Raw genomic sequence first — 130648 nt, forward strand, 5'->3', positions numbered from 1 at the left:
CAAGGTGATGCTCAAAATCCTACAAGCTAGGCTTCAGCAGTATGTGAACCGAGAACTATCAGAAGTATAAGCGGGGTTTTGAAGAGGCAGAGGAACTAGAGATCAAATCGCCAACATTCGCTGGATCATGGAGAAAGCAAGAGAATTCCAGAAAAACGTCTATTTCTGCTGCATTGACTATGTTAAAGCCTTTGATTGTGTGGATCACAACAAACTGTGGCAAATTCTTAAAGAGATGGGAGTACCAGACCACCTTACCTGTCTCCTGAGAAACCTGTACGAGGGTCAAGAAGCAACAGTAAGAACCGGACATGGAACAACCAATTGGTTCAAAATTGGGAAAGGAGTACGACAAGGCTGCATATTGTCACCCTGCTTATTTAACTTATATGCAGAGTACATCATGAGAAATGCTGGGTTGGATGAATCACAGGTCGGAATTAAGATTGCTGGGAGAATTATCAACAACCTCAGATACGCAGACGATACCACCCTAATGGCAGAAAGTGAAGAGGATCTAAAGAGCCTCTTGTTGAGGGTGAAAGTGGAGAGTGAAAAAGCTGGTTTAAAACTCAGCTTTAAAAAAACGAAGATCATGGCATCTGGCCCCATCATTTCCTGGCATATAGAAGAGGAAGAAATGGAAGCAGTGACAGATTTTATTTTCTTGGGCTCCAAGATCACCGCAGACGGTGACTGTAGCCATGAAATTAAAAGACGCTTGCTCCTTGGGGGGAAAGCTATGGCAAAACTAGACAGCATAGTAAGAAGCAGAGACATCACCTTGCCGACAAAGGTTTGTATAATCAAAGCTATGGTTTTCCCGGTAGTAACGTATGGCTGTGAGAGCTGGACTATAAGGAAGGCTGAGCGCTGAAGAATTGATAGGTTCAAACTGTGGTGCTGGAGAAGACTCTTACGAGTGCCCTGGACTGCAAGGAGGTCAAATCAGTCCATCCTAAAGGAAATCAAGCCTGAGTGCTCATTGGAAGGACAGATACTGAAGCTGAAGCTCCAATATTTTGGCCACCTAATGCGAAGAGAAAACTCCCTGGAAAAGACCCTGATGCTGGGAAAGACTGAAGGCAAAAGGAGAAGGGGACGGCAGAGGATGAGATGGCTAGATAGCATCACCGATGCAATGGATATGAACCTGAGCACACTCCAGGAGAGAGTGGAGGACAGGAGGGCCTGGCGTGCTATGGTCCATGGGGTCATGAAGAGTCGGACACGACTGAACGACTGAACAACAACAACACACATACATATTCAAAATTATGTAGCTGGGGGGGGAAATCCTCTTTTTTTGTTCTGTTGAAATTTTACAATAAAAAATAATTATAAAAAAGCTCAATATTGTCTACACCAACCTTCTGCAACCTTCTTCCCTCCAGACATTTTGGACTTCAACTGTTTGCCACTGACAGTTACTAGCACCATCATTCCCCAAGGTTTAGCTTCACCTCCACAGTCTCTGGATATTAAGTATCCAAAGTGATGGATGCACCTTGTCCCATGTTGGTAAACCCATGCACATAAACACTAAGGCACCATGCAGCACCCAGCCTGCTGTTTCACAGCCAGTGTGGCTGCAGTGGTGAACAGCCAGTGATAACACATTGTAGGACAATTATGTTTTCCTGGTGTATCTTTAACCCCCTTGGTTTTTTAAACCAGTGAAGGATGAGCTATTGCAGAGGAAACAGAGGCAGCACACAGCAGGCAGAGCAGAGATTTGACCAGCATGTGATATGGGGGGAGGGGAATGCTCTTTGGAGTAATCATCCATGGTACGAGCATTGGAGTGTTACATGCATCTTCCTATTTTTCCTCTGGAAAGTGTTGGAGGGTTCATTGCACTAGTCCAGCCTTCCTCAATCTGGTGCCCTCTAGATGAGTTGGACTGCAAATCCCATCATCCTCAGACAGCATGGCCATTGGCTGGAGTTGATGGGAGTTGCAGTCCCACACATCGGGAAGGCACCAGGTTGGAGAAGGCTGGTTTAAACAAACTTCATGCCTCACATTTTGACTGTTAGGTGCAAAAAATAAAAGGTTCACTTTTTTCAGGTTTTTTGAGTGGTCCATGTTGTCTCTTAGACTCTGTATGGGTAAATTTCAGCTCTTTGGGTGGCCTGAAAGTGAGCTAACTAGTTTGGCACAGTTCTGCTGTATTCTTTTTTAGCCATTGACTGTAACAATAGACAATACAAAACAGAGCATCAGCTGTGCACCAGCTAATCCTTTCCTGCTGTAAACCTGAAAATGTTCCATCTCTACAGCACAATCGATAACATGGCGGGCAACCAATTCAGCCTGGGATTTCGTTGAAGGCAGAAAAAAAGGAAGCTATTTAATGGGTTACCTGAGTGTTATTTTTAGCAGGGGGAAAACAGTTGATTTATATTCATTGTTTTGAAATGTAGTTTGCAGTTCTTCGATAGGCCTGGGAGATATTTCACCCTCACATCCGTGATAGGACAGTCAACAGCTCAATTAAAACAGCCATTTTGGTGGTACACGAAGGGCCAAACTAGACATGACAACTGTAGACACAATCAGCAACTGCACGGGTGCATTTTTTATTTTAGAGAGAAAAAGCAGGGGCAGGGGCACCAGCCTGGATCAAGAGCCTGGTGTTGGGTAGGGAGTTTGGGCTCCATGGCTAGGTGCTGCAGTCCAACCCATCTGGTGAGCAGCAGGTTGGGGAAGGCCAGGTTAAAGCCTCCCTATGGCTCTCATGCTCTCTCTCTCTCTCTCTCTCTCACACACACACACACACACACAAGTGCACACCAGGGACCAAGATAAGGCCTTCTCAGTGGTGGTGCCTCTGCTTTGGGGTGACCTCCTCAGGGAGGCTCAGCTGGCATCAGCTCTGATGTTCTTTCCACACCAGGTGAAGGCCTATTGATCTGCCAGGCCTTTTAGAATTTTTGTTTAATGAGAGCTTTATTTCTGCCCAGCCTCCAGTTTTCTCTGTTTTTAACCTCTGTCTGTGATGTTCTGCTGCCTAAACTGTTGATGTTTGTCCTGGTTTCATTTGGCTGCTTTAATTATTGTTTGATTAGTAGCCACTCCAGGTTGTATCTAATGTTAGCCCTACTTGGAGTAGACCAATTGAAATGATTAGGATTTATGTTAGTGATGAGTAACTTAACTCCCATTCATTTCAATAGATCTACTCTAAGTAGGACTAACATTGGACACAATCTTCTGAGAGCCCATATATAAACAAATAAACCTTAATCCAGCCTTCCTCAACCCGATGCCCTCCAGATGTTTTTGGACTACAATTGCCATCACCCTTATGATTTGCTAAGCTGGCTGGGACATGGGGCTGATGGGAATCGCAGTCCAAGGCATCTGGAGGGCACCAGGCTGGGGAAGGCTCCCTTAATCGCTTTACGCTTTGTCTCTCATTTTGAGGAAGAGATGTAGAAATGCCATTTTCAGATTTTGCTCGGACTACGTGTGCCCCATGCTTCAGGTCCCGCCTTCAGCTGACTGCAAATGGTCCCCCAATAAGGCTACCGAGGCACCAGTGACGCCTTCGACTCACCGGCTCCTTTCCGAACGAGCCATTTCTACGCCAGGTGTCTTCCTCCAGCATGTGCTTCGTCTTCATTCCCTCACCCAGATCTCTCCCCACCTGGTGACAACACCCCAGCTCTTGCCAGCCAAACAGGTTGTGTGGTCTCTGCCAGACTCATTATCCTGGGAGGACAGCAAGCTGGTGACCACATCATCCAGCACTGATGTCATAAATTAGGTTGGGCAGCCAAGAAGAGTAGCCAGATTGTGGTAGGATGGATCCCATCCCCTCCACTCAGACCAGCAGCTGTTTTTCTTTTCCCTACATTCATTACTACTTCATTACTACTACTACTTCAGAAACAATAGAGTCATTTCTTCACTGAAGACCAGAGGGCAACATCTGTTCAGTGCCAGCTCCAGGTTTTTGAGGCCCTGGGGCAAGACACCCACAATGGGCCCCTCTCTCGGTGTGACCACCTTCTCACCAGCTGCTCTTACTCCTCCTCCTTCTCCTCATTGCTACCACTTGCTTTCTTGAGAGACAGGGAGCAAGTCAGCAGAGACATCTCCTGCTCCTTCTCACCACCACTGTTGCCTGGGCCAGAGCGAGAGGCAGGTGAACAAGCAGGTTGCCATGGTGAAGAGGAGAAGCAAGGCCGGGGAGATCTGTCAGTGGGCCCCTGCTGGGGTATGGGTCCTCAGCAGGTGTCCGACCAGGCCTACCCTTGAGGCCAGCCCTGGATGTGTCATTTTGCTCAGTATAACACAATGGTTTGGTGATGATGGTGAGAGATTCTGATAGGAGACTCAAGTCCAAAGCTGTACTCTGCTCTAGGCGGCCTTTGACATGTCACTCTTTCTCTCTCAGCCTAACCTCCCTCACAGGGATCTCGAAGCAGCGATGGTGCCCTTCATAGGACAGAAAATGTTATGGGCATATCTCTCAACCCCTGTCTTTAAAATGAGGCACGGGAGACCTCTAAGTTTGGAGCAAAACATCTCAAAATTCAGGGCACAATAAATGGCAGCTTCCTACTGGGAGCAGTGAAGTAGTGGTCCCAGGGTTTGCAAAGTCAAAACACCTGGACTTTTTTTATTAGCAAGGATTATGACATCATCTGCCAGCCCTCTCAGGCTCCCCTTGTTCCCTCTGAGCTTAGCTGCAATCTTCACAGTAGCTGGGGGAGGGGGGGATTTGTTTTATTGCAAAGTATTTCGGGGTGGCTTGGTCTTTGGGGGGGGAAATAAAATATTTAATTAATTTTCAAATGCAAAGACAGAAATACAAACGAAGAAAAGAAAATTACATTGAGTTGTTGACAGAGAGCAGTACATTTAACATACCCCCCCCTTTACTTTACAGATATTTGCGGGGGGGTGGCTTACTTGGCTTTTTTGGTTGGCTCGGTCTTGAATAGGTAGTTAGAACCCATTAGCTTGATAAAAGGCCTGCTCCTGGTGGAGATGAAAACTCCTGGAACTGGTTTGTTGATATGGATTGACACAGCTGCTTGCCATTTTGGACTCTCCTTGGGGGTGTGGCTGTGGGAACTGTCATGATGGGTGCCTGCCCTTCAAAATCTACCACTATACCACGGGTGGTAATAGAAATTCCCCTCCCAACCACCCACCCCCTAAAAAAGAGATCCCTAAAAAGGAGATCCCTTCTGCATCTTCCTTTTGGGGGGTGATGTTAAAGGGAAATCTGGGGGACACACCCTCACAGCTTCAAAGTGGATGATCTTGTTCATTTCATTTTCCAGTTCCCACCTCCACCTCCACCACCACCACTACCACCACCACCACCATCTTTTTGGGAGCCTAAGCTCCCAAATTTACTCCTGGTAGGTGGAGAAATTGCCATTGCTTCAATGAGGGAACCAGATATTCTGAAGGTAGCCATGGAGGCCAACTACGTCTCCACCGATATATACATTTAAGATTAAACTCCACCCCCACCCCCATCGCCATCCAATTATTTGCGTATTTCAATCCTTTACAAAAACAGACCGTCCAATGTTTATGGGGAGCTTCTACTGTCTGGGAGCAGAGGTTTTGCCAGAGGTGGGGTTCCCTGTGCTTAGCTAGGGACAGCTGCACAAGGCTGCGTAAGGGTGGAGCTTGGAAGAATCTGGAAGACCAGGGGTGGTGTCTGGAGGAGTTGGGGTGGAGCCTGTCAGAAATCTGGAGTTGATTGGCTTTCCAAACACCAGTTGTGGTCTAAACATGGCTTTACTCACTGGGCCAGGAAAATCCGGTCGGCTGATAGTCAACCCTAGCTCAAAAGTGTATCCGTAGAACCCCAGGCCCATGGGCCAAATCTGGCTTTCTGGGGTCCCAGTCTGGCCCTCTGGGGTTTCCCAGTCAGGCATGACCCCTTTCTCTGGCCCTGCCCCCTTTCCCCTGACTGCTGATCATGTGGAGGTTTCCCAGCATTTTTGTGTGTCCCCCCCCACCCCACGCTGACTCTAAAAGGTTGAAACATCTCTCCTAAAGCTCAGTTACTGGCACTCAGAGCTTCCAGCTCAAAGATGCCGGTATTTTTGGCATTTTGGTGCGGCCACCCCCTTCCCCTTTGTCCTTGCCCCATATCTCCTTCTGCCCTGCCCACCACCAAAATGAGGCCCCAAGAGCTTCTCCAAAATGGAACCCAGCCTTCAGCTGAAAGAAGTCCAAAATCCCCGGTGTGCATGGTTTCCCCCCTTTGGGAGGCAGGTCTGGGTGGGCTAGAGTGCCCTCCCGATGTGCTGGATTCCAATTCCCATCATTCCCAGGCAGCACATCCTCCCCCTCACTCTTCAACACAGTAGTTTGACCCAGCTTATACCCCCCCACACACACCATCACCCGCCCCAACCTGCCCCAGGGAAAGGAAATGCAGCCATTGAGAGACCCCTTCCTTCCTTCCTTCCTTCCTTCCTCCTTGGTGCTGTATTCAGTGTGGGCTCACACAACCGGGTCATGGGAACGGAACTGCTGCGCCAAGATCTCGCTCATCCACTGCACGCAGAAGAGGAGAAGTACAGCGGAGAGCAGGAACTGGAGGATGAGGAGCGCCGACGGGATGAGGGTGCTGAACAGGACCTGGACGGCCGCAAACAGGAGGGCAGTGCAGAGCAAAGCCACGTAGGCTGTGAAGGCACAGATGCCCAGGAACAGGACGAGACTCAGGACCATCCGGGTGCTGCTGAGGAAAGCCTCCAGGAGCCCACTGTCCTCGGGGGAGGCTGCCACCACTCTGCAGCAAGGCGTCGACAGGAGGGCAGGCAGCGGCTGTTGTGGCACCTTCTGCTGCGCCATGGTGATGCCCCTGGGGAGGTACAGAAATCCCAACAGTCTTTCTATGAATTCACCAGGCAGTTGGAAAGAGACAAAGAGGGGATGCGGGCAACGGCGAAGCCCTTCTTCCTCGTCAGGGCGCCCCAGCCTTCAGAGCCCAGCTAGGCGGTGACCAGGGAAAAGGTCTTTTTGGTGGCAGCGCCCCCTCTCTGGAAGCTCACTCCCCAGAAAGGCCCGCCGCTGGTACTTCCATTGCTACGCTCTAGGTGCCAGGCAAAACCAGTGGTGCCATCAGGACGGGACAGTAGGGCAGGAGTCCAGGGCCCCATATGGCAGAATGAGTGGGGGGGGCATCCAACGCCATAGGTTTGGCTGACCACACTTTGATGTAGCTGAAGTAATCCACATTGCTATCTGCAGCGGGGTGTGGGGCATACGACCATTAAACCCCAAGTCTAAAATTACCTAACTGCACCACTGCCTGGGCTTTTAAATCAACACCAAGTTTGATTCTGATTTTTTGTTACCCATAATAACCGGCTTATTCACTGATTTCTTTACTGTATTACTCTGCTCTCCTCCCAGTTGAATTAGTTATTTTGATTTAAAATAAAATAAAAATAAGCTGTTTTATGGTTGTTTTATCCTGCCTTTCTTTTAAGATAGTAAATCTGATTTTTACTCTGGTAGCTTCCAGATGAACCTTTTAATGTGCCTTGGCCACAGGTCATTACTGTAATTTTATGGGACATCCTCCCTTAGTAATGTTCCACCTATATTTTATTTCCCTTTTGTCTGTTTTTTTTTTCTTAATAGAGATAATCCAGACCAGAAAACCCAGATCAGAAGCTCAAATTTCCAAAGATGTGGATGTTCCCTAGTGCTGCATTCCTCTCTTCACTCTCCCCAAACACATTAGTTGTTCTGAGCATACACACAGGTGTTTCATACACCTGTGCTTATGACTTATATATACTGGAATTCTGGAACATCAAAACACTCAACTTTGTGAAATGTCCCCCATGCTTCGCCTCTAGCTATCTTCCTATCTTTCCATTCACACAAAAAACAATCAATTACTCTGAATGGAAAGATGGGAAGATAGGTATTTCAAAACACTCCGATTACACCATTTTGAAATTTGCTTCTTCCTTTCACATTTATGTATGTACAGAGGTGGCCAATCTACCTGCAAATGCCATAGATAGATAGATAGATAGATAGATAGATAGATAGATAGATAGATAGATAGATAGATGATAGATAGATGATATAGATAGATAGATAGATAGATAGATAGATAGATAGATAGAGATAGATAGATCGAACAATAGAATTGTGCAGGCAAGTTATTTGACTTCTGGCATTTAGCAAAATGGAGTCTAATGTTTGGTTTCTCATGCCAAAACTATACATGGATGGGGATGATGGTATTTGTAGTACAACTGACCTGGAGGGCACCAGGTTGGGGAAGGCTGGCTATTAAATAGAATCATAGAGTTGGAAGGGATCTTAGAAGACATCAATTCCAACCCCCCAGGGCTCAATGCAGGATGCAACTCTAGAATCCCCAACAGTTGGCCACCCAGCCTCTGTTTAGACACCTCCAGTAAAGGACAGCCACTAGCTAACTGGTTGCCCATATCTGGTCATCAACTTCTGATTATAAGGAAGCCACCTGCAGAATGGAGCCTGCTGCCAATTTCCTATGAAGAGGGTAGGTGCAATTTAAGATGTAGCCTAAGTTGCCATATTGCTGGGGTTTCCCCCCAGTTTCTAGCCATGTCATTTGGTGTGTGTTTGCAGTTCACCATTAACTGGCCAAGATTCCCAGCTGTCTTTAAAAAAAAAATATTAAAAGCAAGTTTCTAGCCCTTGCAGGACCAGAAATGTGAGATAAACTATGTAGGAACTCTTCTGCCCAATCATTTTGTGAGAAACAAGCTTGCACCTGCCTTTTGGCATTTTTGAGCGCCACTGTGATTACCGTTTAGAAGACAGTAGAGATTTTTTAAAAATAGTAGAGTGCCACACCCATTGTCTGCAGAAAAGGCTTCCTAAGTTGTTTTGAATCCGGGGGGGGGGGGTTTTCCCTGGAGGAGAATTGATTGCTGCCCATAGCAAACAATTGAGAAATCCAGAATTTTGGTGTCACTTTGACTGGGAAGTAGCACATCCGCTCTGAAACAAAAGGTAACAGCAAAGACAGGAGTCCTTTCTCTTGCCTCCACCACCTCCATCCAGCTCAGAGCTGGCGGAGTTTTGTCTCTGCATCTGCTGGGCGGCTGCAGCCTGGGAAAGACCAGGTGGGGCAGGAGCATTGCTGCCCCTGCCCAAAGGTGCTGCTGCTCCCTGCACCTTTGGGAAACAGCCCCCAAGGCTGCTCACTTCTCCCCACTTAGCCTTTCCCTTGGGGAAGCATTCGCTGCCACATCCCAATGGCACTGTTTCTGCCTATGCGGCTGCCAGGCAGTTGGTGCTCCAGCCACAAAGCAGGGGCAGAGGCAAGACTCCACCTCTTGGAGGGAGGTGGTGGAGGCAAGAGACAGAGAAAATGGGGTGGGTGAAAGAGAGGAGGTGGCTCCACCCACTGTCAGGGGCAGCCCCCAGTGGACTTCTCCCATAGGCCAACTCCATAGAGAAAAGGCTCCTTACCCTTCATACAAACAGTGGCCTAGCAGTGTCAGACTAGCTGATCCCTCTAAAAGAGTACCAAGTTCCCATTTAGGCATCCCCTAAAGTGCTTTGCTTGGTGCTGCCTCTCTAGTTGTCCTCATGATGCCCCAAGCAGATGTCAAGACAAACCTGTGTCTTGTCTCCTCCAAGGAGGAAGGAGACCTTGCCACTGGCTGCAGCACACATCGGGGTTCACAGGAGCCAGCGTACCCCAAGACCACAAACCAGGGAAGAGGCCCCCCATGCAGGCAGCCTGTAGAGTTAGGGGACTCTGTGCACTGGGCGATCACCCCACACACCCCAGACTATGCACAGTTACTCTCCTGACCCCAGGAGAAGAGATGGCCATAAGCCCCCAAGACGAAGGTGAGACCAGAAGATGCAGCACACGTCTGGCAGCACAGGACCTTCCATCTCTAAGCACTAGTTGTGAGGAAGATCATGAGCATGGATCAGGCCCCGCTGGAGCTCCAGGGAGCAGAGACAGCTTCAAGGCCTCTCACTTGCTGCCCAGTGCCCAGACATTGCTGGCGTAAGGCTTCCTTTTGCCCAGCACCAGTTCTGACTCTCAGCTGGACAGCTCCCCTCCTGTGCTCCAGCAGTCTTGCCCTGGGAGCTGCTCCTTGCCCGGCTGGACAGCTCACCGGCAGGACAGAGAATCCCACTTGGCCCTGATGAGAGCAGGCAGCCATGTCTACAACAGCTGTCCCCAACCTGGTATCCTCCAGGTGCGTTGGACCACAGTACTGTGCTGGCTGGGAATGATGGGAGTTGTTATCCAACACATCTGGAGAGTGCCAGGCTGGGGAAGGCAACGCTACAACTTCTACTTGTGACTTACCGCCTCGCAGGGCTGTGGTCAGTAATGCGGTATTCTGCCCAGTCATCCAGAGGAAAGGTGTAGATGCTTTCTTTCCATTAGAAGGTCAGCTAGGAACGTCATAAAACACCCACCCGCCTATAGGGCTGGACCAATCTTGCTGCCCCGCTCTCGCAGCCCTTCACAGTCTGCAGAAGTGAGAGGAGGCATTATTGTTTGGGGGGGAGGCTGGGGGTTGAAACTTACCAGTCCTTTGGCAATCACCCCTGCTGCGCGTGGCTGTCATTTATTCCCCCCTGCCACCGCCATCACCGCCCAAATGTCTCAGACCAATGCTATATCCTGACACAGCATCATTCCAAGCAGCATTCGGGAGAGAAAATGATGTCTGCTGGCAGCTGCCATTAAAAGGCGGGTACCGCTTTTTCAATGAATACTGCTCAGAGCCATGCTTTGTCAATCCAGGGCATGGGTGGGACAGGATAACTGATAGATGCAAGTAGCAGTGAGCATTGCTTCCCCACCCTCCAGCCCCACCCTCTCTTTCATCTTGAAGCACATGCGCACACTCAAATTCAGACTGAAGTTTTAGGTTCTCTGAAGTTCGGTCCAGATCTACCTGCATGTGCAGATTTGGCCAGAGAGAAATGCTGAGTTTTTGGAGCTGGCTGGTGAGCTAGAGGATCCCAAGGGCATTGGTTGCATTTGGAGACTGACCCCGCTTTATGCCTAGGTCTGCCTGCCTGCTCTTATTTGCTTTCCTGCCCCAAATTGACTTCGTACTTCAGTTTCACACAGTCCCCATGAGTCTCCCAGCACTCTCTTCTCACAAAGAAAACCAGCTCTATGAAGCATCCCTGCTCCAGCTTCCTCCTACTCAGGGAAGAGTGGGAAAGATCCACGCCAGCTCCAGGTTTGGGAGTGCCCTTGGGCATGAAACCCACAATGCCGCCCCCTCCGTGAGTCTGCCTTCTCCCCACCATTGTCATCAGCTGTTCTTGCTCTTTCCTCCTCTTTCTCACTTTCTCACCATTTGCTTGCTTGAGCCAGGGAGCAAGTCAGCAGGGGCATCTTCTACTCCCATTTCTCACCACCACCCTTGTCTGGGCCAGAGCAAGAGGCAGGTGAGCAAGCAGGTCACAATGGTGAAGAGGGGGAGCAAGTCCAGGGGGCTCTTGCCAGTGGGCCCCTGCTGGGGTGTGAGCCCTCAGCAGGTGCCCAACCATGCCTGTCCTTGATGCCAGACCTGGAAAAGATGAAATGGTGTATGCTCCCTTAAGGGAACCAAGGTGGGGGAAGCCAGACTTACCTCCCTCCTAGAGTAAGCTCAGCATTTGATGTTAGCCCTGTGCCCGCTGTTGTGTATGAATTCTTGACCCGTTCATTGGGCAGGAGTGTCTCCCACACCACTTCCCAGCCCAAGGGTACTGGATGCCCTGGGGGAAAGCACTCTGTTGCTTGACAGCTGATGTCATAAACCAAGCTGGTTGGGCCATGATAGCCTTACAAACCAAACCACACTCCCCTGCAAGTGTGGAGCATTTCATTTGCTCAGTCCAGATGGCCACCATGGCCAGGATTTCTATCTCAGAAGTAGCAGAACCTCCAACCCCACCCCTCCCATCCCATCCAGTTCTTGCTCCAATTGTCAGTTTCTAGAAAGGGGATGTCTTTTTCTATCTCCAGAATGCTTAAAACAGGAGAAACAACTGGGCCAGATCTACATGGAAACGGAATGAAAAGCGCTTTTCTGTTATATCTGGATTTTCATGAAATCACTTTGGTCCATCAGGGGTACACCAAGCAAGAAAAGCAGAGTATACAGTACCTAAAAACCCACTTTCATGGTTCACACAGCACTTAAAACCCCCATACTTTGGGGTTGGGTGGGCAGGGTAGAACTGAACATTATCAATCTGGTAGGTGCTGCTCAGCAAAGGAGAGAGGCTTGTTCCCCACCCTTGTCCATGCTCTTCTGCTGAGGGGAAGTTTACTGGAAGCACTGAATTAAGTCCCCATAGTTTACACCATACCTCTCCCCTCTCATCCACCATTGGGATATTGTGAAAGTTTAAAGATTAAAACGGCTTATATGAATGGGAAAAACAAGCTGCATTCTGTGAATCGCTAAAGCCACTGCTGTGGTATTCTGATTGACTGGAATGGCGAAACTGCACTTTTATGAATGGGGAAAACAGGCTGCATTCTGTGAATGAGTAAAGCTGCTACTGCAGTATTCTGACCGACTGGAACAGTGAAACTGTGGGTTTTGCTATGTGATCTCAATGGGTAAAGCAGCTTGTGAATGCTTATGAATGGGAAGTAGCGCTGAGTGGGAAGAAGCCTGTGCCCCAAAGCGCTAATGTGAATGTAAAGAAGCTACTTCACTATTCTGAATGACTGAAACCGTGTGACTCTGATACTGTGAATGGGGAAAAGAGGCTATTCTGAATGACTGAAACTGCCAAGAGGCATTACTGTCCTTCATAGCTTCGTAAGAGCAGAGCTTTGAAGCAACAGGCTAGCCCACCCCCTTATGCATTTGAGGATCTCTCAACAATGAAGGGAGGAAGCTGGCAAGAGGCAAGAGGTGAGAGGAGGGGGAAAGAGCAGAGTGTGTGGCATCCCCCAGCCACTGGCCAGCCAACTCCAGGGAATTATTAGCTGCCTGTTGGGGATGATGATGGGCAGGGGGGAGAAGACCAGTCTTCCAATCCCTGTCCTCTAGTGGATTGCATGCCGTGATTTTGTGATAACTCTGGTCACTTGGAATGAAATCTTCCATAGAGGTCTTTATTTATTTAAAATATTTCTTGGCTGCCTTTCAGCACAGAAGCCCTCCCAAGGTGGCTCACATCAATAAAATACATTAAAAAAACAATTAAAACAGTCTTGCATCACAGATACCACTAGGCCTGGTGCGACCTACATGACCCAGACTGAACTGGAACCCACTGGAATCTCCAGTAAGTCTCCATTGTAGTTTTGGGGGGTGGGACCCATTCAGAAATCCCTCCCCAGATTCTGGGTGGGACGGAATTTGGTGCCACCAAAAATAGGCCAGTATTGAACTTGAAGCTGGATAAGTTTTGAGATAAGAAAAAGAGATCTACTCAAATTAACTGGACAAACCTGATGCAATGCAACACCAGCTCAAGGTGACTATTTATACATCTAATTGAATGATATATACAATAGATTTTAACATGGTTATATGATGTAATGTTAAGTTTAATTTGGATATCTTGTATGGATGTGTGTGTATACATACACATTCATACAAATTATCCTAACTACACTTAAAATTACATCATGTAACCATGTTAAAATCTACTGTTTATCATTCAATTAGACAAATACATAGTACATACACGGGGGGCAGGGGGAGAGAGAAAAACTTAGGAAGCTATGTTCTTGCTTTAGGGGTAGTTTATCCTCTCTGGTTAAGACTCTGGTTTGTAACATTTCAAGAGAAAGTAGAGCAGGTTCTTAGCCCATGGTGTGAGCCCATCCTTGTTCACTCCAGTTTGCGTGAGTGACATGCATTCTGTCAAGTGGGCCAGCTGGCAGTCTCGCTTGTCCCCCATGTTTGGGGGCGGCGGCGGTGTTCCTGATAGTACGGTTAAGGTGCAATCCTATTAGGGATGTGCAAATCAGCAGCAAAACTGGAGCTTGCCAGAGTTTACCACATTCCACCTCTAAGCTCGTTCTGACTCAAGTCATATTGCAAGCTTTGTGTTTTTCTTTTCACATGAAAAATCTGTGCATCTTTTCCCAAATGTATGCATCAGTTGTGTGCATTTTTGAAATGTATGCATTCTTCTCCCATTGATTAAAGTGTAGTTGTGCACATTTTTTTAAAGTACACATTTTTTCGTGCACAAATATACACATTTATTTTGGTTCACAAATCACATTGCAAGCTCAGAAATGTACTGACCTCAAACCCAGATTGTGTGTGAGTTCATGTTTGGTCCGGAAGGTGTGAACTTGGTAAAATCCTGATCAAAAACGAACTGAAACAAATTTCTCCTTCATCCCTAAACCCTATACATGTTTACTTGAAAGTAAGTCCCATTGAATTCAATGAGACACTCCCAGGTGAGTGGGTATAAGATTGCTGCTTAAATCATTTCTACATGAACCCTTCCTCCCCTTCCATTTCTAAAAATTAAACATATCCTGATACAACCCTGCCTGTGACCTTCGCTCATCCATCTCCACCACTCTCAAACACTCAAAGGTCCCCTGCTCCAGCCAAAAATCCACCTTTCCTCCCATGGCTGCCTCCTGGATCTCATGCACGAGGGCACCTCTCTTACTTCCTTCGAATACCCCCGCCAAGTCCATTTTTTCTATGATGCCTTTGGCACAGCCCCTAAGTCCCTCCCCCGTGCCCCACTTCAGCTCAGCCTAAGGATGTGTGGACCAAACCAACGCATATTCTTCCCCTCTTTATGCATGCCTCCACTTCCCTCCCCATTCCTCTGTCCTTTCCCTGTGTGGAATTTGAGACTGTGAGCTCCTTAGACTCTGGAGACCTGGGCACATAAGAACATAAGAACATGAGAAGAACTCTGCTGGATCAGACCAAGGGTCCATCTTTTCCAGCATTCTGTTCCCACAGTGGCCAACCAGCTGCCCACAGACAACCCACAAGCAGGACATGAGTGCAACAGCACCCTCCTGCCCATGTTCCCCAGCAACTGGTGCATGGAGGCATACTACCTCTGATACTGGAGAGAGCATAGAGCCATCAGGACTAGTAGCCACTGATAGTCTTCTCCTCCATGACTGTATCGAATCCCCTTTAAAGCCATCTAAGTTAGTGGCCCTCACTACATCTTATGGAAGCGAACTCCATAGTTTAACTATGCACTGTGTGAGGAACTCCTTCCTTTGATCTGTCCTAATCTCCCACCAGTCAGCTTCATGGGATGGGTTCTGCTCCCCACTCAGCCATGAAGCTCACAGGGCCAGTCTTTGGGGCAGTCACTGATTCTCAGCCTAACCTACCTCACAGGGTTGTTGTGAGGATATAATAGAGAGGAGGAGAACTATGTAAGTCACCTTAGGTTCTTTGCAAGAGGAAAAAAGTGGGATATAAATGTCATGATCAATCAATCAATAATATAAATAAGCAAACGAATTTGGGGTCACCCCATTAAATGCTCAGAAGATCCAGGATTGACAAAAGGAACTACATACAAAGGGAACATGGGAAGCTGCCTCATATGAGGTCGAGCTACTTGTCCATCTAGCCACCAACAGCTAAAAAGAACCTCCAGTTTCAGAGGCAGTGTACCTCTGAAGGCCAGTTGCTTGGCTGGGCAACCCTGAGGGAGCTTTATTTTTGTGGTGTTCCCAGAGATACAGTATCTAGTTGGCCACTGTGGGGAAAAAGGTATTGGATGTTGGACTAGAGAGGCGTTTGTTCTGATCCAGCAGGGTCATCTTACATTCTTATGGATGAGCCAAAACATACCTCCAAATCCCCCCCCCACTCCTCTTTCCATTACCATTTCATGGAAACCTGGTGGCCCTGCATCCTTAACCTTATTTTCGTCCAGATTGTCAAACTGGGCCATCCACACTGTTGTCCACACGAATGCCACACTGTTGTCCATGCCAGAGGATCACGTGAGTTTATTGCAGAATTTGAGGCAGGTTAGATGCTCCCTGGAGCCTCGTTTGCCACGGTCCTGCCCCCTACCCCAGTCTGGTTGATGTCGCACCTCTGGAGGCACAAGATAACCCACTGAATTCACCTCTGATGGACCGCTACAACCATGACGAGACAGCGGAGAGGAGCAGGGCTAGCACAGCTGAGAGGAGGAAGTAGAATACAGAGCGCCCCAAATGGGAGCTGACACGGAACGCATCAGACAGCGAGACACCCAGCGGGCCCAGATCCCGGGCAGCAGCTAGGACCCGCTCACGAAATGTCTCATTCATCAAAACGAAGTAGAAGGTCAGGAGCAGGAAGCAGGACGTGGTAAAGAACATGGCTGGTATCTTCCACAAGGCTCTTCCTTTCCCAGTCGTACATGGGGTGCACCATGGTCCGCCACACAACGGCACTTTCCCTGGAAGGGACCGGGCAAGAACCACAGAGGAATGGGGGGCAATCAGAACATGGACCATTGGTGCTGACAGCAGCTTCCCAAGGGAGGCCTGTCACCCAGTTTAAAGAAATCTTAGGGTGCCATGCTATGCACGTTTAGGCGGAAGAAAGACCTACAACTCCCAGCATTCCCCAGCCAGCATGGCTGGCTGGGGAATGCTGGGATTTGTAGGACTTTTTTTCTCTCTAAACATGCATAGGATTGTGCCCTTAGTCTGTTAATCAAACAAGGTTGGATGGATAGATGGATGGATCTATTCGATCGGCATGTCACTAAAGCAGTGGTTCTGAAGCGGGGAAAGCACACGCTCTTTGTTTTTAGGTCAGGGATGCAGAACCTCTTTCAGCCCTGAGGGTCAAATTCCATTTCAGAGAAGTTTCCAGGGGGCGCATCCCGTGGGGGGCAGGACTGAAGGCTAAAGGGGCAGGGCCAAAAAATTCCAAATATGCCAGCATATCTCAGCTTCAAGCTCTTACTGCCAGTCAGCCTTAGGAGAAGTGTTTCAACCTTTGTGGGGGGGCGGGGGGTGGAACTGCACAAAAGGTGGGAAAGCAGTTGGAAGAAAGGTGGTGCAGCCAGGGGAAAAGAGCATGGCTCTCTGGGGCACCCCATAGAGCCGGATCAGGACCACAGATGGGCCAGATTTGGGCCCCGGGCTGGACTTTCTGCACCGGTGTTTTAGATGGTGCATCTGTTTCTTCATGGCATGCTCTCTCTAAGATGATGCGTGCGATCTGCACTTGTTATAAGTAGGTACGCATAATGTATACATAAATTGCTTCCGATTAACAGGGCATGCCTTTTAGGTCGATTAAAGCTGCAGCCCTTTATAGTCAATTAAGTTGCAATATACACTTAGCTCTAAGAAAACCTTGCTGAATGCAGTGGGACTCACTCGCAAGTATAGGACTGTGTTTCACAAAGGACTTTTAATGCATTCATCCAGTGGCCAGCCATGTTGTGATAGTGCCCAGGACAGTTCCTCAAAACGCCAAGTGTGCACATGGGCCCCAAACGGTCGCCAACCCCTGATCTAGCTAATTCATCGATTAAAAGACAGCCCTTGTTCATAATGGCAACAAACATGCTTAGCACCTGTGTAGTGCTGCCTCCCCCAACTCTCATGATGGGAGTTGTAGTCCAACACATCTGCTGAGTACCAGGTTGAGGAAGGCTGAAGTTGTGCATTTCAAGTGCTTAAAGTCCGTTTTGCCCACTATCTCAGTAACCCCTCCATCAGCCCTATAAGGCAGGCCAGTATTCTCACCTGCATATTGCCCGTGGGGAAGATGGCTCAGTCTGATAGACCAAATGCCATTCACACCAAGAACTGTTCTGCGAATGGCTGTTTTTAAGTATTTGGGGGGCGGAGGGGGGATGCTGATCTAGGTTGATATTGCAGTGTGGGTGGGTTAAAGCCTCCAGCCTCCAGGCCAGGGTCCCAATCCAGATGGGAGGCCCCACGCCTGCAATCAGTGAAGGCTATGGATCGCTCTGGGTTTCAGTCGGAACATGTCAGACCTCTAAGGGAGCTCTCCAAGGCACTGACCCCTATCCCCCCAAATGGGTTCCGCACCTTGGAGAGCTCCTTTAGAGGTCTGACTAGTTCCAACTGAAACTCAGAGAGGATTCACAGCCCTCCGTGGCCTGCAATTTACTTCTTAAACGGCATTCACGCCATTCCTCAGGGAGCAGGCCCAGTGTCAGGCATTTCCCGAGGCCCTTGGAGCGCTCCCCCCATCTCCTTCCTTTACCGTCTAGGGAGGTTTGTGCAGCAGCAGCAAAAATCCGGTAGCCAGCACATGCTGTGCTGTCATCCGCCATTTAATTTCCCTCATAATGTCTGTGGGGGCCCAGCAGAGCGATGCACCAGGCATCGCTCCATCTGGGCCTCAGAAGCATTGTGGGGACCTGGCATGGCAGGCCCCAGCAGCAGCGTGCTTGCCTCCTTTGCGGCCTCCACCTGGGGAGGGGAAGGTGAGCTGAGGGGCGAGGAGGCGAAGCCAGCTGTGCCCCCGCCCCCAGGAAGGGGCCTGTGTTGCTGCTACTGCTGCCTGAGGAGGGGGCTTTGCCACCCCTGCCTTTTCTGTCAGAGGAGGGCTCCTCAGGCAGCAGGGGAGGGGGCTTCACTTCTGCTGCTCCTGCTTCCTAAGGCCCTGCCTGGAGGGCAGGAGGGTGGACCTCTTTCAGCCCAAGGGCTGAGTTCCCATTCAGAGATGCTCTTGGGGGCCGCGTTCCGGCAGTGGGCAGGCCAAAGGCAAAACCACACAGGGCCAAAGCTGAAGGGGGCCAAAACGCCAAGCATGCCGGCCTCTTGTAGCATAAAGCTCTGACTGCCAGGAACAAAGCTTTTGGAGAGGCATTTCAGCCTTTCAGAATGGGGGGGAAACTGTGCAAAAGCTGCAAAACCACCTAATGATTGGTGGTCGGGGGAAAGGGTGGGGCCAGAGGAAAGGGTGTGGCCTTCCAGGGAACCCCGGAGGGCCAGATTGGGACCCCAGGCAGGCCAGATCTGGCCCACAGGCCGGAGGTCCTGCACCCCTGGCAAAAGGTCTCTCGGGGGCCCTGCCAAATCTGCTGCCAGCCAGTCAGGCACTAAATGTGTCACTTGCAATCCCATCGGTTAAAAACATTAACGGCAGGCACATGGGGCCTAGTTTTCGCAAAGACCTGGAGCGGGGGCTTAACCCTTTCCTTGACAGAAGGAATGATAGAAAAGGATAGTCATGATAGAAATCCCGCCCCCCATCCCACAATCTGCTATTAGCCCTCAAGAAGGCAACTCTGTGGACGCCACTGGAGGCTCCCTCTCCCAGGGCTAATAGCAGCTCCGTGGCAGGTGAAGGGCATTTTTGTCAGGACCGTACCACAGGAGGAAAGGGTTCAACCTCCCCTTCTTGGGCCCCTTGCTCCTGCTATGATTTCTTTGGAGCAACTGACGTGATCACAAGGGATACATTTTTACATCATATCTAATTTGCCCCCCGCAAGAATGAACTTGCATCTGAGATGGAAGTCAAACCGTGGATTTCCAGGCTCACGCTCTTCGCCGCTGTGCTACACCAGCTCTCACTCAGATGCTGCCCTCTAGTAAACAGCGTTTTATACTTTCAAAATGGCGGTTACGCGCCCTTGTCCCAAGCCCTCCTTTGCCAAAATGGTGCCCTCCAAATGTTTTGGACTAAAACTCCCAGCATTCCCAGACACTGCCCATGCTGGCTGGGGCTTATGCAAGCTGGAAGGTGTGACACACAACTCTACATCTCATTTAAATCTTCGCCAAGGTTGGCTATAGAAACCCTGTCCAAGTGTCTGGAGTCAGTGAGTGGCTGGATGGAAAGGACTAAGCTGAAACTGAAGTATTTTTGGTGGGAGACAAGGGGAGGTTGGGGGATGTTGACCTGGTGTTGAATGGGGTACAGCTACCCTTGAAAGACCAGGTCCGCAGCCTGGGGGTCATTTTAGACTCCCAACTGTCCATGGAGGCTCAGGTGTTGGACATGAGCCAGGCAGCGCTATACCAACTCCATGTGATATGGAGGCTGCGCCCCTACCTCCCTAACCATCTGCTCCCATCAGTAGTTCATGCCTGGTCTCCTCTCACCTAGACTACTGTAATGCGCTCTACGTGGGGTTACCCTCGAAGATGGTTCGGAAGTTGCAGCTGGAGCAGAACGCAGCGGCCTGCCTGATTAAAGGCAGCCGTCAGCAAGATCACATCACTCTGGAGCTGAAGGAGTTGCACTAGTTACCAGTTGCTTTCCAGGCCCAGTTCAAGGTGTTGGTATTGACCTTTAAAATCCTATACAGTTCCGGCCCAGTCTATCTTAAGGAGTGCCTCCAGCAACACCAGGGATGCCGCTCAATGAGATCGGCCTCGGATGGCCTTCTGCCTGTCCCATCATCCAGGACAGCTAGGCTGGTGAGGACTAGGGAGAGAGGGCCTTTTCTGTGGTGGCCCCCACTCTGTGGAATTCCCTCCCTAGTGACCTCCACCATGTCCCCTCTTTGATGAGCTTCCGCCAGGCTTTGAAAACCTGACTGTTCAGGTGGGCATTTCGGGTGGGTTGGGGGGGGGCGGTTAGAGCAAGGTTGCTTTGTTCAGTTGAATTGTTGTATTTTGTGCTGTTATTTGAATTGTATACCGCCTAAAGTGGCCAGGTAGCTGATTAGATGGACGGCTAATAAATCTAATAAATAAATCCATTTTCAAAGACATTCCTCAGCCAGCCAGTCCTAGGGTCCCCTTGGCTTATCCACAGACTCCCAAGAATACTCATCCTTCGGGGTGGAAACCCACTTCCCGGAACTGGATCCACACCCAGAAGGCTGATCTTCAAGCGTCAGGCTCTGTACCTCGCGAAGAACCTGGTCCAGACATCTGGACCAGAGCAAACACCAACTGTCTGACAGGCACAGCATCTCCCTTCAGTGCAGGCGCCGTTTCTTGGCGAGACCCCCGAGACCCCGCATGCTCCATCAGAGGGCTCCCATTGTGAAGCAGAGCGCAAAGCCAACGCCCACCTCTGAGGTCATCAGCCCGGTGGCCGGAAGCTTCCATGCCACTAACTGTAGGTGAACCTGGAACCAAGGACAGCTGAAGGAGGGGGGCGGAATGGGCCATACCACTTCAAAGCACGGATAGGGGATACTCCTGCTGGATATTCCCCTGTATTAAAAACAAACCGTGGAAACGGCAAATACAAAAGCAGGGAATTTGGGAGAAGGATGGAAGCTCTGCAGGGCTGGGGGCCGGGGGCGTTATTCAGTGCAAACTTTTAAGCAAAGGGAACACTCAAAAGTGTCAGACCCAGACCTGAACTCAGGAGTGCAACAGTCCATCTGCCACCTCATTCCACTGCAGGTGTAGACCAGGCTTAAGAACATGGGGGTGGAGTCAGCCTGTGGCGCAGGGGGCTGAGACTACCACAGGTGTAGCGGAGGCAGGGCTTGCAGGGTTGCATCACTGGCACTTTTTCATTAGCAGGGACAAAGACGCCATGTGCCCCCCCCCCCCCGGATTCCCTGCTCCCTCTGAGCTTAGCTGAAATCCTCACAATACCCGGGCGAGCAGGAAATGAACTTTCCCAGCAACTGTATATTTTTCCTCTTGTAATGCAAAGTATGTGGGGGTGGCCGGGTCTTGAATGGGCAAGAAGGCCCATTCACTTGACAAACGACCTGCTCCTGCTGGAGAAGAAAATTGCTAGAACTGGTGTGTTGATGTGGACAGACACAGCCGCCTGAATCTTTGGACACCCCTTGGGGAAGTGGCTATGGAGACTGTCATGATGAGCGCCTGCCCTTCAAAACTGACCACTACAGCACGGAACCCCATGGAAGCCTTCCCCAACCAGGTGCACTCCAGATCCGTCTGGCTGTAACTTCCATCATTCCCAGACAGCATGGCCGTTGGAGGACGCTAGTGTGGTGCGGGGACGACTGGGCATAGTGGAAGTTTACACTCCTATCTCACACTCAGGGCCAGCCCAAGGCATTGTGCTGCCTGAAGCAAAGAACCAGATGGCACCCCTCCCATTCCATGTATGAAAGCCAACTGGCCTGCCAGAGGAATCTGTCTTCAGCACTGACCATGCTCCAACATCCTCCACTGCACCTGAAGGCCGCAGGCTGCATGGCACACAAGTTTTTCCTCCAACACCTTTTGCCACCTCCCAAGATTTGCTGCCTGAGGCGATTGCCTCACTCTGCCTAAAGGTAGGGTCGGCCCTGCCCACACTGGGCAGTATTATCTATCTATCTATCTATCTATCTATCTATCTATCTATCTATCTATCTATCTATCTAAACCAGGGCTGTTGAGAATCTTTCAGCCTGACAGCCAAATTCCATTTTGAAGAAGCTCTGGAGGTGGGCACATTCCAGTGGTGGGTGGGTGGATGGGGCTGAGGGCAAAAGGGGTGGAGCCACAAGAACCAAAAACAACCATCGTATCTCGGCTTAAAGCTCTTCTGGCCAGTAACTAAGCTTTAGGAGAGGCAAATCAACCTTTTAGAATGGGGGCGGGGGGAACTGCACCAAAGCTGGGAAAACACCAAATTATCGGTGGTTGGGAGAAGGGGGCGGGGTTCAGGGAAGGAGGCATGGCCAAATGGAGAAGCCCAGAGGGCTGGATTTGGCCCACAGGTCTGAGGTTCAACACACATACATGGGTTCTGGTACAAAATGTTGCAATGTGAATATAAGAACGTCAGAAGAGCCCTGCTGGATCAGACCAAGGTCCATCTAGCCCAGCATTCTGTTCACACAGTGGCCAACCAGCTGTCGACCAGGAACCCACAAGCAGGGCATGAGCGCAACAGCACCCTCCTATCCATTTTCTCCAGTAACTGGTGTACATAGGCTCATGGCCTCTGGTACTGGAGGCAGCACATAGCCATCAGGGCTAGCAGCTATTGATTGCCCTTTCCTACAGGAATTTGTCCAATCCCATTTTAAAGCCATCCAACTTAGTGGTGATCACTACATCCTATGGTAGTGAATTCCATAGTTTAACTATGTGTTGTGTGAAGGCGGCCTTCCTTTGATCTGTCCCGAATCTCCCACCAACCAGTTTCATGGGAGGACCCCAGGTTCTAGTATTTTGAGGGAGGAGGGAGAAAAATGTCTCCCTATCCACTTTCTCCACACCATGCATAATTTTGTAGACCTCTCTCATGTCTCCCCTTCCCCTCTTTTTCTCCAAGCTAAACAATCCCAGCTTTTGTAACCTTCTCCCATGGGAAGATGCTCCAGCCCCTTGATCATTTTAGTTGCCCCTTTCTGCACTTTTTCCAGCTCTACAATATCTTATTTAGGTGTGGTGACCAGAACTGTACACAGGATTCCAAGTGTGGTCGCACCATAGATTTGTATAGGGGACGTATGATATTGGCAGTTTTATTCTCAATTCCTTTTCTAATTATGCCTAACATGGAGATTGCCTTTTTTACAACAGCTGCACATTGGGTTGACATCTTCATCGAGCGGTCCACCAGCTCTTGTTTTCAGCCATCTAGCAAGGCAACTCCCATCATCCCTGGCCATTGCCCTTGCTGTCTGGGGCTGATGGGGATTGGGGGGGTCCAGCAACATTTGGAGGACTGAAGATTTCCCATCCCTGATATTCAAAATATATTGTCATGCTGTCCCCACTTCACCACATGGTGGAAGGGCCCACAAGAGAGCGATGGAGACTTATGCATTGTTGTTTTTAAATATATATATATATATATATATATATATGAGCCAGTGTGGTGTAGTGGCAAGAGTGTTGGACTAGGAGCTAGGAGATCCGGGTTCTAGTCCCCACTCGGCCATGGAAGCTCACTGGGTGACTTTGGGCCAGTCACAGACTCTCAGCCCAACCCACCTCACAAGGTTGTTGTTGTGAGGATAAAATGGAGAGGAGGAGGATAATGTAAGCCGCCTTGGGTTCCTTGCAAGAGGAAAAAAGGCAGGGTATAAATGCAATAAATAAATAAATAAATAATATATATGGTTTATTTACAAATACGCAAGCAGAGCACAGGGAATGGCAAGCAGCATACCCACTCCGACATCTAGGAAGTCCACTACCTCCCCTCAGACCCACAGAGAGAACTAGCCGCCCCTCCCAGGTGCCTTCAGCCCCAAGCACACGAGCTCTGTCTTTCTGCCAGTGCCTGCTCCAGGTTTTTGAGGTCCCTTGGAAAAAACCCTCCCTCCAAGAGCCCCGGCCCCTTTGCCTTTGGACCCACCCACCAGTGGAAGGCAGTCCCTGAACTGCAAAAGTGGATTCAGCCCTCAAGCTGAAAGAGGCTTGACAGCCCTGCTCTACTTGAAGGGCTGCCCAGCCAGTAAGATAAAGAGCCCGAAGAAGAGAGAGCAGAGTAGAGCAGGGGCCCTGAAGTTGCCCATGAACAGCGCCTGGGCAGCAGACTTTACAAGGCACAGAGATCACCTGCCCACAGTCTTCCACACTAGGGTGAGATGGACTGGATTCCCACTGAAATTATTGTACTTATTTTTAAATTTGCATCTAGAACAACAACAACAACATATTTATGCAGATGTCCTCTTGTCAGAGGTCCTCTTATGACCTGGACCCCCTGAGCAACTCCTTAAGGATCTCTCACCTCCTTAAGAGTCCCGCCTTCCTTCTTTTACCTTCCCCTTTCCAGTAACATGGAGTTTAGGCTGTAGACGTGGGATGACTGACACTGTAGGCACAGGGTTTAACCACAAGAGTTTACTAGTAAATTAAAACAAGCAAATCACAACTAAAGGTATTTACACAATAGAACTGAGTGATACAAAAGGCATTAAGAGAAAATAAAAGTTGCAAAAAACTAAAGTTCCTTGACGTAGTTGTACTTAGACTTTTCCAGGCTACTTCTTCCTGCCCCCTCTTCAGGCCCTGCTTTTCCTGACTCTGTTCTTACAGGCTCTCTCAGTCTTTTTATATACCCTCCTCCCTCAAAACCAAAAGGACTGTTTCAAACCTGAAGAAATGAAACTTAACTGGGGAAATGAAACTGAAACTTAGCTGCGGAAATGAAACTACTCCTCTCCGGGACACCCCCTCCCAACAAAAAACCCAGGCATCTAAGCCTGATCTTTTTCTTCTTCCTTCTGTAGTCCTCAAAGCTTCACACCTCTTTTGTCCTCTTTTTTGGTGATTCAGAAGTGGCCACTGTAACAAGACCAGAAAGGTCTACTTGGGAGCTTGCAGGCTTCCCCATTCTCAGCTTGTAGATTTATAAATAAACCAATCTATTGCAAACAAATACCCAAAGTCTCCAATACTCTCTTCTCCATAAGAAACCAGCACTGTTTGTTGAATCTGGCCCCAGAACCTCCTGCTGCTTGGGGTAGAGGGGATCTGCCAAACAATCTTTCCCCTGCCCTTGCAAAAGAACATGAAGGCCCACAATAGAGGCTGCTGGGGAAAATGCAGCCACGGTCATAAATATGGCCTCCTCTCTGCATTCGCTGTCCAGTACATGCCACTTTCCCTATGCAGCCGTGTGCTCACCAGGACCATGGATTTAACACGATGGACTAGCCCTGAATTTGCAAGCAAGAGCTGAGCCATTTTTGTGCAGGCATGATCTCTGCCTCTGGGCGAGACAGCCCAAGTTCCAAGGCACCCCCTTTCCCCCAACCACGTCTTTTCACGTGCTTTCAGTACAAAGGGAAAGCACTCCCGAGGTGACATGGAATTAATAATGCACCTGGATCATATTGAAGTCCTCTGCACTGCATTTCAACAGCGTCTTTATTAAACTCTTCCATCATTCCGAAAGCCTTGGCCTTCTTTGCAGTGGGCTGGATTATGCGGTAATTGCTTTGCCGAGCAGGAGACCCAGCACTTCGAGGGCTGATGGAGACAATCCTGAGCACCCACGGGAGAATTAACCTAATCGTGAGCCTGAATGCTTTCCGGAAATGCAGGAAGGCTCCCCTGCGTTGGCTGGAGTTCAAGAGCCAAGGCAGTTCCTCTTCCCCAATGGAAATGAAGCTGAAGTGCATGTAATATGCTTAGTATGTGCTGGAACATCATGGTTGTTCTGGAGAAGCAACGCTGGCCCCAGAACAAGCTGGCCCATGGTGATGCGAGGGAGCTCAGGACATCACTGAGGCAGCTCCTAGCTTCCGGTTGGAAGACAGCGTCATCAGCTTCCACGGATTGTGTGACCCGGGCCTCCAAGCCATCTTCACACACAGAAGGGAATGGGGTGTTCTGACATCAGCCCCTGCAACTGGCAGGCAATGTCAAGCCTCTGGATTGGTGAGATGTGCTATAAATTAGGGGGTGCCCCCCCCAGTGCTGCCCCTGCAGCTCCCTCTTAATGCCAACGCTGCACTGTGGCTGCACAAGAACACCCAAAATTGCCAGCAAACTGCTACAGGACACTATGACGGCCAAAGGTGGCTTGTTTCCAAGCTACATTCCGCTATTGTGGCATTCTACAAATCGACAGCAAATTGGCTTTTATTTATTTATTTTGCTGACACCACCACATTCTGCAGGGTGCCAGCACCAATGGCAGGAATGCAGCCCACGAGGGGATCGGAAGGGGCCAAACTCACCCCTGGACCTCCCAAGGTTGCCCAGCCCTGTTGTAAGCACTCAGACCTCGGGAGGTCAGAGAAATCCACAATGGAATCAAATGAGTTCAGATGTTCATGAACCAGCTTTTCCCCTGTCGGCGGATTCTGCAGACTTGCAGACTGGTTTTCTAACTGTCCCAAATTTTGCGCACATTTTGTGGCAGAAAAATACACACAGTTTTAAAAAACAGCCAACAATGTGCATTTCCCCCATAGGCTAAAGCGTGAAACTGTGCATTTGGGGGGAAATTGCGTATTTTCACATGTGTGAATTTGCACAAATTCGTAAATGTAAAAAAACCCAAGACTGTCAATGGGCAGATGTCAGAACGAAAGGCGCCTGACAATCCATGAAACACAGACGGAATGGATTTTACACAGTCCGTCCATCCCTACTCAGAACTTTGTGCCAGGGCTAGCCTCCAAACCAGATGAGATCTCCCCAGAGGAGGAAGATGTGGAGGCTGAGGGAGACCTCAGCACTGGCTCCAGTACAGACAGCACCTCCCCTGTGGGGCAGCCCGAACCTGCCAGTCCAAAAGGCAGGGGAGGCTGCAGAATTGGATAACCTGATGCTCCCCAATCCACCTAGGTGCTGACCCACTGCTGTAGGAGGGAGCTGCTAGATGACACTTTGCTGAGGACCTCCTCCAGCCTGGATCCAGCCCCGGCCACCAACTCTGGGTGGCTTGGCTCAGTTTCCCAGTGCACTGGTCGGGCTGCACCTCTCAGGCAGTGGCAGCAGCAGGCAATCAGTGCTGGGTCTGGGACCGCCCTCTTGATTTCCCAGAATGCCCTGGAGTGGTACTACATTGTGGGCATTGTAAATGGCAGCTCCCAGACCCAGCTGCCCACTGCTGATCGGAGCACTGGGGGGAGGGGGAAACGGTTGAAAGGGGGCCCAGGCCAAGCACAAACCAAACCTCCTCCTGTCAGTATCCCAGGATATTACTCAGCGGCACACTCCTAGTATTTCCATCCAGTAACCTCAGCGGCCCTGAGCAGGAGAATGCACACTCCAAGTCGGGATTCAGATATCGCAACCCACAACTCAGCCTGACTGGAAGCACGGCAGAGATGGGGCAGTGTCGAGGGCTTATTCCCATGACTGTACGGGCACTCACGGGCCACAAGAAATGTTTGGCATGGTGGGTCCCAGACTGCCACGACAATTCAGTACATAGATTCATCACCCACCCATGCCACACCACTTGATTCTCTGAAAACTCGATGGCATATACAGTCTAGACACCAAACAGGTGTCTAGAAGCACCGTTTCCAAGACGAGATGTGGGGATCAGAGAAAATTCCATTTTGGTTCTTTTTCGACAGGAATTTACCAAAAAATCCACAAATGTCTTCATATTCGGTAAGGGAAGAACTTGAGATCTTAAACATACAAAGGCAGGAGAAACCGAAACTGACTGATTTGTCCATCCAGGCCCTGGACTCTGAGTGCTTAACTCTTGGAAGTTTGAGTTTGAAAAACTTTGAATCCCTGTGTATTCAACCAAGCTCACCTTTAATAAATATATGGCAAGCAGGTACTACTTGGTCTCCTGTGCTGGGAATAGCTATACTTATTGAACTGGGCCAGTGCAGATAGTTGAGAATTAATTTTTGATAAGAATTTCATGTTTGATAAGATTGTTTTTTATAAGAATTTACCAAAATTTGCAAATTTTTTCATATTCAGGAAGGAAAGACTTTGAGATTTAGAAGATCTCAATGCTGGAGGAAGTGAAACTGACAGATTTGTACATCCCTAGTCTGATGGTTATCCTTATAAGAAAAAGCTAGTACTTTACCTCCAGTATCAGAGGTGGTGAGCTGGGGAACATGAGTGTTGTTGTTCAGTCGTGTCTGACTCTTTGTGACCCCATGGACCATAGCACGCCAGGCCTTCCTGTCCTCCGCTCTCTCCCGGAGCGTGCTCAAGTACATATTCATTGCATCAGTGATGCTATCTAGCCATCTCATCCTCTGCCGTCCCCTTCTCCTTTTGCCTTCAGTCTTTCCCAGCATCAGGGTCTTTTTCAGTGACTTTTCTCTTCGCATTTGGTGGCCAAAATATTTGAGCTTCAGCTTCAGTATCTGTCCTTCCAATGAGCACTCAGGGTTGATTTCCTTTAGGATGGACTGATTTGTCCTCCTTGCAGTCCAGGGGACTCGTAAGAGTCTTCTCCAGCACCACAGTTCGAAAGCATCAATTCTTCGGCGCTCAGCCTTCCTTATGTCCCGATTATGGGATTCCCATAGGCATCTGGTTAACCACTGTGGGAACAAAATGCTGGACTAGATAGGACTTTGGTTTGATGCAGCAGGGCTCTTCTTATATTCTTGAAGGTGCAATCCTATGCATGTTTGGACAGAAAAAAAAAAAGTCCTACAACTCCCAGCATTCCCCAGCCAGCATGGGAATAAAGGATTTTTTGTAGGACTTTTTTCAGTCCAAACATGCATAGGATTGCGCCGTTGAGGGCTTTCTAGTTTAGAAAGAAAAGATTATTCAAGGGGGGATATGATGTGATAGAGATGTATATAATAACAGACAGTGTGGAGAAAGTGGATAGAGATTTTTCTCCCTCTCTCATACCATGAGAGCATGGGATCACTCAGTGAAAAGGAAGCCCTACTTTACACAATGCACCATTAGTTTGTGGAACACACTGCCACAGGATGATGACGACTGGTTTGGATGACCTTTGAAAGGGGTTAGCCTCAACCCCATAAACCTTTAAGGGAGCTTTAAAAATTCATCTATTCCATGAATGATGGATGTTTCAGTCCAACTATGGATGTCAGAGAAATTTGCAATGGAATCGAATGAGTTTGGGGCTCTATGAATCCAGCCTCTGGGTTCTGCAGCGGACCAACTTTTCCCAAGTCACACAGATTCCACTGACTTGAGGAACTTTTTTTTTTTTTTAAAACTTTCCGGAATTTTATCCAAATAGAAAAATACGTAAAATTAAAAGAAAAACAGGCCAAAAATGTGCATGTCCCCCTTAAGCTAAAGCATGACCATGCACATTTTGCAGGGATTTGCACATTCTGGAGGGATTTGTCCGGGGGCGGGTGGGATTTGTGCATTTTCACAAGTGCAAATTTGGGAAATAGGAAAAAATCCTATCCCATCTATGAGTGGATGATGGAACGAAAAAACACCAGACCATCTGCAAAACACAGACAGAATGGATTCTACAAAATCCATACATCCCTGACACATCTGGAAGTCCCCAGGTAGAGGAAGGCTGCTCTGGACAAACGAAAGGAATGGACGGAGTTTTGACTTCCTTCTTTGCTGGTGGGCTTCTGAGGAGCATGTAGGCTTTCGAGGCAGAACACTGGACTAGATGGCCCTCGGCCTGTTTCAGAACGTCTGTTTCTCTGATCAGTCGTTAGAGACCTAGGAAGGGGTAGGTGTTCCTTGGCATGTAAAAGATTTGGGGCCTAGGCCGATAGGACACAAATCTGCATAAAATCTGCATATGCTGACTTATATCTATATATACCAATACAGAAATAATTACTAGGATTTATTTAAATTTTACAGGAGGCAAAGCCGGCCAATTAATTTATCATCCAAATCATCTCAAATAAGGCACATTCTTCAATTGACTTGCACCCTGCCTCCGCTCATGCCAAACCAGTGGGGAAAGTGTGTGTGTTTTTTCTCAACTTACTTGCCATGCAGGGAGAGATTTCGAGTGGGGTGTTGCAACCCTTCCCTCCCCGGCTGCAATCCCCCTTGAAAATCACCCCCTGCATGTCAATTAAGCTAGGGGAGAAATCTTCTATTGGCATCCATGGATACTCAGGGCTCTGGGGAACAGATCCAGGGATTGGGAAATACATTTGCGACCAGGGCCCCATCGCTCCAGGCACAGCAACACCCATGGGGGGGGGTGTGGAGGTCCAGTTGGCTGCCCCCCCCCAGCCTGTCCCATGTGCCAAAGGAGGAGTCTGCCCGTGGCAAATGTTTCCAGACTTTTCCTTTTATTTGTGGTGCCTTCTTGGTTCTCTTCCTCAAGAGCCGTTGGTTTCGTTCAGGAAGAAGATCAAGGGTAGGATGAAAATGAGGTTGCAGAAGACAAGCCCAGCGCGGACCAGGAAGTAAGCGACCGCCATGGAAAGCACCAGGTCCTCAATCCCCTGGGCATTCGGGAGGAACGCCACTGCCTCAGCTCTCTCTCCTGCCCCATGGCCCAAGTGGTATCCTGTCCGCAGATTCTCAGAAGAGGTGGCAGCCATGACAGAGTTTGCCCTAGGAAGAGGAAGGACAGGAGAGTGGGTTTGCAAAGCACAAGGAGGGTGAGGCAAGCGATGGACTCCTGGATGCAACTCAGTCCTTCCCTCCAACAGAAAACCCGGGACTTGGGTGCCAATGACAGGGGGCAGAGTCTCAGGCCCAGGCCCTTATCCAGGCCACTCTGGCTCCCAATCTGGGTTCCCCAGAGGGCCATGCCCCTTTTGCCTTTGGCCCCACCTGTTTTGCTTTTGGCCCCGCCCACCACTAGAATGCGGCCCCAAGAGCTTCTCTGAAATGGAACTTAGCCCTTGGGCTGAGAAAGGTTGAACACTCCTGGCCTGTGAGTTTGGAAGCGGAATGGCGCCTGCCAGAAATAAGGCAGTGGTTTCTCCATATTCAAGGAATTCTTGAGGCACGCAGATGTATATAATTTTGTAAATTGAAAGAAGTACATATTTTCTTTTTTTTTAAAGAACCAGGGGCTTGCATTCTCCCAGCATATCTTCAGTGCTAACAAGTCAGTTGGGGGCGGGGGTAGGAAACTAGGGATGGGGTGAGAAGTAGAGGCAATTGGCCTGCTCAACCCCCTAACCACTTTTAAAAATTCTCCTCCCTGTGCTTTGCTGGGATATTCCAGGAAAACGGGGCAGCTTTTCCCTTTCCCACTCTCTAGAGCAGCCTTCCCCCAACCTGTTGCCCTCCAGATGTGTGGGACTAGAACTCCCATCATCCCTGGTGTTAGACATTTCAAGCCCTAAATGGTTTGGGACCAGAAGGACCGCCTGTACCCCTAAACTTGCCTGGGCCTTAAGATCAATGTGGAGACCCTGCTCTCAGGACAGGGCCCTTTCAGTGATGGCCCCTATCTTTGAGCTTTCTCCCCATAGAAGTACGTACGTTTGTTAGTTTGTAAAAGAGCCATTATTTGTTTCAATCAATGTTCTGTTAAAAGTGTTGTGAGTTGGGTTTGAAACTTCATTAAATTGCTGTTGTTGTTTTGTTTTAGTCTTTATTGATATTTGAAAATTGCTTTATGGTTTTAATTAACTTTTATAAGCCACCTTGGGAGGGCTTTGCTGTGAAAGGTGGCATGTGAGTACTTTAAATGAGATAAATATGCTAAAGGACATTCTGCACCAGGATAACCAAGATTATGTTTCTTCAAAAAGCAAAGTTTGGCCACCTGGTTAATTTATACAATGAACACCCTACTCCCTGGCTACTGGAAGTCTTCTATGATTTTCTCAGTAGGTATGATCCTAGCCATAAAGGCTTGGAACTTGCTTTCTTAAAAAGAAATTTAAAATAAAGCTGAGATTTTCAAGATGGTGAATTCTGCACCTGATCCGCAGAGCCCTATAATAGGTAATCTACACTTTTATCTTAGGCATGCCCAAGAGGAAACAACATTCTCTTGTGACTTCCCCTCAAGCAACTAAGCTGCTTCCCAGTTTCCTTAGAGGTGTGAATTGCTAGCAGCTTAATTATCTGTTGCTTGTCCCATGCTTCAGGCTTTTTGCTTAACCCTTCATAGTCATCTCAAGATCCACACGCCACATTCCATATTCTGGTCCTCCTGGACCACAGAGATGACGCTAGAAGGGCTTATGGGGCACCAGGGTATTTGCTAGCCCTGGACCCATGGAGCCCCAGATCCAAAGCTGTTTCCCGGGGGTCTGGACTTGTATGTACCTTGTTGAGCAAGCCCTCTATTTTTTATGCGTATGATACCAGTGGAAGAAAACTTGACCGGTGCTATCTGCTTAGCTGCAACCACTTTAGCCAGATGTCAGGGCTGGTAGTGGTGGGGTGGTCAATTCTGAAGTACAGGCGCTCATCATGACCAGCACGGTCATGACCGGCCATCAGCACACACCCAAGGAGAGTCCAGAAATGCAGCCAGCTGCATTGACCCATAGCAACAAACCAGTTCTAGCAGTTTTCATCTCCGTTAGGAGCAGGTCTTTTGTAAAGCTCGTGGGTCTTCATTGGCCATTCCACCCCAAGCCACCTCAAAATATTTTGCACCACAACAGGAAGAATACATTATTGCTGGGGAAATTCCTCCCCACCCTTCACCCCACCACCAGCAGCTACTGTTAGGGTTGCGGCCATGCTCAGAGGGAACAGGGAATTCTGGGGGGACGGGGCGAGAGACAGCGTCAGCATCCTTGCTAACAAAGCAAGTGCCTGTGCTGCCAGCCCCACCAGCCCACTATGCCACTGGTCATGGCCCAGTTTGGCTGCCTCTGCCCTCTCCCTCTGCCCCTGCACTCCCAACTTACCCAGAGATCACATTGGAGATGACAAAACCCATGGGAAGGATGAGGAAGAGGCAGGAGAAACAGATGGCGGTCTGGATGAGGAAGTGGAGGGCCGCAAGGAGCAAAAGAACATTCAAGAGCCGCTCAAACTTAGGAGGGACGTCCGTTTGGAGGAGAGCATCACCAGCTCCCTGGGCATGGTGAGGTTTCTGAAACGGCCGCAGCAGCATTGTGGAAACACCTGCAGGGAAGCACGAGCGGAAACTGTGGATAGAGCTGATTGGGATTCTCCAGGACTCGGTAAGATCCTGTCAGCCCATCCCAAGCCTTGCTAGATTCCAGGTTACATGACACACTTTGTGCAGGGCTGCCCCAGAACAGTGTTCAGGAATGACAAAAGGTCAAGAATGAGCTGGCCGGCTCGTGAACTGCTTTGCACGCACGACACGTGTGCTTTGAGGTTGCTGGCTTCCTGTTGGTTTCCAGGCACAATTTGAAGTGCTGCTGCTTACCTTCAGAGCACTCCATCAGCCTTCTCCAACCTGCGAAGGCTGCACTAAATGCTCTGAGCCCAAGATATTGAAGGGCTGCCTTCTCTCCCATGAACCTGCTGCTAGGGACGTAGGGATTTTGCTAACTCCACTCCACCTGTGTTTCCTGGATTGTCAGGCGTCTTTCATTCCGTCATCTGCTCATGGACGGAATTGGATTTTTTAAAATGAGAATTTCGTTCTGCTGGCACTAATTCACAGTAGCGCTGATGCACTTGCGCAAATACGCATCAGCTAATACGGATTCGCACAAATCCTCCCCAAAAGCGAAGAACCAATCTGCAAGAGCGCAGAATCCACATGACTCAGAAAAAGCCGGTCCACTGTGGAACCCGCAGAGCAGATGAAGAGAAATCTGAACTCTTTTGATTCCATTGTGAGTTTCTCCGACAGCCCTGCCTGCTGCCCATATGCTGTGGTCATCACCACTTGCTCTACCCCCCTCCCTCCACCCCCACCACCATCAAATGGGTGTCCACTGGTGGCAGGTCTCCTCAGGGGCAGCCCCCAGACTCTGAAATTCTCTCCTCAGAGACATCCAGACATCTCTGCTGCGGACTGCTTATGTGGCCCAGCTTTGGAGGGGAGGGCTGGTTATTGCTTCCAGCCCTGCAGGTGGCTTCCCCAGAGGCACTCGCCTCATTGGGCACTGTGAGAAACAGGATGCTGGACTAGGCCAGGGGTGCCAAACCTCTGGCAGCCCAAGGGCCACATTCTGTTTCAGAGCTCTTCTGGGGGCTACATTCCAGTGGTGGGTGGGGCAAAGGCAAAGGGGGCAGGGCCAAAATAACAAAACACCTGCTTATTTTCGCTTGAAGCTTTGACTGCCAGCAACGCAGCTTTCGGAGAGGCATTTCAGCCTTTTAGAGGGGACTGCACAAGAGCCAGGAAACCGCCCAATGACCGATGGTTGGGGGAAAGGGGGCGGGGCCAGAGGAAGGGGTGTCGCCACCTAGGGAACCCTGCAGGGCCAGACTGGGACCCCAGGCAGGCCAGACGTGGCCCAGCGGCCTGAGATTCAACACCCTTGGGCTAGATGGGCCTTTGGTCTGACCCAGGACTCCTCGTGTGTGTTTTAGGGCTGTGCACCATTTTGGCCTGAAGCCTGCACTCCGAGTCAAAGCCGGGCACTTCAGGCCGCTTCAGGCCACCCTTGAGGCGAAGCAGAGGAGGCACGAAGTGGCACAAAGCAAAGTGGGTTGCTCCGAAGCGCTTCGGTGCACATCAGAGCGGCCCAGAAGCCCAGCCGCCACACCTCCGCCACTGCTGTCGCCCAGCCCCCAGCTCCTTGCCTGGGTCCCCTGGACACACCCCGGCAGAATATATTTCTGGAAGTACGGGGAGTCGCCATTTTAAAAATGAACAGCAAGATGGCTGCTGGCGCACATCCAGAGGGCCTAGAGGTGGCGGTGGCAGTGGCTCCCCCAGGAGCAACAGCAATGGCAGCTCCCCCCGGCAGTGGCTCCCCCAGTGGTGGCGCCCCCCCCGAACTAGGGCCCAAGTAAGGGGCTGGGGGCTGGGTGGCATGCTGGGGGAGCCGAAGTGAATCCAAGTCCCACTTCTGCTTCATCAGCCAAAGCAAGTCGGGAGGCCCCCGAATCAGCCATAGCCATATTGGGCCACCTCGGAAGCCCCAAAGTGGCTTCCAAGTGGGTCAGGGGGTCCATGCACAGCCCCAGTGTTCTCATCTTCCTATGCACCGGGGAGGCTCCTGGCCCCAGCGTCAGTGTGACAGCGACTCTGCTCTGGGTTTCAGTCAGAACTCGAACAGAGCCCTCCAAGGTGTGAAACTCTAACTCCTTTAGAGTTCTGGCTGGTTCTGACTGAAACCCAGAGCGGATTCTCACACACACACACACACACACACAGTGACATTGAGGCCACCTGCCTCCACTGCTGTGCACCCCATTTGCCCATGCCGAGGCCCAAGGGTTCCTTGCTGCCTGGGACCTTCTAAGAATCATAATGGAAAATGAGTTACATTCAAATCAGGGCTCGGCTCAAAGAAAGATGGAGAGGTGCATATGACGGCAGCCATCAGCGAGACTTACCTCCCACTCTGGGCAGCTTGCAGCCACGCACCGGTATGTTCACAACCTCATTTCGGGCAGTAACAACGCCCTTGTCCACACACACCCGTATTCCTCTTGTCCTCTCTGCTCCCTTCCCCAGCCTCCCCACCTCCCTCTTGGCAGCTGAGCTGCCCCTGGGTCGCCCTCCTCAGCAATCCACTCCAGCTGATGTGTCCGTTGATGTCATAAAGAGATCCAGCTGGGCTCATATGCATGAAAGTCAACCTCAGCACACCCACACCGTCATTATTCGGAAAGAGCCTAATCCGTAGAGTTGCCACCTTTTTTGTTGGGTCCTGCTCCTGTGCTTTTTCCCTGCAGCCTGACATATGGAAAGTTCAGCCTATGACATTGCCACTTCAGCTCCATGCCCATAAAAGCTGCAGCTGCTAAGATGTCCATAGGACCGAGGCCTGCTTGATAAAGACAGAGCCAAGAAAAAGGTGGCAACTGTATAATCTGTATTGGGCACCATGCATTCATTAAAAACATATGTCTACAACAGGGGGGTTGAACCTCAGGGTTAGGGTTAGGGTTAGGGCAGCCTTCCTGGGATGTCAATATTTGTTTGATTGTTTGTTGGTTTGTTTAAAACATTTCCTGGCTGCCTTTCAGAGCAGAGGCCTTCCCAAGGCGGCTCACAGCAATAAAATACATAAAAACAGTTAAAATGTTAAAAAGCGATAAAATATAAACACAATAAAATAGAAATAAAAACAGCAATAGAAGCCAACAATAAAACCAGCAGCAACAACAGTGACAAGAATAGCACTCCTATCAAGAGAAGTCATATGTTTTCAAAGCCTTCTTAAAAGCCTGCAATGATGAAGCGTGCTGGACCTCCAATGGCAACTTGTTCCAAAGGTGTGGGGCCACCACAGAGGAGGCCCGGTCATGTGCAGTCACCCACCTGACTGCTGTCCCATGTGGACAAGTAAGAAGGGCCTCTCTTTCTGATCTTAAAGTGTGGACAAGCTGATATGGGTGAAGGCTGCCCTTCAAGTAACTTGGTCGCAAACTGCTTAAGGCTTTAAAGGTCAAAACCAGCACTATGAATTGGGCTCGGAAACACACCAGTAACCAGCGCAGCCGGTTCTTCAGATGGCCATGCCCACTCCCTTGGCCCCGCCCCTTTCCCAATCACCAATCATTTGGTGGTTCAGCTTTTGTGTCTGTTTTTCCCCCATTCTAAAAGGCTGAGGTGCCTCTCTGAGGCCACCCCTGGAATGTGGCCTCCGAGTGCTCCTCTGTGACTGGATTTGGCTCCCGGGCTGACAAAGGTTCAGCACCCCGGTCTACACACTGATCCATCCTTGTTCGTTTTCAGGAAGACAAGGAGAGTCGTCCCGCATCCCCTCAAAGGGCAATGCTGAGAGCACAGGAGGAGCCCTGCCGCCTCCGGCCAAAGGCCACTGAAGTCCAGCATTCTGTTCCCAAAGTGACCAGCCAGGGGCCCCAATGGGCGGCCCACCAGCAGGGTATGAAGGCAACAGCAAAAAAGGAGGGCCGACACCTGTGGGTGACGCTTGCAGTGATGCAGTTTGGTGCCTTTAGGCTTAACGGTCTATTAAGTCCATTAATAGACTTAATGGTCTATTAAGTCCATTAATAGACTTAATGGTATATTGCCCCCCGCCCCTCCGCAGCGTTTGAGGGCCCCCCTGCTCATGGCGCCACCGGACAACTGAAAGCAGCAGTCTGTCTAGAAAACTCCAGTGAACCTGGAGGGATCGTGAGAGGAAGGAGGGTGACAGGCTGAGCCACGGCGACCGATTTCTCCGACGGAGGCAGACAACGTAGCAGCACAAGGGATGTGAGAAGCAAGGCACGTGCCTTACCCCAGAGCACGTGGACCGTCTGCACAATGGCTGCGGGCCCGGCTTGTGAGCAATCCCAGGCCTCTGGGCCCGGCTCCTGGAAGCATAATGGGCAATTCAGTGGATTCATTTATATTTCCATCTATGTGTTGCAGTTCCACCAAAGACCCTCAAAGAGGCTTACAACAGCATCAAAACCATCGTATAATACTTTTTAAATGAATCTATTCCTTCTTGATAACGATACACTTTCATAAAAACAAATTCATCAACAGAAATGTAAAATACATTGAAAAAAAGCATACCAAGTCAAATGCAAAAGTTACAGGCTGGATCCAGTCTTAGTCATGCTTACAGTACGCCCATTGAAATCAATGTGATTTGAGCTGGTCAAGAGTAAATTAGGTCTCATTGATTTTGATGAGAGCTGGTGTGGTGTAATGATGAGAGTGTTGGACTAGGATGGGAGAGACACGGGTTTTATTCCCCACTTAGCCATGAATCTCACGGAGTGACTTTGGGCCAGTCATAGACTCTCAGCTTAACCTACCTACCTCACAGGGTTGTCGTGAGGATAAAATGGAGCAGAGGGGGACTATATAAACCACCTTTGGTTCCTGGCAACGGGGAAAAAGAAGACTGTTGTTTCAATCTTATGACATGTGTCTGTATCTGTAGTGTACATCCGTACAACCCACCCCACCACCCCACCCGCCAAGGCTTTTTTTAGCAAGGGATCTGCATGTGCTAGTCCACCTCAATTGTTTCCCAAAGGGAGGGGGTGGACAGAACTACAGATGGCTAAAACGATAACTTCAATTTGGGCCAGCCCAGTCCAGGAGAAAAGTGTAGCTCTGCTGCCATCTTGTGTCCATGAGGAAAACACAAAAGAGAGGAACGAAGGTACCTCCTCAGGGAGCACAAGACGCTGCGGAAGGACGCCTGCCGTGCAAAGATCAGGTCAGGTTCCACCCTGCAGGGTCAAGCTCAGGAGAAGCTTGATCCTGCAGGGTCTGTTTCCCGCCTCCCAGCTGAGCAGAGCAGAGGAAGCTGCTCCAGCTGGTCCAGGGACTACAGAAGCAAGCAAGCTCCCAGAGAGCAAGTGATCAGAGCGAGCGGACGGAGGAGCAAACAGGAGTTGGTCAGGGGAGTTGCAGTGGTAGAAGAGACAAAGGAGACAGAGGCAAAAAGGTAAGTGGGCTGCAGGAAGCCCAGGGGGCTGCCCTTTATCCTTCTGAGTGGCTGTGAGCTCACCAGGTGCTCCTGAGAGCTCCAACTGAATGGAGGGGGTGGCCTGAGTACTCCCAGCAGCTGTGTGGGCAGGAAGCTCCAGTCTGTTTCCCGCCTCCCAGCTGAGCAGAGCAGAACACAGAAGCTGCTCCAGCTGGTCCAGGGACTACAGAAGCAAAAGTGACCAGAGCGAGTGAGCAGGGGGAGCAAACAGGAGTTGGCCAGGGGAGTTCGGCAGGGGAGGTCAAGGGGGAGGCCCCTAACATTTTATTATTATTAATTTTCTTGTAACACACACTTCCACACCAGTGGGACTCTGCTTTTAACCTCTAGTGAGTAGAGGACCAGGCACAGCCTACTCTAGAACAACCAGGAAGGTAGACACAAAAAGGTAAAAGAGGCTATGGAAGGACAAGACTCTCCAGTGGTGGTGATCTGCAAGGTGTGTGCCATGTTTGTTTTCTTGCCTGAGAACAACATGGCCTACACCTGCAACAAGTGCAAGTTGATCACGCTGCTGGAAGAAAAAGTAAGTGGACTGGAGCAGCAACTGTCGACCTTCCGGGGAATAAGAGAGCACGAACAGTTCTTGGACAGAATGGGGGAACTACAGCAGCAAAGGGAAGACCAGAAGCTTGAAGAGCAACAGCAAGCTGAGGCAGAAGTGCGAAATGCTGAGGTGAAGAAAAATGGAGTAGAGGATACTCCTTGGAAAAGGGTGACAGGAGAAGAAGAACTAGACGCCACTCTGCACCAGTGGAAGCAGTGGAGCTGTGGAACCGATTCCAGGTACTTGCGGATGAGACTGGAGGACAGCCTGCAGAGGAAGAATCACAGGGGAACCTACATGAGAGTGAGCAAGAGGCTGAAGTTCAGTCAAACAGAGGCGATGAAACCCAGGCCTACAACAACAAGAAGAGAAGAGTGGTAGTAGTGGGAGACTCCTTGCTGCATGGGATCGAGACCCAAGTATGTTGCAAAGACCCATGAACTCACCAGGTATGCTGTCTCCCTGGAGGACAGATTAGAGACGTGACTGAAGGGTTGCCTGCACTCATAAACCCCACTGACAGGTATCCCTTTCTTCTCATCCATGTGGCAACAAATGATACCGCCAAGCGGAGCTACAAACAAACCATGTCAGACTTTGAAGCTTTGGGAAGGAAACTCAAGAACTTTGGGGCCCAGAGAGTTTTCTCATCCATCCTTCCAGTAGTTAGAAGAGGGATAGAAAGGGAAAGAAAAATACTCCGGGTGAATGACTGGCTACGAAGGTGGTGCCAATGAGAGAGATTTGGATTCTGGGACCACGGGCTATACTTCCTGGAAGAAGGGCTGTTGGCTAGGGACGGGTTGCACCTCACAAAGGCTGGGAAGAATGTGTTTGGCCAGAGCATGAAAAACTTCATCAGGAGGGCTTTAAACTGAATGCTACAGGGAAGGGAGATGTAAAGTTGGGGGTAACAATGGATGAAGGCTCATGCACTGCAACGGAGAGAACAGCTCTAATAGCACCCAATAATAGTCTTCACAAACATGTAGGAAGAAAGCCAGACCATGAAGCACATGGTCTTCGATGTCTATATACTAATGCCCAGAGTATGGGAAACAAACAGAATGAACCTGAACTCTTCATACAGGAAGGAAATTACGACTTGATAGGTATAACTGAGACTTGGTGGGATGACTCTCATGACTGGAATACAGCAATTGAAGGATGTAAGTTGTTCAAAAAGAACAGGAGGAACAGAAAGGGAGGTGGGGTTGCACTGTATGTGAAAAATGCATATCTCTGCACAGAAATACAGGAGGAGGAGCTTGGTAGCCCCATCGAGAGCATCTGGATCAAAATAAATGGAGCAAAGAATAAAAGGAACATGGTGGTCGGAGTCTACTACCAGCCACCCAATCAAGGAGAAGACGAGGATGAAACTTTTAAAATGCAAATAGCCAATGTTTCAAGGAAGCATGATGTAGTGATAATGGGGGACTTCAATTTCCCCGACATTTGTTGGAGACAAATTCTGCAGAACATGGCCCCTCCAGGAAGTTTCTGATTTGTGTGGCGGATAACTTCCTCCTACAGAAACCAGAGGAAGGAAGTAGAGGATCGGCTATCCTTGACTTGATCCTAACTAACAGAGATTACTGAATGGATAAAGTAGCAGTTACAGGAACTCTGGGGGAAAGCGACCACGTTGTACTTGAGTTCTTGGTTCTGGGTACCCTGGATTTTAGGAAACCTGATTTTAATAAACTCGGAACAATGACGAGTAAGGTCCCATGGCAAGCGACTCTAATGAGAAAAGGAGTCCAAGATGGGTGGGAGCTTTTAAAAAAGGAAATTCTCAAGGCACAATTACAAACAATTCTAACAAGAAAAGGTGGAAGACAACAGAAGAAGCCAATGTGGCTTCACAAAAAGCTTAGAGATGACCTGAAAACAAAAAAAAGGACACATATAGGAAGTGGAAAGCAGGCCAAGTAACAAAGGAAGAGTATAGGCAGGTAGCACAGAATTGCAGGGATGGCGTCAGGAAGGCTAAAGCTGAGAATGAGCTGAGGTTCACGAGGGATGCTAAAAGCATCATAAGGCTTTCCTCAGATTTGTGCATAGTAAAAGACAGGAAAGAAATGGTGGCTCAGCTATTAAATAAGGATGGCAAAATGATTACAGATGACAAAGAAAAGGCAGAAGTGCTCAATTCCTATTTTGGCTCAGTCTTCTCCTAAAAGAAGGTCTATGACCCCCCAGCAAAGGCGAAGTACAGGCTGAAGGGGCAGGACTGCAGCTTGAGATCAATAGGCATGTGGTCAAGGAATATCTAATTACTTTGAATGAGTTCAAATCTCCAGGCCACATGAACTGCATCCTAGAGTCATAAAGGAACTAGCAGAAGAACTCTCAGAACTGATGTCTATTCTCTTTGAGAAATCATGGAGGACGGGGGAAGTGCCAGATGACTGGAGGAGGGCTAATGTTGTCCCTATCTTCAAAAAGGGTAAAAAGGAGGAACCTGGGAATGACAGACCAGTCAGTCTGACATCAATCCCTGGGAAAATTCTGGAGCAGATGATAAAGCAATCCATCTATTGTTGTTGTTCAGTCGTTAAGTCATGTCCAACTCTTCGTGACCCCATGGACCATAGCACACCAGGCCTTCCTGTCCTCCACTCTCTCCCAGAGTGTAATCCATCGGTAAGCACCTTGAACACAATGCAGTGATTACTCGAAACCAACATGGATTTGTCAAGAACAAATCCTGCCAGACAAATCTGATCTCATTTTTTGATCAAGTAACCTCCCTTGTGGACTGTGGGAATGCTGTAGACATAATATACCTTGACTTCAGCAAAGCTTTCGACAAAGTGCTCCAGGATATCCTGATGAGCAAACTAGTTCAAAGTGGGCTAGATGAAACTACGATCAGGTGGATTCACAGTTGGCTACAGAACCGGACTAAAAGACTGCTTCTCAGTGGGATCTTCTCAAACTGGGGAGAGGTAACGAGTGGGGTACCTCAGGGCACCACACTTTAAGAAGGATGCAGACAAGCTGGAGAGGGTTCAGAGGAGGGCAACAAAGATGATCAGGGGACTGGAAACAAAGCCCTATGAGGAGAGACTGAAAGAACTGGGCATGTTTAGCCCTGAGAAGAGAAGACTGAGGGGAGAGAGGATAGCACTCTTCAAGTCCTTGCAAGGTTGTCACAGAGAGGAAGGCCAGGATCTCTTCTCGATCATCCTGGAGTGGAGGACATGGAATAATGGGCTCAAGTGACAGGAAGCCAGATTCCGGCTGAACATCAGGAAAAACCTCCTGACTGTTAGAGCAATACGACAATGGAACCAATTGCCTAAGGAGGTGGTGGGCTCTCCCACCCTGCAGGCATTCAAGACGAGGCTGGACAGCCATCTGTCAGGGATGCTCTGACTTGGATTCCTGCACTGAGCAGGGGGTTGGACTCGATGGCCTTGTAGGCCCCTTCCAACCCTACTATTCTATGATTCTATAAGTCAGTTCTGCACATTTCCAGCAGAAACGGGTTCTGTGCCAAGCTATTGGCTGGCTCTGGCAACGTCATGAAGCCACCACCTGACACAAGCAGTTTTTCAAGTTCTTTTTTTTAAAAAAAAAAATTAGGGTTGCCCTTTTTGTTCCTTAAGGCATCAAAGAGGATGGCCACGCACCCTACGTTACTGAACAGTCCGTTTGAAGGGCTGCCGGAAGATTGTCCTGTCTTCGAGCATGTCCTTGTCAGGGTGGACACTGAGCCCATAGACTCCCAGAGTAGTTCTGATGCTGAGGAAGAGCAGTCGCTCCTGGGAGAGGAGTGCGCTCCTCTTTCCCAGGACCAACAGCTGACAGAGATTCCTCCCACCCACATTCCTAGTTTAGTTAGCAGTCCAGGGAGTGACCGAGCAGAGATAGCAGACTTAGTGGATGCGTGACGCAGACGCAGAGAGTGGCGCGAGATGGAGGGCACCAAGAGGAGCATAGTGCCCGGTTGGCGCGCACTCAATTGGCTGCGCCCCGGGGATCCAAGGGAAAAGGGGAGGGATTCTCCCTAGTCCTTAAATACAGCGGTCTGCCAGTAATTGCCTTTCAAATGGGGACCAACTGTTCCAACTTAGGGCATAGGGATGCTGCTGCTCAGATCTAGTTGCTACCTGTAGAGTTGTTAAGTTGTAAAAGAAGAATAAAGCTTTGAAAAGAATCCCTTTGTCTGTGTCTGGACTTGGCTGCTGGATTAGACTGAGAGAGCCCTCCAAGGAGCCCTTGATAGTCCTCTCTTGGAAAGGTGGCCTGTCCTCTGTTTCAAAGGCATCCCCTATTGGCAGGACTGTCCCATCCAAGCCCAGTTTAAAGATCAAGAGCCACAAGAAGGAAAGAGGCCCATAGGCCTGGAAGCTGCCCCTCAGCTCTTAGCAGCTGGACAGCCAACTGAGCAGGCAGAGGCCTGGCTCACCTGGTCACCGTCTTCCTCCTCATGGCAGGGAGATGGGCTGTACTTGTATTTAAGTTCGAGTAATAATGTCTGGATTTGCATCTAAACATATAAATTAGCATTTGCAAATGTAATGTGAGCTGGGATCCTCTCCTGGCCACTCTTGTTTCTGGCGATGCATAAGTGGCCACCCTAGCACAAAATAACTGTTTGATCAGATGAATTGGCAAGGTGCTTGAAAGGATAAGAATTCAAAAGTTTGCCTGAGGCAAGGGCGGAGGGGTGCAGAGGAAGAGGAAGTTGGCCCTGGGTTCAAATGTGTGTCATTTCCAGAGCAAAAGCCAGGAGAAGCCGTGCCACACCAAATCCTGTTAATATGTCTGCAGTGGAGGCTGGTGGCTCCAATGTCAGTGGCGTGGTCAGTCCGCTCCGGGTTTCAGTCAGAACCCATCAGAACTTTTTGTGAACCACCCAGACAGCTTCGGCTATTGGGTGGTATAGAAATGAAATGAATAAATAAATAAACTCTGAAGGAGCTATCCAAGGTGCTTCTGATGTGCTTGGACAGAAACCCAGAGTGGATTCACTGCCCCACTGACATCGGAGTGGCCAGACTCCATTGCATGTTTGTATATAAACACCACTTCCCCACAGCACACGGGGATTTTTGGTTTCTGCAAGACATTCCCAGTAGGCGAGACCTCCAGTTCTGCTCCCCTGCGCCCCCACACTCCCGTATTCACGCATTCACTGCCTGCCCACCCTGTGTGGATCTCCTGTTGCAGGCTGCAGCTGTCGTGGTGGCATTTTGCACAAAAATCGAACCTTGTGGGGAAACCATGTGCCACCGAGCATGAGATGCAGCTTTGCACTGAGACCCCATGTTGGACCTCTTTGCTCCCCGAGGGCTTCTTCCTTTCTGGTGATGCGGACAAAATAATTGTTCTTTTGTTGTTGTTTGCAATACACCAGAAAGGGGAAAAAATCCCAACATGCCACTGAGCATGGTCTAGGGTAATTGTTGATTCATTGTGCAGCTCTCTAAAATGCTCTGCTCTACGCGTTTCGAGATGAAGCCTCTTCTTCAGGAGCAATTAATCACTTGGTAAGTGTCCTTCTGTTTCCATAGGAACTGGTCTGTTCTATCAACTGCTGTTTGCAATAACATTTCTCAGAGGCACTGGCACCCAGAGACCATATTTTGCTCTTGCTGGCGTGGTCATTTTTCCTTATGCCCAGCAAACCTGTAGCTCAAAGGAAGGACAGGCTACACATCCACATGTTTTCTGCACTGCGTTTAAGGGGGCATCATTATTTATTATTTTGGCCCCCCTCCTTCCATCATCTTAGAGCTTGGGGGGGCAGATGGGTTTTAGGTGTCCCTATTTCCTTCCCCTCTGTGCAACCCCAAGAAGATGGGAAGTCCTGCTACACCTGCCAGGCTGGAGTTGGGGAGCTGCTGTTTCCTTCTCAAACTGCTGGGGGCAGAAGAGCGAGTGCTGGGGGTCCAGTCCAGGAAGAGGGAGGGGAAACACGGCCAATTGCAGACCTGTGCGGGTTCAGACATAACAGGCCAGGAGCAAGGATTCCCGACTCAAGGAGGGCTGTCCACGCGTCCTGCTTTGCAGAGGACAGCCCTCTGTTTGAAGGGCTGTGGGAGGACAGTCTGCTATTTGAAAGTGTCCTATCAGCAGGGATGCCCAGTCCAGGTCTGCTTTAAAGATGAAGAACTGTTTCGAAGTCACTTAGCAGCAGCTGGACAGCAGACTGAGCAGCAGGTACTCAGGTGAGCATCTCCCCCACTTTGGTGATGCTATTTCTGCTTAAGGGCACAATGCTATGCAGGTTTAGACAGAAAAAGGCCTACAACTCCCAGCATGTCCCAGCCAGGGGCATCCTGGGAGTTGTAGGCCTTTTTTCTGTCTAAACCTGCTTAGGATTGTGCCTTGAATTATAGTGATTCTTTCTAAATTTGCATCTATATACATCATATGAACATCAGGGGAGCCCTGCTGGATCAGACCAAGGGTCCATCCAGTCCAGCATTCTCTTTACACAGTGGCCAACCAGCTGCCCACGGGAAACCCACAAGCAGGGCATGAGCACAACAGCACCCTCCCACCCACGTTCCCCAGCAACGGGTGTCCATAGGATAACCGCCTCTAGTACTAGAGGGAGCACAGAGCCATCAGGACTAGCCACCACCAGGGATAGCCTCCTCCTCCTCCATGGATTTCTCCAGTCCCCTTTCAAAGCCATCCAAATGGCTGACCATCACCATACCTTGTGGCAGCGAGTTCCACAGTTTAGCTCTGGGATGTGTGAAGATGTCCATCCCTTTCATGTGCATTTCCTCTTTGCAGGGGGACGCGTAAGTGGCCACCCTGGACTCGGCAGGCAACCCCTCCCCAGGAATCAGCCAGGCCAAAGATATCCCAAGGCACTCTTTTATTGAGCCAGAGATGCGAGGAGCAGCCCCCTTCTTTCAGATGCCTCCTCCTCCTCGAAGATGAAGGCCAGGGGCAGCAGAAGGAAGAAGTACACGAGGAAGAGGGCGCTGTAGGAGAGGGCGTAGAGGAAGCCCAAGCACACCACGGCATCTAGGACCTCCTCGAACTTGTCGAAGGCACCCATGCCAGGGAATGCAGCAAAGGTGGGGAGCAGCTTCTCCCAAGCTGTGGGACGCCCCTGGAGGGGGAGGAGGCCACGGGGAGGCCGCAGTCCGGGACTCAGAGCAGCCCACAGTGGAGCACGAAGGTGAGTGCTGTGACAGAAGGAGAAAGCAGGAGCAGAATTGCAGCAGAGCCGGGAGACGAGCCAGGACTCGGCCCCTGAGCACAGACCAGCTCTAGTCTCTGGCGTCTCCGTTTAAATCATGGGCACGGGATCTCAAGCCCAGTGGCCAAATCCAGCTCCCCGAGGGTCCCAATCCTGCCCTCCAGGGTTCCCCAGAAGGCCACGCCCCCTTCCCTTCCTGTGGTGACTTCCCGGCTTTAATGCAGTTCCATCGCCGTTCTAAAAGTTTAAAATGCCTCTCCCAAGATGTAGTTACTGGCAGTGAGAGCTCGAAGCTAAAATTCGTGGGATTTGGCTGCCCCCATCTGCCTTCGGCCCCACCCACCACTGGAATGCACCCCCTGAGAGCTTCTCTGCAATGGAAATCAGCCCTCTGGCCAACGGGGCTTCTGCACCCCTTGCTTAAATGGATCTCCGAGAGTTGTGCTGGGAAAGGCCCCTTCCTAAGGCCTTGGAGAGATGCAGCCAGCCAAAGAGACAGTCCTGGGCTCAGTCAGGGATCGTTGGACTATTCTGGAGGAGGCAGAGGAGGAGGAGGCCGTGTGATATGGACACCACATCCTGGCAATATGCCCTGTAGGACAGGGGTGGGGGCCAAACAGGCTCCAGGTGAGCATGTCAGTGGCTGCATGCCAGCAGTCGGGGGGCCAGAGTCCAAAGCGGGTGGGGGTCTCTGGCTGGGAATGGTGGGAGTTGCTCAACTGGGAGCCGCTCTCCTGCCCTGCCTGCCTTCTCCAAGGAGGCAGGGCCTTTGGGAGGAGGGGAGAGTCCAGGAGAGGCCTCCGCAGGTCAGATGGAGAGGCCTCATACACTGGATTTGTCCTATGGGCCAAAGTTCCCCATCCTTGCTGTCAGCCATCCTCCTCTCTAACGCATGGGGACTAGAACCACATCCAGGTTTGAATGCTGCATTTCAAATGGCCACGCTATTCAAACCAGCATAGAGTTGGAAGGCACCTTGGAGATCATCTAGTCCACCCCCTGCTCAGTGCAGGTTCTGCCATGCAGGATACAGGCACAGCATCCCTGACAGATGGGTGTCCCGCCTCTGCTTAAATCTGTGGAGGCTGGTGGCTCTGATGTCAGTGGGGCGGTGAATCTAAAGGAGCTATCCAAGGCACCTTGGATTCAAGATACCTTGAAGAGCTCCTTGAGAGTTCTGGCTGGTTCTGGCTGAAACCTGGAGTGGACTCACCACCTCACTGCTCTTGGAGCCACCAGCCTCCATGGGCAGTCTGTTCCACTGCCTAACAGCAACCACAGTTAGGAAGTCGCTCCTACTGTTTAGCCAAAATCTGCTCTGCTGCAGTTCCCACCCATTGGCCTAGTCCCGCCCTCTGGAGCAACAGCGAATAGGTCTGCTCCATCTTCATGACAGCCATTGAGATATCTGAAGACTACTGTCATGTCTCCCCTTAATTTTTTCTGCTCCAGGCTAAGCACGCCCAGCTGCTTCTACTGTTCCTCATAGGACTGGGTCTCCAGACCCCTCAGCATCCTGGTTGCTCTTCTCTGAATGCGCTCCAAGTTCTTTATGACCTTCTTAAAACATGACACCCAGAACTTGATGCAGTACTCCTGAAATTGCACTATTCCAGTGAAGTAATCCAGGATTGCTCCATTTCAATACATGCATCACATTCTGGGAATCTCAGCTGAAGCAAGTTTCTAGGCCTTAAGACTGGAGAGTATTTGTGCAATGCTAATGAAATCAGAGGCTGGGCCATGGAGTGTGTGTGTGTTGGGGCCGGGGGGGGGAGATTTCATAGTATTCAAGAAGCTGGAAATAATTGCCCTAGATAGCATTTTTCCTTCCCATATGATTATCAGAAACAGAATAAACTTGTGCGAAAATAAAGAAATATACACCAATCCAGGTCACTTGCAGAATATATACAGGCTACAGGATTTTCCTCTTCTCGGTCCAGAATTATTGTTGTTGTCATTGTCATTGTTATTGTTATTGATTATTATAATTATCTGCACAGTCTCCTCCCCCACCTCATTTCTGTATGTAGCTATGCCACAAACATCTACCAGTTTTAAACCAGTTTAACCACCACAGCCCTCCCTTGACATAATGTCAAACCAGTTTTCCATGTCAGACTTTAGGCCTGGAGTCTTTGCCGCAATAATAACGATGAGAGCACTTCTAGGCATGTGCAGAGTGCTTTTGACTGTCCACTTGACTACCAACCACAGCCTGCCCTCAGAAGTCTGCACTTCGAATCCTGAGCAGGTCCGGAACCCGGCACCTTGCTTCTTTCCCAAAGGAGGCGTCACTGTTCCTCACGCCCACCTTACCTCCAGCACTGCCAAGCCAGTCCTGTCCCCCGTCCCTCATCACTTCCTCCTTTGCGCAGATCTCGTTGGATTTATTTTAACAGGTGCTGGGCTCGTCCCATAAGGACAGTGTGCTGGATCGCCATGAGCAGAGGAGTTTGGCTGCGGGGCCCATTCAGTCCTCCAGGCTCTGCTGAATCTGCCAAAAAGAGACCGGGCGAGGACTGGCTGCCCTTGGCAGAGAAGGCCCAGGTGGAAGACCCACCACCAGGGTCCGTGCTGGCCAAGGGCCGCTGAGACAGCCGCCGCAGCAGCAGGGATGACTTTCCAGTCTCATTTGGGGGCAGAGTGTGGCATACCTGCTGCTCCTTGGCTCCTCCTTCGCTTCCCAACCCAGACCTTGGAGACATGACCTCAGTGGGCTGCCCCACTCCTGATGTCATAAACTGGAGCGATTGCATCATGGGCAATGAGACCTCCCCTTCTGCCTTAACAGATAGATGGGCTTGGTTCAGACGAGAGAAAGCATCTGCGGTTGGATCTCCCAGTGTCTTTTCCTTTTCCGAAAAGCAGCCAGAGTGGGCGTGGGGGTGGGGGGTTACTCATGTATTTACTTATTTATTACAGTTCTATACTGCCCAATAGCTGAAGCTCTCTGGGAGGTTCAGGACAATTAAAACTGTAATCGTGTGTATGGTTTGCAACCTGGGTTGCGGTGCTGCCAGAGAAAAGTTTGCACTTCCCCAGCCCCGCCCCCCAGGCCTCCCCCAACTTAAATTGCCCCCACTTGAAGCTGCTGTTAGCCCCAGAAGTACAGTTACCATAGTTGCATACGGTAGTTGCATATTTTTTAATAGCAGGTTTTTTGTGGAGGATGCAATACGGTTCAGGGCAGTGATGTAGAGGCAAAGCATTTTTTAAAAGCCCGTGCCGACCCCAAAGCAAACCTCGGGCTGCCCGCCCTCGCCCCACCACGGCACAGCTGCTTGTCACCAAAGGAAAAGACATTGGGATATCCGAATAGGTTCAGATTGGTATAGACAGGGGGCGTGCATCAGATTCAGCCAAGTCCCAAATCCAGAACTGAATCGGGCTGATTCAGACAGATTCAGGAGATATCCAACCCAAATTTAATCCAAATCTGAACACTCCTGAAGATTTGGGATTGGGAGGGACACAGAGACACAGACAGTCTCCAAACACATTTCTGCCTGAGCCCTGCATATTAGGAATGCGCCAGGGTAGGGAGTATGGGGAGAGGAGCGGGTGTGCTTTTCCAGCAGCCCTAGCTTCTAATCACAATGCATGGTTTTACCAGGGCTCTCCAATCCTAGATAGGGATGCTGGAGAAATTTGAGATGGACTAAAATGAGCTCGGCGTTCTAAGAATCCGGCCTGCGGAATCTGCTGTGGAGCGATCCCCTCAGGCCGCCTGGAGTCTGTGGACTTTGGGATCTTTCCCCCCACCCCCCGAAATATAGGCAAATTGATTTGTAGGGAAATACGTTTCTCCTGAAACTGGTAAATATACACGGGGAAAAGTGGAATGGAAGGGGGAACAATACACTAAGTGTTAAATACCAAGGTAAATTATGTACATTGTTGCGAACTCTCTTACGTAATTATTTGCGTATTTTTCCGCATGATGACAAAAAAAATCTGCATCCATCTGTGAGCGGATGATGGAACAAAAAGCACCTGACAAGCCATGAAACACAGACAGAGTGGATTTAAGACAGTCCGTACATCCCTAACCCAGTGCTTTTGGGAAGGGATTTTGAATCACAGGACTAATTCAGTGCTCAATACCCTGTGCTATTTCTCTCTCCGAGGAGCAGGAACATTAAAAGTGGTTTGGTGGCATCTGTGGGGCCAGGGAGGGCGTAGCGTTGGGTATTTGCTTGGAAAATGCTGGATATTCAGGTCCTCCTGCCTCTGCCACTCTCTGCTCCACATCCACCATCCACCCCTGTCCTACCTTCTCTGACTTTCAGTTGAGCAGAAAACAAAACAAAAAAAGTTTTAAATTGGTTTTATTCATTGTAACTCCCTAGGTTCTGCGCCTATGCTTCTGAAATTTTGCAGATTTCTTGCCTAGGGCCACTTCTATGGCAGATCATTTCATTTATTATATTTCTATATTGCCCCATAGCTGAAGCTCTCTAGGCAGTTCACAAAAAGTAAAAACCATTCAAAACACCTTATACAAAGTGCAAAACCATTTATGTAAAAACTATAGATAGCACACACATACAACATATATTTAAAATCAATTTTTAAATAATCAACTAAAGACAATCCCAGATCTAATTAAAAACTCATTATACGTTGCCAAATGCCTGAGAGAAGAGGGCAGTTTTAACCTAGTGTTGGAAAGACAACAATGTTGGTGCCAAGGGCCTCGCTGGAAAGATCATTCCATAACTGCGGTGCCACCACCAAGAAGGCCATCTCCCTTGTTGCTGCCCTCCAAGCCTCCCATATACCATTTTCATACAAATTTTGTTGTTGTTGTTGTTCAGTCATTAATTGCCCACCCCCAAAAAGACCACCATGGAGGGGGGCTAAATGGAAGTAAAACACTTACCCCCTCCAAAAAAAATTGAACACTTTCTTTCCTATCCTTTGGAAATTTTTCAGGTTTCTTCACTTCTTTTGCTCCAAACTCTGGTCGGCGGAGCTTTTAGACACATGTTTACGCCTTGCCTTGGTTTTGTAGTAAAAACAAAACAAAGGCAAGGTTGATCCTGCAAGTTTGAAGTCTCCCCACCCCTGGTATAATAGTGTAAAACTTTCTCCATCTTCTCATTCAACACTTCAGCCATTTGATGGTGCCATTGTTTTGATGATTGTTCTGCGCACCCTTTCCAGTTAGGCAAAACCAGCTGGGACTGTGAGCATGTTCCCAACACACATCTTGACCAGGATTTTGCAGGAGCATCACCTGGGCTTGCATAAACAGAACAAATATAATGTTGGCATTGGGAAACTGGTCAATCTCACCCATGCTCAGATCTGTTACTGCCAGGTCTCTAAAATAAATGCTGGAACCAGGTTTTTATCTGAACCTCCTATAGAAAGTTGCAATCCAGTTTTCTCTTTTGCCCTCTTGCGAATCTTCAGACTTGATTTATGAAGATTTGGAGGCTGGGGCGATTAAATGCAATTCTAGCCCCAGGCTGTCCACTGTCGAGAAGCAAAGCACTATTGAGGCTTTTCAGGGCCCCTGTGCCTTGAATTAACAGTTTCTTGTTTGCAAGTTCAAGTTGCATTACTTCGTGGTGATTGCAGCTGGAGCATTCTTTAAGCAGAGGCAGGTAACCTTTCTTCTGCCGGGGGATGGATTCCCTTCTGGGTAATCTGTCAGGAGCCACATGCTGGTGGAGGGTAGGGCTGAAGCCAGTGATGGGTGGGGCCACCTGTGACCCTGCCAAGGCTGCAGAACCCCTGCCTAGACAAATTGATTATTCCCCGCCCGCCCCCCAGGGCAATCGTTGGCCATCTGGTAAAGGTCTTTCTATTCCAACAGTCATTCGAGTTGTGGATTGCTTTTATGTTCCCTGGATTGTGTGTGGGGGCGGGGCAGGGAGTTATCTGCTCTCCTAGTCTCTCTTAGTTTTTTAATGGTGTTATTTTTAATATGTTTCTTCTTGACTTCCTTTAAAAAATCTTTGATGCTGCAAGCTGCCTTGAATGTTTTTCTAAAACAGAAACTCAGGGTTGGGGCATTTGCGGCACCCCAGATCTTGCTAGACGTCAACTCCCAGAAGCCCAAACCAGCAACGGCCTATAGCTTTTCAGGCTGATGGCACTCTCACAAAATGGTGGCCACGGAGGGCAGGCCCTTCCCATTCACAAAATGGATGCCATGATGGGCGCAGCCAGACACAAAACACCCATTTCCCAGAAGGTAAACCGGCGAGGCTAAAATAAAGGCCTCAAGAACATTAAAAAAAATCAGGAGGGGCAGGGAGCCTGGCGGGAAGTATCCGTGGGCACATTGATGCCCATCAGCACCTCGTGAGGGACCCCATGGCTAGGGATTATGGAAGTTGTCATCCAACAGTATCTGGAGGCAGTGGAAGCTGGTGGCTCCAATGTCAGTGGGGCAGAAAATCTGCTCTGGGCTTCAGTCAGAACCAGTCAGAACTCTAAAGAAGCTCTCCAAGGTGCACCTTGGGTAGCTCCTTTAGAGTTATGTCTGGTTCTGACTGAAACTGTCTTCAGGGCAACTGGTTCCACTGCGATCTGAGAACACCAATCCATTTAATTTGTTTTTGCCCCGCACAAAGAACCTAGTGGGGTTTCAGAGCTCGCCAGGGCAGCCTTCGGCAATCAGAACTGGCCTGCCAGGAGCAAGATTCCCTCTTCACCTCTGCAACGTTTCCCATTCTCTGAACCTGCAACAGCAAGAGCCAGCGGTCTCCTGGGGGCCTCCGAGCGGGGGAATGGTCAAGAGTGGCAGCTTGTCGTGGCAGGCCGCCCTGCGGTCTTTGAGCCTGCCGCCAACATGTTTGCTTTGGAGAGGATCCTGAAGCCTCAGACGCCTCCTGCGGCACACTGCGGTCCTGTGATGGTTGTGAGGCTGGGCATGCCCCAAAGGGCACTAAGAAGTTCTCTAATCATCAAAAATGGTCAGAGGCCTAAGGAAGAAGTGGTGACAGAGGTCAACCTTCAGCAACAAAAGGGTAGTCAGAAAGCTAAGGAGAGGTGAACATGAGTCTAAAAGCTACTTCTAAAACCCTAATACTTCAACAACAACAACAAAGCTTAATCTTTATGCAGTGTTTTCCCTTGGATCGAACCAAGTTCCATCTTGCTCAGTATTTCTGGCAATGAGCTAGAGGCATCCAGGCACTCACAAATAAGGAGAAAACCATTCCTTCTTGATGTTCCTGAAGTTGGCTACTATTCCCCAGTGCCTTATTAGTGCAAAATTTTGCCCCAGTTCCTTGTTTTTTCTAACTATTTTGGATAGTAGTAGCAGTAGTAGTAGTAGTAATTTCTTAGACACCATTCACAAAAAAAGAGTCAAGGCGGCTTCCAACAAAATCAAAATATAAAAAATGTAAAACAGCTAAAAACAACTGTTCACTAAAATGCCACCTGCCCCCCCCCCCATGAAAACACACAACCACGACAACCATTCAAGTGATGCATTAAATAGCCCATCCTATGCCATCAAATGCCTGGGAGCAGAGGAAAGTCTTAACCTGGCACTGGGCGGACCTCATTGGGATTGCTTTCCACAATCAGAGGAATGCCACCAAGAAGGCCCCCTCCCTTGTTGCTGTTCTTCGAAACTCCCTCAGAGGATTACCTCAGACGTGGATTGTAATGCTCATATGGGGAGAGGCGCTCTGTCAGGTATTGCAGTCCTTCGCCATTTAGGTTGAAACTAGAGCTGTGCACAAAAGGCCTTGCAAAATTCTCCAGCCTATCTGTGGGCAGAGGAATTGGGGGCACAATTTCACCAGATTTCTCCAGGGGGAGGAAACATTCTCAGCAGTTTCTCACCGGTAGGTCTCACCATTGGAAAGGCTTCCATTTTTCTGCCTTATTCTCAGGGCATTTTATAATTTATTTTGAATTTATTTTCGTGATGTTTTTGAGTTCACCTAATCACTATAAGCTGGCTGAGGGTGTTGTGTGCGTGTTTTATTTCTATGACACATCTCTCCTTTGCTCTGCAGCCTCTCAGGTTGCCTGCACCTCCTGACCTGAAAAAGCCCTATGGGAGAATTACCTCATGATGTTTTCCCCTAGGCTTTAATTGAAGTGTGGGAAGTCAAGGAGGCTACAGGTTGCAGGGAAGATGATAGTACAATGAAAGACAGGACACCTGTGCACACTCCTTGGCCACCTCATAAGTAAGGTAAGCACAAGAATCCTGAATCCAACCCTGAGAATTTCTCCAACCCTAGGGAACCCTGGAGGGCTGGTTTATGATCCCAGGCAAGCTGGATTTGGCCCACTTAGCACCCCTGCTTTAGGTCCTTATTCAGTGTACCTTTAAGTTCTGTTTTGAAGTTTCACACAAATAAGGGATTGGGAACTAGTAACAAACTTAAGCATTGTCCTGTTTGTCCCCAGTATACAATAGAGATATCCTGTTTGTGTACATGGAAGTTCTATTTAGACATTGTGGCTTCTAGGCCTGTTGAGTTTGAAGTATTTTGCAACACAGCTCAGTTCCTCGGTGAGATAACTAGCACTTTGCAACACAGCTCAGCTCTTAGCTCAACAACTGGATAATTGCGTAGGCAAGTTCAGCGAGGGGAAAGCCAACCCAAAACCAAGGCAGAATAAGAAGGTCAGCCCTTCAACTGAAATTTTCTGATTCTCATTTGGATGGAATGGTCAGCAGGTGCGGGTCCAAAGACGTGTGTCTTTCAGTACAATCTGCTATGTCTCTACTCAGAAGAAGGACCCACTGAGCTCAATGGGGCTTAAGTAGTGCTTAATTTCCTAACAAGTAGTGTCAGTATAATGGAGGCCTGCTTGAATATTCTTTCCTTCTAATCCCAGATGTGTGTGGCTGGGCGGAGGGGGGAGGCACTCTGTAAACCACCTTTCCCCAACCTGGTGCCCTCCAGATGTGTTGGACTGAAACTCCCAACATGCAGAAAGTTAGTTGGAGGAGAAGAGTTCATGTGCAAATTTAACAGGCTGCAGCTGACTTTGCGAGATATTGTAATCTGCTTACATCAGAACGACGCAGGGACAACCATTCCCAGTGCAAGAATTTGACCTCTTGTACTGGAGGCATAATAATCCTTGTGGGAAACTGCACCTGGTTCCAATTACTGAAGTCAATGGACACAGATCAACAGCTGAGCACTAACTGCTGGGTCAGGTGCATCAGAAAGCACACGTGGGCTATGGTCCACAGTACCACACTTGTGAAGAGTTTCCCACCTCCCAGAATTACCATTGCTTTATGGCTCCTTGTACAGTGCCACCTCCTGCTGAGTGGCACTGTACAATAGCCACATGTTGCACTCTAATGGGCCTAGGTACTGCCCTGTTAACTCTAATGCACTTTACGTAGAGCAGGGGTGGGCAATTGTGGGAGGTGTGCAGGCCATTTTTGCCCTCCACAGGCCACACCTACCCCCTCCCTTGGTGCCAAAAATATTTTTTTACACGGAAAAATTAAAAATGGCATCTAGAGTGGCTACGGAGCACCAACAGGGTGAAAATTAGCTTGTTTTCAAACTAACATTGACTCTTTGGTGCCCGGTAGTAGCTATGGAACACTAAAATGGTCCATAAAAGCTTCTGGACACCTTTTTTATTTTCTACAATTTGGGGGGGGCATAGAGGAGGCAGAGGGGGCTGCACAATGCCCACCCATAAAGTAGAGCCCTGAAATTGGCAGGTTGAGAGGTTAATCACTCTCTGGGAAATTTGGCAGTGGCTGTTCAAGAGTCCCTAACAGTGCAGGGGGGACCTGCACATAATGCCTTTAAACCAAGGGTGAGGAAATGTTTTGGGGAGGGGGGGCAAATGAAATCAGGGGGCATGGCCGTGCGTGGTCATCCGGTCCCTGGTTGAAGCACTACCTGGCGCTCCAGCCAGCACTTTGGCCAGGGACCAGCTTTGCTGCGCATGGGCTTTCCCCACCCCCTGGAGGAATCTAAGGAGGCTCCACAGACTGGATGGGGAGTTTCCCCATCCCTGCTTTACATGGAATGCCAACAGGTAGAGCACACAAGAAGAGCCCTATTTATTTTAGTTTGTTATCCATTTATTACATTTCTGTACCACTGAATAGCCGAAGGTCTCTGGGCGGTTCCCAACCCTACTGGATCAGACTGAATGTCCATCTAATGCAGCATCCAGTTTCCAACAAAGGGCAGCCAGGTGCATCCAGGAAGTCCAGATGCAGGACACGAAGGCAATCGCCCTCCTTCCTCATTGTACATCCTCAGCACCTGATTTCCATCATGGTACATGGAAGTTCAATGGAGCCATCCTGGCCAATAATGACTGATAGATCCAAGCTCCATTGATTCATTGAACCGGAAGACCAGCCTTCCCCAACTGGGTGCCCTCCCGATGTTTTGGACCACAACTCCCATCGTCTCTAACCATTCACCATGCTGGCTTAGAGTGATGGGAGTTGTAGCCCAAAACGTCTGGAGGGCGCCAAGTTGCGAAAGGCTGTTGTGGACAATCCAGAGCTTGATAGACCCACCAATGGACAGATTCCCATGTTCACCTCACTTCTGATGCAGCAGAGGGAGACAGAGAGGCAGGAATCCATGTGGAGAATCCTGTTCCTTTCACAGGGAATTTCCCCCCTTGACCTTTGGGGAAAGACTTTCCTTTAAGAATAGCACTGCGTACATGGAAAACAGCTTAAAACAAAGTGTAACATCAGGCACGCAGCTGGCCATTTATGGGGTGTCTGGAAAATTAGGTCATGTTAGGTCTGTCTCAGGTCCAGAAATGCTTATGGGTTACTGGGTTGTCTTTCTCCTCTGAAGAGTTGCTTTTAGCTACGGTTTTTGTGCTTAAAGCTATCAAGCCAGTTCTCTGAATATTGTCTCAGTTTCTGACTTTCTAGAAAGGAAAAACTGTGGGTGGATGCTGGACATTTTGTGATTCAGGAAGAGGGGAGGGCAGAAGAATCCCAAAATATTCTGAAGTTGCATAAGGGTAGAGAAAAGGAGATTGTTTTGTGCTGGAAAGGGAAAGCAAGGAAACAGGAAGGCTCAGCTGCAAATGAATTCCAGATGCCCTCCTTTTTTTGTTATCGGTTTGGCTCCAGTAAGCCCGTCCTTTCCACATTTCTACCCAGAAACGGGATCCCTGCTCCAAGCGTGGGCAGAAGCGAGATCTGGATCTACTGGGAGATCTTGGGGGGATTTGCACTAGATCACCAAGGATTTCAGACTTCAGATTTCAGTCAGTGGAACTCTTCCTGCAAGGTGCTTTGTTTTGATCTGGCAAGCTCAGCTCTTGCCTGAAAAGTCAGTAGGAGTCTTTAGGAAACCACAGTTGAAGAGAGATGGACACACAGAATAACACAAAACCTTAAAAAGGAAAGCAGGAGGGGGAGGAACCCCTGGAATTGATCCAAAAGCCTCCCAAATCAGCCATCTTCTCTGACCTTAACATTCTCTCCTAAGAGTCTGTAGGCTGTCTCTCCTCATTGCTGGTGATTTTACTGCCAAATTAGGACAAGAGCTTTGTCTACCAGTCTTTAGCCTAGGGCTGGGGAACCTCAGGTGGGGAATCCAGCCTTCCTTGGGTCCCGGTCCAGCCCTCCAGGGTTCCCTGAATGGCCATGCCCCCTCTCCCTGGCCCCCTCCCATTCCCCCCAACCACCGATCATTGGATGGCTTCATAGAATCATAGAATCATAGAATAGTAGGGTTGGAAGGGGCCTACAAGGCCATCGAGTCCAACCCCCTCAATTCCTCAATGCAGGAATCCAAGTCAGAGCATCCCTGACAGGTGGCTGTCCAGCCTCGTCTTGATTGCCTCCAGTGTGGGAGAGCCCACCACCTCCCCAGGTAATTGGTTCCATTGTCGTATTGCTCTAACAGTCAGGACGTTTTTCCTGATGTTCAGCCGGAATCTGGCTTCCTGGAACTTGAGCCCATTATTCCGTGTCCTGCACTCTGGGATGATCGAGAAGAGATCTGGCCTTCCTCTCTGGGACAACCTTTCAAGTACTTGAAGAGTGCTATCCTGTCTCCCCTCAGTCTTCTCTTCTCAAGGCTAAACATGCCCAGTTCCTTCAGTCTCTCTTCACAGGGCTTTGTTTCCAGTTCCCTGATCATCTTTGTTGCCCTCCTCTGAACCCTCTCCAGTTTGTCTGCATCCTTCTTAAAGTGTGGTGCCCAGAACTGGACACAGTACGCCAGATGAGGCCTCACCAGTGCTGAGTAGAGGAGAACTAGTACTTCCCAGGATTTGGAAGCTATGCTTCTGTTAATGCAGCCCAAAATAGCATTTGCCTTTTTTGCAGCCACATCACATTGCTGGCTCATATTCAGCTTGTGATCAACAACAATTCCAAGATCCTTCTCGCTTGTAGTGTTGTTGAGCCATGTATCGCCCATCTTGTAACTGTGCATTTGGTTTCTTTTTCCTAGGTGCACTTTCATGGTTTTCCTAAGTTCAGTTTCATGGTTTTGTGCAGTTTCTCCCCCACTGTAAAAGGTTGAGATGCCTCTCCTAAGGCTGAGTTACTGGCAGGAAGAGCTTGAAGCTAAAATAGGCTGGCATGTTTTGTGTTTTTGCCCCACCCTTTTTGCCTTTGGCCCCTCCTCCTTTGCCTTAGTCTCCACCCACCACTGGAAAGCGACCCATGACATCTCCTGCTCCTCCTTCTCACCACCACCATTGTTTGGGCCAGAGCAAGACACAGGTGAAGAAGCAGGCTGCAACGGTGAAGAGGAGAAGCAAGTCCAGGGGGCTCTTGACAGTGGGCCCCTGCTGGGGCGAGGGCCCTCAGCAAAGGCCCAAACATGCTGACCCTTCATGCCGGCCCTGATTACAACACAAGAGAAGTCCTGCTGGCCTGCACCCTCTTTCCAGCAGACTTTTCCTTGCCACCAGCCCTGGAGGGACTTTTTCTCCAAGCTTTGGGGAAGGAGCTTTTGGAGGCATGTGGGGCTGCAGCCAGGAGACAAAAGCTATCCACGCCCCACCCCTACCCCAGCTCACATTGAACACTACATGCCGTACTTTCAAAACTGGCTTTTGTAAAAACAAAAACAAACAAACAAAAAGCCTGCAGACGCATGTCTTTGGAGAGCTGGTAGAAGATAGAGGCTAAGAGACCACTATAAATCAGGAGGTCCCCAGCTCAATGAGGATAATGATATTGATCTACCTAACAGGGTCTTGTATGGATTAGAAGGTAATGTGTATGAATAATTTTGAATACACAGATGTATTCAAATACATCCACACAAATGTTACTCTTTTTTTTTACTGTTCAAACAGCTGCTGTTGTTTGTGCTCTGCTGAACACGTTTTTGCCCTGTTGAAGAGGGTCGCTCTTGAAAACGTCAGTAAAAAGAAACATTTATGCAAAGACTTTTCTGAAGAAAAGCTTGCCATTAAAAAAAATGGTGTAGGTTTGCCTGCTGCTCTTGTTTCACTCCCATCTGTTGCAGATCAGCCAAACTGAGAATAAGGTGTTCTTGCCCAGAATGCTGAACTCGGGGAGAATGCATTGAGGGTTAGCCAACGGCGCCTGGGCAGAGGAGGGGTCCCAATCAGAGGTTAGGATCAGCCCTTTGTCAAGTTGCGGAGTGGTAGATTTTGACATGCAGGCACTCATCACGACAATCCAGATAGCCATGCCCCAAGGAGAGGCCAAAAATGCAAGCAGCTGTGCTGATCCATATCAACAAACCAGTTCTAGCAGTTTTCACCTTCACCAGGTTCAGGCTTTTTGTAAATCTAATGGGTCTGAATTTCCCATTCCAGACCCACCCAGCCCAAAATACTTTGCATTGCAACAAGAAACAATGTAGTGTTTTGGGGAAAATCTTATAGAAAAGAATCATAGACTCATAGACTAGTAGAGTTGGAAGAGGCCTATTAAGACCATCGGGTCCAACCCCCTGCTCAATGCAGGAGTCCAAGTCAAAGCATCCCTGACAGATGGCTGTCCAGCCCCATCTTGAATGCCTCCAGTGTGGGAGAGCCCCCCCCCCCCCAGGTAATGGCTTCCATTGTCATATTGCTCTAACAGTCAGGAAGTTTCTCCTGATGTTCAGCTGGAATCTGGCTTCCTGGAACTTGAGCGCATGATTCCGTGTCCTGCACTCTGGGATGACTGAGAAGAGATCCTGGCCTTCCTCTCTGTAAAAACCTTTCAAGGACTTGAACAGCACTATCCTATCTCCCTCAGTCTGAAGGCTAAACATGCCCAGTTCTTTCAGACTCTCCTCATAGGGCTTTGTTTCCAGTCCCCTGATCATCTTCGTTGCCCTCCTCTGAACCCTCTCCAGCTTGTCTGCATCCTTCTTAAAGTGTGGTGCCCAGAACTGGACACAGTACTCCAGATGATACACCAGTGCTGAGTAGAGGGGAAATAGTATTTCATGGGATTTGGAAGCTATACTTCTACTAATGGAGCCCCAAAAAGCATTTGCCTATTTTGCAGCCACATCACATTGTTGGCTCACATTCAGCTTGTGGTCTACAACAATTCCAAGATCCTTCTCGCTTGTAATGTTATTGAACCAAGTATCGCCCATCTCCCCTTCATGGATCACTGCCTTGTTGTGGCGAAGGGGCTTGCGTAACTCAGTGAAGCCATAAGCTATGCCGTGCAGGGCCACCCAAGACGGACAGGTCATGGCAGAGAGTTCTGACAAAATGTGGTCCACTGGAGAAGGAAATGGCAACCCACTCCAGTATTCTTGCCAAGAAAACCCCATGGAACGTATCACAAGGCTAAAAGATATGACGCCGGAAGATGAGCCCCTCAGGTCGGAAGGTGTCCAATATGCTACTGGGGAAGAGCAGAGGGTATTTCCAAGTAGCGCCAGAAAGAGTGAAGCGGCTGGGCCAAAGCCGAAAGGACACTCAGCTGTGGATGTGTCTGGTGGTGAAAAGAAAATCCGATGCTGTAAAGAACAATATTGATTAGGAACCTGGAATGTCAGATCAATGAATCAAGGTAAGCTGGAGGTGGTCAAACATGAGATGGCAAGATTGAACATCGACATCTTGGGAATCAGCGAACTAAAATGGACAGGCATGGGTGAATTTAATTCAGGTGACCATCATATCTACTATTGTGGGCAAGAATCCCTTAGAAGAAATGGAGTAGCACTCATAGTCAACAAAAGGGTGGGAAAAGCAGTACTGGGGTACAATCTTAAAAATGATAGAATGATCTCAGTACGAATCCAAGGCAAACCATTCAACATCACAGTAATTCAAGTCTATGCCCCAACCACTGAGGCCGAAGAAGCTGAGGTTGATCGGTTTTATGAAGACCTACAACACCTTCTAGAACTAACACCAAAAAAAGATGTCCTCTTCATCATAGGGGATTGGAATGCTAAAGTAGGAAGTCAAGAAATCACCGGGATAACAGGCAGGCATGGCCTTGGTGTACAAAATGAAGCAGGACAAAAGCTAATAGAGTTTTGCCAAGAGAACATGCTGATCATAGCAAACACTCTTTTCCAACAGCACAAGAGGCGACTCTACACATGGACGTCACCAGATGGTCAATATCGAATCAGATTGATTATGTCCTTTGCAGCCAAAGATGGAGAAGCTCCATACAGTCAGTAAAAACAAGACCTGGAGCTGACTGTGGCTCAGATCATGAGCTGCTTCTTGCAAAATTTCGGCTTAAATTGAAGAACGTCGGGAAAACCACTAAACCGTTCAGGTATGACCTAAATCATATCCCTGATGAATATACAGTGGAGGTGAGGAATAGATGGTCTAATCCTGATAGACAGAGTGCCTGAGGAACTATGGACGGAGGTCCGTAACATTGTTCAGGAGGCAGCAACGAAATCCATCCCAAAGAAAAAGAAATGCAAGAAAGCCCAGTGGCTGTCTGATGAGGCTTTACAAGTAGCTCACGAAAGAAGGGAAGCGAAAAGCAAGGGAGAGAGGGGAAGATATACCCAACTGAATGCAGAGTTCCAGAGAATAGCAAGGAGAGACAAGAAGGCCTTCTTAAATGAACAATGCAAAGAAATCGAGGAAAACAACAGAATGGGAAAGACTAGAGATCTCTTCAAGAAAATTGGAGATCTCAAGGGAACGTTTTGTGCGAAGACGGGCATGATCAAGGACAAAGAAGGCAGGGACCTAACAGAAGCAGATGAGATTAAGAAGAGGTGGCAAGAATACACAGAAGAACTATACAGGAAAGATCTGAATGTCTCTGATAGCCATGATAGTGCGGTCACTGAACTTGAGCCGGACATCCTAGAGAGTGAAGTCAAGTGGGCCTTAGGAAGCATTAGTAACAACAAAGCTAGCGGAGATGACAGTATTCCAGCCGAGCTATTTAAAATCCTAAAAGATGATGCTGTTAAAGTGCTGCATTCAATATGCCAACAAATCTGGAACACTCAACAGTGGCCACAAGACTGGAAAAGGTCAGTTTACATTCCAATTCCAAAGAAGGGCAACGCCAAAGAGTGTTCAAACTACCGCACCATTGCGCTCATTTCACATGCCAGCAAGGTGATGCTCAAAATCCTACAAGCTAGGCTTCAGCAGTATGTGAACCGAGAACTACCGGAAGTACAAGCTGGGTTTCGAAGAGGCAGAGGAACTAGAGATCAAATCGCCAACATTCGCTGCATCATGGAGAAAGCAAGAGAATTCCAGAAAAACGTCTATTTCTGCTTCATTGACTACGCTAAAGCCTTTGATTGTGTGGATCACAACAAACTCTGGCAAATTCTTAAAGAGATGGGAGTACCAGACCACCTTACCTGTCTCCTGAGAAACCTGTACAAGGGTCAAGAAGCAACAGTAAGAACCAGACATGGAACAACCGATTGGTTCAAAATTGGGAAAGGAGTACGACAAGGCTGCATATTGTCACCCTGCTTATTTAACTTATATGCAGAGTACATCATGAGAAATGCCGGGTTGGATGAATCAGAGGTCGGAATTAAGATTGCTGGGAGAATTATCAACAACCTCCGATATGCAGACGATACCACCCTAATGGCAGAAAGCGAAGAGGATCTAAAGAGCCTCTTGTTGAGGATGAAAGAGGAGAGTGCAAAAGCTGGTTTGAAACTCAACATTAAAAAAACGAAGATCATGGCATCTGGCCCCATCACTTCCTGGCATATAGAAGGGGAAGAAATGGAAGCAGTGACAGATTTTACTTTCTTGGGCTCCAAGATCACCGCAGACGGTGACTGTAGCCATGAAATTAAAAGACGCTTGCTCCTTGGGAGGAAAGCTATGGCCAACCTAGACAGCATAGTAAGAAGCAGAGACATCACCTTGCCGACAAAGGTCCGTCTAATCAAAGCTATGGTTTTCCCAGTAGTAATGTATGGCTGTGAGAGCTGGACTATAAGGAAGGCTGAGCGCCGAAGAATTGATGCTTTCGAACTGTGGTGCTGGAGAAGACTCTTACGAGTCCCCTGGACTGCAAGGAGGTCAAATCAGTCCATCCTAAAGGAAATCAAGCCTGAGTGCTCATTGGAAGGACAGATACTGAAGCTGAAGCTCCAATATTTTGGCCACCTAATGCGAAGAGAAAACTCCCTGGAAAAGACCCTGATGCTGGGAAAGACTGAAGGCAAAAGGAGAAGGGGACGGCAGAGGATGAGATGGCTAGATAGCATCACGGATGCAATGAATATGAACTTGAGCACACTCCGGGAGAGAGTGCAGGACAGGAAGGCCTGGCGTGCTATGGTCCATGGGGTCACGAAGAGTCGGACACGACTGAATGACTGAACAACAACAACAACATCGCCCATCTTGTAACTGTGCATTTGGTTTCTTTTTCCTAGGTGCAGAACTTGGCATTTATCCCTATTTAATGTCATTCTGTTGTTTTCTGCACAGCACTCCAGCCTATCAAGATCTCCTTGAATTTTGTTTCTGTCTTCCAAAGTATTAGCTATCCCACCCAATTTTGTGTCATCTGCAAATTTTATCAGCATTCCCTGCACCTCCTCCTCCAAGTCATGAATACAAATGTTGAAGAGCACTGGGCCCAGGACTGAGCCCTGCGGTACCCCACTCGTTACCTCTCCCCAGTTTGAGAAGACCCCATTGATAAGCACTCTTTGAGTCCGATTCTGTAGCCAACTGTGGATCCACCGGATCGTTGTTTCATCTAGCCCACTTTGAGCTCGTTTGCTCATCAGGATATCATGGGGCACTTTATCGAAAGCTTTGCTGAAGGCGAAGTGTATGATGTCCACAGCATTCCCACAGTTCACAAGGGAGGTTATCTGATCAAAAAATGAGATCAGATTCGTCTGGCAGGACTTGTTTTTGACAAATCCATGTTGGCTTCGAGTAATCACTGCATTGTTTTCAAGGTGCTTACAGATGGATTGCGTTATCATCTGCTCCAGAATTTTCCCAGGGATTGATGTCAGACTGACTGGTCTGTAGTTCCCAGGTTCCTCCTTTTTGCCCTTTTTGAAGATAGGGACAACATTCGCCCTCCTCCAGTCATCTGGCACTTCACCCGTCCTCCATGATTGCTCAAAGAGAATAGACAGTGGCTCTGAGAGTTCTCCTGCCAGTTCCTTCATTCCTTTATTATATAATCCATTCCCCCCTCCGTGGCCCACAGCTCGTGGAAAATCCATCCCTCGTCCATAACCCCTAGCAGCTAAGCTCAGAGGGAGCAGGAAAGTCTGACGGGGTGGGGTGGAGGGGGGGGCACATGACCTCAGCCTCCCTGCTAGTCAAGACATCTCAGCACTTTGACCCAGTGAGCCCTGCCTCCGCCACACCCCTGCCTTTGTCTGTAATTAGTGACATTCGGAGTAGGATGTATTAAGCAAATGCAGAGTGCTGCACTCCGCTTCTCCCACATGTATGACAGTGGAGTCTGGTGACTCCGATGCCAGTGGGGCTGTGAATCTGTTCTGGGTTTCAATCAGAACCCGGCAGAACTCTAGAGGAGCTCTCCAAGCTGCTGGACCTCTTTTGGGGGTTGTGTCCAGCACCTTGGGTAGCTCCTTTAGAGTTCTGACTCGTTCTGACTGAAACCCAGAGGGGACCCCCTGCCCCAGTAACACTGGAGCCACCAGCCTGCACTGGTGTGTGACGCGGTGCTGCATTTTTTAATTTCACGCTCGCTGGGACTGGTAGGAGCTGCAGTCCAACATGTCTGGAGCACACCAGGTTGGGGGAGCCTGTCGTGTTTGGGCCCCAACCAGCGATCGCCATTAATCTGGCATTAAAGGCCCAAATCTGGGAGCAGAGAGAAAGCCCAAATGTCGCTTCCCATTTCAAATGGCTCAAGAACTCTCGCCTTTGAAATGGCCCTAAAACTCTTTGGGAGCCCGTTGTTTCAGGAAAGGACACTTGAATGCGTTGGCTTCTCTCCTGCACTCCTACCAGGGAATGAAGAGTGGCCTGAATGGCCCTCCCTGCCTGCCGTTCTGTCTTCACAACAACCCTGTGGGGTAGGCTAGCTGAGAGAGTTCTTGTTGTTGTTTTCTCAAAGGGCTGATTCTCTTCAGGGAGCAACCAGGACCCTCAACGGGCTTCCGATCAAATTCTCAGATGGAGAGAAACAGAATCCATGCCAACACTGAAGCGGCTGTAATATCAAACAATCGGAGTAGACAGGGGAGGGCCCCATCATCTGCACAACGTCAGGGGGCACCTGGAGAGGAATGCCCTTCCCAGAGCAGTCGGACCTTGATGAAACCAGCCAAGGTGAAGCCAGAATGAGCCACAGTCGTCGTTGTTTTCTCGGTCACAGCTATTCCTGACAATGCGGTACATGTATGGAAATGGCATGGTATGTGAGACGGGAGGGACTGTTACAAAGGCAGGGGGCAGCACCCCGAGAGCGGAGGGGGAGGGAGACGCAGGCGGAGGCTGGGAGGAGAGCTGCAGCGCGCATCAGCTGAGTCCCCTTGGCCAGTCTCCCCCTCCCCAAAATGCTGGGTCTCCCCGTGGTCCTCCTGGCCCTCTCCCACGCCGCCTGGTCCCCCTCTGTGGAGGGGGCACCCCGCACCGCCCCCCCCAGCCTCCTGCGGAAGGAGCCTGGCGCCGGCGCAAGCCAGGTGGCAGCGCTGCCCGGCCCGGCCGCCGCCCCCGCGGCCACCTCCGGGACCGGACAGGTGAGCGGCACGGCCCGGCCGGCGCCCGCCCCCCCCGGCGGCCTCGCGACCACCGCCCCCCCCGGCGGCGCGGGCCTGGAAGAGCCCCTTTCCACCAGCGACGCCGCGAGGACGAGGCTCTCCGCGGGGCAGGCGGCGGACGAGAAAGGTACCCGCTCCGGCGGAGGCGCATCCGCGGGGGGCGCGGGGGGCGCCCAAGCTGAACTCCACCCGTTGCTCTTTTCTGGCCTGGGGGTCCGTACGCGCGGGCGTCTGCCACGCGGAAGGGCGAACACCCTGCGTGCGCGGCGCGCCGCGAGGATTTCGCAGCGCCGCGAAGGTCTGCGAAGGGAGCGGGCAGCGAGCCCGAGCGGTCTTAGAGCCGAGGGCTCCCCTTGGAGGACTGGCGGGACGGATCCTGCCTCTGTCTTCCCAGCAGGGGACACAAACCGACAAAGGGGAAAACGTTTCAAATGCAGCTCGCTGGAACGATCGGATCACCGCTCCCCAAAGTCCGGTCTGGAAATGCGAATTAATTCGGAGGAATCCCGTGTAGAACGGCATTTGTGAATGGTTGCTTAAGGGTCAGGTTGATTCGCTGGGCATCTGATGCAAGGGTCGACTCGTCTCTTTCTGGATGAACGAGTCCCAGAGACGCACGTACCCCAAAGGGAGTAAAAGATGATTTGTGTGGCCATTCACACACTACCGTCTCCTCTCTGGAGGGTTCGTCTTTGTGCCGGAACCCAGGACGTGCAAAGGTGTACATGCGTGTCTCTGTGTGTCCCGTGGGCACACGGGTTGTCACTTTGTCATCGTTGTTGTGCTGTATTACAGAATCACAGAAGAGTAGGGTTGGAAGGGGCCTACAAGGCCATCGAGTCCAACCCCCTGCTCAGTGCAGGAATCCAAGATATGAACTGTGTGTGCAGTCACAGCCCCGTTTCTCTCAGCCTGCGTTCTGCAGTTGATTGGGACAAGGGCCCTCTCTCTCTTGCGCCCTCAGGAAGGCCCCTTTAGGATCTTGTGCCAGTGCTTGTGGGGAACTGGGGTGTCACCTGCTCCTTGGGTCCCGCCGCAATGTGAGCATCCTTTGGGGTGTGCATTGTGCGTTTGGATGGGCTGTGAATGCAGCGCATGCTGGACCCTTTCTGATGCCAAGGCACTTCCCAGCTAGATTGTGAGGAGTTGAGTGATGTGCTGGCGAGCTGTGTTGGTCACATTGCCTGGAGCCGTATGGTTTGTTTGTTTGTTTCATTTCTTTATTTAAAGAATGTATATGCCTGTCTTTGATATTAACATTTCCCATTCTTCCCATGTTCCTTGCTGTGAGTGTTGCAGTGCTGGGATATGCTGTGTGATCATGTCTTGGTCTTGGGAAGTATGGAGCATGCAGTGTGCTGTGGTCTCTGCGTGTCGCGTAGCTGGCTGGCAGTTACAGTTCATGCCTTGCGCCTCTGGCGTGTTTCACATGCTGTGCTCTGCAGCACGATGCCACCTGTCCCGTTGTGCCCCCTGTGCTTTGCACTTCTCCGTGGCATGGTGCGCCCTGTGTGGCAGTGGGTGAGCTCTTCCACTGTGTGGGCAGGCCTATGTGCTGTGTGTGCTCCCCACTCCTTTTTGGCTTCATGCAGGTTGCAGATCTTTCTGCTGGGCCCATCTTGCTCTACTCTGCAGCAGGCTGCGGTGGTGTTTTGAGGCTGACATACCTGCTACATGCTTTGCCATTTTCTGGGCTGTTTTGTGGTACTCCTAAGAGGGCTGCTGTTGTGCTTGTCTGCTTCAGAGCCCTGTGGTGGCACAGCTGATGTCCTGGAGCTGAGCACTGCATGCACTACAATGCCAAAGCGGGCCGCCGCCGTCCTGCTGATTCTGCATTTGCAAACTTGGCATGAGAACACCTGGCCTGGCACGCTATGACCTCTGCAGAACTTCCAATCCTCATGCCTCCAACCATAGAACACTTTCAGAGTAGCGGCCTCTTCTCAGAAATGCTTCAGCTTCTTTGCAGTGGGAAGGGGCACACACATGTTGACCTGCATGGGATTCAAGACGGCATCCTTGCCCTCCAGGCATCTGCCTAGCTCTCCGCCCCACCCAGTGCCTTCCTTTGCCTTTGCCTGCAGAAGGGGGCCGTATTCCTAGAAAGGCCTTCCCTTCTACGGGCTGCGTCACCCTCTTCCAGGCTCCCACGCTGCGGCTGGTGCTCCAGATGCAAGCTGGCCCACTCTGTGCTTCAGCTCCCCGCTCCACACAGCGGTTGAAGGAAGGCAGCGGGGACTGATGGAGCCTGGCCAGGCCAGCACAGAGCAATCACTGTTTGGGGTGCCTCTGGCATCCTGTTCCACAGCACACTGCTTCCCTGTGGCCACATAATGGCTGGCAGGAGGAGAAGGGAAGGAAGGAAGCCCTTTCATTCATGCGCCTGTGGGGAGAAACCAGAAGACTGCATGCATTCACATGTTACAAATGCCCTGCACAAAATTCCGTGTCAGCATAACTGCCACATTTTTACACATGGTTTTTGCATGCATGCACACACACAAGCAGTGAAAAATCCACATGCGCACATCATCGCATGTTCCGATCTACACACAGGTTGCCCGCTCCCCCGGAATGCACCAACGACTCTCCAACCCAGAGTCCCTGAGGTCAATTGCAAGTTCTGGATCTGGAAGTTGGAGGGCAGCGAGGTTAGCCACTTTGGCATTCTCCCTTCCCTCCGCCGAAAAAGGAGGACAAAAGAGGGCACAGATTTGCGTGATATTTGCATATGCTAATTTATAGGTATAGATGCAAATTTGGAAAAAATGGCAAGAAAGGATTTAAACAGGAATACCATACATCTGACCATAGTGGAGAAGAAGACTGTGGCCAGGTGAGCTGTGCCCTTGCCCGCTCAGTCTGCTCTACAGGTGCTCACTGCAGCTGATGGGCGGTTTCAAGCCCCCTGTGCTCCCCCCACCCTTCGGAGGGTTCTTTGGGCAGAGTCCAACAGGGTGTTCACACACTCCACTGCCTCCCTCTGCCAGCAGGGCTCCTGCCGCTCAGTTGCACAAGCAGGACCCGCCGTTTGCGCAAGGGCGATTCAGTGCCAGCTAGGGGAAGCCCCGAGACAGAAGTGAGCGGAGATGCTCCTTTCTGGACAGAAGCAGGTCAGCGGAGTCCTCTTATGCGACCTGTGCCAACCTGCCTCCTTCCAGAAAGGAGCGTTTCCCCTAGCCAGCATAGCCAAAGGCTGACGAGAGCTGTAGCCCCCCACGTCTGGGGGACCCTAGGTTGATTTCGGGCACACCTGGCCTCACACTGGCTGCAGGCCACATGGCACGTCCCTCTTCCTTCCTATGTCATGAAGTTTAAGCAGACACCAGACCAGGTTGCTCTCCCAGGTGGGGCCCAGATGCTGTAGCTCAGGGGGAGAGCTAGGACCACGTCGGAGGGAACAGGAGAAACCCTTGCTGCCGGTGGGCTGCTGTCAGGGGGGCACTTCCAGATGGGGCTTTGTTGTGCAATTGCCTGGCCTCATTCACAGAATGTTATGGGGGTGGGGGTGGGGATCTAGACATCATCATCTTCAATGTGCAGCCCTCCTGTGTTTTCCCATTGCTTCTTCCATCGTTTTTCTTACCAGAAAAAAAATCTGTTAAGGAAGAAAAGGTGGAATAGCTGCACACAAGGCCTTTTGATTGCTAGCAGTAGGAACCCTCTGTCTGGAAGCACCCTCCATCAAACTGAGGAAAGGCTGGGGAGCCATTCTCTCCCTTCACCAACCTGGTGCCCTCCAGATGCGTTGGGACTACAACTCCCAGCATCCCCCAGCCAGACTGGGGCAGGCCAGTCTAAGGTCCTTTTAAGTTGTCCTGTGCAGAGGCAGAGACTCCCAGCAAAGGGCAGATATGCAGACAGAGGCCTCAGATGGGGCAGAAAAGCCTTGACCACGATTATCCTGGGGGTTACATTGCAGAGAAATTCCAAAACGCATCTTCATGCAATCCCTTAATTAGGCCAACCAAAAGAACACCAAAAAATGTGATCTTTTGGTTGGTATTTCTCTAAGATGGATTTTAGTTTTAATTTTTTCCCCTTTCTTTATGGTCAGTGCCGCTACCTTTGTTTTATTGCAGAGAAAGACCGTTCACCCTTTTCCACATGTCAGGCTTGGAGCTCAATGTTCAGGTTCTGTATTCAAATTGCATACATGAACTTGCGGGAAATATGCAAAGAACTCAGAGAGCAATGATTACAGAAGACATTATGAGAAGAAGTCATAATGATTACAATGATTATTGTGACTCCAATGAGCTCAAGGCAGAGTGCGTAGTTCTTCCCCATTTTATCCTCCCAACAACCCTGAGAGGTAGGTTAGGCCAAGAGAGAACGACTAAACCAGAGTCGGCCCCTGAGCTTCACGGCTCTGAGGGGATCTGAACTCAGGTCTCCTCAGTCCCCTTCCGGCTATCTAACCGTTGCACCACCCTGGCTCTTGATTGGCTGTTCTGCCCACCTTTCAGCAACACGCCCATGCCAGTCAATCCATCTTCACATTACACCTAATTTCAAAAGTGGAGAAATGCATCTTTCCTAACAGACCGAATGAATCATTTCAGCAGCGATGTTTGGAAATGTCCTCCACTTCTCAGCCAGTCATTTGGCCACCTCTAGCCAAAACGAAGGGGGGTCCTGGCTGGGAGCCAAACGCTCTGCAGCTCCAACTCAGAGGAGACTCAGAGGAGTACAGTCAGTGGCGTAGCATACATTCCAAAGTGGAGACACTCATCATGCCAGGCCCCATAGCCACACCCCCAAGGAGAGTCCAAAAATGCAAGCAGAGGTGTTGATCTGCAGCAACACACCAGTTCTGGCACTTTTATCTCCATCAGGAGAAGGTCAGTTGTAAAGGGAAAGGGTCTTAATGGCCCATTCCAGACCAGGCCACCCCCAAAGACTTTGCATTACAAACAGGAAGAATATATTGTTGCTGGGAAAATTAATTCCCCCCCAGCTACGGTGAGGACTGCAGCTGAGCTCAGAGGGAAGAGGGCGGTCCGAGGGGGTGGGGTGGGGTTGGCTGATGATGTCCACGTCCCTGCTAATAAAAAAGTGTCCAGTGCTGTATCACTGCAAGCCCTGGTTCCTCTACACCACTGAGTGTATCTAGCTAGCATATCAGCTTTGTCCAAGGGCACAAAACTCCAGCTACTCGTCTCTGGTGTGCTTTTCTGCGAGCAAAACTCAGAGAGCTCTGGCTTTAGGTCTGATCCACATCCTCCAAGTCAGGAGATCATGGCGGTGCCAGCCATGCCCAGCTTGGTCGTCCGTCCCCGTCCCCCCCGCTGCATTGGACCACAGCTGCCTTCAGCCTCATGGCCCATGTTGGCTGGGGGTGATGAGACTTGTAGTCCACCGTATCTGAGGGCACAGCTGTGGGGAAGGCTGATGTAGGCTTTTGATAGCAAACAGGGTACAAAATTGAAGGAAAGAGGACAGTGACGGTGAGTGGCTCTGATGTCAGTGGGGCGGGGAATCAGCTCTGGGTTTCAGTCAGAACCAGAACTCTAAAGGAGCTGTCCAAGGTGCTTCATTCCTTGGAATCTTCGTCTCCCTGCTTCTCACCTTGGAGCGCTCCTTTAGAGTTCTGACTAATTCTGACTGAAACCCGGAGCGGATTCGCTACCCAACTATGTCAGAGCCACCAGCCTCCACTGAAAGAGGATATAGGCCAGGTCCCCCCTTCCTAACAGACCACCCTACTGGTGGCATCTGCCATTTGTACCCCTTTTGCCCCCATCGGCATTGCAGCCACTTTGCATCAGTCTGTTTCGTGCTGTGCCCCTCCCTGTCCTGTGGCTGAGCATGGCCTCTGGAGCGGGCGGCCCAGCGCCCGACTCCACCCTGGCTCCTGCCGCTATGCATGTGCCCCCCACGCTGCAGGTGTTTGGTCCTGCTGCCTCTCCGCTTCCGCCCACATCGTGCCCACCAAGCCAGCCTTCCCGGCATGACCCGGATGAGGGGATGACTGTGTCTATGTCTGGTTTTGCCTTTTCTCCAGCTGTGAACAAATCTGTCCGTGTTAAAGTCATCAAGAAGAAGGTCCTGAAGAAGAAAGGCAAGCCTTCTGCCCCGGGAACAGCTGAAAAAGAGGTGCTACGTATGTATCCAGTCTTTCACCCCACCATTGTTCCGGCCAGGAGCAGCACAGCTGAGCCCAAGAACCGGGAAACAGTGGTGTGGTGGTCAGTTCTGAAGGGCAGGCGCTCATCATGGCAGTCCCCCTAGCCGCACCCCCAAGGAGGGGCCAAAATTGCAGGCAGCTGTGTTGATCCATAGCAACACACCAGTTCTAGCAGTTTTATCTCCACCAGGAGCAAATCTGCTGTAAAGCTAGTGGGTCTTCATGGCCCATCCAGACCAGGCCACCCCAAAAGACGGCATTACAGCAGGGACAATATATTGTTGCTGGGGAAGTTCATTTCCCCCCAGCTACTGTGAGGACAGCAGCTGAGCTCAGGGGGAAGGGGGCGGTCTGAGGCTGGGGGCGGATGACCTCAGTGTCCCTGCTAATAAAAAAGTGCCGGCCCCATGTCCCTGCGAGCCCGCCTCCAGTGCAGACCTCACAGCAGCCACCAATTCCCTCGGGCAAGCTTCCCCAACCAGGTGACCTCCGGGTGTGTTGGACTACAACTCCCATTGATCCCAGTCTGCCGGCCAGGCTGGCTGGAGATGATGGGGGTTGTAATTCAACTCACCTGAAGGGCAGCGGGTTTGGGGAGTCTGCACTAGGGGGGGTCACATGAGCCCTGAGCCACAACCCCACACCTCAAGATAGGATCAATAGTACCAGCTTTACAGGGTTAGAAGGACGAATGTGAACTGCTCTGACCACTGAACAAGCCTGTTATAAATGCTAAGTGACGTATGAAGCATGATGGTGAAGAAGGTGAGCTGGCAGGAAAGAGTGCACTTCTGAGATTATTGGTGAATTGTACCAAGTACAGCTAGTAGTACCAGAAGTAGTAATACCAATAGTACTAGTACCAGAAGTAGTACCAGTAGTAGTAATCATAGTAGTACCAGAGGTAGTACCAGTAGTAGTAATACCAATAGTAGTAGTACTGGAAGTAGTACCAGAAGTAGTAATACCAATAGTACTAGTACCAGAAGTAGTACCAGTAGTAGTAATCGTAGTAGTACCAGAGGTAGTACCAGTAGTAGTAATACCAATAGTAGTGGTAGTACCAGTAGTGGTCATTTTCTTCCATTTATCGCTGTGGGTCAAGGGGGCACAGTCCTCCATTTTAGGGGGCATGATTTTTGTAAAGTAAGAAATAGGCCCTCTGTCCCTACATTGAGTTGAAGATTATTTAGCAGGCGAAGGAGAAGCCCTCGCACCCCACATGGTGATCTGTAACAAGAAATGAACAGTGACTTGGCCACACGAAGGGTAGTTATGGAAATGTGTCCTCGGTCTGTCAGACTTCAGCAGACATGCAAAATATGTCAAGCTTTGTCTGTAATCATGAGGACTAAAGTCTTGGGCCCTGATCACTCCACAGCTTCAGTGCTGCGGGAAACTCCTGGAGGTGCCAACTCCTAGCCTGGAGTGGCCAACCAGCCGCAAGCATGTGCTGCCATGTGCAGATTCAGCTTTTGGTGCCCCACTGAGAAGCATGCCAGAAACACTGAACCCTGTGCAAGCAACACAGCCAGCTGGCCACAGGTTCAAGTCTTTTCCAGAGGAACCATGCGGCCAGTGCTTGATGGAACCCTGTACCTCACGTTATGTAAATGTCACACACAGAGAAAACAGGCTCCCACCTGCGCACAGTGTGCATCAATACAGAACAGACATTACTTTTAGACATGCTGGCAATGCAATGCCCTAATTTTTAGCCTTTTATATAAAAGGGGCCTTGGATTTCCGAAGTCCTGGAGGCCAGTTTGGGCTCCAAGTTATTCTTGGAAAGCCAGCTCTGTTATTTTTCCTCAGGCTTTTGAGGTTTAATGTGGCATTGAGAGGTTTGTGTTTGGCTGTGCTGTCGCCAGACAAAATGTTGGCAGGACACCCCCTCCCTGCTCATTGGCAAAGCCTCCCGAAAGGTTGTTGGTAGTTGGGATGGGGGAACGATTCCTGCTAAACGAGAAGCACACAGAAAGGCACCATTCACACACACACACACACACACACACACCAGTGTGAGACAGAGGGCAGGGTGGAAATTCACAAGGCCATTGCCCTTTGAAAGGGTGCCTCCGCCTGTGTCTGGATACAAAGTTGTTGAAAGAACTATGATGAACTATAGAGCATATTTGTCTCTTTGTCTAGCAAGAAGAATAGCATATTTGTTGGAAATTGGTTGATGCAGATATACCAAACTCAATGGCATTGAGGACTAGCAACATGCACAGAGCATGCATACATCTTTGCACATCTATACTCACAAAGCCAGGAAAGGGAGACTTTGGCAGGATGTTTGAGTGAGACTTTTGGGAAAGATGGCAGCTACAATCTCAAAAGAAGAGGCTGCAGTCAGGGCGAGGACTTGGTGTGACCCTTTCACAGAAATGGAGGTGGGACATGTGCTGAAATGTGTGCTCCTATGCTCCCGCTTCCATCATCTCTCCCATATCCAAAGTGCATGGCATGCAATAGGCGCCATAGCACTAATGGTATTCCACCATTCCTATTCATGTAAAAACGGCCAAGCTAAAAACAAAGCCATATATACTTTCCTCCCCCACTCTGCCTGCAACCCGCCCCCCGTCCACCCCGCATTTCCAAATCCAAATTCAGCCTCTGCCACCAAATTACATTCAGATTCTACAGAACGTTCTGTGTTTGGAACTAATTGTGCAAAGTAAGGGAGTCTCTTTCTTAGAATTGCTGACCTCTTAAACTGGCAAGGTTCTTGCACTTTTATCAAGGGTGTGCATCAAGATGGAGAAGCTTTTCCTGGCACAGCGTTGCAATCATGGGCAACACATTGCCCGTTTCTGCATGTTGCCCAGCTTCTAAAGGCACAGGAGCCCTGCCCACCCCCCTCCAATAAAGGCTGGGCATCTTATTGCCTAAATTTGCTTGTTCTGCATAATTCCTCCTCCAGCAGCTGCTATGGAAAAGAATTAGGGGCCCTGAAAGGGATGTCTCCCGCCAGCTTCCTCCCAAAGAGTGTGGTTGGACTTTGTATCCCGTTTCTGCCTGGGATCTCTTCTGCTGTGTTGACTCATCCAAGACTCATGCAAGAAACAGCCCTGTGGTTTCCACAATCACATTACAATTGAAGACACACGCACCCCTCCTCTGGGCTCAGTTTCCTTTGTACAGACTTGGACTTTCTTCTCCTCCTCCCCATGTCGAGACATCCTGTAAACCAGCCTTCCCCAACTGGGTGCACTCCAGCTCTGTTGAACTACAACTCACAGCACCCCCCCAGCCAGCCATGCTGGCTGGAGGAGGATGGGAGTTGTAGTTCATCGCATCCGGAGGCACAAAGTTGGGAGAAGGCATCTATAAACTAATGCCAAATGTATTCTCCCAGCATGCTAAAGGCACAAGAGGGGAGGTATCAGCAGGCTGGGGGGGTGGGCGGCAGAGCCCAAGGGTTTCAGAAGTACAAAAAAAAGATCTTGGGGGGTTTAATAGGAGGAGCCCTAAAGGTGGGGGACCCCAAAACAGCCCAATGAAGATGAAGCATGCTCAGTGACCACAGAATGCTATGGAGGCGGCCGGAAAGATGGGCACAAGGGGGAACGGAATGGAATGGTGTATTGTGGAAAAGGGCATGGCTGGCTGGAACCTTGAAGAGGAGCACTTCATGCTCCTAACATTAGTTTTATTTATTTCTCTATCTACACCTGAATCCCTCCCTTCCCCTATGGTGTGGGGTGGGTACAATTTTTTTGTTTTAAGTGCACTGCTGGATTTGAGCAAAAGGTGTAGCTCGTTCAGTGATCTGCTTCCCAAAAGCAAACAGCCAGATGTCTCTGGGAAACCCACATGCGTGCCATGCTGGCTGGGGGTGTTGGGAGCTGTAGTCCAGCACATCTGGAGGGTGCCACATTGCGGAAGGCTGAACTAGCCTATCTAAGCTGGTGGCCATTCTGGCATTGCGGGGCAGCGGATCTCACAAGGCAGCTGTGTGAAGAAGGAGTTCCTTGGTCCTGGGCTGATGAGCTTGTCTTGATTCAGTGCCCTGCACATATTTCTAGTTGGGGTAAATCACAGCTGGGGCGGGGAGGCGATTTTCAGCGGGAAAGTGGCACCAAAAGCAGGTTTAAGCCCTTCACCTCCTCCACTACAGCTGCATGTGGCCTGCCAAGGCCATTTTGGCGGCCCATCCCGCCGCAGCCACTCAAAGTGGCCACCACTGCTAGAGTCCCAGCAGTTCCCAGAATCACTGGGATTTCAGCAGTGGCAGCATTTCTGGCTGCAACAGGAGAAGGATGGAGCCCACACAAGATTCCGGGGGGGGGGGGCAATGCGGCCCCCTAAACCCCAGGAGTTTCCTCCCGGCACCCTACAACAGGGCCCAAACCTAGATGCACCCCTGCACACACCTTACCCATGGCTGCTTTTTGTTAAAGAAAAATATGGGAATTCCAGTTATGGAAGCCCCACATCTAGTTCTGCTATTATGAGAGAGCAGCTGTCAGGGCTTCCAGTATATTGGCACAAGAACAGCTACGCAGCAGCAATCCATATAGGGGCCCTATTGGAACACTGGTCCAGTGAAACACACAGCATGAGCCTAACCCGATGAATAAATTAAAGTTTGTCTGAATGGCTTTTGTTGTGCTCTTGGTTTTAAGGCAAGAGAGCTCGTTTGCCTTTAAAAGCAGCCCGACACCCAGAATGTTTCCTTGCATGGTGGAGGAAATGAAGCGGAAAACTTCCTTGGCTCAATCTCTGCTGCATGTTGAGCTTTTAAAGGCCAAAGAGCACTGCCAGTTGGCAACCTTCTGGCCGCACATAAGTAGGAGTGCTGGAACCCTCTCCTCCTAGGGTGCCCCGACCCTGACCACAGGCATCCATTCAGGCAAGATTCTTGCCAGTCCATGCTGGGCCCTGACGGCTGACTTTTTACATGGGAGAAGTGCTTTCTGATGTTTATCGTAGGTAGAACAGGCTAATGGTGGCCCACCTTGCAAGGTTGTTGTGAGGGCAAGCACAAGTACAAAGAAGGAAAGCGGGCAGCTGAAGTATGCCATGCAGGCAAGAGAAAAAGAATGAATACTGGCTGAAAGTCCCTTTTCCATACAGCTATGAAGGGTTCAGAAGGCCCGGGCCCCTTTATACCTGATGGATGTGTTCTTTTTAAGAGGGAAGGGGGTAACCTGAGAGAAGAAGTCAAATATGTATTTTCTTCAGCTGGTTTTGTCTCTTTTTCACCCACCCCACCCCACCCCACCACCCTGCCCCTTCACCACTTCCATCCAGAATGCCCCCCACTGGGACTCGAGTCTCTGAGGGTGCGGGACTCCCAGCTGCGAGCTTCCAGTATCAAGCGCGATGGCCTCGGGGCCCACCGCGGACGCCTCAACATACAGGTGACGCACACCTTACCGTATGCTCACTCGCTGGCAGGGGGAGCGGTTGGGAGGAGAGCGGGGAAACACCTCCGTTCATGGCCAAGGGGATGACTTGCTGAAAACTCACTCCTCTTGCACCAAACCACTGGGAACAGGGCAAAGTCGTGGTGGTAGCTCAGGTCAAATCAAGGCAGGCTTATTCGCACCAGCCTTTCCCAACGTGGCACCCTCTCAGATATCTTGGACGACAGCTTCCATCAACCCCAGGCAGCATTGCTAATGGTCAGTGCAGGAGGGGCTTGTAGTCCAGAACATCTGGAAGGCACCAATTTGGGAACGGCTGATTTACAAATACCCCTTTTCTCAGGGGAGGCTGGTGGCTCCAGGGTCAGTGGGGCAGTGAATTCTCTCTGGGCTACAGTCAGAAACACTCAGAACTTTAAAGGCGCTATTCAAGAGGCAAAGCATCAGTGCAAAGCACCTTGGAGTGCTCCTTTAGAGTTCTGACTGATTTTGGCTGGAACCCAGAGCAGATTTACCGTCCCACTGACATGGGAGCCACCAGCCGCCACTGCCTTTTCTGCATATGTGGCACGCAAGGGGGCTCACAGCGGATAAGAAATGCCTTGGCAACATTGCTGCTGCAAACAACATCCAACAACGAGTCAAAGTTTTTACAAAAGACAAATAATCTATCAGAACCACCACGACCGCCAACCATTAATTTCAACAATGCAAAAATACCTCGTTCCTGACAACAATGTATTCCAGAACAAACGGGCGACCAGTTCAGGGTCATCGGAATTGAACTTTTGAGGTCAATGTTCTGGTCGCTGGGCAGGTCAGTGTGGGTGGAGAAGCCTGGCAAACTCCAGCGGAGCAGGGCTGATGGTAAATGCTTTGCTTTGTTCTTGGGCTGACATTGATAGATACGCCGGGTGGAGCCTGTGCTTGATCTCCTGGGCATGGTGAAGGAGCTGCGAAGGCAGGGTTGTTGGCAGCGGTCAGTATCACCGGGCACTAGCCAAGGCCCACATGCCTAAAGGGCCCTCACTGCTTAACCTTTTCATCCTCTGAGTTGTCTCAGTCCACCTGCCTCCTCTAAGCACTGAAATTTCTAGGCCAACCTTCTGATAGCAGGTTCGGGAAGGCAGCTTTACTCCTTCTCCTGGAGACCCTGAGAAGACGGCAAACCCCCTCAGACATTGTCAAACTATGCGAACTGGCCAATATGGAATCCTGAGCATCCGTAGTGCGCAACACAGTCAGACTGTGCACACTTGCTACGTCTCAAGGGATCCCAGGGTGCACCTCCTGGAGACTGGCATCCCTAAGTCTGTTGCTGTCACAAGCAACGTGTAAGGAATAAAATGTTTAACTTACCCCATTAACCAAATCACATTGTTCATGTTTGACAGTTCTTTACTCCTGTCTGCTAACTTGTGGCTTGGGTTAGAGATGTGGTCTGTCTTGACCGTAGGATATACACAGTCATATTAACAACATACCTACTTTATAAATAGATGCTCATAGACTTAGATTAAGTTTTAAAACATTAAGGGAACAATCCTATGGCCACTAGTCAGCAGCTAGACAGCCATGGGATAGGTCGGTTCCTGGGAACTGACCTCGGAGCCCACGCTTCGAGGTCGGTTCCCTGAGAACCAACCCTCCCCCGCACGCTGCCTTTCAGGCAGCTCGGAACGGCCCAGCGCTCTCGGAAGAGGAGCACAGAGCAGTGAAAACGGGGCATTCTGGGGGGCATTCTGGGGCGGGGAAGGTGGAAATGCCAGTACGACACATCCTATGTGTCGTCTGGCAGCCACTTCCCCTGCTCTGCCTTCCCGCACCTAGACAGCCGAAATCGCTTGTCTAGCCACAAATGTAGGGCAGCTGAAGCACAGAGCGGGACAATCCCCTCCGCGCTTCTCCTGCCCTGCATTAGATAGGCGGTCATCTCCGAGTTCAGAGGCGGCTGCCTATCCCCATAAGATTACGCCCTTAATTAACAAAAAGCAAATGTATTTAAGGCAAGTAAAGAAAGAAACTGTTAGCATGGTACTTATTGACAAAGCTTAAAACAGGAAGAGAAAACATGACAAAACATAAAGCATTAACAATCCAGCTTTCTGCTAGCAGAGGTTACCTCCAACTGGGAATGACCCCTCCCATAGCAAAAAGGCTTTTTTTATACCTTATTCATATGTCCATGGCCATAAATGAAAACTATCCTGTTTAAGGCTTGCTGATTGGTTATAACAGGGCAGTGTAGCCTCCCCAAAGAGCCCCGCACAACTTAGGGCAACACCCTCATGCTTACATAGTTCCTGACACATCTTGTTTACTGCATAATTCTATAGAAATCCCCCCGCCCAGGTTTCCCATATGTCCTCTATGTGTACCCCATGGTCAGACCTGTCTGGGTCATGAACCCTATGGGGCAAGAACTCATCATGTTTTCCCCATGTCAAGCTGACCTGATAAGCTGCCAATAATAGGCCAAGACAAAACTTTAGTCCAGAAAGCAGCCTTTTTAGCTAGGCCATTGTGGTGTGCCTAATACAGTGGTTGCCTTAAAAAGTTTTTTGCATTGCAGCCCCCTTCAGAGTGGAAGGCTGGTCACAGCAGCCCCTGCCAACACAGCTACCCTCACCCAGATTCTGCTTTCAGTCAGTACCTTTGACCAACTTCCTCCTACTTTCTGCTTTCCCCTGCTCTAGTCTGGAATCCATGATGGTGATTTCTTTGACGGAGGCTGGTGTGCTGGGCATGTGGACAAGAACCAGTGGCTGGAGATTGACGCCAGGCGGATGACACGTTTCACCGGGGTCATCACGCAAGGGCTGAACTCTATCTGGACGTAAGTGCCAGCGGGATGCTGAGCAGTTACAATCCTCTTTAAAAATCCAAGGTTCTTCAAATTCTGTGGCCTGTTATGCAAATTTGCATATGTTTTGTTTACTTTGCCTGCTTAGTTTACTTTATTGTGCTTCATTAATTCTGCCTACATTGGATACGAAAATCTGTGCCCTGATCCCGGAATTCTCCAATTCATTTTCATACCCAACTCCTTGCTTGTGAAATTTCACTGGACATTGCCCACTCATTTTCAGGCTATTTTTTGTAGCCATGAGGGCTAGAATCCTCCCTTTTAAAAAAAATGAATCTAGAATTCTCAGGATGACGAATTCTGCTCCGGACAGTTTCTGTGTTGGATGAAGTAGATTCATCCAAACACCTTGGAGAAATTCATTCACTCGATGGTCATATATCCCCTCCTGTTTGAACATTATCTGCATTTCCTTTCCCAGCTCAAATGGGAGAACATCTTGGGGAAAGTGTTTGTGTAGTGGGTGAGGAGGGGGAGAGCATGAAGTTCCCCTCCCTTCTGTTAATTTGCTTTTGCTTTGTTTGTTTGTTTGTTTATACACTGCGCAATAGCAGAGCTCTCTGGGGGATTCACAAAAAATAATTTTGCTCATTCCGAAATGTTCAGTCTTCTTTTCTTTCACCAGCCTCAACTGGGTGACTTCATATAAGATTCAGTTCAGCAACGACACCCATAGCTGGCAGCCTTGCAGGAATGGAAGCGAGGAGGCGGTGAGTCCGTGGGGGTCTTGAAGAATCCTCGGGGTGAGATGCCGGGCTTGAATTGGCTGGACTTACAGACATGTGGGAATTGGCATTCAGTGCATGGGTGGAGAGGAGGACATCTGTCTTAAACCTGGAGCCTGGTCCAGCCAGGACCCACACTAAACAGATTTGAAAATACCAATATGACTCAAGTCCACTTGTGTGAAATAATGATAAGAAAAGAAAAGCTTACCTACACCCCTTAGCTTTCCACTGTAGCTGCTTCAGTTCCCTTGAAGCAACAGGTGCTGTCCTGAGGGGCTGTTTATCTGAGCAGGTGGTGCACCTTCCCCCTCCCAGACAAGAACAGGTGACAGGCCAATTTGCCCAGGATTTTTTAGGGCTTATCTCATCTAGTTTCAGACTGTCAGAAGACACACACCACCTCCCTCCCTTCACCCAGGAGGAGAAAGGAGGGGCCTTTCTCTCTTGGCAGGAAAGACAGTTTCTCACAGCACAGAAGGGAGCACCCATATCAGCAAGAAAAGTACAAATGGTGCAACTGTGCATTATCTAACTTTTGTTAGTAGCAAGAAGCGCTGACCCTCACTGTGCATCTGTATGAACCAATTCTAACTTCATAATAATTGCCAACTACCAAGTAAGAATGCATATGCTACTAGACACTGCATATGACTCTGTGTAAATTCACACCCGACTCCTTGCTGTTCATCCGAAACCAAATCCAATGCAGCTACGTAACCCACTTCCTTTACAGAGAAAACAAATGCCCCACCTGCAGTTCACATGGTTACAGCCATAGGAATTGGCTGGGAACCAAAATTCCGCACTCTCATTCTGGGATCAAAAGTAATTGCTTCTAGATTGGTCTTTCTAGACCAATCAAGGTAATTTGCAAAAGGTCCAAACCATAAACGATAGGTCCAGAACATACACACACACAAACACACAATTTTATTTATTTGTTTCTGTATGGATTACATGTTTATGAAACAGCACAAAGTTCAAAACAAAACAAAACGATAACACTGTAAAATAATCCAAATGGTTTTAAACAGCAAAATTAGCAGCAGTGGACCAATAAAACCATTAAAGCAGCCAGCAGACTTTTTTTTTGTTAACATCATGTTAATGAACAGACCTAGGAAAATATAGAATAGTTTTCCTGGGGCACCTAACATTCATGCCAGGCACACGGACTTGGAGAGGGTGTTCCAGAGCTGGGATGCCACCAGTGAGACCAGTGGAGGCTGGTGGCTCCAATGTCAGTGGGGTGGTCAATCTGCTCCAGGTTTCAGTCATAACCAGTCAGAACTCGAATAGATATTGGACCAGGCTGCATATTGGACCAGGTGTCCTTGGTGATACCCTGGTTCCAAGCCACAACAGCTGCAAGCTTTAATTGGTAGAATAATCAAAGCTTCAGTTAATTAATTGGTGAAGCTGTGAATTAAGGATGTGTTTGTTGGGGGGGTGTTTGATGCTATTTTGGTTCATGTATGTTGTTGTAATAGAAAAAGAAAATATTAAAGGTGGCTTTAATTTCTAACTAAGATGGTCTCAGGCTCTGCTTGAACATTTCCTTGGCAGCCATGAGCGACAGAAACTTCTCTTTTTTTAATTGCGTTGAAAACTGAGATTCTGAGAATCCCCCAGTCTGTCCAGATTCTGGCGTTCCCCCCGAAGCTGGCAATCTGTGAAGCCTGAAGAGTTCCATTTAATTAGGAGCATGGAGAGTTACCACTTGTTTCACACCCCTCTCCCATCCTGCCTGGCTGCTGTCCGCCCCTTAATAAGAACAAAGACAACAGTGCAACTGAGTTGGGTCTTGGACTAGGGTAGGAGCAACAATCTCAGCACAGGGCTTGGGCCATGAGGACATGCCAAGCCAACCAAAGGGAAACCAATTGCTTCTGTGCCCCCTGCCAAGGGAAACCGGCACCCGTCTGCCTCCCGAGATCTATGCTCTCCCTCCCCTAGGAGGGGACTGGAACGGGCAGGAAACAGGAGTGAGCCTGCTTATAAAGGGCCCTTGCTTGCCACTGCAGGCCCTTCGTGCATCCTGCCTCTCGGCCCTGGTCTTTGCACTTTGTGCAGGGCTGCACAACTTGCAAGCCGCCAAGCCAACAGCTCCATTTATGACTGGGGGAAGGGCAGAGGCAGGCGGAGGGGGCGGGGGGGAGGGAGGTGGTAGATGGCAGTGGTGGAAGCAGGGAGGAGGGGGGGGCAGAGGCCTTCAGTGGCACCATGCCCAAGGGCACCCAGAAGTCTGGAGCCGGCCCTGATAATGACACTGGGTAATTTGCTGGTGGTTTTTGCTTCCAAGTGGGAGTGGCAGAGGGCCTGTGACCACAGGACACGTCAGGCCCGGTGATCACACTGAGAGGCTGTACTCAAGGGCAGTTATAGGGCATGAGGTAGGAACACGAAGCAGACCATGACTTTGGTCCTGCTAGGGTGGGGATTAAGCAAAAGATACAATTGCGAGGTTCCTGGAGCAAACTGAAACCTTACTGAGACTCCCTTTTGGTGTTTGGGCTGGTCAACTACAAATGCCATGCATCCAAGAGACAAACAGGCGGAGATCCCTAGAACAAAAGGGACCACCAGGGATGACCTGGTGATGTTTTGACCTAATAATCTACCTGGAGGTGAGGACTCTGCAGGGTATTTCCTGCCAGGGCTATAGTCTGGCTAATTCAGCCTTCCCCAACAGGGCACCCTCCAGACATTTTGGACTGCAACTCCCATCAGCCGCAGCCAGTATGGCCAGTGGTCAGGGATGATGAGAGCTGAAGCCCAACCCCATTGGAGGGCGCCGGGTTGGGGGAGGCTGGTCTACTTCAAGTTACACTCCAGCTGGCTTTGCTGTGGTGGGGACTTGGCGGTCAGGCAAGCGTCAGCATATATCGGGAGCTCTCATTCTTGGCATGCTCACATGGGCCAAGGCCTTTTTAAGGCAATTGCAAAAAAGGACATCTCAGTCACGACATTCAAGTTCATTAGGTGCTACTAGCTCGCACATTACCATCAGGATCCTTCTGCTCCTGGCTGTTTCCAACACTCTTGTTCTAGCAGCCCTCTGGAATGGTACAGATATTTTAAACAAGATGCTAGAGCAGATGTGGGGAACCTCTTTCAGCCCGAGGGCTGAATGCCACAGAAGCTCTCGGGGGCCGCATTCCAGTGGTGGGTGGAGCCAAAGCCACACAAAACCCCCAACATATTATAGCTTAAAGCTCTGATTGCCAGTGACTAAGTCCTAGGAGAGGCATTTCAAGCTTTTAGAATTGGGGGGTGGGGGGACGACAAAAGCCAGGAAACCAGTGGAAATCAGCAGTCAGGTGGAAGGGGGGGTGCCCATCTGGGGAGCCCAGGAGGACTGGATCCAACCCCTGGGCCTGACATTCCCCCTACCAAAAAGTGTGAGAGTGAGCTTCTCAATAACAGAACATTGGCTTTGCACAGTGGAGGCTGGTGGCTCTGATATCAGTGGGGCGGTGAATCCTCTCCGGGTTTCAGTCAGAACTCTAAAGGAGCTCTCCAAGCTGTTCTGCACCTTGGAGAGCTCCTTTGCAGTTCTGACTGAAACCAAAGCAGATTCCCCACCCCATTGACATCGGAGCCACCGGCCTCCATTGGCTTTGCATCCCGACGGTCCCAGTTGTGATCCGTGACATCTCCAGTTTAAGTGATCAAGTTGCATGTGATAGGAGAGATATCTCTACATGTCTGAGATCCTGAAGAGCCATTCCGATCGGACAGGACTTGATGGATGAATGGTCTGGCCTGGCCTGACACCTCTTCCTATGTTCCATGTAGTTTGGTCCCTGAGTCCCTGCTTGCCTGTGATCTGATCCCTTGCTTCAGGAATTTAAAAAAAAAGAAGAGCCAGGGAGGATCTGGAAGCTCGGAAGCTGCCTTATCCCGAGTCAGGCCCTTGGTCCATCCAGCCCAGTCTTGTCAATGCTGAGTGGCAATGAGGGCTCCCCAGAGTTTCAGGCCAGAGTTTTTCCTGCACTACCTGGAGGTGCTGGGGTCAAACCTGGGGCCTTCCCCTGAGCAACAGCATCCCCCAATGGCACAGGCTATCTCTCCGTGGGAGACCTGGTGCCAGCCAACCCAGCACATCACACTCATTTTTTGCCAGATGCTCAGCGTGGTACTGATTCCTCCTCTCCCACTTCTTCCAGACATTTCCCGGAAACAAGGACCCGGAGACTCCCGTCCTCAGCCTGCTCCCTGTCCCGGTGGTGGCTCGTTACATCCGCATCAATCCGCAAACGTGGTTCGAGAACGGGACGATCTGCTTGAGGGTGGAGATCCTGGGTTGTACCGTGCCAGGTAGCTCCCTGTGGCTGGGCCCCTCGTGGACGGTGCTTGCTCCTGGTTTGGGGGAGCCTTGTGCAAAATGCCTTCCATGGGGGCCCAGCTCCTCCTCACTGTTGTCAGGGAGAGGACCAGGCATGCGAAGGCTGCTGCTCCGTTTCCTTCTCTGGGACCCTGTCACTGCTCGATTCTTTAGCGGAGACCAAGGAGTAGGCAGTGACACCAAGGAAGCAGAAACACAGGGCTAGGGGGCTCTGGGTGTGGCAAGGGTGTGGCAAGGGTGTGGGCCTTGGCAGCTGCCCAGTCATCCCAACCTCAGCACCCGCACTGCTCATGCATCACCCCCTGAGGACTCTCGTGTCACACTTCTCTGTGATGACCAGGAAAGCTTGGATGTTGCAGTTTCCTGGAAACTGCCAGTGTGGTGTATTGGTTAGTGTTAGGCCATGACTCAGGAGACCTGGGTTCAAATCTCCACTCAGCCATGAAGCTCACTGGGTGACTTTGGGCCAGTCAACAACTCACATCCTAATCCATCTCACAGGGTTGTTGTGAGGATAAAATGGAGAGGAGGAGGAGGATCTTGTACGCCACCTTGGGCTCCTTGGAGGAAAAGGCAGGCCATAATGGAATAAATAACTATTTCCTAGCAGCTGCAAAGATATGCATATAGCTGGTCTTGTTTGGCTCTGAAGGCCTCCGTATTCATTAGATAGCCAAAAACACTTCTTTTCCCTCCATCTTGCCCCTGGTTCAGCAGAACGGCTTGACCCAACTGAAGGCCGACACACACCCAGCTTTGACTTTACCCTCCCTCTTTTCTTTCCAGACCCCAACAATGTCTATTTGTGGAACGACGCACCAGAGACCAATGATAAACTGGATTTTAGGCACCACAACTACAAGGAAATGAGGAAGGTGTGTCTGCTTTGCTGCCTGAAAATGTGTGAAGAAGGCAACCCAATCCACAGCCACAGAGTTCCCGCACATCCGGCTGCTCCCCCTCCTCGAAAATGACCACAGACACTTGGCCTGTAACTTCCCATTTTCTGACTAGCATCCAGGAATGAGAGGAGAGTGGGCCATGCCACCCCATTGGTCTTGTTTACCATCCTTATCTGATATCTGCCACGCTCATCTATCTTATCTGCCACCCTTATCTCACATGGGGAAAAGCTCCCAGAGGAAATAAGTGAAATAAGGTTTACTCGCCTTGAATGCTTGGAGTTAGGACATGGTAGTGATTGCTCAGAAACTGATGTGTGAAATTTCCCCTCCTGCAGCTGATGAAGAAAGTGAACGATGCATGCCCCAACATCACTCGGGTATACAGCATTGGGAAGAGCTACCTAGGCCTGAAAATGTACGTCATGGAGATTTCCGACAACCCTGGGCAGCATGAAGTAGGTGAGCGTCATCAAGCAGCCCAATTCATGCCAGTTTCACAAGAATAAGAGCTTGGTTGGTGGTGATGTTAGAAATGGGGGTTGCAGAGTTACACAAGCAACTCAGTTCTTGGCTTCAGACAGACAAGCTGTGCATCACCGTTATCTGCTGCTGTCACATCAGCCTTATCTACCATCTCAGGCGGGGTTTCAGCGTGCACACACCAACGCCTGTTTTAAAAAGGTGCACCTAAAATGAGGAGTCGGGATGCCCAAGCCACTCCCCCTTCAACAAGCAATGCTTCCATATTGGGCCTGCTTTCCATTGGCCAACCTGTGCCTGGACTGTACCACTCCAGACGACAGGTGCGAGCTTACGTTGAACGCTGCCTCGAAACAAAACCTGCACACGTATAAAGCCAGCATGTCAGGGAGAAAGCTGGGCTTGAACTCAGTTTTCTACGTATAGAGATGTGCTTACTTGCTCATTTGCGGGGAGCATTCACTGATGGGAGCCTTCCACCCGCACCCTGAAATGGTACAGCCCAGACACAGTTGGCCACCTCAGTGAGCACCCTCTCCTGCACGATCTCCAGCATAAATCCCCTCCCTTGCTAAAGGCAAAGTGAAGCCGCCTTCTTGGCACACCTTTGCCTTCTGAGGCTAGTCTCGAGGAGCAGGGACTTCGTGGTGATGGCACCTGTCCTGTGGAATTCCATTCTCAAAGGGGCTCACCAGATCAATTACATAAATGCCTTTGAAAAGCTTTGGAAACATCCTCTTCTTCTCCCAAACCTTTGAGCTGTTGATCCCTGTGGCCTGCTGTGATTTTCTTGGGGTTTGTGACGTTTTATATGTATGTGTTACGGGTGTATGTGTGTGGTACAGTCCTTGCAGTTTTGCATAGTTAGCTGTCTTGAGGCCCCTGCCTGCTGGGCAGAAAGGCAGGTCACAGATATGAAAAATGAATTCACAGTAATGAAACATTGTAACATCAGAATTGCCCCAAAGGGGAGGCATTTCGGGTATGGAGGGCCTCTCCCAACCTAGACCAAGCACTTTCTCCAGGTCAGGAAAAGGTTGCCTCAGCTTGAGCTGCCTGCCATGTACAGCCCAGAAAGGGGATGATGGGAAATATCACTGTTCCCTGAGCCTAACTGCAGCCCAGGCTCTTGTTGAGGAACACACTTGGCAGAACCATGGCATTGATTCATTAGTAATTGGAATGTGTACTATGATCATATTGGACTGGAGAGAATTTTGTTTTTGTTTTTCTGCATGTGCTCTATTTCTATTTTAATAGATGATTACAATGTTGAGGGTGATGGCGCCAGGGCTTAGCCCCAGAACCTGTTTTCAAAGCCAAGACTCAGCCCTGAAATATGTGAACTAATAATAAAGAGGGCGTCTCTGAGCATATGAAAAGTAACTTTCCCCGTAAGCAGCCGTCCCGCAAACCTGTGATTGGAGGTGGCCGTGGGGGTGGGGAGCTTGCTCCAAGGCCAGAGAGCGATTCCCAGGAAAACACCCATAGCCCTGACCAGGTGCTTCTTAGCAAATAAGCGTCACCATGAACGATGACTTTTGACAGGGCCCCTTTGCAAAGACAGGGCTCTCTAAAGCTCAGTCCCAGAATCTGCCTCCATTGCCAAGACCATGAAACCTAGAAACCTAAAATTTGGCATGCTTACTTGGAGGACCCTGGGGGCGTGCACCTCGAGACTATTTTAATGCAATAGGGCACAATCCTGTGGCTGCTAGACAGCGGTTGGACAGCCAGAGGATTGTTCAGTTTCTTGGACCCCACGCTCTGAGGTCGGTTCCCGGAAAACCACCTCCTCCCCTGCCACCTTGTAGGCAAAAGGGGGCATTCCCAAGGGCAGTGAATGTGGAAGTGGCAGTACGGTTCTTCCTATGCATCATCCAACCTCCCCGCTCCCCGCAGTCCCGTGGATAGACAGCTGAAATTGGCCACCTAGCCGTGAACGGAGGGCAGCCGGAGTACGGAGGAGAGGATCCGCTCTGCCTGCCCTGCATCGGATAGGTGGTCACCTCCGAGTTTGGAGGCGGCTGCCTATCCTGACAGGATTGCTCCCTGAATTAATTTTAGTTAATTTAAATGTATCCTTATGATGGAAGCCTCAGCCATTGGGGCAGATTTCCTGAACCAGCACAGAGCTTTGCAGTCCGTACAGCTTGACGTTTGGGGAGGGGAGATGGGGAGGGGAGATGGGGAGAAGGAGGGACAGTACTATACATCTGCCCCTCCCCACTGCTGTGGGGCAGCCCCCCCTCAGGAGAATGGCGTGGAGAGGCCCCTTCCTTAGGGGGCTGTAGGGCTGCACCATGGCAGGGGCTGTTGCTAGTGGTACCAGCAGGCATGGCTTCACTCTGATGGGGCAGCAGGAACGTTGTGTCCAACGCCGACAGCTGCGTTAGGGTGCTTGAAGGCTTCACAGTGTCAAGCTGAGGCAGCCTTCCCCATCTGGTGCCCTCCAGATGTGTTGGACTACAACTTCCAGCACCCCCAGCCATATCTGGAGGGCACCAGCTTGGGAAAGGCTTAACTAAGGGCTATTCCAACCTGTGGGAAGCTGGGTGTGTTCGCATGCGCGCACGCGTTCCCAGTAGAACCTTCCGGAAAGCCACCTTGCTCCACTCTCCACACCTGCTGCAGGGGAGCCAGAGTTCCGCTACGTGGCAGGCATGCACGGCAACGAGGCACTGGGCCGGGAGCTGGTGCTCAACCTGATGGAATACCTGTGCCATGAGTACAAGCAAGGCAACCCTCGCGTGCTGCAGCTGGTCACCGAGACCCGGATTCACCTGCTGCCCTCCATGAACCCAGATGGTTATGAGACCGCCTCCAAGCTGGTGAGTTGAATGCAGGCGCCAGGGCCCACGTCAGTGGGGGGGATCCTCCGGCCCGGCGGGCCTCTCCCTCTGGCCCATCTCTCTCACCAGGCCAGGCCCCCACCTGTGCCTTTTCTGCAGTGATCTGGTGATGGAGGAAGAGAGCCTGGTCTTTTCCTCCATCGCGGGATCATTTATGTGCCTCTCTGTGCACAGAGAAAAGGGCAGCCCCCTCTGTCCATGCACAGACAGGGACATGGAGAGGTGATGGGGAGGGTAGAGGAGGGGCTGAAGAATTACAGGGACCTGAAAGCTACATAACACTGGCAGGAGGGAAGGGACGATAGAAAGAGTGAAAGAAAAAGTAGGAGGAGAAAAATGAGGTAAGAGAGAAGGGGAGAGAGAGTGGGACAAAGGGAGAGGGAAGGGGGAAAGAAGAGAGGCAGAGAGAGAGAAGGGGACCACACCCACCTCCGGGTTACATGAAAGGGAATTCAGACACAGCCTCTCAAGTTCTACGGGATATTTTAAGAGTCTTTATTATATTAAGCATTATAGAAGTATTACTAATAAATAAATAAAAATAAATGTCTGGCGGGCAGGCAAAATTGCCACTCCCGAGGCTTGGTTTTGGGTAAATTTTGCTTCATGGATCTCCCGGCTTACAGAAGGGGGGGAAGGGATGATCCTTTCCCCACAGCCCACCGGTTTGGGAACAAAACCATGCCAGTCGTGAGGCAGACTGAAGGCCCAACTAAAGGTGGGATGAAGTTGAGGTGTAATTTAAGGGCAGATCTGGACGTGCCAGTAATGCTTTGCCCAACATATATCCACCTGGACTTTAACCCCATAGACCTAAGCCTCTTGCAGTGGGAAGAAAACACCTCCAAGATGGCACCATGAAGGCACACTGGGTTCCTAGAGCAACTGCTCTAGCAAAGCCCCATACAACACATGCTCCTGGCACCATCTTGGTGGCACTCGTGTCCACAAACCCTGCTTCTAGAGCAGGGGTCCCCGACCTGGTGCTCCAAGCTGGTGCCCAGTTCTGACTGGTTCTGACCGAAACCTGGAGTGGATTTACCACCCCACTGACATTGGAGCCACCGGCCTTCATTGCCTCTAAGTATGTTGGCCTGCAACTCCCAGGATTTCCAGCCAGCATAGCTTGTAGTCCAACGCATCTGGAGGGCAATAGGTTGGGGAGGTTGGTCTAGAAGTCATCTGAGCAAGCACAGGACTAATAAACAAATAGAGAGGTCAGAGGGTGGTGGCCTGGGGATACTGGGTGTGGTTGACTCGATGGACCAGCGGTCAGACTTGTGACAAGCTTGCTTCCTGTGTTTCTGTAACTGGTGGGGAGCAGAGCAGTGTCAAACAGCATCTGGAGGGCCGCCAGTTCCCCACCCTCCCTGCAACAGAGGGCTATAAAACGATGCACGGTGCGAGAGATGTTTTCCTCGTTATCCTCGATGTCAGGGTCATCCAATGACACTGATCGGCAGCAGACGTCGGAGAGACAACAGAAAGCACTTCTATGCGCGATGTGTCGCTAATGTTTGGAACTTCCTGCCACAAGATGTGGTGGCCACCGGGTGATGCAGCCTCAAGGGGGATTGGGCAAATTCATGGAGGAGGTGGAGGTGGCGGCGGCGAGATCCATCAATACATGATGAGCCTTGCTACTAAAGTGGAGCCTCCATGTTCAAATGCAGTCTACTTTGAACATCCAGATGCTGGGGAGCAACACCAGGGGAGGGCTGTTACCATCAAGCCCAGCTGGGGGGTTCCTTGGAGGCATCTGGTTGGCCGCTGCTGATGTTCGACCAGCAAGCAGGGTCAAGGGTAGGCATGGGCGGGCGCCTGCAAGGGCCCACACCCCAGCAGGGGCAATTCTCCTCTTCACCAGTGCAACCCGCTTGTTCAACGGCCTCTTGCTGTGGCCCAGACAAAGGTGCTGGTGAGGAGGAGGAGCAGGAGAGGCCACGGCCCGCTGGCTCCCTGGCTCTCTGCCTGTCAAGCAAGCGAGTGGGAACAAAGATGGGAGAGATGATGACCATGGCAGTGAGGCGGTGGAGTCACTGCGGGAGGGGGCCCATTAAGAGTGACTCGCCCAAGGCCCCCCACGAAACCTGGAGCCGGCACCGACTGCAATGGGCCATGAAAACTCTGCAGCTTCCTCCTCTTCTTCCACTGGCTCCACACCTCTCTCTAGTTCCTTTGCAGTTATCCGGCCCCCCCAATTACGGCCCCTCCCCCTCCCTTCTGCTGCCTTGCAAATGCTGTGTCAGCAGATGCGCACGTCTGCTTTGGAGAACCTTGACGATAATAACAATGTTGATGCTGCTGCTCCCTCCACAATTTCCTAACGCAGGTCAGGATGACCCAGATGCTGTCTTTTCTGGCTGAAAATAATTATTATTTTTAGTAGTAGTAGAAAAAATGGTACTTGTTCACAAGAACAGAAAAACAAAAGTCTGTCAAGATCACTGGGATGGAAAGGAAGTATGCTCAGGTCAGGAAAAGCCATCATTTCTCATCGGCCAGGTTCATGATGCAAAAGGAACGATGCTCCGTCAGAAACAAAATTGCATCATCCTCATTACTTGTGAAATCGGCCTTAGCTTGAGCCAGGAATGCATTCCCAGAAGGCCAGTCAAGAGCGGAGGAGAAAAGGGAAGGGGTTATCGGGAGGGCAGAATGCTCCCTGCGCTCACGGTGCTTCTCTCACCCCCGTGCAGGGCTCGGAGCTGGCTGGCTGGGCGTTGGGCCGATGGACCTACGAAGGCTTCGACCTCAATCACAACTTTGCTGACCTCAACACGGCCCTGTGGGATGCAGAGGACAACGAAATGGTGCCCCATAAGTTTCCCAACCACTACATCCCCATTCCGGAGACTTATACGTATCCCAACGCCACTGTGAGTATCCCCCACCTCCATGCGCCTTAGCCTTCAGCATTGCCAGGTGAATCCCAGTGGCCATCGTATTACAGCTGACGCCACGCCAAGCTCATGTGCAGCATCTGTCCCTCCATTTCCCGCTGCACCTTCATCGGCCGTCCTGATGTCCTGCCTTGCCCTTTCTTTGGGTACATACAGCCTTTATGCAATCAGTCCCATAGTTCACCAACAGCATGGGCTTCCGCAAGATTCAAGTCCTCATGGAGGAGGCTCGAAAACACTGCGAAACTTGCGCAAGGGGCTTTGGACAGGGGTCAGTAGTTGCATGCAGCCCAAGAGTTGCATCCTGGCATCTTCTGTGCGACACTGCAGGGTATCCTGGGGGCACACCACAGATCGCAGCTCTGTTGGCAACCCCTAAAACAGGGCAACTTCAAGCTGCATTACTTGCCCTTGGCAGAGTATAAGATGTCCTGAGGAGCTTACAACTGTATGCCTGGACACATGGAAGCCACCGTCCAGTCACACTCTCCCCAAGATCACAGGTGGGGGTTCTTGGGATCTGAGAGAGCTGCGGGGGGAGGGGAAGGACCTGGAGGCTTTGAAGGTCTCTTCAGGCCCCCAAAACAAATGCAGCTCGACCACACCATTTTGGTGTTCCCAGAGAAGCAGCAAAACCAGGAGATTTCAGCAAGCCCCTGGTGTCTTCCATCAGCTGGCCGCCTCACTTGGCTTGGTGGGCCTCCAGTCCTGCCGCCTCATTCTGATTCCCAGAAGTGCTCACCTGTGCCCCCTCCCTCCTGCCCGCTGCAACAGGTGGCCCCCGAAACCCGGGCCGTCATCAGCTGGATGCAACGCTACCCTTTCGTGCTCAGCGCCAACCTGCATGGAGGTGAGCTGGTGGTGACTTACCCTTTCGACATGACGCGCACCTACTGGAAAGCCCAGGAGCTCACACCCACGGCCGACGACGCTGTTTTCCGCTGGCTTGCCACCGTCTACGCCACCTCCAATCTGGCCATGCTGGATGACGACCGGCGCCTCTGCCACTACGACGACTTCATGAGGGGGGGTAACATCATCAACGGGGCCAACTGGCACACTGTGCCTGGAAGTAAGTGAATCGGGGAGGCCCCAGGCTTCTTTCTCAGAACCCTGCCATCGTCCAGGCAGGACTTCCAGGCAGATGTCGAGGACCCTACTCGGTAGGATGAGCAGGGGCCCCAGACAACACCCAGAGTCTAACTGAACCCCTGCCCACCACCCTCCTTATGGTGTTAGCAGTGGGGATGCTGACGGGCTCTGAGCTAGTGATGACTGAGCAAAAAAGAGATCTTGGGGATGTGGCGGAGAGCTCAATTAAAATGTCGACCTAATGTGTGGCTGCCATGAAAAAGGCAAATTCCATGTTAGGCATAATTAGGAAAGAAACTGAAAATTAAACTCCTGTCATACAATCTATGGTGCGACCACACTTAGACTACTGTGTACAGTTCTAGCCATCGCACCTAAAAAAGGATATTGTCGAGTTGTGGAAAGTGCAGAAAAGGGCAAGCAAAATGATCAAGGGGCTGGAGCAACTATGAGGAAAGGTTACAACATCTGCAGCTTAGAGAAAAGGCGAGTGAGGGGAGACATGACAGAGGTGTACAAAATTATGCATGGTGTGGAGAAACTGGGCAGGGAGATGTTTTCCTCCTTCTCTTATAGTTCTAGAAATGTAGGCAGGAAGGGGCCAAACTAGAGTAGATGGGTCGCCATAGGTTTCCCCCAACTGGGCAAATAACAGCTCCAGGTGTTTGTGTGTGCACGTATGTAGTAATTTACATCAGGAAAACAAGAAAGTGATGCAGTCCTGGATTGGGGGCAGGGGGAATGGCAGCTTTAAAAAAATTGAAAGAGAAGGGTGGTCCAATCACAGATTGCCATAATCTTGTCTAAGTGTGTTTGATTTTTAACGTATTTTTAAAATGTTATCTCGGATTTTTCCAAAGTGGCTTACAAATAGAAAAAGAAAACTACAATAAAACCATAAAAAGGTTACAATTACCAGCAAAATCATCAGGAAGCACTAAAAGCCTCATAAAAGATTGGCTCTAAAATCAGATGAGCGGCCAGGCAAATAAATTGTTTGGCTCTAAAAGCTTTGTGGCCAAGTAGGAATTTGAACCTGTCTCTCCTGACAGCCAAACTGAAAGCAGATGTGTTTTTCAATTAATTGCACAAATAATGACACATCTGTTCTGGCCGTATCCACCATGCCAACCCCGTTATCAGCTCATGAAATAGGAACACAACCCATCAGATAATGTCTATGGAGGGTCTGCACTGTGATGAAACTGCCCCCTAGTGGCTGCCTCTGGTCTTGTCTCTCCACACACACACCTTTGCAGGTATGAATGACTTCAGCTACCTTCACACAAACTGCTTTGAGATCACGGTTGAATTGTCCTGCGACAAGTTCCCACACGAATCGGAGCTGCCCCGGGAGTGGGAAAACAACAAAGAATCCTTGCTGCTCTACATGGAGCAGGTAAGAGGGCTGGGAGGGCAGCACTGAGGATTGGAGGAGCAGATCCCAGCCTCCACTATTATGGCTCAACAAAAGTTAATGTACTGGGATCAGGGTCTTAAGGGGGTGGATCCTGGCAGCAACAGAAAGATTAGGAGCAGTCTTTTGCAGGTGCATTCACACTGAGGACTTAATGGTGCTTCTTTATTATCATTCTCACTGCGTGCCTTATATTTTGTTTTTCTTATCTAAAGCAGCACATCACATCAAGGGTGACTGCTCAAGGGGGTTGTCTGAGTGGGTGCCGCCCCTTACACCCAAACATTAGGGCCACCTCTGATAAAGACCAGCTAACCGTTCCTAAAATACACATCAAAAATCATAAAACAGTAGAATAAGGTCTGGGTTGATTTGGAATGACCATTTGGGAAGGATAGGAGTTGCAGTCCAACACATCCAGAGGGGGCCAGGTTGGCGGAGGGCGGCTTAGACATGTTTAATATCACATGTCATTTGACTCTAAAGTGACCAGATGACACTGTTGCCGTTTTTCTTGTTCAGCTCTTGGCACTGCTCTGGACTCCCCTGTGTTTCTGTTTCAATGCCAGGCAGTGGAGGCTGGTGACTTCGCACCTCGGATAGCCCCTTTAGAGCTCTGACTAGTTCTGACTGAAACCCGGAGTGATGTCACCACCCTGCTGACATTGGAGCCACCAGCCGCCACTGACGCCAGGTGCTTCCAGTGGGTGTGCTAACCAGGCATGTCATTACAGACCCGCAGGGGCATTAAAGGCATCGTCCGAGACAAAGACACAGAAGAAGGCATTGCGGACGCCATCATTTCGGTGGATGGCATCAACCACGACATCAGAACAGGTACAAGGACAGCCAATCAGTGATCATTCACATCTTCTCCAGTAGAATTTAATTAATTTATCTGGTACACGTTCAAATGTTAGAGTTCTCTACCTAGCAAAGAGGTACCTCAGTCAGGTACTGATTTTTTGCAATGGAAACTAATTTAGATGAATGCAATGTAAGATTCTGGGCTCTCACATTGTGCCGAGCATGGACAACGTCCAACATGAACTCAGAACAACCCCAAATGATTGTGGGGTACAATCATTCCTAACAAGAAGTTTGGAATGATTGTAACCCACAAGAGGTTTTTTCTATTCACTTGGCTACCCACATTCAAGACAAAGTCATGGGGAAGGCTATCGATGGCTACTAGTCCTGATGGCTGCATGCGACCTCCAGTATCAGAGGCAGGATGCCCATGTACACCAGTTGCTGGGGAACATGGGTGGGAGGGTGCCGTTGCACTCCTGTCCTGCTTGTCGGTTTCCCCTGGGCAGCTGGTTGGCCACGGTGTGAACAGAATGCTGGACTAGATGGACCCTGGGTCTGACTCTGACCCAGCAGGGCTCTTCTTAAGTTCTCACTTCTCCCTGTACTAATGTCCAATTTGACCTCCAATGGAGAATTTAGGTCTTACAAAGTCTACTTCCAATACTTTACATCAGAATGATCGCGTAGCTCAGATTTAGGGAAGTTTAACTTAACTGCATTATGAAGAAGCTAAAGGCTTATAAAACCTAGATCTGGCTGGTCCAACAGTGGTATACCTGCTCAGGTGTAGTTATGTTGATCTTGCAGATAAATGGAGGCACTACTTTGGTTTAGCAGGGTGGCTTCTGTAAGGTTTATTGTAATTTGGTTGCAGGAGAGCTGTGATGCCTGGCAGGGTGCTTTTTTTTATCCAGCAAGCTCTACTCATAGACGATTTGACGTAATTGCCAATGACATTGTTTAGGGGGGCGGGAAACCAAAATCCACACCTGGGCAGTACCTTTATTAGGACCACCTATAACTCAAAAAAAACATGCAAGCTTTCGAGTTCCCCAGAACTCTTAATCAGGCAAAAAAGGAGGGGGATAAGGAAAGAAACCAAGTCCAAAAAATTGGTCAGATGTTATGGCCAAGACATCTGCTATTGCACCCTTGTCCTGCTTGTGGGTTTCCCCAGACAACTGGTTGGCCACTGTGTGAACAGAAAGTTGGACCAGATGACCCTTGGTCTGATCCAGCATAGCTCTTCTTATTTGTTCTAGATAGACCCAGTCTCAAAATGGAGATTTGCTCCATTCATGGGTCTGAATGAATTAGCCAAAGACTAGGTGTTGCAGGTATCAGATTACATCTAGCAATGCATTTGGGGAAATGGTAGCCATGGCTGATCTCCGGACATGCTCTTGCACAGCTCCTGTTTATTTTAATGGGAGTTACACAGAAAAATGCTTTGGAGGATTGTGCCTCAAGCTGGGGCATCAGATTTCAAAGCAAGGAAAAAGGAGAGCAGCCCCCACCTTCCCCCACAAGAGGGCTGTCCCCCACCCAAAGGAAACCAGAAACAATAGTTTCTGCAGCTTTAATGTCAGCTTGTGCTACTTTTCTCATATCTTATCATATCATATTTTCTCGTATCTGAAATGAAAAACTCGTCCTGCTAAAATCAGTTCTCACACAACTGTGTGCGTTATAGGAGGAACTCTGTCCCCTGTTGCGTGTGGTCACATACTAGGATTTCAGAGGTGGTCTTGTGTTATAGTCCAAGCCCTGAGACACCTTATCTTCATGTAGCTTGTCGCTACCCTTAGCTCCCCTCTTCTGTGTCTCCCGGTAGCCTTCGACGGGGACTACTGGCGCCTGCTAAACCCCGGTGAGTATGAGGTCACTGCTGCAGCTGAGGGCTACCACCCCGTCACCCGGAACTGCCACGTTTCTTACGAGGACAACCCCACCGTCTGTGACTTCCGCCTGACAAAGACACCCAAGCAACGGCTGAGGGAGATCCTGGCCAAAGGCGGGAAGGTGCCCAAGGACCTCGTTTTGCGTCTCCGCCAGCTGAGGCTGCGCAAACTGCAGGCCCAGAGACGGGCCCAGTGAGGAGGACTATTCCACCATCTCCAGACTTTTCCCAGAGAAGGAAGACGCTGTCAGGCCCTGCTCTCTTTTTCCTATCTTAGCAGCTTCCTTCCTTGACCCGAGTGTTTTAGGTTTCTATATCTCGAGAGACGTATTATTGGCCAACAAACGAGTTCTGGGCTTCGGAAAAAATAAGATATATAGATATATCAGCCCCAGTATTTGTCCAGAGATTTTGTTTCCAGCATCCCATACACCTGGAGCAAGTATTAGCTGCAGTATTTGGTAGTGGATTTGCCCACTTGGCTGGTTTGGCACCCACAAAGATCTGAACGCTGTAAAAGATATATGTATTATGAACACGCCAAAAACCATGCTGAGTTTCTAAAGAGACCTCTTTGGGGTTTAAGCATATCTATAAATTCATATTTCCCACACACACCATTCTCCCCGAGGCCCTTCCCTCTAATCCTGGAATTGTGGGAGCTGGTTTAGTTATTCAGGGACTAGTACAAAGCACTCTGCTCAGGCACAGAGAAACTCTCTTCTTTATTGCTTTGCATACTCCAGGGTTGAACTTTGGCACTGAAAACTGATTCCAGGTTGACCCCTGAAGTCACATGAAATCCTGATTTAAAACACACACACAGCCTTTCTAGAAACAAGCTAGTCAGCTTTGCCGTGTTCTTGGTGAGTGGCCAATATTTAGCGAACGTACTGAATTACGAAAGAACTAGTCTGCATGTGTGTTTTCAGTCATTTACCAGGAGTGGGTGTCAGTTTAAGGGAAATGGAACAGGGGCAACATCTAGATATCACCCCACACGGCATAAATCCTGAGACAGCTGCTGTACTTGGCAAGGGGAAGTGCCTGCAGGTGTGGCCTCTCCCCTCACTGCAGCACTCTGCTGGAAAAAGCTATCCCTAGCTGAACCCCACCGCCCACCCCATCTATAAAACTCTTAAAGGAACAGGAACTCTCTGAAGGACTGACAACCCAGTCAAGAGGCAAAGATCCGGCAAGATAAAACTCCACAGGGGCATCCCTTAATGCAGCCTTCCCCAACGTGGTGCCCTTCAGATGCGTTGGATGGCAACCCCATCATTCTCAGCCACCATGGCCATTTGCCTAGCATGGCTGGGAATGATGGGAGTTGCAGTCCAACATGTCTGGCGAGCAGCAGGTTGAGGAAGGCTGCAATCATGAAATTGTTCCTTGAAAGCCCAGTACCAATATCGTAAGCCTTCCTGCGGCAATTAATTCTGTTACCTGGCCAACGGTTTCTGAGCTCAGTGCATGGCTCTATATTTTTCATCCCAAAGGTCGGATTTACAAAGCAGTTCTGGCCTCTGTTGACATAGTCAGGATGCCTGTTGTACCAAGGAGGACAGCAGGACCAGTTCAGTGGACCCACTCAGGAAGTCTAGTCACCGTAGCTCTCTTTCCACTTCTGGGAAACTCTTGGGTGAACGTTTTGAAGCAAGTTTCCACTGAGCCGATTAAGAAACATAGGAAGCTGCATTATGCCAAATCCACACCTCAGCCTGGGTCAGTATTGTCTACATTGACTGACAGGGGTTCTCCAGGGCTTCAGGCAGGGGTCTTTCCCAGACCCTACCTAGAGATGCTGGGGATTAAACCTGGGACCTTCTACGTGCAAAGCATCTGCTCTTCAACTGTGTTACAGCCCAGGGGTCCTTCTAACTCAGTGCTACAGTACTTCTCTGTTAAGCGTCTCAGAGGAGAGAGGAATCTCTGACAATCCACCAGTGGGGGAAAATCCAAAATGGCAGCACCCACATACGAAGTTTGGGAGCTTACGGATGAGGGAAGGTTGTGCCTTCCACAATGTCCCCCTACCCACCCCGTTTTATACAACTTCTGTATCATTTTCTTGAACACAAGGGCCGGGATGAGTATGTCACAGACACCCACGCAAACTCACCCCGGTGTGTAAGCCTTGTTCGGACAGGCAGGCCCTGGCTGGAACACGCTGGGTACATAGTCTTGTTTTCTGAGGCCTGTGAATTGGGGTTTCTTGCCCAGTGTAGGCACTGGGGAAGGCGGAGCCTGGTTTGTGAGAGCTGTTAATAATGAAAATGCTGGCATTGAAGTGCCCTTGCTAGCCAAGTGGCATTGAGATAAGAGTGTTACCAAATAAAACTTTTGCTATTTAACCTTCCAAAGTCTGCCTTGTGTAGAGTTGCTTATTCTTCACTTGCCTTTCCTGTTGGACAATTCATACCAGATTGTTGCTGTATTTTATCTAATGTTTTTTCTGATGTAGCTGTAAGCCACTTTGAGCATGGTTTTACCTTGGAAAAGTGGCACACAAATACCCTGATTATGATAACTGGATTGCCAACTGGCCAATTTATTCAATTATATTCATATCATTGCAAAATTTACAATAGGGGGATGGATCCAGCTGGATCGACTGTGCTGGCAGAAGTTGACTTCCCCACCCTTCCTTCCCATGGCGGCCTTTTCAGCCCCCTGAAAATGCTACAGAGTTAGGAGACCCCGCTGAATGGGGTGGGGGGGGGGAATCGAGCAGAGGCACCTTCTGCAAGTGGAGTCCTTCCTTTCACAGAAAGTATCCAATCCATAAGCAAATTGAAAAAATAAAGGTTAAATGGTGTTTCTTTGCCTGGGCACAAATTCAAGGCCATCGAATTTTTGCCTGCATTCTTCCACAGGGATTATCATCTTTACAGACAGACACATTAACATCTTCCCTCGTACTTTCACTCCGCAAGGAGGCTTCTTTCATGATAAAGGGGAGCATTATGAAACGATTGCCGAAGTATGTAAACTGCCCTGAAAACTGACGTTGAAGATACAAAGCAAAAATTCCTTCATTAAAAATTTTTTTTTTTTTTAATAACCCTGTTTTAGAAACATATTATAAAGGCAAGAATCAATCAGCTTGAATAAACCAGAAAAACGCAGTTTGCGCAGGGAGAAGCTACAGAAATGATAAATATTCCACAAAGCATCGGTGCAAAGGGCGGCTCATGGCATCCCAGAGCAGCAGGGCTGGAAGGCGCCGCCCGGCCACCGCGCCCAACCCCTGCGCGGCGCGGGGATCACGCCAGAGCACCCCGACGGGGGCTGCCCGGCCAGCTCGAAGCACGGCGCGGGGGCAGCCCCGTTAGGGCCCCCAAAATCGCCACGAAGCGCGGCGGGGTCCGGGGGTCCCCCGGGCGGGCGGGCGGGGCGCGAGGCACGACGCTCCGGCCCCGAGGCCCGCAGCGCGCACCGCTCCTGCACCCGGGCCCGCGCGGTCCGTGCTGGCTGGGGATGCTGGGGCCGGTAGCCCAACACGCCCGGAGGGCGCCAGGGTGGGGAGAGGCGCCCGCGGAGGCCCCGGGCTCCGCCCTCCTCCCGCGCGCCGCGCCGCGCCGCGCCTTCCCGCCCCCGAGGCGAAGGCCCGCTCCGGCCGCCGCGGATCGGCTGTGGGGCGGAAGCGCCCGCCGCCCTCGCGCTCACCGGAAGGGGCGCCGCCGCGAGGCTGGCCGCGGGAGGCGTCGCCGGCGCTGCTGCGGAGGGCGGAGGTGAGGCGGGCGGGGGCGCGGGGCGCAGAAGGGGAGGCGGCAGTGCTGGGCGGCCGGGGCGGCCGGATGAGTACGTTGCTTCCGTTGCTCGAGGAGGGGCGGCGGCAGGGCCAGGCCAAGGCCGCAAATGCTGCTCTGCCCCGCAGCCGGAGTCACAGCAGACGTCCCCCGCCTGGCCCCTCCAGATGCGTGGGGCTGCAGCCCCCATCACCCCCCGCCTGGCCCCTCCAGATGCGTGGGGCTGCAGCCCCCATCACCCCCCGCCTGGCCCCTCCAGATGCGTGGGGCTGCAGCTCCCATCACCCCCCCGCCTGGCCCCTCCAGATGCGTGGGGCTGCAGCCCCCATCACCCCCCGCCTGGCCCCTCCAGATGCGTGGGGCTGCAGCCCCCATCACCCCCCGCCTGGCCCCTCCAGATGCGTGGGGCTGCAGCTCCCATCACCCCCCCGCCTGGCCCCTCCAGATGCGTGGGGCTGCAGCCCCCATCACCCCCCGCCTGGCCCCTCCAGATGCGTGGGGCTGCAGCCCCCATCACCCCCCGCCTGGCCCCTCCAGATGCGTGGGGCTGCAGCTCCCATCACCCCCCCGCCTGGCCCCTCCAGATGCGTGGGGCTGCAGCCCCCATCACCCCCCGCCTGGCCCCTCCAGATGCGTGGGGCTGCAGCCCCCATCACCCCCCGCCTGGCCCCTCCAGATGCGTGGGGCTGCAGCTCCCATCACCCCCCCGCCTGGCCCCTCCAGATGCGTGGGGCTGCAGCCCCCATCACCCCCCGCCTGGCCCCTCCAGATAAGTGGGGCTGCAGCTCCCATCATCCCCCGCCTGGCCCTTCCAGATGCGTGGGGCTGCAGCCCCCATCACCCCCCCGCCTGGCCCCTCCAGATGCATGGGGCTGCAGCCCCCATCACCCCCCCGCCTGGCCCCTCCAGATAAGTGGGGCTGCAGCCCCCAACACCCCCCCACCTGGCCCCTCCAGATGCGTGGGGCTGCAGCCCCCATCATCCCCCTGCCTGGCCCCCTCCAGATAAGTGGGGCTGCAGCCCCCAACACCCCCCCACCTGGCCCCTCCAGATGCGTGGGGCTGCAGCCCCCATCATCCCCCTGCCTGGCCCCCTCCAGATGCGTGGGGCTGCAGCCCCCATCATCCCCCAGCCTGGCCCCCTCCAGATGCGTGGGGCTGCAGCCCCCATCATTCCCCAGCTCGGCCCCCTCCAGATGCGTGGGGCTGCAGCTCCCATCATTTCCCAGCTCGGCCCCCTCCAGATGCGGGCGCGGGGGCGCAGAAGGGGAGGCGGCAATGCTGGGCGGCCGGGGCGGCCGAATGAGTACGTGGGCTTCCGTTGCTTGAGGAGGGGCAGCGGCAGGGCCAGGCCAAGGCCGCAAATGGTGCTCTGCTCCGCAGCCAGAGTCACAGCAGACGTCCCCCGCCTGGCCCCTCCAGATGCGTGGGGCTGCAACTCCCATCATTCCCCAGCTCAGCCCCCCCCCACAGATGTGTTAAGACTGCAGCCCCAATCCTTCAGCAACCCACCGCCCTCAAGATGTGTTGGACTGCAACTCCCATAATCCCCAGCCAGCATAGTAAAGTGTGGTATTCAGGATGGTAGTAACAGAAATCACAGTCAGTGATTCTTCACTTGGTATATTAAGAGGTAACCTCCGCATCAGTTTCAAAATGACTTTTAAGTTTATCTCTGAGTAGATGTAACTCATTGAAGGTGGTAGGAATCTAGCAAGAGATCCACTTCTGGATTAGAAACGTTGAATCAATGTGCAGCTCCAGTAAAGATGGCAAATTCTGAGTCAGGGTCATCAGGAAACAGACTGAAAATAAAAAGCAGAATAAAACCACATCATATTGCCTTATAAAAACCTGTGGTGCATCATTTGAAATTCCACATCCCATCTCAAAAATTAGCTCCTTCAGTATAGCTGGAAAAGGTATACAAAAAGGCAGCAAAGTTGATCAAGGGCCTGTAACATCCTGACAACGAAATGAGAGGCTAAAGCAGTAGGAGCCTTACAGGTTAGAGAAAAAGGCAAGTAAAGATGTGGGGCAGACAGGACAGGCGATTCCTGCAGGACCTGGGAGATACCTAGCTGGTTGCCATGGTTCCCTTGACTTGGTTAGATACAAATAAAACTGGTCTGTGAGTGATGTTGAGGGAGCATTGCTTGGGGCGGGGAAGGGGGGCAGCAGGAGGGGGACTCAGAGAGGATCATGGCACCATGGGGAAGATGGCAACACTAGCGGTCAACAAATCCATTCTTCCTGCCTCTGGCAAGCTCTGGCCCTCCTCTTAAGGTTAAGGAGGGAGGGCAGGGGATTCTCGCTGACCTAGTGCTGCACTTAAGTGGTACTCCAAGCACGTCCAAAGCTCAATGTAATCTTGGAGATGAGATGAGCTCAACCCTTCCCAGTTGGAGGATGCAGAGTTCTAGCAACCACAAATTTATGACCACTACGAATGCTAGACACAGTTTGTGCCCAGCCCCCCGCTTGCAGCAATGCGAAGGAGATGGCAGTCGCCCATTGCTTCTACATTAAATTCTTGATTGCTCCTCCTGCCAATCTGCTTGATAGCAAAGGCCCTACTCCGTTCTGTACGTGCAGATGCACAAAAATTGCATTGGTTTCTTCTGCTGTGGTAACAACCATCTCTCTTTGTTTATCCAGTGGTTCTAGTATTCTCCCACCAGCATACATTCTCCCTGTGGTGGAGTCCAACACGCTGCTCTTCTTTGCCCATCTCTGCCCAGTGAACTATGGTGACTTACCACATTCGTGAGTACCGGCCTGAGGACTATGAGACAGTGCGTGACTTGTTTGCCACAGGGATGAGTGAATATGTGCCCACCTTGTGTGTACACATGCTGAAGCAGCCCTGGCTGATCCTGGTCCTGGCCTGCACCTTCTGCCTGCTGCTCACCAGCTCGAAATCACTTCTCCTGCCCATCCTTGCTGTCACTCTGCTGCTGGCCATGGGCCGCCAACTGCTGGGCTACATGTGGTCCATGTATATTGACCACTGCTTGCAGGAGGACCTGCTGGACATCCAGGCCACTTACCTGGGCTGCAAAGGCTCTTGTTTCTGGGTGGCCGAGGTGGATGAATGCGTGGTGGCCATTGTGGGTGCCAGGTCTGCTGAGGAACACCAGGAAGAGCTCATGTTGAAACGCATGTCTGTTCGAAAGGACTATCGAGGCCTTGGCATTGCCAAGGCCCTCTGCAGGACAGTGATCTCCTTTGCCCGAGAGCATGGCTACCAGTCAGTGGTGCTGAACACACTCATGGTGCAGCATGAGGCCCGTGCCATGTATGAGGGCATTGGCTTCCGCATGTATCATCGCTACGTCCTACCCACCATCTATGGCAGGTTGGCCAACTGCACCGTTTCCAAGTATCGCTATGATATTCCTTCTGTGGACTGAGGGAAACAAGGGGATGGTCTGTGGTGACCATCTCAATCTGGCATTTCTTCACATTTGTCCTTTGGGCATGTGGTGCAGCAGGTTATGTGGAATGAAGATGGGAAATGGTTGGTTTTGTTGCTGACCAAAGGAGTGTGTCTCCATTTCTGTACTCTGAGCGTTAATTTTCCAGTTGTCAGAGGGCATTCACAGGCCCCAAGGAATTCTAGTAATGAAGGAAGCCAAGACTCTTCAGAAGGTCCCTTTCCTTTCTCCTGTTTGCAAGGTAGTGGGAACCCTGATTTGAAAGGGGATGTGGCTTATGGAATTATGTTTCCATTGGTACAGTAAGGATTCTTCACCAGTCATGGATGTTCTTCCTTTGTGTTGGCAGCTCTAAACCCTCCCACAGGCTACTCTTGCCTTGTTTCTTGAGTTCTGGTAAACATTGCAAGTGACTGGCCCAGAAGCCAAAGTGCTAGTAGAGATGTTTGCTACTGTTGCCAAGGATCTTTTTTTTTTTTGCCCACTAGGATGGGCTTAGTATAGCCAGAGGCCTTTTCATCACATCACCTTGAATCAGAAATTTCCACTTGTTTTCTCAGGGTATGCAGCCCGTTTGCAGTATGTATTATACTGAGCGCACAGGTATTTTAGTAGTGAAGTATTCAGGAAAATTAAATCTACTTTGGGCACTGCCAGCTCCAGATTTTTGAGGGCCCTTGGCCGAGACACACTCAATAGGTCCCCTCCCTTAGTGAGTCTATCTTGTCACTGCCATTGTCACCAGCTGTTATTGCTTCTTATTGTCTTTCTCATCATCGCTTCCACTTGCTTGACATTCAATCAATGAGCAAGGAGGTAGCAGCATCTACCACTCCTCTTCCTCACCACCGTTGTCTGTACCAGCATGAGGTGAATAAGCAGCTTGCAATGGTGAAGAGGACCAGGTTCAAGGGGCTTTTGTTAGTGGGCCTCCCTACTTGGTGTGGGGCCTTGGCAGGTGCCCAACCATACCTACCCTTGACACCAGCCCCAACTTTGGGAAAACAAACAGTATAGTTGGGCCCAAATCTGGATATGCTTTGAATATTTCCTGTATGTTTGGGGAGGAGGTGCTGCTGCTTCATAGATGTTCCTTGTGGATTATGCCTTTATCATTTCAATGGTTTGTGTCTACTCTCACTTCAGGCACATCAGTTTTAGTATGTGAATTGGTACTGCAAAAAGTGGAGAAATAAAGAAGTTACTAATTATCTTCCAAAGGGTTGCCTGTCTTGGTGCTTGTTTGTACTGTGATGCCACTGTTTTATTGTTAATATTGTTTTAATTGAAAGGCAAAGAAGCCTTACCCCTTCAGAACCAAGAACCATTCATCCCAGTTCCCATCATAGCAATGGAAGCCCCAAATTCATCCCACATTTTGCTGTTTTCCTTCCAACTCAGTTTACAGCATGCTTGGGTTCTCTGCTATCATTCGCTGTCCTTACAAATACATTCTTAGTTTCTTTTGTGGAAGAGTGGGCAAGTGGGGTTGATAAAAACCAGCTATTTTAAAATTTAAAAGAAGTTAAGAAACTTAAATCAGCTTTAACAGTTAAATGCTTAGTTTCTGTTGTAATAATGACCAAGTTATTTTTAACATCTGAATATGACCACGTTTAACTGTTTGTTGTTGTTTATTCATTCAGTCGCTTCTGACTCTTCGTGACTTCATGGACCAGCCCACGCCAGAGCTTCCTGTTGGCCATCGCCACCCCCAGCTCTCCCAAGGACGAGTCCGTCACCTCCAGAATATCATCCATCCATCTTGCCCTTGGTCGGCCCCTCTTCCTTTTGCCTTCCACTTTCCCTAGCATCAGCATCTTCTCCAGGGTATCCTGTCGTCTCATTATGTGGCCAAAGTACTTCAGTTTTGCCTTTAATATACTTCCCTCCAGTGAGCAGTCTGGCTTTATTTCCTGGAGTATGGAGTGGTTTGATCTTCTTGCAGTCCAAGGCACTCTCAGAATTTTCCTCCAGCACCACAGTTCAAAAGCATCTATCTTTCTTCGCTCAGCCTTCCCTATGGTCCAACTCTCACAGCCATAGGTTACTACAGGGAATACCATTGCTTGAACTATGCGGACCTTTGTTGTCAGTGTGATGTCTCTGCTCTTCACTATTTTATCAAGATTTGTCATTGCAGTCCTCCCAAGAAGTAAACGTCTTCTGATTTCCTGGCTGCAGTCAGCGTCTGCAGTAATCTTTGCGCCTAGAAAGACAAAGTCTGTCACTGCCTCCACATTTTCTCCCTCTATTTGCCAGTTATCAATCAAGCTGGTTGCCATAATCTTGGTTTTTTTGAGGTTTAACTGCAACCCAGCTTTTGCACTTTCTTCTTTCACCTTCGTCATGAGGTTCCTCAGCTCCTCCTCGCTTTCAGCCATCAAAGTGGTATCATCTGCATATCCGAGACTGTTAATGTTTCTTCCAGCGATTTTAACTCCAGCCTTGGCTTCATCAAGCCCAGCACGTCACATGATGTGTTCAGGTTGAATAGGTAGGGTGCGAGTATACAACCCTGCCGTACTCCTTTCCCAATCTTAAACCAGTCCATTGATCCATGGTCTGTTCTTACCGTTGCTACTTGGTCGTTATACAGATTCCTCAGGAGGCAGACAAGATGACTTGGTATCCCCATCCCACCAAGAACTTGCCACAATTTGTGATGATCCACACAGTCAAAGGCTTTAGAATAGTCAATAAAACAGAAATAGATGTTTTTCTGAAACTCCCTGGCTTTCTCCATTATCCAGCAGATATTGGCAATTTGGTCTCTAGTTCCTCTGCCTTTTCTAAACCTAGCTTGTACATCTGGCAATTCTCATTCCATGGATTGCTGGAGTCTACCTTGCAAGATCTTATTTATTTATTTATTTATTACATTTATATCTGCCTTTTTTCCTCCAAGGAACTCAAGGTGGCGTACATAATCCTCCTCCTCCATTTTATCCTCACAACAACAACCCTGTGAGGTAGGTTGGGCTGAGAGTATGTGACTGGCCCAAAGTCACCCAGTGAGCTTCCATGGCTGAGTGGGGACTAGAACCCGGATCTCCCGACTCCCAGTCCAGCACTCTAGCCACTACACCATGCTGGCTCTCTTGATCTTGATCTTGAGCATTACTTCACTGGCATGTGAAATAAGTGCCACTATTCAATAGTTTGAACATTCTTTGGTGCTTCCCTTTTTTGGTATGGGGATATAAGTTGATCTTTTCCAATCTGTTGGCCATTTTTGCGTTTTCCAAATTTGCTGGCATATGGCATGCATCAACTTGACAGCATCATCTTGCAAGATTTTAAACAGTTCAGCTGGGATACCGTCATCTCCTGCTGCCTTGTTATTAGCAATGCTTCTTAAGGCCCATTCAACCTCACTCTTCAGGAGGTCTGGCTCTAGCACAGTGACCACACCGTCAAATCTTTCCCCGATATTATTATCCTTCCTATACAGATCTTCTGTATATTCTTGCCACCTTTTCTTGATTCCTTCTGCTTCTGTTAGGTCCTTGCCATCTTTGTTTTTGATCATACCATTTTTGCCTGGAATTTCCCTCTGATGTTTCTAATTTTCTGGAAGAGGTCTCTTGTCCTTCCTATTCTATTCTTCCGCTTCCACACATTGCTTGTTTAAAAATAATTCCTTATCTCTTCTGGCTAACCTCTGGAATTTTGCACTTAATTGGGCATATCTCCCCCGATCACTGTTGCCTTTTGCTTTCCTTCTTTCTTGGGCTGCTTCCAGTGGCTCAGCAGACAGCCATCTTGCCTTCTTGGTTTTCTTTTTCTTTGGGACATTTTTTGTTGCTGCCTCCTGAACAATGTTGCGAACTTCTGTCCATAGTTCTTATTTATTTGTTTGTTTCGTTTCGTTTCTATACCGCCCAATAGCCAAAGCTCTCTGGGCAGTTCACAAAAATTAAAACCATACAACACACAATAAAACAATTTAAAATATATAGAACATTAAAACCACAATATAACAATACAACCACAATAAAACCTAGCAGCAGTGCAGGAGTTTAAAATACAGGTTTAAAACAGCAAAGATAAAAATTTAGAATGCTAAAATGCCTGGGAAAATAAGAAGGTCTTCACCTGGCGTCCAAAGGAATACAATGTAGGTGCCAGGCGAACCTCACTAGGGAGCTCATTCCAGAGCCGGGGTGCCACAGCAGAAAAAGCCCTCCTCCTACTAGCCACCCACCTCGCTTCCTTTGGCAGGGGCTCACGGAGAAGGGCCGCTGACAAGGTCCGGGCAGGCACATATGGGAGGAGGCGATCCTTCAGGTAACCTGGCCCCAAGCCGTTAAGGGATTTAAATGTTAATACCAGCACTTTGAATCGGGCCCGGAAATGGACTGGCAGCCAGTGCAGCTGGAAAAGTACTGGCGTAATATGAGCTCGCAGGCCAGTCCCTGTTAACAATCTTGCTGCCCTATTTTGGGCCAGCTGAAGTTTCCGGACCGTTTTCAAAGGCAGCCCCACGTATAACACATTGCAGTAATCCAGACGAGAAGTTATCAGAGCATGGATCACTGTAGCTAGGCTCTCTCTGTCCAGATAAGGGCGTAGTTGGTATACCAGCCTAAGCTGATAAAAAGTGCTCCGTGCCACTGAGTTCACCTGTGCCTCAAGTGACAGTTCTGGATCCAAGAGCACCCCCAAACTACGAACCTGATCCTTTAGGGGGAGTGCAACCCCCTCCAGAACAGGTTGATTATCACCTAGCCGGGCAGACGAACCACCCACTAACAGTACCTCCGTCTTGTCTGGATTGAGTTTCAGTTTATTGGCCCTCATCCAGTCCATTACCGTGCCCAGGCACTGATTCAGAACAGCCACTGCCTCACCTGGTTTTGATGAGAAAGAGAGGTAGAGCTGGGTGTCATCCACATATTGATGGCACCTCAGCCCACACCTCCAGATAACCTCCCCCAGCGGTTTCATGTAGATGATAAACAGCATAGGGGATAAAATAGAGCCCTGTGGAACCCCATGGCACAATTGCCATGGCACAGAGCAATAATCCCCCAGCACCACCTTCTGGAATCTGCCATCCAAGTAGGAGTGGAACCACTGTAGTGCAGTGCCCCCAACTCCCAACCCAGACAACCTATCCAGAAGGATACCATGGTCGATGGTATCGAAAGCTGCTGAGAGGTCCAGGAGAATCAACAGGGTCGCACTCCCCCTGTCCCTCTCCCGTAGTTCTTCCGGGACTCTATCAACTAAATCTAGTCCCTTAAATCTATTCTTCACCTCCACTGCATATTCATTAGGAATATTAGTGAGCTGATATCTAACTGATCTGTGGGTCTTCCCTATTCTCTTTAGTCTGATACTAAATTGTGCAATAAGACGTTCGTGATCTGAACTACAATCAGCTCCAGGTCTTGTTTTTACCAACTGCATAGATGTCCACCACGTTTGGCTACAAAGGGTGTAGTCAATTTGATTTTGGTGTTGACCGTCTGGTGTATAAAGTCGTCTCTTAGGTTATTGGAAGAGAGTGTTCGTTATGCACAGTGAGTTGTCTTGGCAAAATTCTATCAGCCTGTGTCCTGCTTCATTTTGTTCTCCCAGACCATGCTTGCCTGTAATTCCAGGTGTCGTTTGACTACCCACCTTAGCATTCCAGTCTCCTGTAATGAAAATGACCTCTTTGTTTGGCGTACTATCCAGTAGGTGCTGCAAATCCTCATAGAGCTGATCTACTTCTGCTTCTTCAGCATCTATGGTTGGGGCGTATATTTGGATCACTGTGATGTTAAATGGCTTACCCTGAATTCGAATTGAGATCATTCTGTCATTTTTTGGATTGTATCCAAGCACTGCTTTAGCCACTTTATTATTACTTATGAAGGCTACTCCATTTGTTCTGTGGTCCTCTTGTCCACAGTAGTAGATCTGGTGGTCATTTGATGTGAAGTGGCCCATTCCAATCCATTTCAGTTCACTGACACCCAAAATGTCTATATTTAATCTTGACATCTCCCCAATAACCACATCCAATTTGCCCTGGCTCATAGATCTGACATTCCAGGTTCCTATGGTGTGTTAATCTTTAGAACATCGGATTCGTCGTTCACAACCAGCACCATCGGCTGCTAGCCGTCCTTTCGGCTTTGAGCTAGCTGCGTCATCACATCTGGGGCTAGTTGAACTTATCCTCTGTTCCTCCCCAGTAGCATTTTGACCATCTTCCGACCTGGAAGTCCCATCTTCCGATGGTATACCGACATATCTCTGGTTGTACTGATCCATTTAGTTTTCATGGCAAGAATACTGGGGTGGGTTGCCGTTTCCTTCCCCAGGGATCGTATTTAGTCTGACCTCTCTGCCATGACCTTCCCGTCTTGGGTGTCCCTTCACGGTTTAGCTCATGACGTCATTGAGGTGCTCAAGCTCCAGCACCACGACAGGGTAACGATCTCCTTTGCTGAAGTGTTTAACTGTAGGACTAACATGGTTATATGAACTTGAGCACACTCCGGGAGAGTGGAGGACAGGAAGGCCTGGCGTGCTGTGGTCCATGGGGTCACAAAGAGTCAGACACAATGACTGAACAACAACATGATTATATTCAGATTAACATTAACCAAGCTACTCTTTAAGATAAATATAGCACTTTAGAATGTGTGCCTTTTGTGTTATGCGCATTGCACATTTTATCTTTTGTAAGGGTGGAGCGGAGTGAAGCAGAAAGGAGCATCGTTGGGGGGCAGGGAGAGAAGACTAAGTTGTCTCATGCGCAAGTACCTATATTCCACAAAATAATGGCTGCTGGTCATAAGGCTCTATTTGAGAGCCAGTGTGCTGGTTAGTGTTGAAATGGAAGCTGGAAGGTGTTGGTTCAAATCTCCATTCAGCCTTTTGAAGAAATCCCCTCCCTAGGCAAGAGTTAATCCAGTATGGCCAATTGGGAGGGGGAGTGGCATGTAGCCAGTGTGGTGTAGTGGTTAAGAGCATTGGACTGGGATTCAGGACATGGGGGTTCGTCTCCACTCTGCCATGAAGTTCACTGGGTGACTTTGGGCAATATGCTGACTCAGCCTAACCTACCTCATAGGGTTGTTGTGAGGCTAGAATGGAGAGGAGGAAGATCATATATGCTTCCTTGGGCTCCTTGGAGGAAAGGTGGGATATCACTGTAACGAACAAATAAATAGCAGCAATGAGAAACTTAATTTAAATAAATGATTTAAACTGGCCTTTCTTGCCAATTTAAACTCCCTTGATTTAAATCAATCTACCCTGTGAACAGTGGAAGCCTGTGATTCAATAGGAGCCCAGTAAAAAACGTTATGAAGGTATTAAGATATGTCAGGTTACAAAGAAATGATAGAGTTTGTGTCTATCCTACCCTCCACCTACATTCTGTCTACAGCTTTCATCTGCCAGGTCCTTAACTGGCCTCTGTCTCCATGCTGTAGTCTCTGTGCTGGACACCCCTCCAGGGGAGAGGTTGTTCTTAATCTCTCAAAGGAAAGATCCCAGAGGTCAAGCCCTGCCAATGCCAAGTCATTCCCCCTCCTCAAAACTAGGAATCCTCATTGCAGATGGAGTTGCTTTGGATATTGGGGGTACAGGGGAGGCGTACATAGGACATTCTCAAATGGGACAACAGAGTTGGTAAGGTTATTGTGACAGGCCTGATCTTTTGGAGATGGGGGCGCTCTACTCCAGGGCAAACTCACGACTAATACCAAATGTGGAGGCTAACCCCTCACCACCAGGTAATCCCTCCCTCACTTCCGCTACCACCATTAAAATATTCCCCTTAAGGTAATGTATACCTTTTTTCCGTAAGGTCTTTAGGTGTAAGATAAATCAGCTCAGGGGTGCCAGAAAAGTAAATAAAAAGTATTTTATGAAACAGAAAACAAGCATACTATCTTGAGAATATTGTCACTACTATTAACACGGGGCTTCTATAGTTCCTTTTACCACCAGTCAGGTGTTAGAAGCCCTAGTTCCTACCCTACCCAACCTTAAGCCAATTCTCCTATCAAACTCCACCCCAGTTAACTCATAGGCCTAACATGAGGGCTTGAAAGGCAGTTTTCTCTCTGGTCAGGTTTGACTTCCACCTGGAACCTTCACAGCTGTTCAGCAGGCTTCTCCTAAAGTCTTCGGTGTGGTCCAGCAGCTACTCAATCTTCAGACCCTCACCACTTGCCAACAGCCAGGCTTCTGTCCTCTCAGCCTCCTGGTCTCAGAGCAGCTCTTCATCCTGGCTGATACCTTCTTCAGGCTCCCCAGCCTCTGACAAAGACACTTCCTCAGGCAACTCTCCAGCCAGATGCCTCGCTACAGCTCCTTATATTTGCTCCACTCAGAACCCTCCAGCCAATCAGCTTTGGCGTGGCCAACATTCCGTCAACCCACCTCTATTTCAGCTTATGACCAATAGGCACCTTTAGAATGTTCCAGTATTCTCCAATCAGATGGTACCTATTTCAATCCGCCCTTCCCATATATAAGGACAAAAACCTGGCTTCATTCTCACTTCTTACTGGTAACTTAAGGTGGGGCGGGTTAGGGTATTTTAGAAAATGTTTTTACTGTAGAATTTTATTGTTTTAAACTGTTTTATTATATATTTTGTACATTGCCCAGAGCAGCTGGGTGACCAGCCAGATGGGTGATTAATAAATTTAATTAATTAATTAATTAATTAATTAACTGCCAGTTTGCCAGCGCACCATGTTTACAACATAGCTCTCAGGCACAAGTCTCCAGTAAAAAACAAAACATACATTTTTCTTCTAAATCCAGTCAGACCTTCAGTTATTGAAACAGAGCATAAAGGTTAAGCTTTGACCTCCGTTTCTTTACAGCCAGGCAGCAGAAGCAACTGGGGCAAAGGTGGGATGGTTCCAAGCCTCCTGCTGGGTTGCGCTGGCTCCCTTCTGTGCGTGTGGCCTCTGGGCCCACTCCGGCAGGCAAAATTCCCCTCCCCTGAGGAGTGGCTCAAGGGCCAGAGGGTCTGCGGAGGCACTGCTTACGCTGCAATCCGCAGCTCTCGATTCTGGCAGGGTCCGCACATTTGGGGTCAAAAGACATGAGCACCTCCAAGCAGGCATACCGGACAGGGTGTGCTTTCCAAAGTACAAGCGGCCCTCTGCATCGATGAGGCGGACGGACGTTCTGTGCAGGGTTTGCGGCTGGGCCGTGCTGCTCCCAAAGTCAGGGCTGTGTCTGCAGCGGCCTCATGCTGAACCCCTCCTGGTGCTTTGAGCCCAGCGCCCTTACAAGCATTGACTCAACATGGGGATGGAGGTGAGGTAATCTTAGGTCACCTTTCCACCAGAGAAAATCTTAAAAGGGGAAATGGGACGGGACGGCTTTGTTCGTGTTTTATCACAAGAGGCCTTCTGTGCTGGGGAGAGGCTTGTAGACTGCTCAGCGGAATGAGTTCCTCCGCACCCCGGCTGTGGAATGAGCTCACTAGACAGGCTCGCCTGGCGCTCCATTGTGCTCTTTCCAGTGGTGAAAACCGTTTTATTTTCCTGGCATTTTAGTGTCCTAGTCTTTTTAGCTTTGCTGTTTTAAATCTGTTACTGTATTTTGAATATCTGTATTGCTGCTAGGCTTTATTCTGGCTGTGTTTTTATTCTGTCGTTTTAAGCTTTTATGTTTTTTATGCTGTACTATGTGGTTTTAATTTTTGCGAGCTGCCCAGAGAGCTTCAGCTATTGTGCAGTATAGAAATGTAAAAAATAAATAAAAATAGCTCCAAAGCCCCTGCCCCACAGAGCTTCCAGTCTAACACTCAGCACAGGGAAGGCCATGCAGGAAGGCAGAGATGGGGGTTGACAGAGAATATGCATTTGGTTCAGTTACACACACCTGGTTTATCAGAAGGATAAAGCAATGTCTAACGTTGATAAGTTTTATTGTATAGGAGGTAAACGCATGATCACCGTTTGTTGTCAGGGTATCACTGACAGTTTTTCTCTAGCACCTATAATCTGTTTTTTTGTTTTATTTTTTTGTTTTATTTTTTTGTAGGGAGGTTTAAGGGGCAGATTGTAAGAGAATTTAATCGCAGGCAAGACACCTGCTGCTGTTGAAAAGCAGCCCGCAGAGTTTAGTGGAGTTTGGCAGGACTATTTATGTTAAAACATCTAAACGAGTTCCTCTCGAAATGTGTAGCAATAACAATCACATAACATTTGCCTTACATTTGGTCTTTTGACAGTTTGACAGAGTTTTTTTATTATTATTTCTTTATCACCCCATAGCCAAAGTTCTCTGAGCAGTTTACAGCAGTTAAGAGTTTATTGCTCTTAATATCATGTTGGTTTTATGTGTTTTATTGCTCTACACCTTCTTTGGAGGACTTCTGCCCTAAAAGGTGGCCAAGAATTTTTTTAAGTAAGTACTTTTCAGAGAGAAAGAAGAAACATTTGAGGTGGTGGTCTAAGAGGACCTCAGCTTTTAGGCAGCTAATGGTCCTCTTTAGGAAAGAACTAGAAGAAATGTGTAAACAGAGGAAGAGCCTTGATTCTTCAATGGCAGCACTTGATGAAGTTCAGTGAAATGGGATATTATTGGATGCCCATTGTGGCTTTGATTCCTTTGCCAGTGTATTATTTAAAGATAGGCACTTGCCTATTCTAGAATTTCGGGCACAATCCTATGCTTGTTTAGAAAGAAAAATGCCCTACAACTCCCAGCATGCCCCAGCCACACCCTTCTGAAGACACTTCCAGTTTAGTGGCAAAGTGCCCTTCCGGGGGGGCCGGGGTGCAGAAGGAAAGACGGTTTCACTCTGCAGTGCTAACTTGCAATGCCTTAAGCCAGATTTGTGAAAAATGCTGGCTTGAGGTGCGCAGCTGAGAAACAGCTGCCTGGGTCTAGGATCCGATCTGGCCAGCCTACCTGGAAGGTCTGATGCAGCCTTCCCTACCTGGAGCCCTTCATGCTGTGTGGGGGATGCTGGGAGTTGTAGTCCAACATATCTGCTGGGCACCAGGTTGGGGAATACCGAAGCCCTGTTTTCGTCCGCTGGGTTGCCTTGAACTTGGGTGTGTGTTGCATTCTGGTTGGCTGCTCCGAGAGCAGGAGGAGAATGGATCCCTGCCCCCCTTCCAGCATAAGAAGCCATCCGCAGGCAGCTTCAGTGAAGCCGTAAGAGCAGGAAGGCCGGGCCAGCAGCACAGGCTGTGATCAGAGAGGATCTGACGGCAAGTAAGAGGTGGGTGCAAGGGGGATTACGGCTGAGAACAGCCCCCCGCCTGTGGGATTATATCACAGAAAGGGAACTTGGGTGCCTCTCGGGTTCCTTTGAAGATCGAGCTGCCAGCTGCATCTTGCTTGCTCGAAGTAAGTGGACTCCATCCAGAGCGGAGTGTGTGGTAGGGGGACTTTAACCCTTTGTCCCCTGCACCTGAAATGCTCACTGTCCCAAAGCAATCTATTTGTTTAAATGGATTGTTTTTTGGTGATGAAAAGAACAGGTGTAGGGGTGGGACAATCCAGATCAGGACCCTGGTGGGGGCAAAATATCAAAAAAACCCTTACCCCCACACACACAAGGGACCAGATGAGGGGTTCTGTGCTTACCTTAAAGAACAAAAGTTGTAGCTGTTAGCCACCACATATCATGCAGGTCTCAGGCTCTCTAGTTACAGCATCCAGCTACTGGCACAGATTCTGTTGCACTGCTCAGTATCCTGAGACTCTTAGCTTTTCTTTTTGTAAGAAAGAACAATTTTTTCTGAGTCTTGCGGTGAAGCCACACACACCAGGTTAAAAGCAGTTGCCTTGCAAGCCTGCTAGATTTTTCCAACAACATTTACAAATCAAACACAAAGGCCTACATGTACCACAGTTCACTTTGACTTTGAAGCTTGGGACATGTAACATGGAAGAAGCAGCCGCCTCTTCTTTAAATGTGGGCATCTGGAGAATCGAAATGCTCAACCTTTCAAACATGATGAACAGAGGAAGGGGCAAAGTACTTTTGTTTAATTAATTAAATGTGTAAGACTGCTTTGCTATATTTAAGACATCTTGGAGCAGTTTGCAACATAACATTTTAAAATACAACACGAAGTTAAAACATTTAAAATGAAAAGCATAAACATCCTCAATGAAAACATTAAACATAATGTTTAAAACCATTAAAAGCTGAGAGCTAACCATTTATACAACTTTAATATTCTGGATGATTTAATTGTAGTTTTAACTTCTGTATATTTCTATTTATATGTTTTAACTGTACAAGTTTTTAATGTTGTAAAGCTGCCTTGGGTCCCAGTATTGGGGAAAAGGTGGGATATAAAAATAACAACAACTACTACTACTACTTTGCATGCAAAGGTTTCCTAGTTTCAAGCCTAAGAAATGTTGTGGTTAAATAGGTCAGAGGAAGCCTCTTCCCAGAGACCTATTGGCAGGAACTATTCATTGAGCTGCAGGGATTCCAAGTGAGAGGAGGCTGATTCAGGCACAACATGCCTTGAATGATTGGGCACAAGATGGCAGGAAAGGAACAGGAGGTGGCAAGGTCAAAAAGCCCGTGGGATTGCAAATGAACTTGAAAGAATGGCACAATCATTTTCCTAGAGCAGCCTTGCTCACCCTAGTGATGTCCAGATGTATTAGACTACAACTCCTAGCATCCCCCAGCCAGCTATAGGGGGTACTGGGTGTTGTAGTCAAACGCATCTAGATGGGTGTGTTGTGAAGATAAAATGGAGAGGAGGAGAATGTGTAAGCTGCCGTGGGTTCCTTGCAAGAGGAAAAAAGGTGGGATATAAATGTAACAATACATTAAAAGAATAAACTCTGCCTCCATATTGTGACTGACTTTTCCCCGCACCATGATGGCGGTGGACAGCCATCCTCCGTCCTAGTGATAGAATGTCTGAGAGCTCCTTCAGAAACTTGAGTCCTGAACCATCAGGGGCTTTACTGTTCCACCTAGCCCTTTAAAACAAATTGGTATTTTCATCTGACTAATTGACCCCCTGCTCCTTTTTCCAGGACAAAGGACTATAATTCCGTCATGGGCGAGTACCACATCCGCAGGTACGAGGACCGAGACTGTAAGGCAGCGCGCAGCATATTCTCTGAGGGGATCGAGGAGCACATTCCTGCTGCCTTCCAGCACATTCTCAGGTGCTCCCAGACACATCTGCTCCTGCTGGGGGTGTTCCTCGTGGCTTATGTGACCTCTGCGTCCTTCCTGTTCTCTCTTGGAGTTGTGTCTACCCTTTTGGTCCTGGGCTGGATTTGTGTGAAGGCCATGTGGACAGATTATGTCCAACAAGCCCTTGCTGCAGACATGCTGGACATCCGGCAGACCTACCTGGAACCAAAGGACTGCCACTTCTGGGTGGTGGAGGCCAGCGAGGAAGTGGTGGGAATAGTTGCTGCCATCCATCCAGAAAATCCAGCCCTGCAGGGCAGCGCGCTGGAGCTGAAGCGCATGTCCGTGAAGAAGGGGCACCGCGGCCGCGGGATCTCCAAGGCGCTCACCAGGACCGTGCTCTGCTTTGCCCAGGAACGGGGTTACAAAGAAGTCATCCTCTTCACCTCCATGGTGCAGCTGGTGGCCCAGAAGATGTACGAGGGCTTGGGCTTCCGCAAGGTCCAGGAGTTCTACCCATCCCAGCTGGCTAAGCTGCTGCAGTTTTACATCTACTACTATCGCTATGAGATCACAGGATCTCGCTGACTCCTTCATCCAGGTGGTGGCCCAGGGCCCAAAGGGTGGCATGGAATGGTCAGCACCACGCCTGCTTTCCAACAGGGCAGGACACTAGGACCACAACGCACCATTGTTCCAGTAGTTGTTGGACTTCATTCACTCATTACATTTCTATACCACCCAATAACCAAAATTCTCTGGGTAACATAAAAGCATTTGCATACAAAAATATAAAATGGTTTTGCACCATCAGCAATCAATGTCCCTGGCCCCGTTAAAAATCTCATCACATGCTGTGAAATGCATGGGGGTAGGGGAAGGTCTTAACCTGGTGCCAGAAAGATGCCGGTGTTGGTGCCCGGTGAACCTCATTGGGGAAAGCGTTCCACAAGTGGGAGGCCACCACCAAGGCAGTCTCCCTTGTTGCCATCCTGTAAACCTTCCTCAGAGGAGGCACCTGGAGGAACGCCTCAGGTGAAGATTGTAGTGTACAGGTAGACCCATACCAGGAAGGGTGCTCCGCCAGGCATTGCAGTCAGGTATTACTTATTCCCTAGTAGTACTTCCTGAGGTCAAAGCAGGTGATACAAAGATTGTAATAGCTGGGGCCCAACTTACTTAGAGTTGGATCCCCCAGTCTTGTGTCTAGCTACAATATTATAGAACCATAGAATAGTAGGGTTGGAAGGGGCCTACAAGACCATTGAGTCCAAGCCCCTGCTCAATGCAGGAATCCAAGTCAGAGCATCCCCAACAAATGGCTGTCCAGCCTCATCTTGAATGCCTCCAGTGTGGGAAAGCCCACTATTGCCCTAGGGAATTGGTTCCATTGTCGTATTGCTCTAACAGGAATTTTTTCCTGATGTTCAGCTGGAATCTGGCGTCCTGGAACTTGAGCCCATTATTCCGTGTCCTGCACTCTGGGATGATCAAGAAGAGATCCTGGCCTTCTTTTCTATGACCTTTCAAGTACTTGAAGAGCACTATCATCTCTTCCCTCAGTCTTTTCAAGGAGTGCCCTGGCCATATGCCTATCGATCTCAGAACTGCAATCCTGCCCCTTCAGCCTGTACTTCGCCTTTGCCAAGGGGGTCATAGACCCACTATTGGGAGAAGACTCAGCCAAAGCAGGAATTGAGTACTTCTGCCTTTGTCATCTGACATCATTTTGCCATCCTTATTTAATAGCTGAACCACCATTTCTTTCCTCTGTCCTTTACTATGCACGTAGCTGAAGAAAGCTTTTTTGTTGCTTTTAGCCTACCTCGCTAACCTCAGCTCGTTTTCAGCTTTAGCCTTCCTGATGCTATCTCCCGCAATTCTGTGCTACCTGCCTCAACTCTTCCTTTGTTGCTTGGCCTTCTTTCCACTTCCTATATATGTACTTTTTTGTTTTCAGGTCATCTCTTAGCTTTTTGTGAAAGTCGCTTGCCATGGGACCTTACAGATCATTGTTCTGAGTTCATTAAAATCAGCTTTCCTAAAATCCAGGGTACGGGTTTGCCTACACTCTGCTTTTGCTTCCTTTAGAACCATGAACTCAAGTACAACATGGTCGCTTTCCCCTACAGTTCCTGTACCTGCTACTTTATCCACTAAGTCATCTCTGTTGGTTAGGATCAAGTCAAGGATAGCCGATCCTCTAGTTCCTTCCTCTACTTTCTGTAGGAGAAAGTTATCCGCCACACAAGTCAGGAATTTCCTGGAGGGGCCATGTTCTGCAGAATTTGTCTCCCAACAAATATCGGGGAAATTGAAGTCCCCCATTACTACTACAATCATGCTTCCTTGAAACATTGGCTACTTGCTTTTCAGAAGTTTCATCCTCATCTTCTCCTTGATTGGGTGGCTGGTAGTAGACTCCAACCACCATGTTCCTTTTATTCTTTGAATTTATTTTAACCCAGATGCCCTCAATGGTGCTACCCAGCTCATCCTCCCGTATTTCTGTGCAGAGATACGTATTTTTCACATACAGTGCAACCCCACCTCCCTTTCTGTTCTTCCTGTTCTTTTTGAAAAAGTTACATCCTTCAATTGCTGTATTCTAGTCATGAGAGTCATCCCACCAAGTTTCAGTTATACCTTGTTGTTGTTGTCGTTCAGTCGTGTCCAACTCTTCGTGAACCCATGGACCATAGCACGCCAGGCCTTCCTGTCCTGCGCTCTCTCCCGGAGCGTGCTCAAGTTCATATTCATTGCATCCGTGATGCTATCTAGCCATCTCATCCTCTGCCATCCTCTTCTCCTTTTGCCTTCAGTCTTTCCCAGCATCAGGGTCTTTTCCAGGGAGTTTTCTCTTCGCATTAGGTGGCCAAAATATTGGAGCTTCAGCTTCATTATCTGTCCTTCCAATGAGCACTCAGGGTTGATTTCCTTTAGGATGGACTGATTTGACCTCCTTGCAGTCCAGGGGACTCGTAAGAGTCTTCTCCAGCACCACAGTTCGAAAGCATCAATTCTTCGGCGCTCAGCCTTCCTTAGAGTCCAGCTCTCACAGCCATACATTACTACTGGGAAAACCATAGCTTTGATTAGACGGACCTTTGTCGGCAAGGTGATGTCTCTGCTTCTTACTATGCTGTCTAGGTTGGCCATAGCTTTCCTCCCAAGGAGCAAGCGTCTTTTAATTTCATGGCTACAGTCACCGTCTGCGGTGATCTTGGAGCCCAAGAAAGTAAAATCTGTCACTGCTTCCATTTCTTCCCCTTCTATATGCCAGGAAGTGATGGGGCCAGATGCCATGATCTTCGTTTTTTTAATGTTGAGTTTCAAACCAGCTTTTGCACTCTCCGCTTTCACCCTCAACAAGAGGCTCTTGAGATCCTCTTCGCTTTCTGCCATTAGGGTGGTATCGTCTGCATATCGGAGGTTGTTGATAATTCTCCCAGCAATCTTAATTCCGACCTCTGATTCATCCAACCCAGCATTTCTCATGATGTACTCTGCATATAAGTTAAATAAGCAGGGTGACAATATGCAGCCTTGTCATACTCCTTTCCCAATTTTGAACCAATCGGTTGTTCCATGTCTGGTTCTTACTGTTGCTTCTTGACCCTCGTACAGGTTTCTCAGGAGACAGGTAAGGTGGTCTGGTACTCCCATCACTTTAAGAATTTGCCACAGTTTGTTGTGATCCACACAATCAAAGGCTTTAGCGTAGTCAATGAAGCAGAAATAGACGTTTTTCTGGAATTCTCTTGCTTTCTCCATGATGCAGCGAATGTTGGCGATTTGATCTCTAGTTCCTCTGCCTCTTCTAAACCCAGCTTGTACTTCCGGTAGTTCTCGGTTCGCATACTGCTGAAGCCTAGCTTGTAGGATTTTGAGCATCACCTTGCTGGCATGTGAAATGAGCGCAATGGTGCGGTAGTTTGAACACTCTTTGGCGTTGCCCTTCTTTGGAATTGGAATGTAAACTGACCTTTTCCAGTCTTGTGGCCACTGTTGAGAGTTCCAGATTTGTTGGCATATTGAATGCAGCACTTTAACAGCATCATCTTTTAGGATTTTAAATAGCTCAGCTGGAATACTGTCATCTCCGCTAGCTTTGTTGTTACTAATGCTTCCTAAGGCCCACTTGACTTCACTCTCGAGGATGTCCGGCTCAAGTTCAGTGAGCGCACTATCATGGCTATCAGGGACATTCAGATCTTTCCTGTATAGTTCTTCTGTGTATTCTTGCCACCTCTTCTTAATCTCATCTGCTTCTGTTAGGTCCCTGCCTTCTTTGTCCTTTATCATGCCCGTCTTTGCACAAAACGTTCCCTTGAGATCTCCAATTTTCTTGAAGAGATCTCTAGTCTTTCCCATTCTGTTGTTTTCCTCGATTTCTTTGCATTGTTCATTTAAGAAGGCCTTCTTGTCTCTCCTTGCTATTCTCTGGAACTCTGCATTCAGTTGGGTATATCTTCCCCTTTCTCCCTTGCTTTTTGCTTCCCTTCTTTCGTGAGCTTCTTGTAAAGCCTCATCAGACAGCCACTTGGCTTTCTTGCATTTCTTTTTCTTTGGGATGGATTTCGTTGCTGCCTCCTGAACAATGTTACGGACCTCCGTCCATAGCTCCTCAGGCACTCTGTCTATCAGGTCTAATCCCTGAAATCTATTCCTCACCTCCACTGTATATTCATCAGGGATATGATTTAGGTCATACCTGAACAGTTTAGTGGTTTTCCCGACGTTCTTCAATTTAAGCCGAAATTTTGCAAGAAGCAGCTCATGATCTGAGCCACAGTCAGCTCCAGGTCTTGTTTTTACTGACTGTATGGAGCTTCTCCATCTTTGGCTGCAAAGGACATAATCAATCTGATTTCGATATTGACCATCTGGTGACGTCCATGTGTAGAGTTGCCTCTTGTGCTGTTGGAAAAGAGTGTTTGCTATGATCAGCGTGTTCTCTTGGCAAAACTCTATTAGCTTTTGTCCTGCTTCATTTTGTACACCAAGGCCATGCCTGCCTGTTATCCCGGTGATTTCTTGACTTCCTACTTTAGCATTCCAATCCCCTATGATGAAGAGGACATCTTTTTTTGGTGTTAGTTCTAGAAGGTGTTGTAGGTCTTCATAGAACCGATCAACCTCAGCTTCTTCAGCCTCAGTGGTTGGGGCATAGACTTGAATTACTGTGATGTTGAATGGTTTGCCTTGGATTCGTACTGAGATCATTCTATAATTTTTAAGATTGTACCCCAGTACTGCTTTTCCCACCCTTTTGTTGACTATGAGTGCTACTCCATTTCTTCTAAGGGATTTTTGCCCACAATAGTAGATATGATGGTCACCTGAATTAAATTCGCCCATGCCTGTCCGTTTTAGTTCGCTGATTCCCAAGATGTCGATGTTCAATCTTGCCATCTCATGTTTGACCACCTCCAGCTTACCTTGATTCATTGATCTGACATTCCAGGTTCCTAAACAATATTGTTCTTTACAGCATCGGATTTTCTTTTCACCACCAGACACATCCACAGCTGAGTGTCCTTTTGGCTTTGGCCCAGCCGCTTCACTCTTTCTGGCGCTACTTGGAAATACCCTCTGCTCTTCCCCAGTAGCATATTGGACACCTTCCGACCTGAGGGGCTCATCTTCCGGCGTCATCTCTTTTAGCCTTGTGATACGTTCCATGGGGTTTTCTTGGCAAGAATACTGGAGTGGGTTGCCATTTCCTTCTCCAGTGGACCACATTTTGTCAGAACTCTCTGCCATGACCTGTCCGTTTTGGGTGGCCCTGCACGGCATAGCTTATGGCTTCACTGAGTTACGCAAGCCCCTTCGCCACAACAAGGCAGTGATCCATGAAGGGGTCAGTTATACCTATCTAGTCATAATTTCCCTTCTGTATTAAGAGTTCCAGTTCGTTCTGTTTGTTTCCCATACTCTGGGCCTTAGTAGATAGACATGGAAGACCATGTGCTTCATGGTCTGGCTTTCTTCCTACTTGTTTGTGAACACTATTATTGGGCGCTATTAGAGCTGTTCCCTCCATTGCGGTGCATGAGCCTTCGTCCTTTGTTACCCCAAACTTTACGTCTCCCTTCCCCGTAGGATTCAGTTTAAAGCCCTCCTGATGAAGTTCTTCATGCTGTGGCCAAACACATTCTTCCCAGCCTTTGTGAGGTGCAACCCGTCCCTTGCCAGCAGCCCATCTTCCAGGAAGTAGAGCCCGTGGTCCCAGAATCCAAATCTCTCTCGTCGGCACCGCCTTCGTAGCCAGTCATTCACCCGTAGTATTTTTCTTTCCCTTTCTGTCCCTCTAACTACTGGAAGGATAGATGAGAAAACTCTCTGGGCCCCAAAGTTCTCGAGTTTCCTTCCCAAAGCTTCAAAGTCTGATGTGTTTTCTTCATAGCTCCGCTTGGCGGTATGATTTGTTTCCACATGGATGTGAAGGGATACCTGTCAGTGGGCTTTATGAGTGCAGGCAACCTTTCAGTCACATCTCTAATCCGTCCTCCCGGGAGACAGCATACCTGGCGAGTCCACAGGTCTTCGAGACATACTTGGGTTTCGATCCCATGCAGCAAGGAGTCTCCCACTACTACTACTTCTCTCTTCTTGTAGCTGTAGGCCTTGGTTTCATCGCCTCTGCTTGGCTGACCTTCAGCCTCTTGCTCGCTCTCATGCAGGTTCCCCTGTAATTCTTCCTCTGCAGGCTGTCCTCCAGTTTCATCCTCAAGTACCTGGAAACGGTTCCCTAGTTCCACTGCCTCCACTGGTGCCGAGTGTCTTCTAGTTCTGCTCCTGTCACCCTTTCCCAAGGAGTATCCTCTACTTCATTTTTCCTCACCTCAGCAGTTTCCTCTTCTGCCTTAGTTTGTTCTTGCTCTTCTAGCTTCTGTTCTTCACTTTGCTGCTGTAGTTCCACCAGCCTAAGAACTCTTCATCTTCTCTTATTCCCTGGAGGGTCGACAGTCGCCGCTCCAGTCCTCTTTTTCTTCCAGCAGCATGATCAACTTGCACTTGTTGCAGGTGTAGGCCATGTTGTTCTCAGGCAAGCAAACATGGCACACACCTTGCAGGTCACCACCACTGGAGAGTCTTGTCCTTCCATAGTCTCTTTTCCCTTTCTGTGTCTAGTTTCCTGGTTGTTCTAGAGTAGGCTGTGCCAGGTCCTCTGCTCACTCTTATCCTTTGTCTCCTTTGTCTCTTCTGCCACTGCAGCTCCCCTGGCCAACTCCTGTTTGCTCCCCCTGTCCGCTCGCTCTCTGGGAGCTTGCTTGCTTCTGTAGCCCCTAGACCAGCTGGAGCAGCTTCCTCTGCTCTGCTCAGCTGGGAGGCAGGATACAGATCGCCTGTTTGACCGTGGTCAAATATTCCACAAAGTCAAGCACGTCCTGAGGTAAATGGTATGCTACCTTTTAAAAGTTTATTCTGGGGTCATCTAAGGACAGATGTGAAAGCCCCCTGCCCCCAGGCCTTGCAGGGGTCCTCTCACTCCATCTTCAGTCTCCCTGCAGAGACCTTCTGCCTTTCCTTTCTCCATTAAGCCACCCACTCACCTACACCGAATCCCTACAGTCACACCCACCACAATGCCTTGTTGTAACCTTGACATTTGACAAGACAGCACTTCCTTGCCATTCATGCGCAATGTTAAGAGTGCAAAGTTGTACAGAGTGGCATTAGGCAGCCCCTCAATTGTGGAAGAATTCCCCAGTCCTGGGGATGCAGCTGCAACTGGGGGTAAAAAAAAAACACACCTCTTGCTCTTGACCAGACTCGCGTCGCTCGTGACACAGAACAAGCCCTGGCTGCCTGGCCCACCCATCTTGCCATTACATCTCACGTCAGTGCTGGCACCCCAAAGGAAGCTGCAGCACAGGCACAAGATGTAGGAACCAGCCACCGGCCCAGCCAGGGCTCACCTATGTAACCTTCGCCAACGCCATGCTGAGCACAAGAGCGGCAGCGGCAGAAGCAGGCCCAGAAGTGGGGCATTTATGTCAGTTGACTTTTGGTGGGCATGGCCACAGGCGGCTTGCGCATGCAGTTTTGGTGTGCGTGGAACAAACCCAACATGCTTGTAACTTACTCCCATCAAAGTAGTAACTAAAATAAAACCAGATCCCTAGGGAGAATCCAATTCATGGCTTTACTGTCTGTTGTTTATGTTTGTAACGTATTGTACATTGCCCGGAGTTATTGGGTGGTTTAAAAGTGCAATAAATATAGGCTTTGAATGGCCTGAAAGCAGAGATAAACAGGGAGAGAGAGATTGCTTTGGCTACATCACCTCCTGCTAAGCAGCATCACACACAAGCATGCAGAAAGGAGGTAGCAGCAGGCTCAGGGAATCCCCAGTGTTTGCAGAAATATGAACTAGTGGGGAACCCCTAAGAATAGCCCAATGAGGATGGCAGGTGCCCAGTGACTGTAGAATGGTAACTTTTGTGAGAAATCCCCTGAAAACTGGGAGAAGAATGGAATGGAACATCCGGAACAAGGAGACCGCAACATTTTGTTGCAGGTCCCATTGAGGCCTCTGAATTAGCAGTTGCAGGGGACAACAGTGGGAGAGAGCTCACCTCTTCAGTTGAAAAGACGAGAGCGCACACACAAAAACAACGCTACAAAGAACAAGACAAAACGTTGGTTTTAATTTTAAAAACAGACCACCCCCGCCCCCAAAGGTGACTAGAAGATACAAGAACGCTTTGCCACAAAATTCAAGAGCTTCTCTTCTAAATAGACATTCTAAGAAAGCAGACAGGGCCCATAGTGAGAAACCTCCAAAAACCAGACGAATCAATACAGTAGCCTTCCCCAACCCAATGCCCTCCAGATGAGTTGGACTGCAACTCCCATTATTCCCAGTCAGCATGATGGAAGTTACAATCCAATACATCTGGAAGGCATCAAGTTGGGGCAGGCTGCAGTACAAGATGAGACACAGAACTTTTTAAGTTTGCAGAAGTTGCAGATGTGTGTATATATGAATATAAACCATTCAAACAGTTAAATGTGTGGCTCAAACCCCCCTAGAGCAACATTTGCCACTGCCCACAGTGGCCCAAGAGGGGCTCGTGTACAGGATTCCCTCATTACTTCCAGGAAGGACACTTTTACCAAAAAACTGATACCAAACACAAGGAGATTCAAATCCAAACAGCCAGCTTGCTCTCGGAAAAATACAATGAGGCAGCTAGGTCTGACGCAGGAAAAGCTAGTTGCCCATCTGAGGACGAGAACCCTGGCTCCAACATAATTGCAAAGGGGCCACAGGCCTTCTCTTGGTCCCGGGTCAAGACTCCCAGAAATAGACTTGGTGCTCTAAGCACCCAGCGGTGGCAACAGGAGCATACCCCGCATAGGTCTTTCAGACACAAAAAGTGGCGCATAGACAGAGACAGATGGCTACCATAGCCAAGCCCCTTGGCCACAGACAGGAGGACCACCAGGGCCGCCATGGAGAGGCCCTCTCTGACACATGCAGGCACGAAGAACCAAGTCAATCTTGGCGCATGCAGCATGGACTGCAGAGAAATGGTCTTCATGGTACAGCCCTTCCCAGCTCGCCCCTGTGCCCCGGAACAGCTCCTTTGCCCAGCCTGGGCAGTTTGGCTTCAGTAGTGCTTGGTGAGGAACTTGCCGCTCCTCTGGTATGGGGTATCGTCCCTCACGTGGAGGGTCTGCCGGCGCATGACATAGCTGTGGTGGTGCTCGATGACCAGGCGAGCTCTTCTGTGCCAGCGGCTGGACTTCGGGGGGATGTTTTCTTCATCGTGGGAGGGATACGGTGGAAAGAGGCTCGGGTCAGCCCTCTCAAAGTGGTGGAAGTCATTAAGCGCCACAGCTATGGAGAGAGCGAGAGAGAATGAAAGAAAGCATGGGTGTGGCTTAGAAAAAAAGGACCATAGGCCAAAACAGGCTTCATTCACTTACAACAAAACAGACCATCAGAAGTGCCGCATGGCGTTACCAGTTGCCGTGCGCTTAACTTTCAGACCTCAGGTAGGGATCCGTGATCTGGAAGCACCCTCACATAAAATGCTCTCCCTTCCTACGTGTAACAAAATGGGCCTGTGTGAACAAAAGCTCCTGCAGTCCTTCCACCTGACGTCACTCCCCTCAGGGAGTAGGACTGATGCAGCCACTAGGCTGCCCCCTCCCTAGCTTCTGGCAAAGGCCTCTGCCAGCTGGTGGGGAAAGCGAACTGCAGAACAGAATGAGAATGAAAAGGGTTGAATGGCTTTCGTGAAGTTCAAGAGGTAATGATAGGATACATAAAAGAAAAAAAATTCCAGCCTGTCCCAACCAAGTGCCCTCCAGATGTGAGGGACTACAATTCCCACCCCCAATAACCATGCCGGCTGGGGATGGCAGGAGTCATAGCCCTAGCCCAACGTATCTAACATATGTCCAGATCTGATATATAGCTGGCCAGAAATTAAACCAGCTTCCTCCCACCTGGTGCCATCCAGACATGTTGGCCTTCATCCAGCAGCTAGCATGGCCAATGGTCAGAAATGCTGGGCATTGCAGTCCAAAACATCTGGAGGGCACCCAGTTGGGGACGGCTGGATTAAACTGGCTCTCTTGCTGAGGGGAAAGATGGGCAGGCCTGGCACCATGGCTGAATTCCAGGCAGCAATGAGGGAGCAGAAGTCAGAACCGCAAGGGATCCTGGGAGAGAAGAAAACTGAACATACCGTCCAGGTGGAACGGTGGGAAGCGGGAATCCTCAAAGCTGGTGAATCCAGAGGAGGGCTCAGCTGACCCCCAGTTGCTGAGGAAGAGGAAGGAGTCATCGTGGAATACGAGGGGGTCAGGCCTGCGGACATCATGGTGGTCAGGGGATCCCTGGGGAGCGCCGGGAGCTGGTGGCCGTGGCAGTATCCGCTGGAGGTCAAAGGGCATGGTTGGCCTATTATCCCACACTGGGCCTGTGGAGTCGAGGGAGATGGTTCAAAATGGCTCCTCTGCGGCACCTGGACTAGGCCTCCCTTTCTGCAGGCCTGGCAGATGGCTCTAGAAGTTGCTTGGGGCGTGGAGGGCAGTGCCTGCCTGCCAGAACCCACAACTTTCTCTTCTCCCCACAACCCCAAGTCACTTGCGCCGCTTTTCTCTCAGGTGCCATTGCGTGCAATCCCGTTGTCATTGCCCCGTCCAGCGCTTGGACGAGGGTGCCATCCCCCGTCCTGGGTGAGAAACCTCTGCCGTGTCGCAGGTAGCCTTCCACAACCTGGTGCCTTCCAGATGTTTTGGACTACAATGCCCAACATTCCTGACCAGGCTGGCTGGGGCTGATGGGAGATGTAGTCTGACAAATCCAGAGAGTGGCAGGATGGTGGAACAGCTGTCCTATCCTAACCCACGTAACCTATTTCCAGGTCTGATATACATTATGGCGGAAACTAAACTGACTCTCCGCTCACTTACTGTTTTTCTGAGTTCTGAGCTTCAGGAGGGCAAACCTCTGGACAGCCCTTCCCCAAACTTGTGCCCTTCAGAAGTTTTGGACTTCAGCTCCCATCAGCTCCAACCAACATGGTTGGGAATGTTGGGGAGTTGTCCAAAACATCTGAAAGGCACCAGGCTGGGGCAGGCTACCAACACCCCAACGTGCTGCTTTATCATTTAAATCCCCAACCCTTTAGAAATAAACCAACAAATAAGTTCTCCCCAGGTGGCAAATGTGTTCAAACTGATTTAATAAAAAGAAATACATAATTCTGCATGCACAGGAAATATCTTATGTGGGAGGACATTCTGATGTCCGATTCCTCCACCTGCAGCCCAGAAAGTTGTACACCACCACACGGGGCCATTGTCTATTTATTGCAGCTTGTAAGCTGAACAAGCATGTGGTGCCTGGAACAGAATCTGGAACCCCGAGAATCCTCCAGTCCAGGGCCGTTGAACCCTTTTCAGCCCTTGGGCCAAATGCAATTTCAGAGACACTCTCGGGGGCCATGTTCCAG

The 130648-nt window shown here is 49.7% G+C and overlaps 5 protein-coding genes across 8 annotated transcripts in view; 3 read left to right on the forward strand and 2 right to left on the reverse strand.

The window, feature by feature from the left end:
- Positions 1–30056: 30056 nt before the first annotated feature.
- On the reverse strand, positions 30057–35853 carry LOC146343545 (uncharacterized). The gene is made up of 3 exons (XM_084855270.1): positions 35651–35853; positions 33070–33289; positions 30057–30799 (listed from the first exon to the last, which is right to left on the reverse strand). Exons 2-3 carry the CDS (start codon positions 33276–33278, stop codon positions 30562–30564), a joined length of 447 nt encoding a protein of 148 aa, XP_084711396.1. The 5' UTR covers positions 33279–33289; positions 35651–35853; the 3' UTR covers positions 30057–30561.
- A 30405-nt stretch (positions 35854–66258) lies between these two features.
- On the forward strand, positions 66259–100740 carry CPXM1 (carboxypeptidase X, M14 family member 1). The gene is made up of 14 exons (XM_084855271.1): positions 66259–66689; positions 72570–72668; positions 77955–78064; positions 80767–80906; positions 81562–81646; positions 85834–85984; positions 86799–86887; positions 87253–87376; positions 90032–90228; positions 92949–93128; positions 93927–94224; positions 95504–95643; positions 96396–96498; positions 98309–100740. Exons 1-14 carry the CDS (start codon positions 66359–66361, stop codon positions 98569–98571), a joined length of 2310 nt encoding a protein of 769 aa, XP_084711397.1. The 5' UTR covers positions 66259–66358; the 3' UTR covers positions 98572–100740.
- Positions 100741–101973: 1233 nt separating this feature from the next.
- LOC146343547 (N-acetyltransferase 8F1-like) lies at positions 101974–106786 on the forward strand. Its single transcript, XM_084855272.1, has 2 exons — positions 101974–102108; positions 104784–106786. The coding sequence occupies exon 2, from the start codon at positions 104873–104875 to the stop codon at positions 105536–105538; it is 666 nt and encodes a 221-aa protein (XP_084711398.1). The 5' UTR covers positions 101974–102108; positions 104784–104872; the 3' UTR covers positions 105539–106786.
- A 9909-nt stretch (positions 106787–116695) lies between these two features.
- Positions 116696–121246, forward strand: LOC146343548 (N-acetyltransferase family 8 member 3-like). Of its 2 annotated transcripts, none has more exons than XM_084855273.1 (2): positions 116696–116768; positions 118562–121246. In XM_084855273.1, the coding sequence occupies exon 2, from the start codon at positions 118584–118586 to the stop codon at positions 119253–119255; it is 672 nt and encodes a 223-aa protein (XP_084711399.1). In that variant the 5' UTR covers positions 116696–116768; positions 118562–118583; the 3' UTR covers positions 119256–121246. The 2 variants fall into 2 exon arrangements, with proteins under 2 accessions (XP_084711399.1, XP_084711400.1); XM_084855274.1 differs by having other exon boundaries at positions 116696–116896; positions 118562–119881.
- A 6055-nt stretch (positions 121247–127301) lies between these two features.
- Positions 127302–130648, reverse strand: part of PCED1A (PC-esterase domain containing 1A) — a 23513-nt gene continuing 20166 nt past the window's right edge. For 2 of the 3 annotated variants that reach the window (XM_084860183.1, XM_084860182.1), the window contains 2 exons: positions 129377–129610; positions 127302–128520 (listed from right to left, as the gene is read on the reverse strand). In XM_084860183.1, coding sequence (XP_084716309.1) covers positions 128291–128520; positions 129377–129610 — 464 coding nt within the window. In that variant the 3' untranslated portion in view covers positions 127302–128290. The remainder of the gene's footprint in view (positions 128521–129376; positions 129611–130648) is intronic. The other variant, XM_084860184.1, reaches the window with a different exon arrangement.

Source organism: Heloderma suspectum, chromosome 5, assembly GCF_057233095.1.
Source record: "Heloderma suspectum isolate Gila_16-S chromosome 5, 16-S_ref, whole genome shotgun sequence".
In the NCBI taxonomy this organism is placed as follows: Eukaryota; Metazoa; Chordata; class Lepidosauria; order Squamata; family Helodermatidae; genus Heloderma; species Heloderma suspectum.

Bases quoted from the DNA above. Each gene is read 5' to 3' on its own strand.
- LOC146343545 (XM_084855270.1), bottom strand. From the start codon at position 33,278: ATGCTGCTGCGGCCGTTTCAGAAACCTCACCATGCCCAGGGAGCTGGT. The intron at 30,800-33,069 runs GTAAGTTGGGAG...TCCTCTTCCTAG, and splicing joins ATCTCCAATGTGATCTCTGG to GGCAAACTCTGTCATGGCTG.
- CPXM1 (XM_084855271.1), top strand. From the start codon at position 66,359: ATGCTGGGTCTCCCCGTGGTCCTCCTGGCCCTCTCCCACGCCGCCTGG. The intron at 80,907-81,561 runs GTAAGTGCCAGC...TTCTTTCACCAG, and splicing joins GGGCTGAACTCTATCTGGAC to CCTCAACTGGGTGACTTCAT. The intron at 85,985-86,798 runs GTAGCTCCCTGT...TTTTCTTTCCAG, and splicing joins CCTGGGTTGTACCGTGCCAG to ACCCCAACAATGTCTATTTG.
- LOC146343547 (XM_084855272.1), top strand. From the start codon at position 104,873: ATGGTGACTTACCACATTCGTGAGTACCGGCCTGAGGACTATGAGACA.
- LOC146343548 (XM_084855273.1), top strand. From the start codon at position 118,584: ATGGGCGAGTACCACATCCGCAGGTACGAGGACCGAGACTGTAAGGCA.